The sequence below is a fragment of the Ornithodoros turicata genome, chromosome 1, assembly GCF_037126465.1.
Source record: "Ornithodoros turicata isolate Travis chromosome 1, ASM3712646v1, whole genome shotgun sequence".
Lineage (NCBI taxonomy): Eukaryota > Metazoa > Arthropoda > Arachnida > Ixodida > Argasidae > Ornithodoros > Ornithodoros turicata.
The window spans coordinates 65,888,116-66,032,294 of record NC_088201.1 but is presented as its reverse complement, the minus strand read 5'-3'; the positions used below and the strand labels follow the sequence as shown (position 1 = coordinate 66,032,294).

The 144,179-nt window shown below is 46.1% G+C and overlaps 2 long non-coding RNA genes and 1 other non-coding gene across 5 annotated transcripts; all 3 read right to left on the bottom strand.

Moving 5' to 3' along the window:
• Positions 1–54,455: 54,455 nt before the first annotated feature.
• LOC135399927 (uncharacterized) lies at positions 54,456–134,309 on the bottom strand. Of its 2 annotated transcripts, none has more exons than XR_010424457.1 (4): positions 134,247–134,309; positions 59,735–59,914; positions 59,291–59,677; positions 54,456–54,646 (listed from the first exon to the last, which is right to left on the bottom strand). It is a non-coding gene; the product is annotated as an uncharacterized LOC135399927 (long non-coding RNA). The 2 variants fall into 2 exon arrangements; XR_010424456.1 differs by lacking the exon at positions 134,247–134,309 and adding an exon at positions 65,581–65,805.
• Positions 68,859–69,532, bottom strand: LOC135399920 (uncharacterized). 2 transcript variants are annotated; one of them, XR_010424454.1, is made up of 4 exons: positions 69,453–69,503; positions 69,233–69,370; positions 69,098–69,160; positions 68,859–69,010 (listed from the first exon to the last, which is right to left on the bottom strand). It is a non-coding gene; the product is annotated as an uncharacterized LOC135399920 (long non-coding RNA). The 2 variants fall into 2 exon arrangements; XR_010424453.1 differs by having other exon boundaries at positions 69,233–69,532.
• A 2,821-nt stretch (positions 134,310–137,130) lies between the features above and the next one.
• On the bottom strand, positions 137,131–137,203 carry Trnaa-ugc (transfer RNA alanine (anticodon UGC)). Its single transcript has one exon. It is a non-coding gene; the product is annotated as a tRNA-Ala (tRNA).
• Between the last annotated feature and the right edge of the window lie 6,976 nt (positions 137,204–144,179).

Below are 144,179 nucleotides of genomic sequence, written 5' to 3'. Positions count from 1 at the left end.
ACGCGAGGGGAGTCGATCCCAGTGCCTCACACATAGAAACCGAGCACTGTGCCCACTCCGCTATCCGACCCCCGCCCTCCTGTGGAATCAAAGTGTATGTCATAGCAATGCCTGTCCACTGTTGAGAAAAAAATGTTGGACGCGAGGGGAGTCGATCCCAGTGCCTCACACATAGGAACCGAGCACTGTGCCCACTCCGCTATCCGACCCCCTTTTTTTTTTAACCTTTTTATTTCAGAGGTGACATGCAACAATGATTAAAAGTACATATCTCTTTAAAAGACTGAGCTCCGGCTTGGAGCCAATTGACAACAAAATTCTTCTAACCACCTGGGCACCTGGCCCTTGAACTCAGAATAGCGTTTCATCTCTAACAGTTCTTGCGTTAAGTAAATCATCGGAGCATTGACCGACTCTTCGTTTCTTAAGGCAACCACAACTTTCCACAAACAGAACATTGCTACTACACATAGAACGTCGTATCGTGGGCCTGTTTCTTCCTCTAGTGGCAAATAACGAATGGTGTGCGGATTTAGCTTCAGTCGTTTCCTGATTGCTCTGCCTATATCGTCCCAGAAAAACTGGGCCTCCGTACAGTACATAAACACATGTTCGATGGTCTCAGGTTCTTTGCAATACCTACAGTTGACGGACCATGGGACAAATATGCCTTTTGATTGCAACCATGTTTTTACGGGCAAGGTGTTCGTGTGGACTTTGAAGAAAAACGTTTCAATCCTTGGCTTGATTGCCATCTTCTTTACCCGGCATAAGATGTCAGCTCCTGGACTATTCGCAGCTATTTGTCTGTAGATGGGCTCGGGAAACACACACTCAATCAGATCCGCTCGAAGCTTAGTCTTCTTCACACTGAAAAGGTAGTCTGCCGAAAACCTTGCCAACAAAAAACGTATACTTCCCACAACTTCCTTATAAAACCCATTTAGTGCAAAGACCCGCCTGTTTGTAGCAACAACAATTTCTGGTAGGTACAAGTATCCTATGCTCTGCAACATTGTTCGTATCACTGGGTGTCTGCATTTGCGGTAGAAGAACAGTCTCATAATCACTTGCGTGACAAACAGATGTCGCAGTCCAACTCCTCCTTGAGATACAGCCCTAAACAAATTGTCCCTTCGCATCGCTTCGAAGTTCGACTTCCATATCATTGTTGCAAAGACTCTATGAAATTGCTGGATCTGTTTCCTCGAACACTGTAGCACCTGAAGCCAATACATCAGTTTTGCCACCAAAAACACATTGCATACACTGGTACGCTGAAAAATAGACAGTTCCCTTCCTTTACATATATTCGCATGTGTTCTTACTTTTCTACACAATTCTGTCCATATCCTGTTGGTGTTTCTAGATTCTTGCAGTGGGACCCCCAAATAAACGGTTGGTTTGCATTGCCACTTTATGCCCATAAACTCTTCCGGTGTTGTTCCCCATTGACCGGCCCATATTCCTATCGACTTTTCTTTGTTTAGGGATGCTCCTGATAATTCACAGTATTCTTCAATTTCCTTGACCACGTGTTGAACACTGTTCTTATCTGAAACTACAAACGTCAGGTCATCCGCGTACCCTAGGACTTTCACTTCACAGTTTTCCAAATTAAAGCCTCTGATGTTCGTATTATGTAGAACGTTGCGACATAACGGCTCTATATAAAGGTCAAAGAGTAGGGGTGATAACGGACATCCCTGGCGAACAGATGAACGCAGCTGAATCGCGCGTGTACACATATTATTGATCACCAACTTTGTTGCCACTTCTTTGTAGCACAATCTAACACGATCAATGAAACGTCTCCCAATGTTCATTTGGTGAAGCGTATTAAACAGAAAATCATGTCTGACCCTGTCGAAAGCTTTCATAAGGTCGGCCTGCAACACTGCTGCTTGATCTCCTTCTTGCGTACATATGTCCAACACTGTTCGCATAACATGAATGTTTGCTTGAATATTTCTGCCTTTGATCGCGCACGTCTGGTGGTCCCCAACAAGGTTTGGGATAACCTTCTGCAACCTAGCTGCCAGCACTTTCGCGTAGATTTTATAGTCCGCATTGCACAACGTAATTGGCCTATAATCTGTGACTTGTGGCACCGCTCCTTCTGAAATCTTCTTAGGTATTAGTATAGTATGCGAATGTCTAAACGATCTGGGGAGCACCCCTTCTTCTTCAGCTTCCTTGAAAACTTGCAGAAGTACAGGAGATAAAAAATCGCCGAACATCTGGTAAAATTCACCACCTAGTCCGTCTGGGCCTGGTGTCTTGTTTCTTCCTAGGGACACCACAGCTTCCTTTATTTCTTCCAGATCAAGCGGCCTGTCTAATGTCTGTTGGTCTTCCCCTGTCAGTTGTGGCAGATTACACTTTCTTTTGCTTGCTGCTTTGGGTAGCATTTTATTTTCCTTGCCTATTAAGTCCGCATAATATTCTTCGAAGCATTTATGTATCTCCGATTCCTCATGTAGAACAATTCCATTTTTTTGGATTTCCTGTATTGGCTTTCTTTTCACGTGGTCCAATTCCTGTCGAAAATATGCTTTGTTCGGTACCTCATCCGGCAAATACTGCTGAGATCTAGACCGTATTCGTGCTCCTTCGTACTTTGTATGGTTTACAATTTCCAGTTCATACTTGAAATCTTCCATCTCCTTATAGTACGTGCCGGGATTTTCACACTCCAATTTCATGACGTTGCTTAGCTGCTTCTTTAATTCGTTCTCTCTCCTTTTTTCATGATATGCTAGCACACTGCTTCTTTCTGTCGCAATAAACCGAACACGTTGTTTAAACTGTTCCCAAGATGAAACCCAAGACTCCTTGCTTGATATTAGCTCTGCTATCTCGTCTTTAACTGCGCCAATAAATGGTTGGTCTTCTAACAGCTTGACGTTCAACTTCCACAACGTCCATCCTTGCCGCTTGGATGTTGAATGGTCTTGATTTCCTAGAGTTACCTTTACTAAACAATGATCCGTGAAATATGCCGCGTGCACTTCATACTTCGTCACAGTCTTCGTAGATTTCGCTGTTGTGTACACCCGGTCCAACCTAGCATATGTGCCCTTTTGGAAATGCGTATATCGTTGGGCCTTGCTTCCGCTATCCGACCCCCGCCCTCCTGTGGAATCAAAGTGTATGTCATAGCAATGCCTGTCCACTGTTGAGAAAAAAAATATTGGACGCGAGGGGAGTCGATCCCAGTGCCTCACACATAGAAACCGAGCACTGTGCCCACTCCGCTATCCGACCCCCACCCTCCTGTGGAATCAAAGTGTATGTCATAGCAATGCCTGTCCACTGTTGAAAAAAAAATGTTGGACGCGAGGGGAGTCGATCCTAGTGCCTCACACATAGGAACCGAGCACTGTGCCCACTGCGCTACCGACCCCCGTCCTCCTGTGGAATCAAAGTGTATGTCATAGCAATGCCTGTCCACTGTTGAGAAAAGCTATTCGACGCGAGGAGAGTCGATCCCCGTGCCTCACACATAGAAACCGAGCACTGTGCCCACTCCCCTACCGACCCCCACGCTCCTGTGAAATCAAAGTGTATTTCATAGCAATGCCTGTCCACTGTTGAGAAAAACTATTGGACGCGAGGAGAGTCGATCCCCGTGCCTCACACATAGGAACCGAGCACTGTGCCCACTCCGCTACCGACCCCACCCTCCTGTGGAATCAAAGTGTATTTCATAGCAATGCCTGTCCACTGTTGAGAAAAACTATTGGACGCGAGGAGAGTCGATCCCCGTGCCTCACACATAGGAACCGAGCACTGTGCCCACTCCGCTACCGACCCCCACCCTCTTGTGGAATCAAAGTGTATGTCATAGCAATGCCTGTCCACTGTTGAGAAAAAAATATTGGACGCGAGGGGAGTCGATCCCAGTGCCTCACGCATAGGAACCGAGCACTGTGCCCACTCCGCTACCGACCCTACCCTCCTGTGGAATCAAGGTGTATGTCATAGCAATGCCTGTCCACTGTTGAGAAAAAAATATTGGACGCGAGGGGAGTCGATCCCCGGGCTTCACACATAGGAACCGAGCACTGTATCCACTCCCATAGCGGCCCCCAACCGCCTGTGGAATCAAAGTGTATGTCATAGCAATGCCTGTCCACTGTTGAGAAAAAAATATTGGACGCGAGGGGAGTCGATCCCAGTGCCTCACACATAGGAACCGAGCACTGTGCCCACTCCGCTACCGACCCTTTTTTTTCTTTTTTTTTTATTGCGTTTCTATAAAACCACTATTTCGTACATCCGTTCATCACTAAAATCACCGCCTCGTTCATGCTTGCCCACATTCCGTCCTGTCTGTTCCACTGTCGGCCTTACAGTTTTATTTTGCACCCGAATGTCCTTGGTTCAAGTCGCTTTATCGTAGGGGCTAGCTCAGTCCATTTTTCCTCGTCTCGCAAGTTATTTGTCCCAATTAGGGATATCGTCCACATGAGCGTATGTTTGAGGTATTCCACGGATGACTTCGGGCGAACATCGCATTGAACGCGTGCTGTTCTTGCTTTCCAAAGAGCTTGTAGCCCCGCCATTGCTATCACACTTAGCGTTTCAATGTGGTTGGTGTCTGCAAAGACAAGGAACTTCAGGCTTTGGTACGTAAAAACTTCATTCACACGCAGAGTTGCCCTCAAGTCGCTCCAAAAAAGTATGGCGTTCCTGCATTCATAAATTATGTGGCGAATGGTCTCCTCTTGGCCACATACATCGCATATTGCGTTCTGAGGCACGAAGAAGCCTTTGTCCCTAAGCCACTGGTTTGCTGGGAGCACTTCAATGTGAAACCGGATATAAAAATCCTTGGTTCCGGTGGGAACAGGCAATTTCCGGACCCTCTTTAGCACATCTTGCTGACTGAGCGCTGTATACTGCGTCCTGTAGAGAGGTGGCGGGAAGGAACTGGTAACAGTGTCCCAATAGAGCGTCTTCTTTTTAACCGTTGCAAGGTATTCCCACGAAAATTTCTCCAGGAAGAAGTCTATGCTGTGCTCGATGTCCTTGTAGAACGTCAGACCGCCTGCTACTCCTATAGAAGCTTCGGTGGTTGCAATCCACTTTATCAGGTTCCGCGTGCCCAGCTTTTGTAGCCCAGCTCGCAGCTCCGGTGCGCGCTGATCGCGGAAGTATATAAAGCGCTGAACTTTCAGTTTTATCTCCAAGTTCACCAAATTAAGTCCTCCAGCCTGCAGGGGCAGGAACAGATTCGTCCTACGCATGCGCTCGAAAGTAGATTTCCATAGATATGTGGCGCAGATTCTGTGGTAGCGCTGCACAGTCTTCGTATCGACATGAACAACCTGGGCCGTGTACAGCACAGTAGGATAAAGGACTGTGTTGCATATATGGCTTCGGTGTAGCAGGGATAACTCTCTTCCATTGTAAGACTGCAATTTCCCGTGTAGCGCGTTGAGCTTTACTGGCCATGGTCCAGAATCCTCATTTGTCGTGTCCATGTTCACTCCCAGGTACTTTCCCAGCTCCGGTGAGCACTCGATACCCATGATGTTTGTGGGCTTGCTTTGCCATACTCCCAGCAGGGAGACTTTCGACTTCGCAGTGTTGATTTTAGCTCCTGATGCTTCACAGAAGGATAGCAACGTTTGCAGCGCAGACTTCACATGTTGTTCATCCATGCAGATGATAGCCACGTCGTCTGCGTACGCCAGGATCTTGATCTCCTGTTGGGCTAGATTGAGTCCGCTGATTTCTTTGTTGTTCATAATCAAGCGACAGAGTGGCTCGAGGTAAAGTGAAAACAAGGCCGGTGACATTGGACAACCTTGCCGAACGGAACTCTTGACGGCGAACCTTCGCCCTATGTTCCCGTTTACAATCAGCTGTGCTGAGATCTCTGTGTAGCAGATTCGAATCCACTGCTCCAGGTTTCCTCCTACGCCGATCCACTGTAAGAGGTGGAACAAAAACTCGTGGCACACTCGGTCGAATGCCTGACTTAAGTCTACTTGGAAGGCAGCCAACGGGCAACCCGTCACTCTTGCTATTTCGCATGCCGTTCTCATGATATGGAGGTTGACCGCGATTGTTCGAGCCTTGACTCCGTAGCTCTGATGTCCACCGATGATCTTGTCGAGCAGACTGTCAAGTCGTCGAGCGAGCACCCTAGTCAGGATTTTATAATCTGTGCACAGTAAGCTTATAGGGCGCAGATCTGACGCTGAGAAGGCGCCGTCCGGAGTCGACTTCTTCGGTATTAGCACGGTATGGCTCTTCCGCATGGACGGTGGCATTAACTGCCGGCATTTAATGTCCTCGAAGACTGTTTCGAGGATCGGCGTTAGATCTTCCTGGAAAGCCTTGTAGAACGCTGAGCCTAGGCCGTCAGGACCCGGAGCTTTGTTTCTTGGAAGCTTTTTGATCACACGGCTGATCTCACTTTGCGTTATTCCCCCGTCCACTTTTTCTCTGTCAGCATCGGTGAGCTTTGGCATGTGCTTGAAGAATTCTGCATTCAATCCTGGTGCGTTATCCTGCTTCTCGAGCAGGTCTTTGTAGTGGTTGTACAGTGCTACCTCCACCGCCTCATTGCCCTTCAATAGTCCACCTTCTGTCTTTAAGCTTTTTATCTCATTCTTCATAACTCTTTCCCGTTCACGTGCGTGAAATACTTTACTTGGTGCTTCATCGCGTTGAATGACTTCCACACGGCTTCGTATCTGTGCTCCGACGTAGCGCTCCCGCATCCGCTCCAGTATGCGCTTCTTTATTTCTTTAATATCTGCTGTAAATCTTCCAGGACATGCCTCCTCTTCTTTTAATATCGTCATCAGGCTTCCATATAATGTTTTCATTTCGCTTCTGCTTTCAAAAGCTGTTGCTTCTGAGCGCTCAATGGCCTTCAGCCGCACTTGCTCCTTGAAGATTTCCCAGGAAGCGGCGTTCACTCCATCCCCCTTCATACTGTTAATCAGGTCCCTCATCTCCTTCTTGAACTTTTCATCTTCGAGAATTTTTTCGTTTAGCTTCCAGGGTAAGTTGCGGTGCCGATTGCCCTTGTTGTCCCATTTAAGATCAGCGATTACTAATCCGTGATCTGTGAAAGCCATTGGTACGACTCTGTACATGGTTGTGCGCAGCTTAATTTCACCGGAGAGGTAGATACGGTCCAGCCTGGCATGTGAGCTGCCTTGCCAGTGCGTAAATTTTGCCGCGGCATCTTCATTTCCAATTGCTACATCTTGAAGGGCATGTTCCTGCGGCAACCTTTTCAGCTCTTTCACGCTGTTCTGCTTCTTCAGATTTTTGTAGGTGCAATCTTGAGGTCGGCAGACACAGTTGAAGTCTCCGGCTATTATCAGTTTACTTCTTGTGTCTAGAAAATGAGACACGCTGGTTTCGAAGAAAAGTTTTCGTTCGTTATCTTCATTCGGGGCATAGATGCTTATCACGCGTATGATCTCTTCATTCCAGACGCAGTCCACACACACCACACGCCCGTTCTGCTCTAATTCATAATCGATGACGGTGACACCGCTTCTCTTTTTGATCATGATCCCTGTCCCTGCGCTTCCATTTACAGCCGATGCATGCGACACGATGAATTGCTGTTTAAAATATTCTACGAACTCGACCTCTTGCTCCTTCGACGATATCTTCGTTTCTTGTATGCAAATTATGTCGAGGCTGTTTTCAAAAATTGCAGTCTTCAGCCAGGCTTTCCTTTCTTTCCGTATCAGACTGTTTACGTTCAACGTTGCTATCTTTAACTTGGCTTTCATGGTGTATGGTCTTAAATAAGATGCTTACTTTTGGCCCTTGGGAAGCTGAAGTCGTTGCCTTCGTTCTTCTGGGGTTATTAGCGGGGCAGGTGTGTACCTCGATTTCCTTAAGTTTGAGATGGCGTCCTTCCATTTCAGATCATTTCGGCCACTATCTGCACATCGTCCGCTCTCCTCATTGCAGATCAGCGGTAGTTGATTTGTAGATCCAGCACCATCGTCCCCTTTTCCCTCTCTTTCCGAAGTCTTCCAAGTTGAAGGTTGTGTATTTTCCACAACTTCTTCCACGGGCTCTGCAGGATTTTGTGCCGAGTCAGTTTTGTCCGACGCTGCTTCTGCCGATATGTCAATAGCTGCCTGCTGTTCATTTGGATCATCTGTTGGTTGCTGATCCCCGCTGTCCATTTCCTTTCGGGTTGAAGTTCCCTCCTGAATGGGCTCCGTATCGTTCCCTGCATTATGGACTGTTTCTGGACTGTGCACCTCCTCTGTGCGTCGAATGTTACCATCGATTACACCTTCGCTCTTTCGCTCCTGCGTCTCCGACGGATAATTCTCCTGTTCTTCTCTGCTTCCCACTGCTGCGCTTTCTTCTACGTCCATCATATCCACTGCAGCGCTATCATCGACAGATGCCCTTGTCTTTGACGCGTAAGTGCTCACACAGTCCTCGGCCTCATGGCCAAAGCTTCGGCACACCCTGCAAAATGGCGACTTGCACACTTTCCTGAGGTGTCCAACTTTTTTGCAACGTAGGCACAGGGTTGGTCTTCCGGGAATGTCAATCAAAACTTGCCCTCCAATATTCCTCAAAATATGGGGAATACTTTCGACACTCACACCATCTCGTAGAACAAGAGCAATCCTACGCGTCGTGGTTTCCGCTCCGGCGAACGCTGTTGATCTCCAACGCTCTCTTTCAATCTTGTCAACCTTGCCGTAGGCGCTGAGCGCATTTATAACCGCGTTATCCGAGACGTGCATGGGCAGCCAGTGCACGGAGATGTTCAATTCTTTCTGGTTTGGGTCGATGATAAGGCATTTTCTATTCTTTACGGTGATATGCTTCTTTGCAGCCAGCTTTTCTTTCGGCAATGCGGAATGAAGCGTCAACGCCCAAACGTGGTTGTACAGGTACGCGCCGAATTGGGCCACATCCTCTCTTCTGATCACAGAAAACACGCCCTCTGCGAAGTCGTCTGCACGATAAGGCCTACCTGAAGGGTCAGCATGTAGAAAAATGGTGTTGAGCGAAATATTGCCTGTAGGCAGGGTGGGCAGAAGTAGTCTGTAGTTTTCGGGTGCCGCAGCAGAACCATTCGAAGAATCCCGGCTAGGCCTAGCCGTATTAGTCGCAGCTCCTACGGAGCCCATGTTTCGTACGTCCGTATGCTTTCGCAGCCGGAAGTAGCCACTCCGCTACCGACCCCAACCCTCCTGTGGAATCAAAGTGTATGTCATAGCAATGCCTGTCCACTGTTGAGAAAAAAAGTATTGGACGCGAGGGGAGTCGATCCCTGTGCCTCACACATAGGAACCGAGCACTGTATCCACTCCCATAGCGGCCCCCACCCTCCTGTGGAATCAAAGTGTATGTCATAGCAATGCCTGTCCACTGTTGAGAAAAACTATTGGACGCGAGGGGAGTCGATCCCAGTGCCTCACACATAGGAACCGAGCACTGGGCCCACTCCGCTACCGACCCCCACCCTCCTGTGGAATCAAAGTGTATGTCATAGCAATGCCTGTCCACTGTTGAGAAAAAAATATTGGACGCGAGGAGAGTCGATCCCCGTGCCTCACACATAGGAACCGAGCACTGTGCCCACTCCGCTATACGACCCCCGCCCTCCTGTGGAATCAAAGTGTATGTCATAGCAATGCCTGTCCACTGTTGAGAAAAACTATTGGACGCGAGGAGAGTCGATCCCCGTGCCTCACACATAGGAACCGAGCACTGTGCCCACTCCGCTACCGACCCCCACCCTCCTGTGGAATCAAAGTGTATGTCATAGCAATGCCAGTCCACTGTTGAGAAAAACTATTGGACGCGAGGAGAGTCGATCCCCGTGCCTCACACATAGAAACCGAGCCCTGTGCCCACTCCGCTACCGACCCCCACCCTCCTGTGGAATCAAAGTGTATGTCATAGCAATGCCTGTCCACTGTTGAGAAAAAAAAATGTTGGACGCGAGGGGAGTCGATCCCCGGGCTTCACACATAGGAACCGAGCACTGTATCCACTCCCATAGCGGCCCCCACCCTCCTGTCGAATCAAAGTGTATGTCATAGCAATGCCTGTCCACTGTTGAGAAAAAAACAATGGACGCGAGGGGAGTCGATCCCTGTGCCCACTCCGCTACCGACCCCCACCCTCCTGTGGAATCAAAGTGTATGTCATAGCAATGCCTGTCCACTGTTGAGAAAAACTATTGGACGCGAGGGGAGTCGATCCCAGTGCCTCACACATAGGAAACGAGCACTGTGCCCACTCCGCTGCCGACCCCCACCCTCCTGTGGAATCAAAGTGTATGTCATAGCAATGCCTGTCCACTGTTGAGAAAAAAAAAAACTATTGGACGCGAGGGGAGTCGATCCCAGTGCCTCACACATAGGAACCGAGCACTGTGCCCACTCCGCTACCGACCCCACCCTCCTGTGGAATCAAAGTGTATGTCATAGCAATGCCTGTCCACTGTTGAGAAAAACTATTGGACGCGAGGAGAGTCGATCCCCGTGCCTCACACATAGGAACCGAGCACTGTGTCCACTCCGCTACCGACCCCCAGCCTCCTGTGGAATCAAAGTGTATGTCATAGCACTGCCTGTCCACTGTTGAGAAAAAATATTAGACGCGAGGGGAGTCGATCCAGTGCCCACTCCGCTACCGACCCCCAACCTCCAGTGGAATCAAAGTGTATGTCATAGCAATGCCTGTCCACTGTTGAGAAAAAAAAAATGTTGGACGCGAGGGGAGTCGATCCCCGGGCTTCACACATAGGAACCGAGCACTGTATTCACTCCCATAGCGGCCCCCACCCTCCTGTGGAATCAAAGTGTATGTCATAGCAATGCCTGTCCACTGTTGAGAAAAAAATATTGGACGCGAGGGGAGTCGATCCCTGTGCCTCACACATAGGAACCGAGCGCTGTATCCACTCCCATAGCGGCCCCCACCCTTCTGTGGAATCAAAGTGTATGTCATAGCAATGCCTGTCCACTGTTGAGAAAAACTATTGGACGCGAGGGGAGTCGATCCCCGTGCCTCACACATAGGAACCGAGCACTGTGTCCACTCCGCTACCGACCCCCAGCCTCCTGTGGAATCAAAGTGTATGTCATAGCACTGCCTGTCCACTGTTGAGAAAAAATATTGGACGCGAGGGGAGTCGATCCAGTGCCTCACGCATAGGAACCGAGCACTGTGCCCACTCCGCTACCGACCCCCAACCTCCAGTGGAATCAAAGTGTATGTCATAGCAATGCCTGTCCACTGTTGAGAAAAAAAAATGTTGGACACGAGGGGAGTCGATCCCCGGGCTTCACACATAGGAACCGAGCACTGTATCCACTCCCATAGCGGCCCCCACCCTTCCTGTGGAATCAAAGTGTATGTCATAGCAATGCCTGTCCACTGTTGAGAAAAAATATTGGACGCGAGGGGAGTCGATCCCTGTGCCTCACACATAGGAACCGAGCACTGTATACACTCCCATAGCGGCCCCCACCCTCCTGTGGAATCAAAGTGTATGTCATAGCAATGCCTGTCCACTGTTGAGAAAAACTATTGGACGCGAGGGGAGTCGATCCCAGTTATCCTCCGCTAGAAACACTATGTCATCCGCATAGGCTAGGACTTTAACTTCGACACCATACATTTTGAAACCGTTGATGCTAGTGTTACGTATGACACTTTGACACAGAGGTTCCAGGTAAAGGTCAAATAACAACGGAGATAAGGGACATCCTTGCCTCACCGAAGAACACAATGGTACTGGGTTTGTGAGGTGGTTGTTAACCACGAGCTTCGTTGCTACGCAAGAGTAACACATTCTAATTCGCTCTATGAACACTGGTCCAAAGTTCATTGCTTTCAATACCATGAACAAAAACAAATGACTAACCCTATCAAACGCTTTCTTAAGGTCTACTTGCAGTACAGCAATCTGTTTGTTTTCCATTCTACTAAGTTCAAAAATCGTTCGCAGCACATGAATATTTGTCTGGATAGTTCTCCCCCTGATGGCACAGGATTGGTGGTCTCCGACGAGCTTGTCCACACACTGTTGCAGCCTCGTTGCAAGCACTTTTGCATACACCTTGTAATCTACGTTGCACAAAGTTATCGGCCTATAGTCTGTCACTTTGGGCACAGCATCATCGCGCACTGTTTTCCGTGTCATGACTGTGTGGGTCTTCCTGAAACTCGGCGGAAGCATTCTTTCCGTTTCGGCTTCCCGAATTACTTGCAACAGTATCATAGATATGTAATCAACATATTTAATGTAAAAATCGGGTCCTATCCCATCCGGTCCAGGTGCTCGGTTCTTTTTGAAACCGCTTATTGCTTGCCTGACCTCTTCCAATGTTATCGGTTTTTCCAGATTATATTGATCCGCTTCTGTCAACCGCGCTACCACTTCCGATAGGCGTCCTTCTATCTGATGATCCACTTTGCCTCTGGACCTTCCTATCAAATCAGTGTAATATCTTTCGAAACTCATTCGTATTTCCTCTGAGTTTGCTAGTATCTTTCCATTCTCCTGTATGTCTGTAATCATCTTGTTTTTACTATATTCCTTCTCCTTTCTTATGAACCTTTTGCTGGGCATTTCGTCCGCTACGCAACACTGCATTCTTGCTCTTATCTTCGCTCCCTCATACTTTTGCTCGTCAATTATATTCAGCTCCAACTTTATCCGAGCCATCTCTTCTGTGAACTCTCCCGCCCTTCTTGATTCCATTTCCATTACTTTTCCCAGCGTCTTCTGTAGTTCTTGCTCTCGGTGTTTCTTCTGGAATGTCAAAATGCTGCTTCGTTCTATAGCGAAGGCCCGTAACTTGAGTTTAAACTCCTCCCATGCTCTCGTCCAACTGGTTCTTTCATTCATTATTTCAACTATGCTATCCTTTACGAAGTTCGAGAATTCTTCATCTTCAAGTAGATTTACGTTGAGCTTCCACATTTGCCATCCAGTGTGCTTCCTCCTTTCTCTTTGCACCTGACCTAGCGACGCTATTACCAGACAGTGGTCACTGAAGTAGACGGGGTGTACTTTATACTCAACACAATGCGTAGTTTTCGTTTGCGCCACATAAATTCGGTCTAGTCGAGCATGGGAGTTGTTCTGAAAGTGTGTAAATATTGTTTTCCTGTCCGAGTTTCCATCTGCTGCGTCGCACAATCCATGTTCTTCTAGTATACCTTGCAGTACGTCCGTACTTTTATTTTTATCCTCTTTGCGATTACTTCGGTCCTCTCTCTTCAACGTGCAATTGAAATCACCTAGTAGCACCGTTTTATAACTACTGTTGACGAGTTTACTCACAGTTTCAAAAAAGGCTGCTCTGTCTTGCGGTTCATTCGGTGCGTAGACATTTAGAAAACGCCATATTTCGCCGTCAATGAGTACGTCCATCACTGCTAGTCTGCCCCGATTGTCGACCATGTGAGATATCGGTTCAAAACAATCCAACTTCCTTAGCAGCAACAGACAGCCTCCCGAGTTTCCCATAGCATGGCTTACGACGACGTCGTAGTTCTTGATAAAGCATTCTTCTACTAACCTCTCTGTTTCTTGTTGTGTGCAGATTTTAGATTCTTGTATCGCAAGCATGTCTATTTCTGGGAACTTTTCAAGATAGCGGCTTAGCTGGTACTGCTTCTTCCGAGAGTTAAGACCTCTCACGTTTAAGGTTGCCACTGATATTGTTCTTCCCATTGCTTTTAAACGGTGTTATGGGTGTCTCTCTTTTGCCGCTGTGCGTTTCGAAGCCTATGCTGTCAAAAAATTTGCGTCTTCCAACTGGGACAAGTCAGTTTGCGTTGGAAGAAGTCTCAACCCCAAATTACTGCTCGATTTTAGTCTCTTTGCTTTCGTTGTAGACCATTGTTGATCTTTGTTTTCGCTCAGTTCAGAAAAAACCTCTTTTGTGCTACCTCTGCCTCTTTCATTTCCTCATCAGTGCCACTTTCATCAATCTCTCCTTCCTGCTCCTGTAACTGAGTATTCCTTTCTCGCAAATCTTGGCCTACAACGTCATCTTTGTCGGCCTCTGTTCCGCGCTGTTTATTTTCTTCATTCGGGTCCGCTATGTGAAACTCACTTTCTTGTTCGTTATTCTTTCTTACTCTTGAGGCATACGTCCCAACGCACTCTTCGTCTAAATGGCCATAGCTGCGACACGTTTTACACCAAGGGGTGTGGCACCGTTTTCTGATGTGTCCTATTTGTTTACATCTGAGGCACATGGTCCATGTCTAGTTTAGGTCCGCCACTCGATTTCGACCATGAAATTTACATACCTGAATAAAATTATCCAAGGTGCATCATAATCCATTAAAAGTAAGCGGCGCTCGGTTCCACAAATTATTCCAGAGAGCATTCCCTCACGCAAACTTTCGGCGGCGAAGGCACCTAGCATGTACATGCGCCCATTGTTTACAAATGTGTGCCTTCGCACGTCTCCTGTCTTCTCCCTCGCCTGCTCGCTCTCACTCTCTTCCGGGGAATTCGTTTGGCTACCGGCTAGGGAAGGAACGTGCGATAACAGCTACCACGTTCCTTGATACGCATTTTTCAGGATAGCTGTGAACCGTGCTACTTTTCGGGGCGATTATGGTGGCGCTGCTCGTCACACGTGTGCGACCTTCCGAAGGGCATGGAGTGGTCGCTCCGTACCGAAAGCGCCCCTTTTCGAAGATCTTGTGAGCGCACATTCGAGGAGGAGGAGGGATTGTTCCGAAGACGATATACGGTCGTGATGATAAATTAAGATTACGGTTGCAACGAGTGAAGGTCGACTTTGCGAAACCGTGCTGCTTGCCTTTCAATACAAATATTATATATATATATATATATATATATATAATACATATATTATATAAATATATATTTTTGCTTGCGTGGTTTGAATATGACATTTCACAAGAAGTTTGTCAGTTCATGGACATGTACTGGACAATTCACGTCAGTTTTTAGACGTTTTCCTTTATTATGCAATATCGCACGTCACTCACTGTGGATTTTCTTTACTGTTGTTTCAGAAGACTCGCATTTTTCGTTAACAGGAGTGGCTATACTTGCACGTATTGCTGCATGCGAGGATGCACGGTTATGATATTTTGTGGGCATTCGTTCCGCTGTCTTACATCAGGCTCCTGTTGTTATTTATTAATAAATTTGTCATCTGGTGACTAGGCTGCGTATGACTCTCTCATTAGTGCATCCATCCATTCTGCACGGACCAAACCGAACAGCGCATACACGTGTGCATTGCGGATTTTTTGTTACCGTTCACCCTGTGTGTGTTCCTTGACCCCCTTCATTTTCTATTTTTTCTTTTTTTTTTTTGCGCTTTTCTAGTTTGCAATTATGGTATGGAACTGGCGAACGCTTGGATTTTTTTATGTCTTCAACCACGTTTTACTTTTATACGTATAGTTAGTGAGTTTTAGTATATCGTACGCTGTCACCTATGCGTACGTAAAAGACACAGTGGTGGTTCTGCGCAATGCGCAAATCTCTGTTTATGTATTGCGCCTGCGCAGAGTCACCAACGCTATCCCTTATGTACGCAAAGGCGATAGCGTGCGACATACTATTGCGACTCTCTATTGTGATCTGTGCGGGGGTCGGATTTACGTACTAAGGCTCGGTTCACCAACGCTGATTAACTTAAGCGGAGATAAAGGGTAAAACATCGAGTTAACACTCAATTCTTTTTTACAAACGTTAGTTGATGACGTGTGATGAATGTTTCATTCACAATAACTCCCTTTAATGACGCAGAATGAAGCGTTAAATTCAAGTTCAGGGACCGTTGATCTAGATTCAAATGTTAATCGGTAGTGGGGAAATCGGGCCTAGGTCTTCCAGCAAGGTTGGTTAAAGACACAAAATCACATCTCTAGTGACGCGTCACGCTGCTGGAGGTAGTGTCGCACATTCTGCGATGGCAGTCGCAAGAAAATAGACAAGCTTCGAGTTGTACGATTTAATGAAGAATGAACTGAAAACCATCCATCTTCTACAGTTTTTTGGACTATTAGCAAGTTCGCAAATATGTTCACTATGCAACACTTATATTACAATGAGAGTGGTGACGGCTACACATGGAGATTGCTGGAGAGGTAGAAAGTACTAAATTAAAATAGGAGTATTACAATAAAATAAGATAAAAATATGAGTAAATCATAAGAATTAAAAGTATTAAAAACTGCAAAAAACAGTAAGCTAGGTAAAACAACGAGAAGAATTAAAAACTGCCACAGCAGTACTAGACATCAACAAAAAGGGGTAAAAACCGCGTCTGAGTAAAATACTAAAAACAAGCCCTCTCCAGCGCCCTCGTGGGTCTCGTGACTTTCGTGGCATTCGTGGCTTTTGGCTTCCTGGAAGCGCCTACTCGTCTTCATCGCTGTCGGAGTCTGTTCCTTGTATTGGCGGCTGAGCTGGTCGTTGTGGGTTGTACAGCTCAGCCGCAGCAGCGACGAAGGCGGTGAAGTCGTCCCAGCCAGGGTGCGCTGCGGCCCATCTGGCAAACATGAATTTTGCCAGATATCCCGCGAAATGTTCTCTGTTTCTGCGACCTGTGTGCAAAGTAAACGTTCATTGAAATATACAAAACTTATTAGGTTATAGCCTACCTGCTGGGATATAGCGCTTTGCGTGTGTCCATGTGCCTTCAATGGTATTTGTGCAGGCTCCGGTCTCTGGGTCCTTGAAGTGGATGCGGTGATTGACAGTAAGATGCGTGTAGTCGGACGACCTGCCAAGTTCTCTATAGGCCGCCCAACAATCTGTCATCACCACTGTATCCCTCAGGACCTGCATATATGGGGAAATATAACATTTAGCGAACCGATTACACAAGCGAAAGAACAACGAAGTCTACACAAGCGAATAAATGACCTTACCCATTGCTGGATGATGGGGATGAGCACATCGGAGCCGCGTGAAGGCACAGGCACCAGGAAGCACTTGTTTGAGCCACGCTCAATGCCACCGAAGACCCACTGGCCCTCCACTTCTCTCCCCTTGTTGTATTTCTTGTGGCCGAACTTGCTTTCATCTAGTTCGACCACTTTGCCTTCGCCACCTATGGGCTCGCTGTGGGTTATCATGGCATTGATAACCACTTCGCGGCAGAAGCTAGCCCAATCGGTGACGGTCTGATGTGCTACTCTGAGCTCTCTCTCTATCATATGGCTTGGATGATTGAGAGCCCAGAAGTAGGCGAACAAGGCTATTGTACGGAGGGGGAGGTGCGATCTTTCGAAGAACGACCACTTACGCACAGATGTTTGCCCTTGGCATCGTGATCTTCGGGCCTTTTTTCGTGGTCGTTCCTCTTGGGTGGAGGCCGGGCATCTCCATGTGTAGCCATCAGTACTGTTTGCATCATGGTTCAGGTTCATCGGGGTGTTGCATAGTGGACACATTCGTGAATTTGCTAATAGTCCAAAACTCTGTAGAAGATGGATGGTCTCCAGGTCGTTCTTCATTAAATCGTACAACTCAAAGCTTGTCCATTTTCGGGTGAGATCCATCGTAGACTGAGTGACACTAGTCTCAGTCACATTGCCTTAAATACCATTTTCATGATTTCCATGGCAGGCAGTCATTGGCGGAAACTGCAGGTATACTGATAACTTCTTCCACTTGATATGAGCACATCTCACCCAAGCAGCACAATGTACTGAAAGTCGGGTGCAATAGGGGTGGACGGTATGTGTCTTATCAGTGTTCTTTAGTTTCAGGAGATTGTTCAAGGCCTTCCACCTACCCGTCCACCCCTATTGTACTCTACTTTCAGTACATTTTGCTGCTTGGGAGTGTCATTGATGACGTAGTTTACGCGGAAACTAAATGAAAAATTATGAGGCCGCAATATCTTGCTTCCGATACGATATATTTTATCAGTATTTCGTTCTGCTTGACGCCCACCTGGTACACTAGGGAGTTTTATGAAATCGTAAGCGCCCTCCGCTTCCAACTCCGTATCGGTTTTAGTCAATCAGATATTAGCAACGTGCTTTCAGCCGCTGCAAAATAATCAGGGGATTGGCTTATCATTTTTTCGGAAACGTTATCGTGAAATTTCTGCGTTTTCCTATAGCTCACTTTTAATTCACTGTTGAAACGTCACTTATTACCGATAGCTGATCCACACTCTTAAAAATTAACTCATCGCATGGCACGCTCCCAGCCAACAATAATCCCGGCCGAATGACATCGTTCTCTCCCCTGATTTGTTGAAAACGGGAGGCGTACGCCTTTTTTGTGACACTTATGCAGAAATGTTAATTGTCACAAAAAGGCGTACACCCCACGCTTTACACAAATGAAGAGTGGTGGAGGTATCACTCTGTACAATGATTGGCCTCCAGCGTGCTATATGGTTAAATTCATTTTTTAGAGTGCATATCTTGGCGGCACAAAGTGACGCGCAAAATGATTACACGTAAACAAATTATTTATCTGTTTCAGAGATATGTATATCACTGTCGTGAACGTCGCAATGACGCAGTTTGCATTGCGAGTTGGTCTTTTTTTTTTTTTTTTCTCTCTATAATCAAACTCAAATGCTTGTTGGTCTGGTATAAAATTGTTTATTACACTGCTATACATGCAAGCTGGAGGTCTCGACCGGCCCCGTAGGAGAAGAAACACGAACTGGCAGAGGACGCGTCCTCTGTCCGTCCGTGTTTCTTCGTGTTTGTTACTCAACCAACACGCTCTACGTCTTCTCGCACGTCCCGTACGAACATCGTTTCATCGTGCGTCAACACCAAGACATGTCCTCGCTTCATCTGCAATATGGTAATCCAGAATCCAGCGTGATCGACCTACTCATTACGCAGGATAGGCTGGTCGCAGAGGGCAAAGAAAAACGTTAGCTCGAAATGTGAGCCTCACCCAAGAGAACCAGAGAGAGAGAGAGAGAGTGAATATTTTTATTAACACACGCAACTTTTATACCGTATATGAGAAAATGCAGATAATGCGCTACTTCCAATAAAAGTGCACACACGTAGACAACCGGCTGGTAGCACTGTACAGCGATTTTACCAGCATCCCCAATACCGCCACCCCCCACACCCACCCCTCAAAAAAAAGAAAAGAAAGAAAGCTAAAAGTAACTGATGCGCTCCAGCGGTGTTTAACAGTATCCAAAGCATTCCGAATAGTCCAAAACGTCGATTAGGTTGTACTTTTTTTTCTACGGACAGGGTGAGGAACCTCCACGCCTAGTGGTCCACCGTGGGACCCCACAGTATTGGTGGGGTGAGATGTCATGCTCACAAAAGAAAAAGCTGTGCAAATCCCTTGCACCGTGAAGTAATGCGCGGAAATGTACTTCCAACCACGCACACACGCACGCACATCACAACTATACGTATAAAAGTAAAACGTGGTTGAAGACATAAAAAAATCCAAGCGTTCGCCAGTTCCATACCATAATTGCAAACTAGAAAAGCGCAAAAAAAAAAAAAGAAAAAATAGAAAATGAAGGGGGTCAAGGAACACACACAGGGTGAACGGTAACAAAAAATCCGCAATGCACACGTGTATGCGCTGTTCGGTTTGGTCCGTGCAGAATGGATGGATGCACTAATGAGAGAGTCATACGCAGCCTAGTCACCAGATGACAAATTTATTAATAAATAACAACAGGAGCCTGATGTAAGACAGCGGAACGAATGCCCACAAAATATCATAACCGTGCATCCTCGCATGCAGCAATACGTGCAAGTATAGCCACTCCTGTTAACGAAAAATGCGAGTCTTCTGAAACAACAGTAAAGAAAATCCACAGTGAGTGACGTGCGATATTGCATAATAAAGGAAAACGTCTAAAAACTGACGTGAATTGTCCAGTACATGTCCATGAACTGACAAACTTCTTGTGAAATGTCATATTCAAACCACGCAAGCAAAAATATATATTTATATAATATATGTATTATATATATATATATATATAATATTTGTATTGAAAGGCAAGCAGCACGGTTTCGCAAAGTCGACCTTCACTCGTTGCAACCGTAATCTTAATTTATCATCACGACCGTATATCGTCTTCGGAACAATCCCTCCTCCTCCTCGAATGTGCGCTCACAAGATCTTCGAAAAGGGGCGCTTTCGGTACGGAGCGACCACTCCATGCCCTTCGGAAGGTCGCACACGTGTGACGAGCAGCGCCACCATAATCGCCCCGAAAAGTAGCACGGTTCACAGCTATCTTGAAAAATGCGTATCAAGGAACGTGGTAGCTGTTATCGCACGTTCCTTCCCTAGCCGGTAGCCAAACGAATTCCCCGGAAGAGAGTGAGAGCGAGCAGGCGAGGGAGAAGACAGGAGACGTGCGAAGGCACACATTTGTAAACAATGGGCGCATGTACATGCTAGGTGCCTTCGCCGCCGAAAGTTTGCGTGAGGGAATGCTCTCTGGAATAATTTGTGGAACCGAGCGCCGCTTACTTTTAATGGATTATGATGCACCTTGGATAATTTTATTCAGGTATGTAAATTTCATGGTCGAAATCGAGTGGCGGACCTAAACTAGACATGGACCAAGGCTCCTTCTTCGAAGGGATAGATACCACAGCACGGCAGGTCACGATTCGGCTTCATGACGGAGTCTCAGCGGTCCATTTTTCTCGTCTTATTTCTTTAACATTTCCATACTTTTCTAACGTCTTCTGAAGCGCTTCGTCCGACACATTTCCTGGGATCCAGTGAATCTTAATTTCTATTTCCGTGCGGTTTCGGTCGATAATCATACATCTTTGCCCTTTGACCTCTAACTCCTTCATAGCCAGCAACTTTTCCTTTGCTATTGCACTCCGGAAGCTGATAACCCAAACATGATTGTACTGATAAACCCCGAAGTTTGATACGTCTTCCTTCTTTACTAAGCCTTCCAACGCCTGCCCAAAATGGCCTACGTTATATGGTCTTCCTTCGGGGTTTCCATGCAAAAACAGGGTGTTACGTGTCACAGTACCTGTTGGAATCGTTGGCATAATAATCTTGTAGTTCATTGTATCCTTTGAGCCTGTTCCCTGTCCTTGCACCCGGCTAGGCTTAGCCGTACTAGTCGCTCCAACGGAGCTCGAAGAACCTGCGTCTGCACTCATCGAGTGCCGGAAGCAGAAAAACTGCCCACTCCGCTACCGACCCCCAACCTCCTGTGGAATCAAAGTGTATGTCATAGCAATGCCTGTCCACTGTTGAGAAAAAAAATATTGGACGCGAGGAGAGTCGATCCCCGTGCCTCACACATAGGAACCGAGCACTGTGCCCACTCCGCTACCGACCCCCACCCTCCTGTGGAATCAAAGTGTATGTCATAGCAATGCCTGTCCACTGTTGAGAAAAAAAAAATATTGGACGCGAGGAGAGTCGATCCCCGTGCCTCACACATAGGAACCGAGCACTGTGCCCACTCCGCTACCGACCCCCACCCTCCTGTGGAATCAAAGTGTATGTCATAGCAATGCCTGTCCACTGTTGAGAAAAAAATGTTGGACGCGAGGGGAGTCGATCCTAGTGCCTCACACATAGGAACCGAGCACTGTGCCCACTCCGCTATCCGACCCCCGGCCTCCTGTGGAATCAAAGTGTATGTCATAGCAATGCCTGTCCACTGTTGAGAAAAACTATTGGACGCGAGGAGAGTCGATCCCCGTGCCTAACTGTGCCCACTCCGCTACCGACCCCCACCCTCCTGTGGAATCAAAGTGTATGTCATAGCAATGCCTGTCCACTGTTGAGAAAAAAAATATTGGACGCGAGGAGAGTCGATCCCCGGGCTTCACACATAGGAACCGAGCACTGTATCCACTCCCATAGCGGCCCCCGACAGCCTGCGGAATCAAAGTGTATGTCATAGCAATGCCTGTCCACTGTTGAGAAAAAAAAATATTGGACGCAAGGAGAGTCGATCCCCGGGCTTCACACATAGGAACCGAGCACTGTATCCACTCCCATAGCGGCCCCCAACCGCCTGCGGAATCAAAGTGTATGTCATAGCAATGCCTGTCCACTGTTGAGAAAAACTATTGGACGCGAGGAGAGTCGATCCCCGTGCCTAACTGTGCCCACTCCGCTACCGACCCCCACCCTCCTGTGGAATCAAAGTGTATGTCATAGCAATGCCTGTCCACTGTTGAGAAAAAAATTATTGGACGCAAGGAGAGTCGATCCCCGGGCTTCACACATAGGAACCGAGCACTGTATCCACTCCCATAGCGGCCCCCAACCGCCTGCGGAATCAAAGTGTATGTCATAGCAATGCCTGTCCACTGTTGAGAAAAAAATTATTGGACGCGAGGAGAGTCGATCCCCGTGCATCACACATAGGAACCGAGCACTGTGCCCACTCCGCTACCGACCCCCGCCCTCCTGTGGAATCAAAGTGTATGTCATAGCAATGCCTGTCCACTGTTGAGAAAAAAAAATATTGGACGCGAGGGGAGTCGATCTCAGTGCCACCCACATAGGAACCGAGCACTGTGCCCACTCCGCTACCGACCCCCGACCTCCTGTGGAATCAAAGTGTATGTCATAGCAATGCCTGTCCACTGTTGAGAAAAAAAATATTGGACGCGAGGAGAGTCGATCCCCGTGCCTAACTGTGCCCACTCCGCTACCGACCCCCACCCTCCTGTGGAATCAAAGTGTATGTCATAGCAATGCCTGTCCACTGTTGAGAAAAAAAATATTGGACGCGAGGAGAGTCGATCCCCGGGCTTCACACATAGGAACCGAGCACTGTATCCACTCCCATAGCGGCTTTTTTTCTCTTTTTCCCCGGCATTACACTGTTCTTCATCCAACATCCGAATGTTTTTGGCTGGAGCTGCCTAATTATAGGCTGAAGTTCTTCCCATTTTCGTTCATCACGAAGCCTCTCCTTCCCTATTAGTGAGAGCGTCCAGCAAAGCTTCGCTTTCAGGTAGATAACCGGCGACTGCACCCCTGCATGACACTCTACCCGCGCCGTCCTCGACTTCCATAAAGCATGTAGCCCGGCCATTAGTATAACACATTGCACTTCGACGTGCTCTTTGTTCGAGCAGTTGAGGAACTTCAGCAATTCATATGTAATTTCCTCGTGGACTTGCAGAGACGCTCGCAGATCACTCCAGAAAAGTATCGCGTTTTTGCAATCGTAGAAAATGTGCCTGAGGGTTTCTGCTTGGCCGCACAGATCGCAGTTTGCTTCCCGTGGCATGAAGAAACCCTTTGCTTCCATCCACTGTTTAGTAGGCAGTACCTCTATATGGAACCTGACGAAGAAGTCCTTCGTTGCTGTTGGCACAGGAAGATGCCTGATACGTTTCAGGACATCTTGTTGCATCAAGTGCGTGAAAGGTTGACGGTAGAGCGGCGGTGGAAACACGTTGGACACCGTGTCCCAATACAGCGTCTTCCTGTTCACAGAGGCCAGGTAGTCCCACGAGAACCGCTCCAACAGGAACTTAATGCTCTGCCTTATGCTCTTATAGAATTTTAGCGCGGAAGCTTCTGTTGCATATGCCTGGGTGGTGACCATCCACTGCTGAAGGTATCGCGATCCCAAAGTTTGCATAGCAGCTCGTAGCTCTGGTGTCTTTTGGTCTCTGAAGTAAATGAAAAACTGAACCGTGATTTTTAGTTCCAGGTTGATCAAACCCAAACCACCAGATTGAATGGGCCAGTATGTATTCGTCCGTCGCATTCGCTCAAACTTTGAATTCCACACATAAGTGGCGCAGATTCGGTGGAATCTCTGCGTAGTTGTTGCATCAATGCAGGTTGCTTGAGCCGAATAAAGGATGGCTGGAAGAAGGACAGTATTGCAGATGTAGCTGCGATGCAGGAGTGACAATTCCCTCCCTCTGTACGGCTGCAGTTTTCCCTGCAGCGCGTTCACCTTGTTGTTCCATTTCTCTTCATCAGTCGTGTGCGGGTCCAGTTTAACACCCAGGTATTTGCCGAGTTCCGTTGAACATTCGAAGCCCATAAATCTATCTGGCGCACTCTCCCATTCTCCGACAAAAGCGCATTTCGACTTGGCGATGTTTACCGCAGCTCCGGATGCTTGACAGAAGGCCTCGAAGATAGCGAGCGTTATCTTTATCTCTCCTGAATTTGAGCAGATAACTGCAATATCGTCAGCGAAAGCTAAGAGCTTAATTTCCTGCTGCGCTAGATTCATTCCGGTGATTTCCTTGTTCTGCAGAATGAAACGACAGAGCGGTTCCAGGTAGAGTGAAAAAAGGGCTGGGGATAAAGGGCAGCCTTGACGAACCGATTTAGTGACACTGAACTTTGGTCCCACGTTTCCATTGACGATCAGTTGCGCTGAGATGTCATTGTAACAGACTTCCGTCCAGCGCTCGAGGTCTTCTCCTATGCCAACCCATCGCAGGAGATCGAAAAGGAATTTGTGGCGTACCCGATCGAACGCTTGCTTCAGGTCGACTTGAACAATGGCTAGTGGAGTTCCCGTCCCCCTAGCTGTTTCACATACCGTTCGCATTACATGAAGGTTACTTGATATGGACCTGCCCTTCACGCCGTAGGTTTGGTGCATGCCGATTATCTTACACAGCAAGCCGTCCAGACGTCGCGCTAACACCTTCGTCAATATTTTGTAGTCTGTGCAGAGTAGGCTTATCGGCCGTAGCTCTGACACTGTTGGTGCTTCTTCTTGGATAGATTTCTTAGGAATCAGCACTGTGTAGCTCTTCCTCATGGATGGTGGCATCAAACGTCGATTTTTGATGTCTTCAAAAACAGCTTCTAGTATGGGCGACAGTTCTTCCACGAATGCTTTATAGAAAGCCGAGCCTATTCCGTCGGGTCCGGGCGCCTTGTTCCGTGGCAACTTCCTTATAGCGTACTTAATTTCCTTTTGCGTTATTTTCCCTCGAACTTTCTCTCTATCTTCTTCTGTGGCCTTTGGCATATGTTGAAACAGCTCTACATTGTCCCCGGTAGCAGGGTCGTCCCTCTTGAACTGATTTCGATAATGCTCGTGTAGTGCGGCCTCTATTGTCGGCGCATCTTGAAGCACGATACCTTCAACACGTAGGCTCGAAATGTGATTTCTTGTAATTCGCTCTCGTTCGTGTAAAAGAAAGACCTTGGTTGGAACCTCATCACGCAGAGTTGCCTGAACGCGACTCCTGACCTGAGCTCCTGCGTATCTCTCCCGCATCCGCTTTAACATTTCTTTCTTGATTTCTCGGATGTCCTCACCGAAGCGTCCAGGATGCTCTTCCTCCGCTTTGAGTATCGTCCTGAGGCTGTCCTTCAACGCTTCCATCTCCCTTTTCCTTTCCATCGATAGCTTCTCCGCACGCTCTAAGGCCATCGCGCGTATTTCTTGTTTGAAAGTTTCCCATGCGGGGGCATTCGCTCCTTCTCTGTTCAGATTAGAAATCATTTGCTTTATATCTTGTCTGAACTTCCCGTCTTCCAGGACGCTCTCGTTCATTTTCCAGGGCAGTTTACGTTTCGTGAACTGTCCCTTTTTACCTGCTTCAAACTCTGCTATGACTAACGCGTGGTCTGTAAAAGCCATCGGCACGACCTTGTACTTCGCATCCTGAAGGTGAAATTCTCCGGAGATATATATTCTGTCTAGTCGCGCATGGGATGTACCTTGCCAATGTGTGTATCTTTCTGTAGTCCCCTCTTTTCCGATTGCTACGTCTTGAAGGTCGTGTTCATGTAACAGCCTCTTTAGTTCTTTCACACTGCTATCCGTCTTATCTCTTTTGTATGTGCAGTCCTCCTGCCTACAAACACAGTTGAAATCGCCTGCGATAATAATCTTGCTGTTCGTTCTTGCGAAGTGGTCCATGCTTGTTTCAAAAAACTGTTTTCGCGTGGCGCCTTCGTTCGGGGCATATACGCTTACAATCCTAATCACGTCTTCCTTCCAGATACAGTCCACGCTTGCTACTCGACCGTTTTCTTCGAGATCACTGTCAATCACCGTAATATTTCTGTCCTTCCTTATCATGATTGCAGTCCCAGCACTTCCGTTTATGCCCGATGCATGCCGCACGATGTACCAGCACTTGAAAGCATTCACAAGTTCGATTTCTTGTTCTTTAGACGATATCTTCGTCTCTTGTATGCAAGCAACATCGATTTTTTCTTCTAAGAGAACACTTCTTAACCACGCCTTCCTTTCTTGTCTCACTAAGCTGTTTACATTTAACGTTGCAATTTTCAAGTGTCCATTCATGTTTAAAGATTTCCTATAGGAAGCTTACTTTTGTCTTTCAGGAGCCTCCTTCTTTCTTCCGGTGTGATGAGAGGGGCTGGAGTGTACCGCGATTTCTTGAGGTTGTCCTTCCACTTCAGGTCATTCCTTCCACCGTCAGCTACGTTTCCCTTCCCACATTCTTCACTCAATAAAGAGGTGACCGATTCCGGGATATTTCGGTTATCGTCTTCTTTTCCTTTCACGCTCAGGATACTGCCTTGGTTGACCTCTAATATCTCCTGTCCCTCCATCTCCTTCACCGCCTGTGCATCACACTTCCCTGTTTGACGTTGCTTGTCGTCACTGTTAGATTCGGACACATCATCACTGTGCTCTTCGTCTTTCGCCGGAGTGTTTTCATAGGAAACTAAGGTTTCTTTATCGCCATCTTGAGTAGCTGCTTCTTGTCGATTGCTGTCGTCCCTTTCAATGTGTCCCTGGTGGCTCTGCGCTGAGGTGTCGCTGTCCCCCTCAGGGCGTGGATGAAGCGCTGCTGTGTCTTCAACGTCCATCATGTCCGCCACTGAAGCATCCTCTACCGCCGCCCTGGTCTTCGACGCGTACGTGCTCACGCAGTCATCGGCATCATGACCGAACCTTCGACAAGCCTTGCACCACGATGAGCTGCAGTTTTTCCTGAAGTGGCCAATTTTTTTACACCTGAGGCATAGAGGTGGTCGTCCAGGAATATCCACTAGAACTTGGCCTCCCAGAATCCTCATGATATGTGGTATACTCTCGACGGACACCCCATCACGTAGCACCATAGCGACCCGGCGCGTAGTCGTTTCCGCACCTGCAAACGCAGTTGAACGCCACTTCTCCCTTTCGATTTTTTCAACTTTACCGAAGCCGCTGAGTGCGTTGACTACTGCGATGTCTGGAATATGCATAGGAAGCCAATGCAATGACAAGTGAACGTCTTTTTCATTCGGGTCGATGATTATGCACTTCTTGTTCTTCACAGGTATATGCTTCTTGGCGACTAATCTTTCTTTAGGCAATCTGGAGTGCAGCGTCAAAGCCCACACATGATTGTAAAGGTACGCCCCAAACTGGGCCACATCTTCCTTGTCGATAATTGACAACACGCTTTCCGCGAAGTCATCCGCCCGATATGGTCTCCCAGAAGGATCAGCGTGCAGAAATACCGTGTTGAAAGAGATGTTACCTGTGGGCAGTGTGGGCAGAAGAAGTCTGTAATTGTCCGATGACGAATTTGCCAAAGAGTCTGTTGTAGAATCCCGGCTAGTTCCACTCCCATAGCGGCCCCCGACAGCCTGCGGAATCAAAGTGTATGTCATAGCAATGCCTGTCCACTGTTGAGAAAAAAAAATATTGGACGCAAGGAGAGTCGATCCCCGGGCTTCACACATAGGAACCGAGCACTGTATCCACTCCCATAGCGGCCCCCAACCGCCTGCGGAATCAAAGTGTATGTCATAGCAATGCCTGTCCACTGTTGAGAAAAACTATTGGACGCGAGGAGAGTCGATCCCCGTGCCTAACTGTGCCCACTCCGCTACCGACCCCCACCCTCCTGTGGAATCAAAGTGTATGTCATAGCAATGCCTGTCCACTGTTGAGAAAAAAATTATTGGACGCAAGGAGAGTCGATCCCCGGGCTTCACACATAGGAACCGAGCACTGTATCCACTCCCATAGCGGCCCCCAACCGCCTGCGGAATCAAAGTGTATGTCATAGCAATGCCTGTCCACTGTTGAGAAAAAAATTATTGGACGCGAGGAGAGTCGATCCCCGTGCATCACACATAGGAACCGAGCACTGTGCCCACTCCGCTACCGACCCCCGCCCTCCTGTGGAATCAAAGTGTATGTCATAGCAATGCCTGTCCACTGTTGAGAAAAAAAAATATTGGACGCGAGGGGAGTCGATCTCAGTGCCTCCCACATAGGAACCGAGCACTGTGCCCACTCCGCTACCGACCCCCGACCTCCTGTGGAATCAAAGTGTATGTCATAGCAATGCCTGTCCACTGTTGAGAAAAAAAATATTGGACGCGAGGAGAGTCGATCCCCGGGCTTCACACATAGGAACCGAGCACTGTATCCACTCCCATAGCGGCCCCCGACAGCCTGCGGAATCAAAGTGTATGTCATAGCAATGCCTGTCCACTGTTGAGAAAAAAAAATATTGGACGCAAGGAGAGTCGATCCCCGGGCTTCACACATAGGAACCGAGCACTGTATCCACTCCCATAGCGGCCCCCAACCGCCTGCGGAATCAAAGTGTATGTCATAGCAATGCCTGTCCAGTGTTGAGAAAAAAGTATTGGACGCGAGGTGAGTCGATTCCTGGGCCTCACACATAGGAACCGAGCACTGTGCCCACTCCGCTACCGACCCCCACCCTCCTGTGGAATCAAAGTGTATGTCATAGCAATGCCTGTCCACTGTTGAGAAAAAAATTATTGGACGCGAGGGGAGTCGATCTCAGTGCCTCACACATAGAAACCGAGCACTGTGCCCACTCCGCTACCGACCCCCACCCTCCTGTGGAATCAAAGTGTATGTCATAGCAATGCCTGTCCACTGTTGAGAAAAAAATTATTGGACGCGAGGAGAGTCGATCCCCATGCCTCACACATAGGAATCGAGCACTGTGCCCACTCCGCTACCGACCCCCACCCTCCTGTGGAATCAAAGTGTATGTCATAGCAATGCCTGTCCACTGTTGAGAAAAAAAAATATTGGACGCGAGGGGAGTCGATCCCCGTGCCTCACACATAGAAACCGAGCACTGTGCCCACTCCGCTACCGACCCCCGCCCTCCGGTGGAATGAAAGTGTATGTCATAGCAATGCCTGTCCACTGTTGAGAAAAAAAATATTGGACGCGAGGGGAGTCGATCTTAGTGCCTATCACACATAGAAACCGAGCACTGTGCCCACTCCGCTACCGACCTTTTTCTTTTTTTTTTTTACCATTTTTATTTCGATACATTTTAACTTGACATCACATTAAAAACACTTGCATTTAAAAGAGTGGACTCCGACTTGGAGCAACACAGCCGCAGAATTGTTCAAGCCATTCCGGTACTTCTCCTCTGTATTCAGCATATCGTTTCATTTGTCTTAGTTGTTCTCTTAAATATACCATCGGTGGTCTCATGGGCTCCTCGTTTCTGCCAGCAATGATGACTTTCCATAATGAGTACAATGCGACTACACACAAGACGTCATATCGTGGCCCTTTCTTCTCTGCTAAGGGTAAGTAGCGCATCGTGTGGGGGTTAAGTCGCAAACTTTTCCCAATTAAAATACTTAGGTCTTGCCACAGGAACTGGGCCTCTGTACAATAAAGAAAAATGTGTTCAATAGTTTCAGGTTCTCTGCAGTAACGACAGTTAACTGACCATGGTACGAATATTCCTTTCGCTGCCAGCCACGATTTCACGGGCAACGTGTTTGTATGTATCTTGAAGAAAAATGTTTTTAGCGCTGGCTTAATCGGCATTTTCCTAACACGGCAAAGTACATCAGTACCTGGCCAGTCACTCGGAATTTGTCTGTATATTGGAGTTGGAAAGAGGCATTCAATGAGATCCGCTCTTAGCTTGCTTCTTGACACACTGAACACATAGTCTCTTGTAAACCTAGTCAGTAGGAACCTTATACTTTCCACCACATCATTGTAGAAACCAGACAACACAAACGTACGTTTCACAGTCCCTACCACAATCTGCGGTAGATATACCTGTCCAACACTCTGCAGCATTTCACACAAAACAGGGTGCCTGCATTTGCGAAAGAAAAAGAGCCTCATAAGTAGTTTTTGGACAAACAGATGCTGTAGCCCTACTCCCCCATCACGTATTGCTTTGAACAAGTTGTTCCTTCGCATTGCCTCGAAGTTTGATTTCCATATCAGTGTTGCAAACACACGGTGAAATTGTTGAATTTTGCTCCTCGAACACTGCATCACTTGTAACAGGTAGACAACTTTTGCCACAAGGAACACATTGCAGACACTTGCCCTTTGGAAGATGGACAGCTCTCTCCCTTTGCACATGTTTGCACGAATTTGCACCTTTTTACACAGTTCTGTCCACATCCCATTAGTGTTTCTGGTTTCCTGCAGGGGGACACCTAAGTATACAGTCGGATTACACTGCCACCTTATACCCTCATACATCGCTGGTGTAGAGCCCCATTGTCCAGCCCATATACCAACTGATTTTTCCTTATTAAGCCTGGCACCCGACAACTTACAGAATTCTTCAATTTCCTTCAGCACTCCCGCAACACTCTTTTTGTCCTCAACCACAAACGTCAGGTCATCAGCGTAAGCCAAGACCTTCACTATGCTGTCACCCAGGTGATAGCCTCTTATATCCATGTTGCTTAAAACACTTTGGCACAGTGGTTCTATATACAGGTCGAAGAGTAGTGGGGATAATGGGCACCCCTGTCGTACCGATGATTTCAGTTGGATTGCACGTGTGCACTTATTATTAATTACTAGTTTCGTCGTCACCGCGTTGTAACAGAGACGAAGACGTTCCGTGAACACCTTTCCGACATTCATCTGCTGGAGAGTGGAAAATAAGAAATCATGACTCACACGGTCAAAGGCGTTCGATAAGTCGGCCTCAATGACTGCCGCCTGATCACCTTCTTGCCTGCATACATCAATTACAGTACGGAGCACATGAATGTTCGTTTGGATGCTTCTACCCCTGATGGCACAGGTCTGATGATTTGCGACGAGGGTTCCCATGACTTTCTGCAGCCTAGCTGCGAGGACTTTGGCATACAGTTTATAATCTACATTGCTGAGTGTGATAGGCCTGTAGTCTGCGACACATGGTATTCTTCCTTCTGCCTTTTTCTTCAGTATTAGGACGGTGTGTGATCGTCGAAACGATCCAGGTAGCAATCCTTCTCTTTCGGCTTCCCGATATACTTCTAATAACACCGGTGATAACAAATCGGCAAACTTTTGATAGAACTCGGCCCCTAGTCCGTCAGGTCCCGGTGTCTTGTTCTTTCCCAATGATGTCATTGCCGCTCTTATCTCTTGTAGTTGTAATGGCTGGTCTAACATTTCTTGGTCTTCCATTGTTAGCTGCGTCAGCTTCCATTGGTTTTCACAGTCCGTCAGTTTCGATTTTCTTTCTTTACCTATTAATTCTTCATAATATTCTTCGAAGCATCTGTGTATTTCTGTCTGTTCACTGATTATTTTTCCTTCATGCTGGATTTCTTGTATAACTTTCTTCTTCGCATATTGCATTTCTTGAGTGAAATGCCGTTTACCAGGTAGCTCATCTGGAAGAAATTGCTGTGATCTTGCCCTAATTTTTGCGCCTTCATATTTGGAGTGATTTATCAATTCAAGCTCGTATTTTATATCTTCCATTTCTTTATAGTATCTTCCTGGACTTTCCGATTCCAGTAACGTGACACTGTGCAGTTTTTTCTTTAATTCGTCTTCACGCCATCTTGCTTGGTACGCTATGATGCTGCTTCTCTCGATAGCAAGGAATCGTATTCGCTGCTTGAATTGTTCCCAGAATAAAATCTGGGTTCCACTGCCTGGTATGATCTTTGCGATTTCCTTCTTGACATCATCCACGAATTTCTGGTCTTCCAACAATTTCACATTAAATTTCCAAAGCACCCATCCTTGCTTGTATGATTCTAAAGGCTCGGATTTTCCCAATGTAACTTCCACGAGACTATGATCACTGAAGTACACTGGTTCCACCCGGTATTTGTAGACTTTCTTCGTACTTGATGCCGTAACATACACACGATCTAACCTGGCATGGGCATTCTTTTGGAAATGAGTAAATCTCTGTGTCTTTGGCGCTGCATATTCAAGTGCGTCTATCATGCCTGAGTTTCGTATTATGCTTCGTAAAGCTTCTGTACCTTTATCAGTTGCCCCTTTTACATTACTTCTGTCGTTATCTTTCAAGGTGCAGTTAAAGTCACCCAGGAGCACTGTGTTATCAACTTCTGTTATAATCTTTGTCAGCGATTCGAAGAAAGAGTCTCTTTCTTGAGCTTCATTAGGTGCGTACACAGCAATAAACCGCCACAGGTCGTTATCTATGAGGACATCGAGACGAGCTGCCCTGCCTTGATCATCAGTTGCATATTGCAGCGGTATCATATCTTCTCTTTTTTGTAAACATAATATTGTTCCCGCCGAGTAGCCATCTGCATGGCTGACGACAACATCATAACTCTGTTGAAACACGTTAGTGATTAAATCTTCAGTGGCTTCTTGAGAACTTATTTTTGTCTCCTGTATCGCTATCACATCTAGGCTTGGGAAATTTTCCAGATAACGCTTCAGCTGATATTGCTTTTTCCGTGAATTCAGACCTCTTATGTTTAAAGTAGCCACAGTAATAGTTTTTTCTTTCATGCAATGGTGTGTCTGCAAAAATTGAAGTGGTGCATACTTAACGTGTTTTCAGCTGATATGAGGTTGAAGTGGGAACGCACCGCTGCTATATATTTCCAAAAGGCACGTTATCCAAACACGACGCTCCGATTTCTTGGGGTGTAAGAGATGAAGTTACGTTGAAATCGGTCTGCTTGAGTCGTTTCGCACAGGACGTAGATCCACGTTGTTCATTTTCATTGCCGGCAGAAACACTGCTTGCTTGTAATAGTCCACTAACCCATCTTCTCGTTGGTTGCTGGTCGTCACGCTGCAATTCAGCGCCTTGCTTCTCATTCTCCACTTCCATGTTTGTCGCTATATCTCCGCTTCCATTGGATTCATTTCTTTGTTCATTCTTCTCTTCTTTTTCATCTATCTGGATGTCGCTGTCCGTGTCCTCCACATGCATTTCTCTTGCAGGATCTTCCCTCTGTTTGGTTCGCGATGCATACGTAGACACACATTCTTCATCCTGATGCCCATATTTCCTACATTTTTTACACCATGGTGTATTGCAAGCCTTTCTAATGTGGCCTACCTGCTTGCATCTCAAACATAGCGGGGCACGTCCCTGTATGTCTAATAGCACTTGGCATCCCGCTACGTAGGTTAAGTGGGGCATGTCGTCAACAGAAACATTTTCCTTCAATTCCACGATCACTTCCCGCGTTGTTGATTCCACCCCTTCAAAGAATGAAGTCCTCCACTTTTGTCGGTTCACTTCTTTCACCTTTCCGAAGGCTGATAAGGTTCGAATCACTGCTTCATCCGGAATGTTTCTCGGTATCCAGTGCACTTTAACGGTGGCATCTTTCACATTAGGATCAATTATTTTGCATTTTCTTCCTTTCACTTCTATTTCGCCGATTGCCAATAATTTGTCCTTCGCTACACCATGGTGAAAACATATGGTCCAAACGTGATTGTACTGGTACACTCCGAAGTTCGCCACATCTTCCTTAGTCACTTTTCCTTCAAGGGCTTCACCAAAATGGTGCACATTATAAGGTCTTCCCCTCGGGTCTGCGTGCAAAAAAAGCGTATTCCGAGCAAACTTGCCTGTAGGTAATGGTGGCATGATGAGACGATATCCAGGTTTATCCTTCGTTTCTACCTGTACTGTATTAGCCCGGCTAGGCCTAGCCGTTGAAACCGCTCCTGAGGAGCTCATGATAACCACGACCGTTTGCCTTCGCAGCCGGAAGTAGAATCCTACTCCGCTACCGACCCCCACCCTCCTGTGGAATCAAAGTGTATGTCATAGCAATGCCTGTCCACTGTTGAGAAAAAAATTATTGGACGCGAGGAGAGTCGATCCCCGTGCATCACACATAAAAACCGAGCACTGTGCCCACTCCGCTACCGAACCCCACCCTCCTGTGGAATCAAAGTGTATGTCATAGCAATGCCTGTCCACTGTTGAGAAAAAAATTATTGGACGCGAGGAGAGTCGATCCCCGTGCATCACACATAGGAACCGAGCACTGTGCCCAATCCGCTACCGACCCCCACCCTCCTGTGGAATCAAAGTGTATGTCATAGCAATGCCTGTCCACTGTTGAGAAAAAAAATATTGGACGCGAGGAGAGTCGATCCCCGTGCCTCACACATAGGAACCGAGCACTGTGCCCACTCCGCTACCGACCCCCACCCTCCTGTGGAATCAAAGTGTATGTCATAGCAATGCCTGTCCACTGTTGAGAAAAAAATTATTGGACGCGAGGAGAGTCGACCCCCGTGCATCACACATAGGAACCGAGCACTGTGCCCACTCCGCTACCGACCCCCGCCCTCCTGTGGAATCAAAGTGTATGTCATAGCAATGCCTGTCCACTGTTGAGAAAAAAAAATATTGGACGCGAGGGGAGTCGATCTCAGTGCCTCCCACATAGGAACCGAGCACTGTGCCCACTCCGCTACCGACCCCCGACCTCCTGTGGAATCAAAGTGTATGTCATAGCAATGCCTGTCCACTGTTGAGAAAAAAAAATATTGGACGCGAGGGGAGTCGATCCCCGTGCCTCACACATCCCCGTGCCTCACACATAGAAACCGAGCACTGTGCCCACTCCGCTACCGACCCCCACCCTCCTGTGGAATCAAAGTGTATGTCATAGCAATGCTTGTCCACTGTTGAGAAAAAAAAATATTGGACGCGAGGAGAGTCGATCCCCGGGCTTCACACATAGGAACCGAGCACTGTATCCACTCCCATAGCGGCCCCCAACCGCCTGCGGAATCAAAGTGTATGTCATAGCAATGCCTGTCCAGTGTTGAGAAAAAAGTATTGGACGCGAGGTGAGTCGATTTCTGGGCCTCACACATAGGAACCGAGCACTGTGCCCACTCCGCTACCGACCCCCACCCTCCTGTGGAATCAAAGTGTATGTCATAGCAATGCCTGTCCACTGTTGAGAAAAAAAAATGTTGGACGCGAGGGGAGTCGCTCCCAGTGCCTCACGCATAGGAACCGAGCACTGTGCCCACTCCGCTACCGACCCACACCCTCCTGTGGAATCACAGTGTATGTCATAGCAATGCCTGTCCACTGTTAAGAAAGAAAAGTATTCGACGCGAGGGGAGTTGATCCCCGTGCCTCACACATAGGAACCGAGCACTGTGCCCACTCCGCTACCGACCACCACCCTCCTGTGGAATCAAAGTGTATGTCATAGCAATGCCTGTCCATTGTTAAGAAAGAAAAGTATTGGACGCGAGGGGAGTCGATCCCCGTGCCTCACACATAGGAACCGAGCACTGTGCCCACTCCGCTGCCGACCCCCACCCTCCTGTGGAATCAAAGTGTATGTCATAGCAATGCCTGTCCACTGTTAAGAAAGAAAAGTATTGGACGCGAGTAGATCCCCGTGCCTCACACATAGTAACCGAGCACTGTGCCCACTCCGCTACCGACCCCCACCCTCCGGTGGAATCAAAGTGTATGTCATAGCAATGCCAGTCCACTGTTAAGAAAGAAAAGTATTCGACGCGAGGGGAGTCGATCCAAGTGCCTCACGCATGGGAACCGAGCACTGTGCCCACTCCGCTACCGACCCCCACCCTCCTGTGGAATCAAAGTGTATGTCATAGCAATGCCTGTCCACTGTTAAGAAAGAAAAGTATTGGACGGGAGGGGAGTCGATCCCCGTGCCTCACACATAGGAACCGAGCACTGTGCCCACTGTTAAGAAAGAAAAGTATTGGACGCGAGGGGAGTTGATCCCCGTGCCTCACACACAGGAACCGAGCACTGTGCCCACTCCGCTACCGACCCCCACCCTCCTGTGGAATCAAAGTGTATGTCATAGCAATGCCTGTCCACTGTTGAGAAAAAAAAAGTATTTGACGCGAGTCGATCCCCGTGGCTCTCGCATGGAAACCGAGCACTGTGTCCACTCCGCTACCGACCCCCAGCCTCCTGTGGAATCAAAGTGTATGTCATAGCAATGCCTGTCCACTGTTGAGAAAAAAAAAGTATTTGACGCGAGTCGATCCCCGTGGCTCTCGCATGGAAACCGAGCACTGTGCCCACTCCGCTACCGACCCCCACCCTCCGGTGGAATCAAAGTGTATGTCATAGCAATGCCAGTCCACTGTTAAGAAAGAAAAGTATTCGACGCGAGGGGAGTCGATCCCAGTGCCCACTCCGCTACCGACCCCCACCCTCCTGTGGAATCAAAGTGTATGTCATAGCAATGCCTGTCCACTGTTAAGAAAGAAAAGTATTGGACGGGAGGGGAGTCGATCCCCGTGCCTCACACATAGGAACCGAGCACTGTGCCCACTGTTAAGAAAGAAAAGTATTGGACGCGAGGGGAGTTGATCCCCGTGCCTCACACATAGGAACCGAGCACTGTGCCCACTCCGCTACCGACCCCCACCCTCCTGTGGAATCAAAGTGTATGTCATAGCAATGCCTGTCCACTGTTGAGAAAAAAAAAGTATTTGACGCGAGTCGATCCCCGTGGCTCTCGCATGGAAACCGAGCACTGTGTCCACTCCGCTACCGACCCCCAGCCTCCTGTGGAATCAAAGTGTATGTCATAGCAATGCCTGTCCAGTGTTGAGAAAAAAAATATTGGACGCGAGGGGAGTCGATCTCAGTGCCTCACACATAGAAACCGAGCACTGTGCCCACTCCGCTACCGACCCCCGCCCTCCTGTGGAATCAAAGTGTATGTCATGGCAATGCCTGTCCAGTGTTGAGAAAAAAAATTATTGGACGCGAGGAGAGTCGATCCCCGTGCATCACACATAGGAACCGAGCACTGTGCCCAATCCGCTACCGACCCCCACCTTCCTGTGGAATCAAAGTGTATGTCATAGCAATGCCTGTCCACTGTTGAGAAAAAAAATATTGGACGCGAGGAGAGTCGATCCCCTTGCCTCACACATAGGAACCGAGCACTGTGCCCACTCCGCTACCGACGCCCACCCTCCTGTGGAATCAAAGTGTATGTCATAGCAATGCCTGTCCACTGTTGAGAAAAAAATTATAGGACGCGAGGAGAGTCGATCCCCGTGCATCACACATAGGAACCGAGCACCGTGCCCACTCCGCTACCGACCCCCGCCCTCCTGTGGAATCAAAGTGTATGTCATAGCAATGCCTGTCCACTGTTGAGAAAAAAATATTGGACGCGAGGGGAGTCGATCTCAGTGCCTCCCACATAGGAACCGAGCACTGTGCCCACTCCGCTACCGACCCCCGACCTCCTGTGGAATCAAAGTGTATGTCATAGCAATGCCTGTCCACTGTTGAGAAAAAAATATTGGACGCGAGGGGAGTCGATCCCCGTGCCTCACACATAGAAACCGAGCACTGTGCCCACGCCGCTACCGACCCCCGCCCTCCTGTGGAATCAAAGTGTATGTCATGGCAATGCCTGTCCAGTGTTGAGAAAAAAAATATTGGACGCGAGGGGAGTCGATCCCCGTGCCTCACACATAGAAACCGAGCACTGTGCCCACTCCGCTACCGACCCCCACCCTCCTGTGGAATCAAAGTGTATGTCATAGCAATGCCTGTCCACTGTTGAGAAAAAAATTATTGGACGCGGGGAGAGTCGATCCCCGTGCATCACACATAGGAACCGAGCACTGTGCCCAATCCGCTACCGACCCCCACCCTCCTGTGGAATCAAAGTGTATGTCATAGCAATGCCTGTCCACTGTTGAGAAAAAAATTATTGGACGCGAGGAGAGTCGATCCCCGTGCATCACACATAGGAACCGAGCACTGTGCCCACTCCCATAGCGGCCCCCACCCTCCTGTGGAATCAAAGTGTATGTCATAGCAATGCCTGTCCACTGTTGAGAAAAAAAAATGTTGGACGCGAGGGGAGTCGATCTTTTTTTTTTTGCCATTTTATTGTTTATAAAAACGTCTCATACACAGCTTGTGTATTGGATATTTAAAACCCTACAGTGGCGTTCTGTCGCCCACTTTCTTTCCTACCACTTGCTGTTTCTGCTTATCCCACGGTTTCTACGACACCTAAAGCGTTGTCCAAAGGATTCGGGTTGCAGCGCCATGATCACAGGGGCTAGGTCTTTCCACTTTTCTTCATCCCTAAGCCTTCCGGTGCCTATCAGGGACAGTGTCCACCCGAGCTTGTTCTTCATGTAAACTACTGGCGACTTGGCATTAGCACCACACTCAACTCTTGCCGTACGTGCTCTCCAAAGGGCATGCAGTCCCACTGCGACGATGACGCTCCTCATTTCTTCGTGAACTTGTCCTCTGAAGTCTAACAACTTGAGAGTCTCAAACGAAAAATCGTCAGTTAGTTCCAGCGAGGCTCGAAGGTCACCCCAAAACAGTACAGCGTTTCTGCAATCCCAGAATACATGTCGAAGGGTCTCCGTTTCTCCACAAATATGGCATCTTGGTTCCTGTGGCATAAAGAATCCTTTTCCTTGGAGCCAGACCTTTACAGCGAGTACTTCAATATGGAACCGTACGAAGAAATCCCTTGTTCCCACGGGTACCGGTAGGCTTCTCACGCGCTTAAGCACGTCATTTGCAGCTGAAGCAGCAAAGTCCTGTCTGTACAGCGGTGGAGGGAACAGACTGGTCACTGTGTCTCAGTACAGCGTTTTTTTCTTCACCTTTGCCAGATATTCCCACGAGAACTTCGTAAGGAAAAAGGTTATGCTCTGCTCGATTTCTTTGTAGAAACGTTGCGTTTTTGTCTCCGCTGCTGGTGTCGCAGTGGTCACAATCCACTGTATCAGGTGTTTGGCTCCTAGGCTTTGCATTGCCGCGCGTAACTCAGGCCGTGCCTCATCTCTAAAGAAGATGAAACGATGTACTTTGATCTTTATCTCCAGGTTGACGACGTTCAGTCCTCCTGCCTGCAGAGGCCAGTAGGTGTTCGTCCTTCGCATTCTTTCGAACTTCGACTCCCACACGAAGGTAGCACATGTTCTCTGAAAAAGCTGCGCAACATCAGAGCTCAGTGGTATCACTTGCGCCCAGTAATATAGCGATGGGTATAGTACTGTATTGCATATATAGCTCCTGTTAAGCAGAGAGAGCTGACGTCCTCTATAGGGCTGCAACTTGTCGTGCATAGCATTCAGCTTAGGTTTCCATCTACCAGTGTCCCCTGGCTTCTCATCCATGTTGACGCCGAGATATTTCCCTATTGCTTCCGTACATCCAATGCCGAGAAAGCTGTTGCTCTTCACTTCCCAGTTACCGAGCCAGGTTCCTTTTGACTTGCTGAGGTTGATCTTGGCCCCCGACGCCTCGCAGAAGGTCTTGATTATTCCGAAGGCAGCTTCCACTTGTCCTGCACTTGCGCAAATGAGAGCCACGTCATCCGCAAAAGCCAGTAACTTGACTTCTCGCTGCCCTACATTTAGGCCGCTGACAGATTGGCTCTTCACGACTGCACGGCATAGAGGCTCCAGGTATAGCGAGAAGAGTGTGGGGGACATTGGGCATCCCTGCCGTACAGAGTTAGTGATGGGAAATCTCTCTCCTGTATTTCCATTAACCACAAGCTGTGCCGAGATATCTCGATAGCAGATTTGGATCCATCGGCGGAGGTCTTGTCCTACTTCGACGTAACGTAGTAGATCAAATAAAAAAGCATGAGACACTCGATCGAATGCCTGACTGAGATCTGCCTGAAAAACCGCGATCTTGGAGCTGGTTGCCGCTGCAGTTTCTATTACCACTCGCATCATGTGCAGATTAGTTGCTATAGACCTTTTCCTTATGCCATACGACTGATGCTCCCCTATGATTTTGTCCAGGATACTTTCCAACCGTCGTGACAACACCTTTGCGAGTATTTTATAGTCTGTGCACAACAAGCTTATTGGACGAAAATCGGACACTGTCTGTATTCTCTCCTGCAGGCACTTTCTTTTTGGCACTAAAACCGTAAGGCTCTTCCGCATCGATGGCGTCATTAGACCTCTTATTCTCATGTCCTCGAAGACGGTTTCTAAGATGGGACCTATTTCCACAGCGAACTTCTTATAAAACGCAGAGCCAATACCATCCGGCCCCGGTGCTTTGTTTCTTGGGAGCTTTTTCACTACAGCTTGAATTTCTTTCTCTGTTATCTTCCCTTCTCCTTTTTCTTTTCCCTCTTCTGTCACTTTGGGCACGTGCCTGAAAAGATCCTCTTCCGCTGCATACGCCGCCACCTTCTTACTGAATATGTTCTTGTAGTGCTCCAGAAAAGTAGCTTGCACCATGTCTGCGCCTTCCCGAACTGTGCCGTCCACCATGAGTCTAGTGATTTCATTTCTTTTTACTTTCTCCCTTTCTCGGACAAGAAAGACCTTGCTCGGCGTTTCATCCCTTTCAATGGTTTGCAGCCGACTTCTTATTTGTGCTCCTATGAACCTTTGTTTCATCTCCTCTAGGATTTGCCTCTTTATTTCTTTTACATCTTCCATGAAACTTCCGGGATTCATTTCTTCTTCCTTTAAAGCAGTGCATAAGCTTTCTGTGAGCACACTCATTTTCATCTTCCTTTCTGCCGCTCTCATAACTGTGTATTCGATGGCCTTGACCCGAACCTGTTCCTTGAATCTCTCCCAGGAAGGTGCATCCACTCCCTTTTCCTTTAAGTTGGAGATCATTCTTTGAATTTCCTCTACAAACCTGATGTCTTCAAGAACTTCCTCGTTCATCTTCCATGTTGTGTTCCGCGAATGGTTGGGTCCACTTTTATCGGCTTTCAGTTTAACGCTTACACAGGCATGATCTGTGAAAGCCATTGGTATGACATTGTATTCGCTCAACTGGAAACTGATTTCGCCCGACACATACACTCTGTCTAATCTAGCATGGGAGTCTCCTTGCCAGTGGGTAAATCTTATCTGTCCATTGCCTTTTACGATTCCGCTGTCCTGCAGGTCGTGTTCGTGCAGCAACCTTTTTATCACAGTCACACTGCTATCTCGCTTTTCTGTTTTGTAAGTGCAGTCTTCTTTCCTCAACACACAATTAAAGTCCCCTGCCAGAATCACTTTGCATGCTGTGTCAAAAAAAAATGCCTCACACTGGTTTCAAAGAACAACTTTCGTTCCGCACATTCGTTGGGAGCGTAAACGCTAATAATTCGAATGATTTCACCCCTCCAAAGACAGTCTGCGCAGACAACCCGGCCATTCTGTTCTAGTTCATAGTCGATAACGGCAAATTTTGTTGCACCTTTTGACGAAGATTGCAGTTCCCGAACTCCCTTTCGTTCCCGCGGCATGCAGCACGACGAACCCGCGTTGGAAGGCTTTGACTAACTCGGTTTCTTGTTCTTTTGACGAAATCTTGGTTTCTTGCACGCAGAGAACATCTGTGTTGCTTTTCAGTACGGCGTCCATTAACCAGGCTTTCCTTTCTTTGCTTATCAGACTGTTGGCGTTAATAGTAGCTATTTTCAGACAATCGCTTCTGCTCATATTTGTGGGCTTGTCCGACTTACTTCTTCTGTTCTTTCAGTAGCCGTCGTCTCTCCTCTGGGGTAATAATCGGCGTTGGTGTGTACCTTGTTCGTTTTAGGCCTGTTCCGACTTCTTTCCACTTACGGTCACTTTTCCCTCCTTCTAATATTCCCTCGTTCAGAGCGTTGCCTGACCCCTGCAATGATTCAACCTCATTACAGCTTGCAGCTTCGTCCTTGTTGCGACTTGATTCTAGTTCGTCCTTGTAGCTCCCGCTCTTGGTTGCTGCTCGGTTTCCCTGCATCGCATTGGGGCGTCCCCTGTATTAGACTCGATATATTGTCACGCTCTGTCGAACGGTCAGCCTTGGAAACCGATTCTTCTCCATCGATGGGGATCGCAGTCTGGCTTTGACCGGGGTTATGCGCATTAGTGCTGACTTGGATATCGGTGGGTGGCTGGCTCACACGTTGAGGATCCGTATTTGCCTCTTTTGCGCCAAAAGGGCTTTCTTGCTCCTTGTTTCCTGCTTTTGTTGACTCCTCAACATCCATCAATTCCACTGTCGCACCATCTTCGTCGACTACTGTTGCTTTAGAAGCATAGGTGTCCACGCAGTCCTCCGTCTCATGGCCAAATCTTCGGCATGACTTGCACCACGGCACTTTGCAATGCTTTCTCAAATGGCCCACTCTCTTACATCTGAGACAGAGTGGCGGTCTGCCTGGAATGTCGAGGAGCACTTGTCCCCCCAAGATCTTCATAATATGCGGGATGCTGTCAACTGAGACTCCTTCCCGCAGGACAATCTTGACCTTTCGCGTCGTGGTTTCTACACCCGCAAATGCAGTTGACCGCCATTTTTCACGCTGTATGTCCTCCACCTTACCAAACGCATTAAGGGCACTTATGACTGCACTATCTGGCACGTGCATCGGGAGCCAGTGGATTGACACTTGCGTATCCTTCTGATTTGGATCAATAATTAAGCACTTCTTGCCTTTCGCAGTGATTTCCTTCCTTGCTGCCAGCTTCTCCTTCGGTAGCCCAGAATGCAACGTCAGAGCCCAAACGTGGTTGAACAAGTATGCCCCGAACTGTGCAACATCGTCCCTGTTTATCACCGCAAACACACCATCCGCAAAATCGTCAGCCCTATATGGCCTCGCTGACGGGTCGGCGTGGAGGAAAACCGTATTCCTGGAAATGTTTCCTGTAGGCAGAGTAGGTAGCAGAAGCCGGTAATTATCGGTCGAGGTAGAAGACGATGAAACATTGGTGTTTTCCCGGCTAGGCTTAGCCGTGTTCGCTGCTCCGTCGGAGCTCATTTTCCCCACGTCCTTACGCTTCCGCTGCCGGAAGTGGAATCCGCGAGGGGAGTCGATCCCCGGGCTTCACACATAGGAACCGAGCACTGTATCCACTCCCATAGCGGCCCCCAACCGCCTGCGGAATCAAAGTGTATGTCATAGCAATGCCTGTCCACTGTTGAGAAAAACTATTGGACGCGAGGAGAGTCGATCCCCGTGCCTCACACATAGAAACCGAGCACTGTGCCCACTCCGCTACCGACCCCCACCCTCCTGTGGAATCAAAGTGTATGTCATAGCAATGCTTGTCCACTGTTGAGAAAAAAAATATTGGACGCGAGGAGAGTCGATCCCCTGGCTTCACACATAGGAACCGAGCACTGTATCCACTCCCATAGCGGCTCCCAACCGCCTGCGGAATCAAAGTGTATGTCATAGCAATGCCTGTCCACTGTTGAGAAAAACTATTGGACGCGAGGAGAGTCGATCCCCGTGCCTCACACATAGAAACCGAGCACTGTGCCCACTCCGCTACCGACCCCCACCCTCCTGTGGAATCAAAGTGTATGTCATAGCAATGCTTGTCCACTGTTGAGAAAAAAAGTATTGGACGCGAGGAGAGTCGATCCCCGGGCTTCACACATAGGAACCGAGCACTGTATCCACTCCCATAGCGGCTCCCAACCGCCTGCGGAATCAAAGTGTATGTCATAGCAATGCCTGTCCAGTGTTGAGAAAAAAGTATTGGACGCGAGGTGAGTCGATTTCTGGGCCTCACACATAGGAACCGAGCACTGTGCCCACTCCGCTACCGACCCCCACCCTCCTGTGGAATCAAAGTGTATGTCATAGCAATGCCTGTCCACTGTTGAGAAAAAAAAATGTTGGACGCGAGTGGATCCCCGTGCCTCTCGCATGGAAACCGAGCACTGTATCCACTCCGCTACCGGCCCCCAGCCTCGTATGGAATCAAAGTGGATGTCATAGCAATGCCTGTCCACTGTTAAGAAAGAAAAGTATTGGACGCGAGTAGATCCCCGTGCCTCACACATAGGAACCGAGCACTGTGCCCACTCCGCTACCGACCGCCACCCTCCGGTGGAATCAAAGTGTATGTCATAGCAATGCCAGTCCACTGTTGAGAAAGAAAAGTACTCGACGCGAGGGGAGTCGATCCCAGTGCCTCACGCATAGGAACCGAGCACTGTGCCCACTCCGCTACCGACCCCCACCCTCCTGTGGAATCAAAGTGTATGTCATAGCAATGCCTGTCCACTGTTAAGAAAGAAAAGTATTGGACGGGAGGGGAGTCGATCCCCGTGCCTCACACATAGGAACCGAGCACTGTGCCCACTGTTAAGAAAGAAAAGTATTGGACGCGAGGGGAGTTGATCCCCGTGCCTCACACATAGGACCCGAGCACTGTGCCCACTCCGCTACCGACCACCACCCTCCTGTGGAATCAAAGTGTATGTCATAGCAATGCCTGTCCACTGTTGAGAAAAAAAAAAGTATTTGACGCGAGTCGATCCCCGTGGCTCTCGCATGGAAACCGAGCACTGTGTCCACTCCGCTACCGACCCCCAGCCTCCTGTGGAATCAAAGTGTATGTCATAGCAATGCCTGTCCACTGTTAAGAAAGAGAAGTATTGGACGCGAGGGGAGTTGATCCCCGTGCCTCACACATAGGAACCGAGCACTGTGCCCACTCCGCTACCGACTTTTTTTTTTGTCATTTTGTTTTATTTTCATAAAATTTATAAAACACGACCTGTGTGTATTTCTAGTAAAAAGAACACATTGTGCTGTCGACTGTTGACGGTGGCGGTGGCTCTGCCGACCTGGTGCTTATTTTCTCTTTTTCCCCGACATTACACTGTTCTTCATCCAACATCCGAATGTTTTTGGCTGGAGCTGCCTAATTATAGGCTGAAGTTCTTCCCATTTTCGTTCATCACGAAGCCTCTCCTTCCCTATTAGCGAGAGCGTCCAGCAAAGCTTCCCTTTCAGGTAGATAACCGGCGACTGCACCCCTGCATGACACTCTACCCGCGCCGTCCTCGACTTCCATAAAGCATGTAGTCCGGCCATTAGTATAACACATTGCACTTCGACGTGCTCTTTGTTCGAGCAGTTGAGGAACTTCAGCAATTCATATGTGATTTCCTCGTGGACCTGCAGAGACGCTCGCAGATCACTCCAGAAAAGTATCGCGTTTATGCAATCGTAGAAAATGTGCCGGAGGGTTTCTGCTTGGCCGCACAGATCGCAGTTTGCTTCCCGTAGCATGAAGAAGCCCTTTGCTTTAATCCACTGTTTAGTAGGCAGTACCTCTATATGGAACCTGACGAAGAAGTCCTTCGTTCCTGTTGGCACAGGAAGATGCCTGATACGTTTCAGGACATCTTGTTGCATCAAGTGCGTGAAAGGTTGACGGTAGAGCGGCGGTGGAAACACGTTGGACACCGTGTCCCAATACAGCGTCTTCCTGTTCACAGAGGCCAGGTAGTCCCACGAGAACCGCTCCAACAGGAACTTAATGCTCTGCCTGATGCTCTTATAGAATTTTAGCGCGGACGCTTCTGTTGCATATGCCTGGGTGGTGACCATCCACTGCTGAAGGTATCGCGATCCCAAAGTTTGCATAGCAGCTCGTAGCTCTGGTGTCTTTTGGTCTCTGAAGTAAATGAAAAACTGAACCGTGATTTTTAGTTCCAGGTTGATCAAACCCAAACCACCAGATTGAATGGGCCAGTATGTATTCGTCCGTCGCATTCGCTCAAACTTTGAGTTCCACACATAAGTGGCGCAGATTCGGTGGAATCTCTGCGTAGTTGTTGCATCAATGCAGGTTGCTTGAGCCGAATAAAGGATGGCTGGAAGAAGGACAGTATTGCAGATGTAACTGGCGATGCAGGAGTGACAATTCCCTCCCTCTGTACGGCTGCAGTTTTCTCTGCAGCGCGTTCACCTTGTTGTTCCATTTCTCTTCATCAGTTGTGTGCGGGTCCAGTTTAACACCCAGGTATTTGCCCAGTTCCGTTGAACATTCGAAGCCCATAAATCTATCTGGCGCACTGTCCCATTCTCCGACAAAAGCGCATTTTGACTTGGCGATGTTTACCGCAGCTCCGGATGCTTGACAGAAGGCCTCGAAGATAGCGAGCGTTGTCTTTATCTCTCCTGAATTTGAGCAGATAACTGCAATATCGTCAGCGAAAGCTAAGAGCTTGATTTGCTGCTCTAGATTCATTCCGGTGATTTCCTTGTCCTGCAGGATGAAACGACAGAGCAGTTCCAGGTAGAGTGAAAAAAGGGCAGCCTTGACGAACCGATTTCATGACACTGAACTTTGGTCCCACGTTTCCATTGACAATCAGTTGCGCTGAAATGTCACTGTAACAGACTTCCGTCTAGCGCTCGAGGTCTTCCCCTATGCCAACCCATCGCAGGAGATCGAAAAGAAATTTGTGGCGTACCCGATCGAACGCTTGCTTCTGGTCGACTTGAACAATGGCTAGTGGAGTTCCCGTCCCCCTAGCGGTTTCGCATACCGTTCGCATTACATGAAGGTTACTTGATATGGACCTGCTCTTCACGCCGTAGGTTTGGTGCATGCCGATTATCTTACACAGCAAGCCGTCCAGACGTCGCGCTAACACCTTCGTCAGTATCTTGTAGTCTGTGCAGAGTAGGTTCATGAGCCGTAGCTCTGACACTGTTGGTGCTTCTTCTTGGGTAGATTTCTTAGGAATCAGCACTGTGTAGCTCTTCCTCATGGATGGTGGCATCAAACGTCGATTTTTTATGTCTTCAAAAACAGCTTCTAGTAAGGGAGAGAGTTCTTCCACGAATGCTTTGTAGAAAGCCGAGCCTATTGCTTCGGGTCCGGGCGCCTTGTTGCGTGGCAATTTCCTTATAGCGTACTTAATTTCCTTTAGCGTTATTTTCCCTCGAACTTTCTCTCTATCTTCTTCTGTGGCCTTTGGCATATGTTGAAACAGCTCTACATTGTCCCCGGTAGCAGGGTCGTCCCTCTTGAACTGATTTCAATAATGCTCGTGTAGTGCGGCCTCTATTGTCGGCGCATCTTGGTGCACGATACCTTCAACACGTACGCTCAAAATCTGATTTCTTGTAATTCGCTCTCGTTCGTGTAAAAGGAAGACCTTGGTTGGAACCTCATCACGCCCAGTTGCCTGAACGCGACTCCTGACCTGAGCTCCTGCGAATCTCTTCCGCATCCGCTTTAACATTCCTTTCTTGATTTCTCCGATGTCCTCACCGAAGTGTCGAGGATGCTTTTCTTCCGCTTTGACCACTCCGCTACCGACCCCCATCCTCCTGTTGAATCAAAGTGTATGTCATAACAATGCCTGTCCACTGTTGAGAAAAAAATATTGGACGCGAGGCGAGTCGATCCACGGGCCTCATACATAGGAACCGAGCACTGTACCCACTCTGCTACCGACCCCCTCTGCTACCCACCCCCTCTGCTACCCACTCTGCTACCGCATTCAAAGACACGGCCCACCCGGGGGCCCCTCTCCGGTATATGGGGGACCGGCTCCCATTTGAAGGGAGGCCAGAGCATATCAGTGGATCAAGGGAGATCAGAGCATATTAGAGTATGGAAGTGGGTATTTTCATCAAGCAGGAGAGCCACCTATGGAGGTAGTCCCCCCCCCCTCCTTTAACTTCACGTTACAGTCCTACGAGCTAGATAACAACACTCTCGTGGAGAGTTAGCATTTCGTACTGACCATACCAAGCAAACAATCCAAATACGGGAGGGTCGCTGCGTGGTGCAGTACAGTCCTAGCGAGCTCGTTAGAACATGATTTGCCACTCATCCTGAGCGTGGCGGAAAAGACGAATAGACGTCAGCCAGCGGCGAGAGCACTCCACAAGAGCATATGGTACTTCCTCACGGACAATGTGGCTACGAAGCCCTGCCCTGTCAGCCTGAAATATAGCTGCGTCCCCAAAGTCTGGGCCACCCTAAGCCGGCCGGCAACGACGGATCGAAATTTGAAAGTTTATCTCGGTAATTAATAAAGACAATTGTTTGCGCTGAGCGCGCGCAACAGGCAACGGTTCCAGGAAGTGCGGATGGAAGTGCGTAGGGACGCAGTGTCATATAGGGTATGAACGTTTCGATGAATGTCCTTGTGGGTCAAGACGGTATGTGGCTGCTAAACGTATAGCGTCGATGGTGTCCGTTGTTATACCGCAAATAAATCAACAAACTGCTCTTGATGTTGATGATGATCAACAAAAATAAAGGGCAGGGATTGAATTCATCACACGACCAATTCGGCTACTCCCGTAAAGAACCTGCCTTCCACACCCCCTCCGAGAAAAGGAAAAGAAAAAGCACGAGGCGAAGGAAGCGGCTCACTAAAGCACACACAAAGAAACCAATCAATCCAAACGATGAAATTCTTACATGGTTTTCGGAATTTACAAACTGCTCTGATTTTACGCTGCAAATCTACATCTCCTTATAAGTATCTCGAAAATCAGTTTTAATTTATGCTCCGCTATCGATATCTATATGCGAAAATAACATGTTTTGTCGGCGCTGTTAGGCATCGTGAACACCGCGGTCAACGCTACTCCGCCCATACAACTTTGAATGTAAATTTAATTACGAAATTACATTCTTGTCTGTACTAGTTATGTCGTTAAATTTAAAACGTGTGCCAACATCCGGATCTGTACTAGCAGGTGGTTCTGACGGCAGCGGACAAGTATAACGGCCGGATGGCAGATGGAAATTCCCGACGTGCCTTGGGCAGTCCTTGTGGAGTTCATCAAAGTGGCAGAAAAATATACCAGTTTTGCACATCGCAAGACGCATTCATTTGAATTAATCTAATCCAATCCACTTGCTACCCAAGATTGCACCTGCCATGTAGGATAGGATGACGATTGGTTGATTGCGATTGGTTGATTGGTTGATAGCGATTGATTGATTGATTGATAGTGCTCCATATTTCAAGGCGTCATTTGTCAGACACCTGAAACCTGAAAAGGTTTTATTCACAGTGATTACTTAAGTGTTACACATGAAAATCAATCGCCGACTATATACACGAGGGTGGCATGCCTATGCCTGAAAACGACTTTTCCCCTTGTATTCCGTTCCCTTTCTCGGTGCACGTTTGCAAGCACTGAAGTTATGCCATTCTTGCTAGAAAGTTGTTAACATTTTCACCCGGGAGTTAGCAATCTCGACTATGTTGACACAAGTCCACGCAGACGAAAACGCTATCTCACCCGTCATCAGCAACTGTCTTTCGAGGAACTGTTTCACCTCACTTCCAACACAGTCGACCAACATCATCACGGACCACCACTGCCTGGACTGCATGGTGTCCCTGCATCGGGCCTTCCAAAGAGCTTGTTCTGCAATGGCTGTGAACAGAACCCGAAGCTTTCCTCCTGTTGCACCTTACGATCTTGTCTGGAGCCCAGCAGGGAGCCGCAAGCGATATTCTCGAGATAGTATATTGACCATACTCTGCGGGCCACAGGGCATTCACGGAAAACATGCACTGCGGATTCTTCTTTCCGGCATCGCACGCAGGTTCGAGATACTCCCCAACGGCTGAGCCGATCCCACGTTGGTAGTGCATCCCAGGCAGTGCGCCATCGCAGATCTTGAACATAACTTGGTAGCCATAGCGGCGCGACGGCGCCCCAGCGGTATCCAAGACGGGGTTCGTCTTGAATGCGGGCCATAACAAGCATCTTTGATATTTTTGTTGGAGGCGTTTCTTTGGCACCGACGCCTTCTAGGCTTTGTATTGTGGAGTAGTGACCTAGAATAGCAGCGTAATGAGCTGCCGGAGTTTGCGCTTTAGAAGACATGTTCAAGGAAGACCGAGGTAAGACAGCTCTGCCGAGGGTTCCCATCCAGTATGCCATTAGTCTTCCAGTCGGATGATCAGGTGCATCTGCTATACGCAACACCTGTCGCAGTGCTAGGGTTTTAGCCACTGTATCTATTTCGGGTAAATCCCATCCACCCCGCAAAGTTGGACAATGAAGATACTGGCGTGCGACGTAATGTGTCTTACCACTCCAGAAGAATTTGATGAGGGCTGAATGCAGTGAACGGACAACAGAGCAAGGGGGAACGCTCATGGGGTGAGAGGTGCCACAGTCGCGCCGTGAAGACTCCTCGTATCCTCGTATGTCTTCTCTCTGTAGGAGAGCGCGAACGTGTTCGCCTTGGCTATCTCTTTCTGTATTTCCAGGGTTGCTTGTGTCCAGTTTGACCGTGATAATCCCTTAGCTGTAAAGAGAACGCCTAAGACGAGAAGTGTAGGGCACACGGCAAAATCTAGTTGATTCAGGCTAAAACTACATAACAAGGGGAGCTTGCTCTTGTCTTTGTTCAAGCTTGCACCAGAATACAAAGCGTACTGGTCAAACAAGTCCAAGATGTGCATGAGTGTGTCCGGGTCGTGTAAGAAACATGTGATGTCATCAGCATAAGCTGTCACCTTCCAAGCACCAGAACCAGGGAGGGGCGGGCAACCCATTCACTCTGTTACATGAGATTATACTGCGAAGAAACGGGTCCAAGCTGATAACAAATAGCAGGGGTGAGAGCGTGCGGCCTTGTCTAACACCGCGCTCTATATGAAAGGTTGTATTGCCAACTGTAGGCCACCAATGGCCGAACTTGAATTTTAATGGTAGAAGTACGAACGTTTCGATGAATGTGCGCGCCCTTTTGCGTCAACATGGTCTGTGGCTGCTAAACATACATATTCGATGGTGTCCGTTGTTATGCCGCAAACAAATCAAGAAATTGATGTTCATGATGTTGATGAATGTGGCCACTCCCATAAACAACCTCCCACCCACCCGTAAAAAAAAAAGAAGAAGAAAATAAGCGCAAGGCCAAATAAGCGGTTAAGTGAAGCACACGACAATAAAGTCAATCAATCGAAGCGACGAAAGTATTACTTGATTTGCGGAGCAAACGCCTAGCTACTTACGGGAATTAACCGTTCAGCTGTGTTTGTTTCAACAGGGTGTCCCAGAAAACTGTCATTGAATTATAATAAAAGAACTACGCCACCTAGAATCATGCGGTCAACTGCATTTGCTCTTATTAGCTTTCTGCCAGCTCCTGATGTCAATGTCATGTATTGTAAGTTTAATTATGTAAATATTTGCGAACTGAACTCGGAAATTTGCCTAGCAAAGGTGACTTTTTTACCCCACCGATATGAAGACCGTGCCGAATTCACTCAAATTCACGATAATTGACAATGATATTCGCGAGTTATCTCATCGGAAAAAATAGTCGAACATCATGCTTTTCGGAGCACCGTGCCATAACGCGCGATGACTTTTTGAGCGCAATCGCTGTCAGTCCGACGAAAGGAGGTTCCAAAGTCAGCCCACAGGGCGCGTTTTCTTATTCAACTCTGGCAACTCTGAGTGACTCGAAGTGGGCGTAAAGTAGCCAGGGTTGCGGAAATGAGGTCATAACTCAGCGGCGAAAAATGGTCAGAGTTCACCCTGGTAACAACTCGTCTCGACTCCGCTCCAAAGCAGGGGGCGCGTTTTTTTATTCAACCCGAGTAACTTGCGAGTTTGGTGTGACGTAGCATCACGTGACCATGGAGTAGCCACTTTTCGCCGGGAATTTTCGAACAGTCGGAGTCATTCTGCGCTCAAGATGGCGGACGTTGAAGTTTCGATTTGCGCCAAATTGTAATGTGTATTCAGAAAGAGGAATGGGGACAACAATATGTTTCTGTTTTCTCTGAAATTCGAGATGAATCGGGTGCAATTAGCACATAGGTGGTGTTACTTGCTGCTGCTACTCTTGTTACTTGCTCAGGTGACTGTTACTTGCTGTGCGACAAGCAATCCTCAGTAAAAGTTGCATGCACCTGGTGGTCAACCCTGCTCTCTTCGAGAATTCCTCGAGGGTGTAGTTCGTTAGCGGGACCACTGGGTTTTAGAAATTAGTGAAAGCGTTTGAAAGCTAAATATTGCATATACGAGTAAAAGAGGATCATATACGGAAACTAAAAATATAAAGGTAATAAAATAGTGTGGTCTAGAACCTTTTTTATATGCGTTTGAATAACGCAACCTCAGGCACTTTTAGAGCAGGACAACAGCGGCCTTGCTGGGCCTAACGCATTCGGAAGTTGCCATCCTGTGAAATGTAGGAAGCCTCAAGCTAGGTTAGGTTAACGCACCTCGGTGAGGTTAGCCCAGGTTAGGTCAGGACACGTTTTTTTTTTTTTTGTGTGTTTTTTTTTGCCGATGTGTTTTTGCCTCCTAAACCCACATGGCGGATTGCGTTGAAGAAAGCGGCGATACAAGTTAATTTTTATGTGCTTCACACAACCCTATGACCTTCATTCACTGTTAACAATTCTGCAATAATTATATGAATGTTTCCTGGTCCGCTAGAAGTGGCCGTAGAAGTGGTCAGTGGTCGATATCTCTGTTAAACTGGTGGACGTAAATGTTTTGTGGTCCTCCGATTGAAAATAAGCCGCCGAAAATGCAGTCACGCCAGAGAAATTGCCAACAGCGAACCCTGACTAACCTGGATAAAATATAAAAACACCCAACTTGAACTAATCGGATAATAAACTAACCAAGGGTGCGTTTTTTTATTCTACCCGGGTAACTCGGGGGTAACACTTACTGGGCGAAAAAAAATCGAGGGTGACGGAAGTGACATCATAACCTACCGGCGAAAATTCAACTCTCGTCGCTCGAGGGTTACTCCGTGTACCTACTCTCACTGACCCTGCTCAGCAGGTGGGTAGCAGAGGGTTATGACGTCACACGACGTCAAGTGAGAGTCCCGCATCTTTTAACTTTCGGATTCCGAGCATATTTCGGTGGCTTTAGCACGACTGTTGCTTCGTTGGATGCATGCTTTTTTCTTCCTTCGTCATCATCTTCCCCGACGTCAAATGCGTCAAGCAGCACAAGTGCCGCAACTTCTACAATCATGTCCTCGTCAAAAACGTCGTCTGCCTCTGCCGCCATGTTCGCTGAGACGGGCGTAACTCGTAATGGGCGAAAATTTCTAAACGGGGCTACCTACCCACAGGTCACGTGACATCTCACTCGGGTCACGTGTTGTGTAACCCGGGGATTACCCGGCTAGAGTAAAAAAACGCACCCATAGATAATGCTCGATTGCATGGTAAGATGGCATTCCGTGCTTAAAAAGCGGATATTGTTGATATTGTCTTCGATATCAGTCGAAGTTGTTTTAGAGAATGAAAGCCACATTTTAACAACCTTTATGCTTAGCAGGGTGGACGCGCTGGCACAGCATGTCGGTTAGTTTATTAATAGATTAGTTCATATTGGGTGTTTGCATTTTTTATGCAGGTTGTCCTGCCGTAGAAGTGCTTCAGGTTGTGTTATTCTAAAGCATATAAAAAGGTTCTACACGCACAATTTTATTATTCTTATATTTTTAGTTTCCGTATATGACCCCCTTTCACTTGCATATGTGGTATTTAGCTTTCAAACGCTTTCACTAATTTCTAAAACCCAGTGGTCCCGCTAACGAACTACACCCAGGGTTGACCACCAGGTGCATGCAACTTTCACTGATGATTGCTTGTCGCACAGCAAGTAACAATCACCTAAGCAAGTAACAAGAGTAGCAGCAGCAAGTAACACCACCTATGTGCTAATTGCACCCGATTTCATCTCGAATTTCAGAGAAAACAGAAACATATTGTTCTCCCCATTCCTCTTTCTGAATACACATTACAATTTGGCGCAAATCGAAACTTCAATGTCTGCCATCCTGAGCGCAGAATGACTCCGACCGTTCGAAAATTCCCGGCGAAGGGTGGCTACTCCAAGGTCACGTGATGCTACGTCACACCAAACTCGCAAGTTACTCGGGTTGAATAAAAAGCGCACCCAGAGTGATAGCAGAAAAAGTAACAGTTCCTGAAATTGGTAGAGGGAAAGCGAGAGTACAACGTGATAAGCCATGCCTGTGTTATCGCTTTCTGCGATGCTGGGGTGGGCTGGGTTTCCATCCTCCTTTCGTCGGACTGACATCGCGCGCTATCCTGTGCGACCTCCGTAGAGCACGATGTCCGGCTATTTTTTCCGATAGGATAGCTCCTGAATATCCCTGTTAATTATCATTAATTTCAGTAAACTAGACAGGCTCTTCACATTCGTAGGGTGAAAAAGTGACTGACTTCAATTCGCAAAAATTTACATAATTAAACTTCACACGACGTTCACATCAGGAGGTGGCAAAAACCTAGTAAGAACAAATGCCGTTGACCGCATCACTCCAGTTTTTTTTTAAATTATAATTCAATGACACGTTTTCTGGGACACCCTGTATAGATATCATAATGAATAAGTGAGCCGCAGACGGAAGTTACATGAAAGGAAGTAAAACAGTTAGTAGTTTAATGCATTAGTTAGCTAAAAATACAGATGATCGACGTTTCGGAGGAAGCTCCGTCTTCAGGATAAAGGAAAATGACTTCGTGCTATGGCTTATGTAGGCTTTATGTAGGCTTCTTGAATGACGTCACAGTTGAGTATGAGCTCGCCACCTGGCGATTGTCGTAGAGAGTTATGGAAATATCCGGGAAGGTCACGTGCAGGGTCCTTGTCCTGTGATTGACATAATCTGGGGTATTGTGTAGAGATGGTTCGCCTTCCAAGGTATAATCGAAAGGCTGGCTTTGTTCTAATCTGAAAAAAAAAAAAAAGGAAAGTAACACGAAGTGAACTGTACAGTTGAGGAGAGGGGTAATTGCTTTTTCTATATGGTATTGATGCTACGAACAGTAGAGAGGATGCGTGGATTAATCAGAGATTTAAACTTATAAATCAGAAATGACTCTCGTTTTTCCCTTGATCGGTCGGACTAAAATCCAGACTCAAGAATAAAAACTGATACATCGGCAATTGAGTGTTCAGGTGATTGAAGTGACGCAAAACTGGGAGGTTGGGCTTCTTAGTTACATCCCCGCCCATCTCTTTAATACACGACCATAACACTCGCACCTAGCCCCAGCGCCGCTGATTTAGTTTCGCCAAGCAGCCGCCGCACGTTTGTGGCGCTGAATATGCGGCCTTCGGCAGACGACGCATGCTATGCTGTGGCCGTCGCTGCTGTCATTCGCGTTTTGTTTTGGCTGATTTTCACGCGGTGGGCAGTGTATGTCTCCGGTGCATGGTTTGTCAGGCGTGAGACGTGATGGTGTACTGCACCGTCCCGCTTTGCAAGCCGAAGAAAGCAGTGCCGGACCGAAGTATTTCCTTCCACGAGTTCCGCTAATATGCTACTTTGCCGGAGATGTGGCTCGAAATATATCGCGGGGTCCTGACACAAGTAACTTCATTGCGATACGTGTATTATATACTTACGAATATAAATACGTTTTTCCCACTCTGTATTTATATTTTAAATAGTACTTTAATTACAATGTATTTAAATACTGCCAATCCCTGCCTCCGACAGACTACTCGACAGCGTGTTCTCGGCATTTTAAGGCCGATGACTTTAGCATCGGCGCAAAGCGTGAAGTTCTCAGACGTGGCACCGTGGCTACGGTACCTACGTTTAGTGATCATGAAGTTTACGCGGCGTTGCATCTCCCAGGAGTGCAAAAGGAGCACAAAAAAGGCACCACAAGGTAGCGTCGCAGAAAGGCCAGCATCAAGAAAAGTTCTCAAAGTGGCTTCTATCCGAACAGCATAATAAAGGTTAGCAGAGCATTGTAATGGCAGACTGCAAAAGAAAAAAAAGCAAAGGAAAAGTAGTGTACAAGTAAAATAAAAAGGGACCAATAAGTAGGAAAACAAAACAAGCAACTGCTGATTCAAAACTGAAGTTTTTTTTTTTTGATTGCGTGTTGGCACCGCGAAGCAACTGTGGCTATGAGCGGCGTACAGATGTGGACAGAGAGGACAGCAGGAAGGAGTGGGGGACAGGGGGATTAGTATGTGTCCGGGGTCGACTTCAGGGGGAACTGTGCCGACATTCGTCTGGAAAGTCTTCGGAAAACCCAGGGAAAACCTCAGACAGGCCGGCGGTAGGATTCGAACCCACCACCTCCCAGTCTACAGCACGACCTTGGTTACCATCAACGAGCGGACGCCTTAGCCCACTCGGCCATGCCGCTGGTCAAAACTGAAGTGCTTGCTCATACAACAAATTCTTTTGGACGTCGTAACTGGTGTCAGTCATCCCTTTGCCAGGAACAGTTTCTTCTTGCGGTCGCATTCACCCATTCTCTGTAACTGCCCTGTATGTTAACACGGAACGCCTCTCACGCGAAACGTAAACTCTGAACGCGCTTGCGTCTGACAATCACAAAGGCATGATAACCGACCCAACACACAAGGTGCTCCTGCCAAGTTTGTGCGATGTACGGCACATAGCGCGCGAGTTCCACAGTTTTACATGCCACCTTACACTTCACAGCACAACCCATTTCTGAGTATTTAGCTTCGTAACTCTTAGCTCTACATGCACAGAGAACCTGCGACAATACACAAGAATAATTGAGAAGAAGAATTAACCACAAGGACCACTCATACTGCACACAGCTGAGCTACGACAGGCGCTCTTCTGGGTACCGCAAGTGTCGCCCCTGACGGGCGCTCCGCGCGTAAATCCGGTACTTCTGCTCCTCGAGCCGCGGGCGGAAGTCTCATAGGCGAACGGGCGAGTGTTGTGGTCGTGTATTATCGAGATGGTCGTGGTTACATCAGACCTGTGGTTGTTGAACCGAATTCTGAATGAAGCTTTTGTCTGGCCGATATATTGCGAATTGCAAGTGTTACATTGAAGGAGGTAGATGATATTGAAAGAATTGCAATCCAAGTTGCCAAGTACATTTGTCCTAAAGTGTGAATTGGTACTTTGAACTGTTTGGCATGTTTGCATTAATTTGCAGATCTGACACCTCCTTCCGTTGCAGGGGTGGCATCCTACACCTTCATCTTTTGGCTTGTTGATCTTAGCTCTTACTAGCCTGTCTTGCAAATTACAACCACGGCGGTAGGTGACGCCTGGTGGATCAGGGAATATTGACTGCATGCGTTGGGATTGTGAGAGTATGGAGTGATGGCGTTTTAGAATGGCAATAATGTTGGGAATGTTGTCATAAAACGAGGCAGCGATATTTATTAAATTTTCCGGCCACGGTTTGGTTCCCCTGGTACGAAGGGATTGGCGATTGGTTTGCTTTGCTCGGGAACGCGCGTCTTGTACTAATTTGGGCGAATAATTTCGCCTGGCCAGGGTAATCTCAAGCTGCCTAAGGTGCTCGTCCAACGTACAATCATCTGAACAAATTCTGCGGCGTCGAAGTACTTGACTGTATGGTATCGCAAGCTTCGTATGTCGGGGGTGGCAACTCCGAAATGAAGGGAAATGAAGGGTATTGAAGGGTATTGGGGTTTTGAAGGGTTTGAATGGTATTGAAGGGTCCGTGGGTTTGCGGAATAGGTCGGTTGTAATTTGCCCGTTTTCAATGTTCACCTATACATCTAAAAAGTTGACAGATGTCCTGGAGTAGGTATGAGTGAATTTAATGCTTTGGTGTACAGAGTTGAAGCTATTGATGAACTCCAATAGGTCATCTTCAGAGTGAGGCCAGATCATGAATATGTCGTCTAGAAAACATTTGAAAAGGAGTGCCTGTTGTTCACTCTTAACCAGGAATGTTTTTTCTGGGGATTCCATAAAGATGTTTGCATAGTTTGGGACCATCTTTGTTCCCATTGGAGTGCCATTAATTTGGATGTAACGTTCGAAATTGTTGTTGGTAAGTATTAGTTCTAAAAGCTCCGATAAAACACATACATCATAGTCTCTTTCCGAATAGCGCAAATATGCGTTCTTAGCAGCTTCAGTTCTGTCAGGTTGAGGGATGTTAGTGTACAGAGAAGTAACATCTAAGGTTACAAGGAAACACGAGGAGTATACCAGGAGTATGATATCTTGGATGGCGTCAAGAAAATCGTTAGTATCCCTGATGTATTAGGGCAATTTACGGGGGAGATTTAAGGATTTAAGATTAAGGAGATTGTCAGCAATACAAGACATATTTTTGGTCGCGGTACCATTGCAGGATACAATGGGTCTTCCAGGATTACCTGCTTTGTGAATTTTGGGGAGCATGTAGAACCTACCGGGTTTGGGATCTCTAGGCATAGGGTATCCCAATAGGTTTACATTGGTTTCACACCGGACTTTTAGGCTCTTCAGTGCCTTAAATTAATAGTTATTTTTACAACTGTGTGTGGGGCAGGATCATCCTCCAGTTTTCTGTAAAATTTATCGCAAGTTAATTGGCGATTGCCTTCACTGACATAGTCCACCATGTCCACAACAACTATTGCACCCCCCCTTGCCCGCTCTCTTTATGACCAGGTCGTCACGGTTTGCTAGTTCTGCTAAGCTGTGTAAGCCTTAGTAAGGTTTGATTTTGGTTTTTTGGCTTTCGAATTTTGGTAGGCCTTCTGCACTGCTTTGATATAGACGTCTAGAGCTTTGTCGCGGTTACTATCGGGGGTGAATTCTGATTTTGGGGCGAAAGGGTCGGGTTTTTTTTGTAGGTTCGTCGTGGTAGTATTCTTTAAGACGCATGCGCCTGGCGAAGTGATCGAGATCAACATGGTTGATATTCACTGATTTTATTAGTATCTGGGCAGAATGACAGACCGCGCTCTAAAAGTGACATTTCCGATTCAGTTAATCTAGAAGATGAAGAGTTGACAATGTTACTTTTAATGTTGCGGTCGGTCGCATTCGGGCTGGTTTCTGTGTTCCGCTGTTTCTCAAGGAGATCTTCAGTCGTAGGATGAAGATTAGGTGGCTCAGGCATGTTATGAGGGATACAGGTAGTACAGTTTTGATATGCTCCATTGTGTGGGGGTCTGGACTGGCTGTCATAAGTATGTTCAGAGAGGATCTCCGACTGAATAATAGTATTTTGGATCTGGTCTCTCTACATTTTCTTGAATTTCTGACAATTTTTTTGAAGGCCAACTGATGTTTCTTTGTTTTTATGAACTGCTCTAGTTCCAGCTGGTGTTGACATGATAAGTGAGCTTGGGGCTAATGATTTGAATTTCAGTATCTAACTTGGAAATAGTTTCCTCGCAATGCGCGATTAAAACCTCTACCAGCGAATTAGATGTCTCGTTTAACACGATTTGCCAATGTTCTTCGTGCTACTCGCTTTGAGGAAGCAACGAGCGTATGCTAATTGCGAGGCCTTTTGGAATTTTGTTTTGTTGGCGATAGTAAGTTAAGAGTCTCTTTGTGGGATCTATAACGGATTGATTTGTCCGGCATATTTAGCAATTTATAGAACGTACTAGGGGAAGCGCCATGCAGAGGATTCACCGATACAGATTCACCGGCGGCTAGTCAATCTCGTCGGCCTGCAGGCTGTCGGGGTCGTCGTCTTTGTCCTAGGGCTGCAGCTTCCTGGAAGGTCGGCCAGCATGGGTCCGTTACTACAGGTTCGTTGGCTCGGCGGCGAGGGGCTCGCCCAAGCAGCCGTGGCAGGACGCTTCGGGTGCGGCCGCAGATCTGTCGGACCCCCTCGTAGCTTGGATGTAACCCATCTGCAGCGAGGACACGTGTGGGGGGCTGGCGATGAAAGCCATGATCCAGGTAGTACAGGCGTGCAGAGCGCCGACACAGGTACACCAACCGCTTGTTGAAGGCAAACTCGAGGACTGCATTGATACTCCATTCGTCTGTCAACAAAAAGGCGGCGCCTGTTACAGGATCAGGGATAACAAGACTGTACATACCTCGGGCCCTGAGGTGTTGGATGAGTTTGTCGTACTCCCTGATCGCGATGTCGGGGTCCATGTAGGGCATGTCGTTCGTTCCGCAACGTAGCACAACTACACGAACGCAGCCTCCTCGAAGTCGCTGATCCGCCCCCCACTCCTTCTGAGGAACATTACCGGTAGCTGACGTGAACCGGGCTGAAAATGGCGGTGCAGGTATTTAGTTTGGGAATTACCCAGAACAGCTACAGTAGGTGAATAAGAAGGATACTTCCTCATGCGGGTATCCATCCGCCATGGGCCATCGTAGAAAATAAAATGCAAAGAGAAAGTGTCTGAAAGCCGCGAGTTAATATAAAATAATGACCCGGACGGAAGTTACATGAAAAGAAGTAAAACAGCAGTTTAATACATTAGTTTACAGAAATAATTAGCTCTTAGATTTAAAAAGTTACAAAAATACAGATGATCGACGTTTCGAAGGAGACTCCTCCTTCAGGATAAAGGAAAATTACTTGGTGCTATGGCTTAGGTAGGTTTCTTGAACGACGTCGCAGTTGAGTATGAGCTCGCCACCTGGCGATTGTCGTACAGAGTTATGGAAATTTCCGGGAAGGTCAAGTGCAGGGTCCTTGTCCTGCGGTTGACATAATCTGGGGTATTATGTAGAGATGGTTCGCGTTCCAAGGTACAATGGAAAGGCCGGCTTTGTTGTGAACTGTACAATTGAGGAGAGGGGTCATTGCTTTTTGTATATGGTATTGATGCTACGAACAGTAGACAGGATGCCTGGATCTTCATTTTTCAGAGATTTAAACTTATAAATCAGAAACGACTTGCGTTGTTCCCTTGCTCGGTCGGACTGAAATCCAGACTCAAGAATAAAAATTGATACATCAGCAATTGACCGCTCAGGTTGATTGAAGAGACGCGAAACTGGGAGGTTGGTCTTGAAGAAAGGGGTTCGGGCGACCGCGAAATTAAATAGGTACTAACAAAATATGAGGCAGACAACGAAGATGTAGGAAGTAGAAAAAGGGGGAGTTATTTATTTACTAGTGGAAAGTTAAGGGGGAAGTCAACGTTGCGGCGGAAGCTCCGCCTTCGTCAGGACCAGTCCTGACGAAGGCGGAGCTTCCGCCGCAACGTTGACTTCAGCTTCCGGACTCGGACAAGAATTCCAGGGAACGAAAGTCGAAAATTCTTGTAATTCAGCTTCAAATATCCGGACTACCGTGAGTAAGAGGAGACGCTGACCCCACTTCGTCACCCTTTTCGCTGTGTTGGGGTTGTTCCCGTCACACGTCAGGGACCTACATTCCTCCGTAGGGGAGGCAACCGTGCACGATTACCCCCTTTTCTATTTGTGTGCGTTGGGTCACGTTGACCAGTCGAGTCATTTGGAAATATCTCGAGCAACTGTCCGGTTCTAGAGGGGAAAACTCTAACCCGAGGTCCTGCTGCTTACGGCCCGTTGGCCGACGAAGACATTCCCCTAGCTGAGCTGCGATCCCTGATGCAGAGGCTCACTGCGACTGCCGTAGATGATGCTGCGGTTTCTGACTACGTTGACGTTGATAAGGATGACGACGCGTGTGCAGCTATGACTGATGACGGTGTGATTGCTGCTGTTGCCTCCGATGATGTGCAGCAAGATGGTGCCGATGACGCCGGTGAGAAACAAGGCTCCGACATTCTTTAAGCAGCGCAACAGCGTGGCTCAACTCTATGCAATTAGCAAAAGTTTGCAGGAATCGAGTGCCTACTCTACTATGTAACAGCTGTCATTGACGAGATTTCTGTGTTTTAATTAAACATTGCTCTGTAGGACGCTTCTATTCGATCGTTTCATTTATCCGGATGCCCCGGTATCCGGACGATTTCGGCGGGAACGGCACCGTCCGGATAAACGGGGGTCGACTGTATATATATAATGCAGGAAAAAATGCAGGGAAAAAAGCCATTTTCAACACGTCTAGTGTCATCTACTTGTTTCTTTAATGGCTTTTTTTCCTGCATTATAATCCACTGGCTTGCACTGTGGCATTGAGGAGTGCTCAGTCACCCTCCCAGGTGTAGATCGCTCGCTGAGTGACCCCTGGTTTGCCAATTCTGAACGATGCGCAGCTACCCAGAGCTGACGAGCCGCAGATACGGCGAAACACGCGTCCTCTGGTGCTGTCGCATCGTTCCATGAGTATCTATATATATATATATCTCCCTTGGCTTGCACCGTGCTGTTTGTGCTACAGCCAGGCGGAAAGCGTCGCGTAAATCTAAATCTAAGGTAAATCTAAAAAGGTAGCGAAGGCGGTTAAAGAAATACGTTAAACGCTACGCCATAACGCCACGAATTATATGGAGGTTCATAGATACTTCGCTGGTAGTTTGAGTACAAGAGACTACTGCCTTTTATTTTTTATTATTGCTCCTACAGCCTACTTTGGCTTTGTTACACTACACAGTAAATCATTTTACACCTTTATTTGCTCAAACAAGGTGTATTCTTATAAAAACACCCCTTTCTATTCCACAAAGAGTGCAAAAAGTGCATTACTAAAGGTGTAATATCGACATACACCACGTCTTATCCAATGTGGATCATTAAGAGTGTAAAGTGGGGTGTTGAAACAGTTGTTTTCCGTCGAATGCACCTTTTTTACACCCATTTGAATTGGGAGTATGGTGTTAAAAATGGTGTTTTATTTCGTGAGAGAAAAATTATGCTGGTTTCACAGCTCCGCTCAGCAAGTAATCACATTATAGACAATAACCTGAGTTAAAAACACAGTATTTGACAGGGAGGGATGTTAGAAATTTAGCTTATACCTTTGACTCGTTGCAAGCGTGGGTGTTAATTGCAAAAACATACTCCCGCCACCGTTACAAACGTTTCCCGCCCCACCACATGTAACGAACGTGCCCCAACAAATTTTATTTCAGTATATGATACATCCGACACGCCAATATAGGCTACTGAGGGTGCCCCAGGTCTCTTTATGGCTTGCACTCACTTTGGTCCCACAGTGTTAACAAGCTAACGAGGCGTGCCTGCGACGCATTGCCGCATTGCACTCCGGTTTAGGTTCTACGATGGAACCACGGCTGGAAGTCTACCGCGTTCGCGGTGCTGCTTGCCATAGAAGCAAGAACGTCGAACTCTATGTCTCGGCCAGTGGTGTCGGTATGCTGCCGCGGAAGCTCCTATTACACTATTTGCGAGGGAATATTCGCTAGCAAATAATTCCATCATAAAAGGTGTTCTCAATAGAATACTCCCATTTTAAGGGTGTTTTTGTTTTTAAACACCCATTATAAGAGTGTTCTATTAGGAATACACTTAACTAAAGGGTGCATTAGAAAACACCCATCATTTGAGTGTAGAGGCAAGACCAAAAAGGTGTGCGCCATGGGACAAGCCATTTACACCAAAAAAGTGCAAAAAACTTTACTGTGTATCACCACAGACAAAATGTATCATCATAGGGTATGTTTTACTATATCAAAATTCAACTCCAGGTGATACTCAAAATTTTTTCAAGATATCAGAGTTCTATTCTGAAACCATTTCTCCATGTTGAAGTAGCACGAATGCGCTGACAACATGTGTTTGTAGGGACAGCCATGTTCACAACCAGGAAAATGCTTGATTGCAAGGTAGGTCAGCCTTCGTTTTTCTTGTCTTCCAAGGAAACTGTGAGAGGGAAGGTGTGCTGAGTGAGAAATCAGCAGCCTGAGTTACGGCTTATTTTACAAATTACACCCAGAGCTGTAGTAATAACGGGGGGGGGGGTAGAGCCACTCATGCCTTGCTGGAAGACTGCAATGTCAAGGCTGTTATGCTTGAGAAAAGTGGAAAACAAAATTAGCAGTCTAAATATGCTTAAGGAAGGAAATGCCATTGAGTAACCTTTTAGTAAAGTTTTCTCTTTGCACCTCATCGGCTGCTCTATGCCTTTCTCCAGGCAATGAAACAATGCTCCTTAGTAGCAGTGACACCTGATGAAATCTGGTATTGATAATCATAAGTCTACGAACACATAGTTGCATTGCCAAGAGGAAGCGCAACAAGCTACGTGGTTCAAACGTACCTACCCCAAAATAATTCGGGAGCCGGAAGAAATGTTCCCGGAAGAAATGTCCCCTGGTAAAAATGTCCCCGGAAAAAATGTCCCCTGAGAAACATCCACTTTTGGTACGCGTAGAATTGTTGGAAAATCCCCGGTTGCGATACTGTCGGTCTTGAAGTCCTCGGACTCAAAATAAATACTAAAGTACCTAACCGCTTACTAAGTGTTTTTACTTGGAAAGCTTGGGCCACTTTCACTTACGATTTCGCGTAGACAATACACCGCAATCAATTGTCACGTTAGTTGATACAGCGTGCACACATGGCTGGGATATTCTTATTTTGTTTCTTTCTTCTTATACTAAGAAGCCTATCCTGCGTGACGTCACATTGACCGGTGTGCGATCAGAACGTCGGGATTTTGCGACTGATGACACAGCTATCCTTTCAGATTTGAGGGGTATGTGCATTTTTCTGTACCAGCTCGCGTGGAGTAGCGGTTAGGATGATCGCCTTTCGCGCCGAGACTGGGAGGTGGCGCGGGTTCGAATCCTCGTACCGGCTGACGTTTCCACTGGGTTTTTCCGCAGACCTTCCAGACGAATGTCCGCACACTTCGCCCTGAAGTCGGCCCTGGACGCATCCCCCTCCACCCTCATTCTTGCTGTCCTCTATCCACGCCTGTACACCACGTAAAGCAGCAGCTGCTTCGCGGCGCTAACACGTAAAAACATTTTCTCCGCTAATTAACACAAATGTAAATGTCACAGAAAGGCGTACGCCGCCCAGTTTCAACAAACAAGGAGAGAAGATGTCATTCGGAACGGCTAGGAGCATGTCAAGTTCTTTCTTAAAAGTGCGCGGATCGACGTGCAGGGTGTTGTGTAAAAAGGAAAAAAAATGCGCGGGAGGGGGCGGAATCAATAAAATTGACAGGGAAGATTATATGTCATATGTCTAGCGGTGTCACGCGTTGCGTCTCGGGAGTCCCATGACTGTACAGGCCGCTTTATTGCAATAAACAACGAAGTAAATACACCAAAACTGACACCAACGACCCCATAGGCAAAGAAATGCTATGTGTGAGTAGTCACTTTAAAACGGAATTAAACACAAATAAATTAAGAGACTCGTTGAATAACCATAGCGGATACATATACAGCGTAAGTTGGAATATAAACATGTACGGTATGCATGTGTAAGTATGTAGCTGATGAAGCGCTCACTCTGTTTTATGCAATCCATGTGCTGGTCTTATACGAGTGCAGCTTCGGGACTATTCAAATATATTCGGTTTAGAAGAAACATTCGATTCGGAATTCGAACACTGAATTGCATATTTGATTCGGAAAGAACAGGATATACGATTATTCGCCTCGGTGTTACAGAAATCCAAAAAATCACACCGTACCAGAAGTGAATGTTCCTCAGGGGACATTTTTTCCGGGGACGTTTCTTCCAGGGGACATTTTTTCTGGGGGCAGTTCTTCCTGGACCCCAAATAATTCGGCACAAATTTGGTGCCTATGCCTTGTGGTGGAAGGCTGTAATTCTGGGGCTCTTACGCTCGAGAAAAGTGGAAAACAAAATTAGCAGTTTAAAATTTGCCTGAGGAAGGAAATGCCACTGAGTTACCTTCGAGTAAAGTTTTCTCTTTGCTCCTTATCGGTGGCTGTACTTCTTCTTTGAGTTACTACTAGTCTTTTTCATAAGTTTGTTCTTGAAGAGTGAGTGCGTCAGAACAAGTACAATTTCCTTCTTCACTGAGTATCCAATTACCGAAGCAATCACTCACCTTGCAGGTCTTAACTCAAATTGTGCTGCCGCTTGTGTGATCGTCAAACACTTTCCTTGCTTAAAAGAAACAAATTTGTTGTTCACCTAATTATACGACCTTTTCTCTATTACAGGAGATACCGTCATGTTGCCTACAAACAATGCGCATCGTGGTTTTGGGGGCGCCTCGAAGAGTGAGATAGGCGTGTGCTGCCATTCTGCGTCATATGGGCTATCAGGGACAAGTTTCCATCTACGTTTTATACTGGCTTCAAATCTGCACAATAGCCATAGTAGGATGTATGTACGTAAATATATGCTCTAAACCTCTTCAGTACAATGTTGCTTGTTTTTGTCTCATATATACATAGAATTTCGCAGCACAGGCAACATGCACAAGGCCGTAAGCGGTGTTGCCTGGCGGCCTGGCCTCTATCAGTGCCTGCTTATGCATGGGAGGCTGGCTGCTTGTCAGGCTGGAGAGCTCCTCCGGTGAGTTTGCAGCCCATGCTGTATCAAACGTAGGTCACCTATCGCACAGCTCTACCACTTCCTTGAGAAGCTTGTGCCCATAGTCTGAAAGCAAGCTGTATATATACGTATATATGTTTGTAAGTCAAACGCATAGCTCGGCGTTTCGGGGCCTCGAAACTCACAATCACAATCATCTGATAAGGCGTGAGTTCGTGCCATGCTACGAACACAAGTGAAGGTCGAGATAACGTATCGGTGAGCTCGATCATGCCGCATATTAGTATATGCACCGGATAACATCACACTTGTAAACAGAGCACATGTGATGTTATCTGGTGGGTGTACTAATACGTACTGCGTACGTGTGCATGCCAGTACTGGCACGGCGACGTTTGACTTACAAACATATGCTCTACGTGCAGTCAAAGCTCTGGCTATTTTTTCCCTAGTATATATATATATATATATATATATATATCTTAAATGTAAATAAATTATCCCTTTTTTCTTACTTCCCGTACCTTCGTAGTCTGTGTTTCAATTTTCATTTCAGCTATATATATATATATATATATATATATATATATATCTACAAATAGCCGAAGCTGTGTAGCTGCACGTTGAGCATACGTTTGTAATTTGATCGTGCAGTCCCAGCCGAGGACAGCTGTTTCGCTCTACTTGGAGCGCTACAGCCCGGCGCAGGGAAGTGACATGATCTTGGTTCGGCGCTAACAGTGTGCCTCGGCGAGGCATCAATGTTCCACGGTGACGGCGTCACCTCTGGAGGCCGCAGTGCAAGCCAGCAAGTACATATACAAATGAAAAAATAGCCGAAGCTCGGTAGCAGCACGTTGAGCATATGTTTGTAATTTGATCGTGCACTCCCAGCCGAGAACAGCTGTTTCCTCTCGGCCCCTCCAGGCTCCTCCTTGTTAGCGCCAACCCAAGATCGTGTCACTCCCCTGCGCCGGGCTGAAGAGCTCCAAGTAGAGCGAAACAGCTGTCCTCGTCTGGGAGTGTACGATCAAATTACAAACATTGCACTGCCCATCAAGGAGGAGCCTACCTTCAGTATGTAAACCATACATAAGTCAGACATCACTATTAGTTAAGTCAGTGCCATGATATACAGCTTGATATATATATATATATATATATATATGGGCAGTGCAACGTACTCTCCAGAGTACGCCTTGGACCGTTTTCGAAGGTAGGGTAGTTCCCTGTCCTCCGTGAAAGCATGTGTCCTGGCAGAGTTCTTATTCAAATGCAGCATTGCGAGATATGTCCCACATATTACCAACCAATTACCAACCAATAAGCATTCTCTGATGATGCCTACATACCTGCACTTCATGGTTTTGGGGCCATACCCAACAGACTTTGGAGCAAACCTGGTGAGGAGGCTGTGGGATGCCTCCAAGCTTGAAGTCTGCACATCAGGGGAAAGGCTCGGGATGTCCTTGAGGAGGTACTTTGACAGTGTTATACTAGCTAGCTTTTTCTTCAGCTGTGATCCTTCAAAAGAGCATACACTATTATAGCTATTACAAAGAGGAGTAAATAGTGCCAACGCGCAGTAATTTGATAGCAAAATATTCACCAGGAATGAGCCATGGTCGCTTCGTGCCGTCGAGGAGAAGGTGTAAACAGCGTGTATAAGAACCCTCGTGACCCTCGTGGACATTGCAAACACATTGAGAAACACTTCTTCCACATTGAGAGAGCATGCTCTGTGTCCCCTTCACAGTGAGTGAGACAGAAGTGAAGGTGGTTGACAACAGGCTTTGTTGACAGCTTAAGTGCTTCACACTAGAGCACTGCGCGGATGAGATCTTTGGCATCCGCATCCGTCCCGCATCCGCACACACGTTATCCGCATCCGATCCACATCCGCAGCATACACAACAGTGTACATCCGCATCCGATCCGCTGAGCAAAACGCACCATCCACATCCGATCCGCAAAATCCGCACATTTTGAAAGACGCGTAAAGACCGCCGGAAGCATGTTGGTATAATTTCGGATGCCTCCATGCTGTCAGGGAAAGACTTAGACATGACGGCAAGCAAGGGTAAACCTTTCAACAAACGCGATATGGAGAGACTTCTGGAACGCGTGGAACGCTACCTCGTCGATGCTCGCACGGTTCGAGACGCCAGAATGCCTCCTCTCCCGTCTTGGCGCGGCGCATGGTCAAAGGTGAACCCAAGCATGCGCTCGCTGTCGGCACGCAATACAAATAAATTGCTGGTAGAAAAATGACAGCACGTGGTATATCCGCATCCGATCCGCTATCGATCCGCTGCCTTCGCATCCGATCCGCGCACCGCAGAAAGTGCTAAATTTTCATCCGAATCCGCAAGTATCTTGCGGACATCCGCGGATATCCGCTTCTATCCGCGGATGGTGCAGGGCTCTACTTGAGACCCCTTTGTCTTGCTCGCACTCATGAGCTTCTTGCGGATGCCTATATTTCAAAATTAACAGGAAATAAACTGATCTCTCAGCACCATTTGAGTACACCAGCACCCCGAAGCACTTACCTTTGGAGACATGCCAAATATCGAACTGATACTTCACAGTTGGATATGATGTGCGCATGTATTTTCTCACACTGGCATGCCGGTCTGTTGTTAGGGTGTCTACCGCAACATTGAAGTATTTCAGCTCTTCCAGCCCACGTTTCAATGCTTCCAGCTCCATGTGATAACTTGATGTCACTTCATTTGACTGTTGATTTTTTTGTCATTAGCTACTGGTCACTCCAAATACTCCAGACAGATATTTACAAAGCAGCGAAGCACCTGGACCTGGACAATATGGATGGCTTTGTTCAACTCCCAGTTGTAGAAGTTGTACGAAAGGTATTTTGGATTATGTCCAGGGGAGTCATAACGTCCGTCAGCAGCTAAGTTGATTCTCTTGCCCTGCATCTCAACCAGGAGTGTGGCTCGGTGTTGTATCCATACCTGTAGCAGGTAGGAAGAACATTAGTAATGGGACTACTTTTCATGATATACAACATTCGTGACAGAAAAAATATGAACAGCGCATACCGCTGTTATTGCAGGAAGATGGTAGCCTCGCTGGCAGCCGAAAAATGTGTTGTCACAGATGGCCTAAAGGGTAAAAATAACCGCTGGACTTCGTCTAGATACATCTAGTTCCTAGGGAGCAGAGTATGGACATACCTTGACATTTATCAGTTGAAGCATATGCAGTGTTGCTATTGGGCTGGCTCCACTGAATAGAATGGCGGTGAAAAAAGCACATTCCCAACAGGCTTGTTGGCTATATACGGCTGGCTTTCCCAACAGAAAATGTGGCTGCTGGACAGTAGCATTTCACTCGGAGGAGGGATCCGACACAGTTGAATGATGAAGTGCATGGACTCAAACATGTGGTACATACACGAAAGAGTTCCTTCAGTTTGCTTTCAAACACAATGTATTTTGACTCCTCCTGTGGATCCACAGACCGGTATTGATGGGACTCACTGCAACAAGTTTGCACATAAATATATAAATATACCCAGAGAAAAACCCATGATATTGAAGTACAACTCTAATTACCTGAGAACGCTGTCATTAATCGGTACATAATTAGCGTCTGCTGGGTTTTCGGTATCACCAATACTACTCTCTGTCACGTCCATAACTAGCATGGAACAACGCATTGGTTCCCATTGCACTGCAGTGTCTTGCTGGTTAGCTTGATGGAGCTCCTCACTTGTCCGGTTGCACGATGTTCGGTTTGCATCGACTGCTAAGGAAGTCCACTGTCCCGAAGCTGAGTTTGACCAAGCTCTTCACTTGTCTGGGTACATGATGTCTGCAGCGCCGCAAGATTACGATTTGCTTGTGTGCCTAGAGGTACAAAATCCTATGAGCCACATGTTACACTTAAGTCGTTATGTTGCTCATACCAGTTGTCCTAGACTTCATAAGTACTGTTTGGGTCCATCTTGACTCCTTCGGTGGAGAATACTGCGTGCCCTTCTCTTCGGTTGAACGTGTGCTTTTGAGCTGCTTGCATCCACAGTTCATGCACTCGAGGGTGCTTGGAGGGGTGTTGGAGAAAGAAAATGGCGGAGACCCTGCTAATGTACATTGCTCGCAACTTCCAACCAATCTTCCATTAGCATGACCTCACTCCGATAAGGCCCGACTGGCAGAACATCATAGACTGTACCAGGTCTGAGCCTGTTCTTTCGAGGGCTGGCAGAGTGTTGACATGGTGTTGCTTGTTGTTAAGACATGTGTGGCAGACTCAACAAACAGATTCAGCAAAGGCGTCCTGAAGATTGCCCCGGATTTTATTTTCTTTTGAGATCAATTCCACAATCAGAACAAGAACATCCTGCCACTCCTCCAAAGAACATGGGTCAGACCCGGTACTGAATGCAGTGTTCTCCGCCAGTTGGGTGCTTATTTGAGCTAGGTCATGGTAATAGAATATTTTGAGCACTGCACATTATAATATGACATCTCCAGGATAAACCAGTTTATTCCTTCCCGGATCAGGTTGGCAGTAAATGGGGTTGAACCTGATTTCTCTCTGGAAACCATGTATCGCGTAGAGTCACATGTTATTTGCACTATTTTGTGACAATTTGCATGCATGTCATATGTAAGTAATATTGCAATGTAAGAGTCGACACTCACATTGGGAGACATACAGGGGAAGCACACACTGTTTCAGATGCGTGGCTGCTTTCTTCGTTACCAGGTTGGGAAGCCTATAAACAATATTGTGAGGTAGTGCAGCATCAATAAATGTTACCGTAAAAGGCATGTGTACCTGCATATATACACACTATGCACTCGTATTACATAGATCAGGTACCGTTTTGCAGCATACTGTTCAGTCACTGAACAGTGTACAGCACTGTACAGTGTGCGCACTGCACGGGCCCGGGCTTACCCGAAAGCCCGAGCCCGGACCGGGCCGGGCTTGGCGTTTTTTAGGCGGGCCTGGGCCGGGCTCGGGCTTCAGTCACCGGGCCCGGGCCGGGTACGGGCTTGACAACGCCAGACATGGTCGGGCATGTACGCGAACATATTTCGCTTCACGAGACTGGACAGCTGAATTTTCACGTTACTTTTTTCCCCATTGGGTATGGGATACCAGGTATTCTCATCTGAGAACTATCACTTTTTTACATGTGATCATGCTTATTTCGTGAATGGGTCTGGATTTCAAGCGTGCACTCACACACATTTGGGGACGATTGGTGCGGGGTCCTGCACGAGCGTCAGTTAGGTTAGGTGTTGGGACATATATTTCGTTCGCGTGAGAGTTCAAGAAAGAGGAACTAACACCGGAGCATGTGCAATAGAGCGGCGATGAGTCTCTCTTGAACCGCAATGTACATACGCCCACGCGCCGCTGCGCGCCGCGTTCCCAACCAAGCAACCACCAAGCAAAGAGCGGCTTGTTGGCAGAGAAACACAGCCGCTGCTGCGTTCGAGTGTACCTCCTGACTCTCCACCAAGTAGCTGCGTCCTTTTCCTTGCTGCGTTGTGCTCTTTAGTAAATCGAAATACTCCTCCGAACCTCGAGAACAACTAGAGCAGAGGCGGGATTGCACCGGGCAGAGCATGGAAACAGTCGGGTACGGGCTGGGCCGGGCCGGTGGAGTCGGGCTCGGGCCGGGCTGGAAATATATAGAAGACGTCGGGTCCGGGCCGAGTACGGGCCGTAGTAGCCGGGCCTGGGCCGGGCACGGGCCTGAAAATTAGGCCCGTGCAGTGCTCTAGTGTACAGGTTATAATTGAGGACACTGGAGCACCATAAGCTTGATAACTCGCTTACAATGGGAGACAGAAATGCAGGGGAAGCACCCACTGTTTCAGATGCGTGATTGCTTTCTTCGTTACCAGGTTGGGAACCCTGTAAACAATATTGTGAGGCAGTGCAACATCAATAAATGTTACCGTAAAAGCATGTCTAGTATCAAACCAAATGCCACCATATATTCACAAGAACCACAAAGCCAGTCCATACAGTGTTACTATCACTAGCTTGGCTGTCACATCCTTCTGGGATACACAGGCTGGCCTGAATTTGGCCTGAGTTGCCAGACACACAGAAGGCTCAAACGCGCAAGACAGAAAACATACGTATGTGCATTCTTCAGGAAACAAAAATGCCACCATATGCTTACATGAACCATGGTGCCTATCCATATTGTCAATTTTGCTTGAAGTTTATAAGGCAAGACTATATGTACAGGTATGGGTGACTATTACACGACGCGGCGTAATATGCACCTTCTTTTTCTGTTGCACTGCGTGCTGATCATCCGCCGGCAGGTTCAACGACGGCGTCCCGTCAGGCGTCAGTCTACCTCGGAATCTCTCAACTGCGGACGCGTCCGCGAGTGCCATGTTCAATACGTAATCGTCCGATCGGAACTGCAAATAACAGACGGAGATTTCGGTGTTCGACATCACGTCCTATCAACCTCAGTTTTGTGGTCCGTGCCGGTTCGTTCTTGTAATAGCGAACCCGCTCCCTTTCGTCCACCGGAGCGGGATCCTTTGGTGTTTACATAGCCACGAACGCCGCACACACGCATTACGCACGATTGCAGCGGATTGTGTCAGGCAAACCACCGATTACCATACACAACTTCAGCCGTGTTGCGCTTACTTAAAACTAGCTGAAACGAGAGGACGGGTGACGGTAGTGTTAGGGTTCATATAGTAGTGTACGCGGTGATCCGTCTACTGTAAAATCTCTTTTGAAGGACGTTTCTTTGAGGCGATACAAGCAATAAATTCGCCTTAAAAATATACGGAAACAAAATAAAGGCATCTTTTCCAAATACCTTCGACAATAAAGAAACAGCTGTTCGCTGCGGCCGGTATTACAGCAACTGTTGCACTGTTCCATAGCGTTAATCATGTGTTTCATAGAACATGGCACCGTGAATTTTAGGAAATCATGACCGAGCCAGGAGTAATGCTCTCTCAGAGCTCCGAACAGATGAGTAGCAGACGACAGCTGAGTAGCAGACAGCATTTCTCTGGACCAATCAGCGAGCGCTCCTCTTACAGCGTCAGCGGGAGGTCCCAGGCAGATCACTTGCTGGTACTGCTCTCCACCACCGTTGCGCACGGTCGCTTTTTGCGACGTACTTTAAATTAAATTTCCGACATAATTATGACTATGGTGTGAATTATTTCTCATGCATCTTACCGACCTGCTTAGCAGTTTTATATAAAGAAAACAAGGTGTTAAAAATGACTTCCGTGCAACTTTAAAGGAACTATCAGACCCGGAAAGGTGAGTATGAGACCGACACGGTAATGTTCGGCATGGTTTTACAGTCTACTTGCCCAAGTTTCACTTACGAAAACAGCGTACTACTAGTAGTAGTAGTTTTAAAGATTCAGACTTCGTCTGAGGCCAAGCCTGAATGACGTAAGCCGGACACAGGAATGGGAGCGCAGCGTAGCTGCTCTGAGGTCGCGTTCGCACCGCAACATGCTAAGTGTAAAGACCTAAATACGCCGACTTTCGCGTACCAGCTGACACGACCATGTTCCGTGGAACACAGTGTTACGCTCCTGGCTGTACAAACACGTACGACGATAACCAGAAACAGCATTGGTGGGGTATCCAACATAGTTTGGTGGGGCCAGTGTGGTTTCGTTGGCCGACAAGCTTACACGTCTAAGGAGAAAGTGCGGTAATTGGACAAGTTGAAGACTTCCGCCGGCTTCTTCCAAATTGTCCCGCTCTTCGAATATAGGGTGTTCCTTCGTCGACAAGGGTGACATGTCGTTGCTCGGTGAATGGGCGTCGAATGAGTAACGGTACGAACTGGACATTGTGAGGCTGGAAGTTCGGGACGACACTCCGGACACGACATTCTTCATTAACGGTTAAGGCGCGGGAAAGACGGCTATATTAAGACGTATGTACGCGCGTTGAAGTCAAGGGTGATGGCTTGATGACTGCAGCTAAAGTGTATGTCTACAGTGGATCATTCCTCACAATGTCCAGTTCGTACCGTTAACTCATCCGACGCCCATTCACCGAGCAACGACATGTCGTCCTTGTCGACGAAGGAACACCCTATATTCGAAGAGCGGGACAATATGGAAGAAGTCGGCGGAAGTCTTCAACTTGTCCAATTACCGCACACAGCTAGGACGTCGCCCGCGCAGAATAGAACATGTTCTGTTTTTCGCCGACCGCGCTCGCGCAGTCAGATCAGCGCAGTCGCAGTCGCGCTGCCTACCACTCGTTCGAACGTCGCTAGGCAGTCGGCGACTTTCGTACCATGTCTTTGAGACTCCGTCTAGTTTCCTAAGAGCGAAATATGATGTTTCGTTTTGTGAACTTTCGATCGTGATCGTCATTTTTCTTCTCTAAGCTTCCATGTTCTGGAATATCTAGAACTAACTTGGCGCTTTCGATGGCCAACCCGTGCAATCGCTCCCTCGCGCTTTCACTCCTGTCATCACGTCCAATCTGTGGTGTTTGGAACAGATGCGTAGCCTACTCATCGCTTTGTGCGCCGCCGCTTCGATAGCCGTCTGCAAAGAGAAGAGTCGTCATTAAAGTCGAATGTACAGGTTGTGTGCAGAAAAAGTAGCCCCACGTCACGTTTTCGCACATCGCACGTTCCCTGCATACCCTATGAACTTCCGGCGGCTCACGACGACGCATTTATGCGATGAATCGTGGTAACCAAACTCTGTGCAACAAAATTAGCCACGCTAACTTTCGCTCCATGTATTTCCAATGGGACATTGCAGTGTGGCACAGTTGCGTCGCCCTACCGCTTGGGGTGTCACATAAGCAGAAACGAAACGAAATTGTGCCGTGACCGCCATATTGAGTTCTGCATAGGCAATTCGGGATGCACGGAGTGCAACGTTTGCATGGATAACTTTGGTACGCGGAGTTTGCTTACCACGATTTTTTTTCGTCGCATAAATGCGTCGACGTGCGCCACCGGACGTTCGTACAGTAAGCAGGGAACGTGGTACGTGCGTAAATGTGGGGCTACATTTTCTGCACACACCTGTGCACGCTGACCATTCAGCTGTTCTGGTGTCCTGAGTTGTAGGGGCGTTGCCACTCGTTGTTTCGTGTGCCTGTCCATTGCGCATCGTAGTATCGCGTGCTCACTGATGTGCAGGGCCCGCTTGCACGAAACTTCTGCTAGGATCCTAACCTTGAGGAATGTCCTTTAGCGCAGCCTTGCTAGTGCTTGTGTCGCATGCTACTGACGTACTTTTTATCAGCGAAATGCACTGCCAGAGCTGCGCCAAAGGAAATGCCTCAAGATTAGGATCCTAGCAGAAGTTTCGTGCAAGCGGGCCCTGATTCATCATGTGGCCTCCAGTGACGGATTCGTCTCCGCTGTTGTCTACCAAAGTGTGATCAAAGACCTACAAGACCCTCGTTGCTGCGTCGTCATGGTGTGTACTCCTCATGCGCCGTGGCATGGCTTCTCTCCGGTTGTGCTGGTTGCGAGCAATCCCAGCGCTTCTTTTCTATCTTCTGATTATTTTCTATTGACCATTCCTATGGGTTTTTTTCATTCCCAGCTGTTGTTCTGTATCCACTATTCCTAGCCCTTCTTTCCTATCGATAATCCCATTACTTTTTTTCTACCGACTATTCCAATTCCTTGTTTTATATCGACCTTTACCATTGGTTGTTTTCATTTCCAGTTTTTGATTTCTGTCAACCACTCCTAGCTCTCCTCTTCCATGGACCAGCTCCCGTGGCTCAGTGGTTAGCGTGCTAGCCATGTCACGTCGAGACTGGGAGGTACCCGGGTTCGAGTCCCGGTGCCGGCTGTGCTGTCTGGGGTTTTTCCTGTGTTTTCTTCAGACGCTTTCAGACATATGTCGGCACAGTTCCCCTAGAAGTCGGCCCAGGACGCACATTTCCCCAGGGCGTCAGTCGTGACGTTGCCCACATACGTGAGGCCGACAACGGCAAGCCCTTTCACCACCACCATCCTCTTCCGTGGACTTTTCGCATTGCTTCTTTTCATTCTCAGCACTCATTTTCTAATCCTATTTACCAATTGCTAGTTTTCCATCGACCTTTAGCAGTGGTTCTTTTCTATCGGCCTTCCCTCTTGCTTGTTTTATATAAACCATTCCGAGACTACCTCTTCTATACTATTTTCTCATTGCTTCTTTTCATTCTTATCACTTTTCCTAATACCAACTGCTAGTTTTCTATCGGCCTTCCCTATTGCTTGTTTTCTATGAACCATTCCTAAACCACCTCTTCTGTAGTCTTTTCCCATTGCTTCTTTTCATTCCCAGCACTTTTCTAATCCTATTTACCAACTGCTAGTTTTCTATCGGCCTTCCCTACTGTTGTTTTCTATAAACCATTTCTAGACCTTCTCTTCTGTAGTCTTTTCCCATCGCTTCTTTTCATTCCCAGCACTTATTTTCTAATCCTATTTACCAACTGCTAGTTTTCTATCGACCTTTACCACTGGTTGTTTTCTACCAGCCTTCCCTATTGCTTGATTTCTATGAACCATTCCTAGACCTTCTCTTCTGTAGTCTTTTCCCATTGCTTCTTTTCATTCCCAGCACTTATTTTCTAATCCTATTTACCAACTGCTAGTTTTCTATCGACCTTTACCCCTGGTTGTTTTCTATCAGCCTTCCCTATTGCTTGATTTCTATGAACCATTCATAGACCTTCTCTTCTGTAGTCTTTTCTCATTGCTTCTTTTCATTCCCAGCACTTATTTTCTAATTCTATTTACCAGCTGCTAGTTTATCGACATTTATTACTGTTTTTTTATCGGCTTTACCCAATACTTGTTTGCTATTAACCATTCATAGACCTTTTCCCATTACTTCTTTTCATTCCCAGCACTTATTTTCTAATCCCATTCACCAACTGCTAGTTTTCTATCGACCTTCACCACTGGTTGTTTTCTACCAGCCTTTTTCTATGAACCATTCCTAGACCTTCTCTTCTGTAGTCTTTTCCCATTGCTTCTTTTCATTCCCAGCACTTATTTTCTAATCCTATTTACCAACTGCTAGTTGATTTCTTGATTTTTGTGTGAAGCATTCCTAGACCTTCTCTTCTGTAGTCTTTTCCCATTGCTTCTTGTCATTCCCAGCACTTATTTTCTAATCCTATTTAGCAACTGCTAGTTTTTTATCGACATTTACCACTGGTTTTCTATCGGCCTTCCCCGTTGCTTGTTTGCTATTAACCATTCCTAGACATTCTCTTCTGTAGTATTTTCCCATTGCTTCTTTTCATTCCCAGCACTTATTTTCTAATCCCATTCACGAACTGCTAGTTTTCTATCGACCATTACCACTGGTTCCTTCCTGTCGGGCTTCCTTATTGCTTGTTTTCTATGAACCATTCGTATAGACTTCCACTTCTGTAGTCTTTTTCCCATTCCTTCTCTTCATTCCCAATATATATTTTCCAGTCCTGTTTACCAATCCTAGCGCTTGTTGTTTCATCTACCACTCGATCCTATTTTTTCTATGGACCACTCCAAGCGCTCGTTCTCTATACACCCTTCCTATTGCCTGTTTTCTACTGATCATTTAGATTGCTTGTTTTCGTTGCCGGAGCTTTTCTAGCGACATTCCCAGCCATTCTCTTCTGTCGAATTTTCCAATTGCTACGTTTCGTTCCTACCTTGTCATACCTTATTTTCTCCTATCACCATTCCAAGCGCTTGTTTTCCATCTAGCATTTCTATTGCATGTTTTCTATGGACTACCTCTAGCGCTTGTCTTCTATACATCATTCCTATTGTTTATTTTCTACTGATGACTTCCATTACAGACCAACCCTGGCGCTTATTTTCTATCACCATTCCAAGCGCTTGTCTTCCATCTAGCATTTCTATTGCATGTTTTCTATGGACCACCTCTAGCGCTTGTCTTTCTATACACCCTTCCTATTGCATTGTTTTCTACTGATGACTTCCATTTCAGACCAACCTTAGCGCTTATTTTCTATCACCATTCCAAGCGCTTGTTTTCCATCTAGCATTTCTATTGCATGTTCTCTATGGACCACCTCTAGCGCTTAGCTTCTATACACCATTCCTATTGTTTGTTTTGTACTGATGACTTCCATTCTAGACCAACCTTAGCGCTTAAAATTCTATCACCGTTTCAAGCGCTTGTTTTCCATCTAGCATTTCTATTGCATGTTTTCTATGGACCACCTCTAGCGCTTGTCTTTCTATACACCCTTCCTATTGCGTTGTTTTCTACTGATGACTTCCATTTCAGACCAACCTTAGCGCTTATTTTCTATCACCATTCCAAGCGCTTGTTTTCCATCTAGCATTTCTATTGCAAGTTCTCTATGGACCACCTCTAGCGCTTAGCTTCTATACACCATTCCTATTGTTTGTTTTGTACTGATGACTTCCGTTCTAGACCAACCTTAGCGCTTAAAATTCTATCACCATTTCAAGCGCTTGTTTTCCATCTAGCATTTCTATTGCATGTTTTCTCTGGACCAACCCTAGCGCTTGTTTTTCATCACCATTACAAGCGCGCGTTTTCTCTCACCATTCCTTGCTTTCCTGTCCAGCTCTTGTTTTCTACGAACCAATTCTAACGCTTGTTTTCTATGGACTCTTCCTGGTGCTTTTTTTAATGGACCACCCCTATAGGTGTTGCCTTCATCGACCTTTCCAACTGCTTCTTCTTGTATCATATTTTACCGTACTATATCTTCACCTTCTATCGACCATACCCTCTTGCTTGTCTTCTATCGACCATTCCTATTCCATTCCCTTCTATCGAATTTTTCCATTGCTTCATATCATTCCTACCTTGTCATACCTTGCTTTCTATGAACCAACCCTAGCGCTTATTCTCTATAACCATTCACATTGCATGTTTTCATTCCCAGCTCGCTTTCTACTGACGACTCCTTGTGCTTTCTTCTGTAGACGTTCCCAACTGCTCGTCTTCTATCGACCATTCCTATTGCTTGGTTTGTATCAACCATTCTTAGCCCTTCTCTTCTAGGCCTTTCGCATTGCTTCTTTTCAGTTATAGCAGTTATTTTACAGTCCTGTTTACCAATCCCAGAGCTTGTTTTTTTTTTTTCACTTGGAACCATGTTGCTTTTTTCTATGGACCACTCCAAGCCCTTGTTTCCGAGATACCATTCCCATAACTTGTTTCTTACAGGTCATTTCCATTCCTTGTTTTCATTGCCAGCACTTGTTTTCTAACGACCAACCCTAGCGCTTGTTTCCACCACCATTCCAACGCTTTCCTATCGACAATTCCTGGTGCTTGTTTTCTATGGACCACTCCTAGGGCTTGACTTCCATACACCTATTGCTTGTTTTCTACTGATCATTTCTATTGCTTGTTTTGATTGCGCCACTTGTTTTCTACGAACAATTCTAAGGCTTGTTTTCTACCGACTATATTCCTGGTGCTTCTTTCTATGGACCACTCCTAGGGCTCGACTTCTATCGACTTTTCCAACTGCTGTCTTCTTTCGACCATTCTTTTCTATCGAATTTTCCCATTGTTTCTCATTCGTAGTGCTTGTCCTCTATCCACCATTCCTACTGCTTTTTCCTTGTCTCCCTGTTTTCGTTTCCTGCTCCTTGTTTTCATTCCTAGCTCTTAGTGTCAATCGACCAATCTTAGCACGTGTTTCTATTGACCATTCCTATTGACCATTCTACGGACCACTTCTTGCGCTTGTCTTCAGTAGACTTTTCCTATTGCTCGTCTTCAACCGACCATTTCTCTTGCTAGACGGGTAGGAAATTCGCCGATCCGTTAAGGAAGTACGAAGGGGAGTGTCTTAGGACGAGATCCGCCGATATTTCGAACGGAGTCCGTTCTCCTCGGCACCCACAAAAACAATCTCTGGTCGAAACATCAGCGGCTCTCGTCCTGAGGCACTTCCATTCATATTTCTCGTTATTTTTCTATCGACCATTCCTACCCCTTCTCTTCTACAGACTTGCATTGCGTCTTTTCATTCCCGGCACTTATTTTCCAGTCCTACTTAGCAATCCCAGCGCTTGTTTCACATCTACCACTCCACCCTATTGTTTTTTCTATACACCATACCGCTTTGCTTGTTTTCTACTGATCATTTACATTGCTTGTTTTCATTGACGGAACTTGTTTTCCATCGACCATTCCAAGCGCTTGTTTTCCATCTAGCATTTCTATTGCATGTTTTCTATGGACCACCTCTAGCGCTTGTCTTCTACACACAATTTCTATACACCTTGGCTATTTTTCTATCGACAATCCCTATTACTTGTTTTCTATCAAACATTCCTAGTCCTTGTCTTCTATAGACTTTTCACATTGCTTCTTTTCATTCCCGGCACTTATTGTCCAGTCCTGTTTACCAATCCCAGCGCTTGTTTTTCATCTACCACTCCCTACTGTTTTCTCTATGGACCACTGCTAGCACTCGTCTTCTACACACCATTCCTGTTGCTTGTTTTCATTGCCGGAACTTGCTATCAACCGATACCATACATCATTTTCTGTAGGCCAACCCTAGCGCATGGTTTCCATCACCATTCCAAGCGCTCGTTTCCTCTCGCCATTCCTTGTTTTCCTGCCCAGCTCTTGTCTTCTACACACCTTTTATATCGACTATTCCTGGTGCTTTTTCTATGAGCCACTCCTGGGGCTTTCCCTCTATCGACCTATCGACCTTTCCACTTCTGTTGCTGGTTTTCCATCTACCATTTACTGCTATCGTATTTTCGCATTGCTTCTTGTCATTCCTACCTTGTCATACCTTGTTTTATATCGACCAAACCTAGAGCTTATTTTCTATCACCATTCCAAGCGCTCGTATTCTATCGACCATTCCTGTTCCTTGTTTTCATTCCTGACCAATCCTAGCGCATGTTTTCCATCGACTATTCCTATTGCCTTTTTCTATGGACCACTCCTTGCCCTTGGCTTCTACGCACTATTCCCATTGCTTGTTTTCTATGGCCCACCTCTAGCGCTTGCTTTCTATACACCATTGGCTCATTTGTTTTCATTATTTCATATGTTCTCATTCACCATTCCTAACCCCGCTCTTGAGTTTTCACATTGTTTCTTTTGTTCTCGGCACTTATTTTCTGGTCCTGTTTACCAATCCCAGCGCTTGCTTTTCCATTTACCACTCCTATTGTACTTTTCTATGGGCCACTCCTATAGCACTTGGCTTCTATACGCCATTCCTATTAGTTGTTTTCTACTGAGCATTTCCATTACTGGCTTTCACTGCCAGCGATGGGGTAACTTCACCAATAATCCCGGTGGTTTGAGTTTGATTTGCAGTTTTCTGGCACAAAGATATCTAATCCTGGTGGTTACCGTGGCACGGAGAGCAAACCAATGAAGTACTGAGGGATGCTTGCATGTTTTGTGTGGTGAGTAGTTCTCTTGGATGCCCGAATCCGAGAGCAAGAGGGCTAGCACGCCCCTTCATCTCCTGTACCTCCATCATCTCAATTAACGCCCTCTTTCACCCTCCCCGCTTCTCCTTCCCCTCGGTGTAACGAGCCGCCACTTCAGGGCACGCTGATTGTACCTACAACCACATCACCCTTCCCCTCCTCCTCATTGCCAGCACTTCTACCGACCAATCCTATACCTTGTTTTCTAATGACCAACCCTAGCGCTCGTTCTCCATAACCATTTCAACGCTTCTTTTCTATCGACTATTCCTGGTGCTTTTTTGCCATGGACCACTCCTATCGACCTTTCCAACTGCTTTGCTTGTACCGACCATTCCTAGCCATTCCCTTCTATAGAATTTTCACTCTTTCTTTTCATTCCTACCTTGTCATATGACCGCCAGCAATGGGGTAGAGTATCGCCCGTGGTGGTGAAACTCTCGATTGATCACCATAAGTGATGTTGTTACCTTCTCATACCTTGTTTTCTATATACCAGTCAGTGTTCTACCCGTTACCGAAATATGGTATCGCGATATCGATACCCGTTACTTGAGTAAAAAGTATCGAAATACCGATATCTATACTTCTTTCTTAAAGTAACGAGTACCGCTACCGTTACTAAAAAGTAGCAACGCGATACTTTGCCCGATACTTTTGTTGGAAATACGAAGTTGATGCAACAGACATATCGCATACGTATACACCCCATTTGTATAATAGCAAATTGGGAGAAGACAGTTTCGCAGTAAAAGGAAAGCATATTTATCATGTAGTTCGGGCACTTTGCTTGAGTTTTATCGGTAGCTGGTTCTCAAAGTCGTCTTCTACTATCTTAGCAGGCCGTGGTCTCTCCGGCACCTGACAGAGGCCGATATAACAATTACGTTAGTGTCTGGCCCACACATACCCTGGAGTCCAAATGACCCAGGAAAGCTATCCGAAGTTACAACACCACAGTACATTAGTGAGCGTGACTCAGTGCGACACGGCAGCCTAGCAGTGGAATCCAGAGTGCACTGTCCAGGACTTGACCTCTGTTCGTTGACCTAAACTCTTTTGTTGAGCGCAGCGTGGTTATTTCCTTTGAAGGGTGGTGGTTTCATGCTGATACCACTCGCGTTTCGCCTTCTGTACCTCAAGCGGACAGTGGTATTGCATTGAAACCACATCAGCCGACGGCTCAGGGAGCGCCATCCCGGGGATGCCAGTGCAAACGCGTTCGTTTGGCGCCAAGGCGCGCGCGGGAAAATCAAAGTGAAGAAAAAGAAGCCTGCGTTGGTCAACATCTTTGTTCTTTGTTGATCGGATTTTCTAGACTATCATACGAGGTCTCATACGAGATGTTTTGACGTCAAATGTACAATGTCGGGCTTTGCATGACGCAGGGACGCAACTGTTTCCTAGACCATCATACGAGGTGATGTTTTGACACCAAATGTGCGCAGGTTTCATACGTTTAGTACCACCCTATATCTTGAAAAGTAAACAAAATATTCGTGAAAAAAATGCCTGGCGGATTTCAGGGAGATGTCATGAGGCACAGGACGCAGTATTATGACAAAAAAATGTATTCTAAATGTAGTGCCCTTCAAAAAAAAGTGAACATGTGTTTGGTATAATTCCCATTACGGAACACGTACACTCTTAGAAATGAACTTCACCGCATACCACGCTCCTAGCCAACCATCATCTCGAATGATATCGCTATCTGTCTTGATTTGTTGAAAACGGGAGGCGTACACCTTTTTTGTGACAGTTATGAACAGCATAAGTGTAACAAAAAAGGCGTACGCCTCCCGTTTTCAACAAATCAGGGCAGATAACGATATCATTCGAGATGACGGTTGGCTAGGAGCGTGCTATGTGGTGAAGTTCATTTTTAACAGTGTAGGCGTGTCCACAGGTTTCTTGTCGAGCGCTAGGCGGACCTGTGACAATGAATAAGAGTATGAAATATGGGCGATGAGGAAATGGTGGAGCACTAAAAATGTATCGGTGTCGGTAACGATACGGAGATCGCGTTACCATAAATTTCTAACGAAATGACTGAATAATTTCTAATAACGGAAATAACAGGAGGCGTACGCCTTTTTTGTGGCAATTATGAACGGCATAATTGTCACAAAAAAGGTGTACGCCTCTCATTTTCAACAGATCAGGGCAGAGAACGATATCATTCGAAATGATGGTTGGACAACAGGTGAAGTAACCGCCGTTCCATTAACGGACTTAGGTTTGCCGTTTGACTAGGGTAATATCGTACTGACCAGTTTCGTCGCTTGTTCTGATTGCCAGCGCTTGATTTCTATCTACCAATCCTAGCGCTTGTTTTCCATTGACATTCCCATACATTGTGTTCTTTCGACCAACACTAGCGCTTGTGTTCTGCCACCATTCGTAGCGCTCGTTTTCTATCGATCATTCCCATTGCTTGTTTTCATCACCAGCTCTTGTTTTCTACGAACCAGTTCTAACACTTCTTTTCTATCGACCATTCCTAGTGCTTGATTTCTATCGCTGATCTTACCGCTAGTTTTACATCAATCATTTTCATTTTTTGTGTTCATGTTTTCTTGTTTCTATTCCTTGTTTTCTATTTACCATCCCTATTTCCTGTTTTCTACCATTCCTAGCCCTTCTCATCTATCGACCTCTCCCATTGCTTCTTTTCATTCCCAGCTCTTTTTCTATCGAGCTTTCGTGTAGCGCTTGTTTTCTATCAACCACCAATGCTACGGTTGTTTTCCATCCACCATTCTTTTCGCTTGTTTTCTATCGACCAATACTAGCGATTGTGTTCTAGCGACCATTCCTAGCCCTTCTCTTCTATCGTTGCCTCTTTTCATCCCCAGCTCTCTTTTACTGAGCAACCGTAGTGTTTGCTTCCCATCGGCTACTTCTATTGCTTGTTTTGTATTGATCATTCCCATTGCATAGTAGAGTAGAGTGGCTAACATTCTTATTGCTTGATTTCTATGCGCCTGTTTTCTGTCGACCACTTCCATTTCCTGTTTTCATTGCCCCGGTTGTTTTCCATCGACCATTCATATTGCTTGTTTTATATCGACCATGCCTAGCACTCGTTTTGTAGTGACCATTCCAAGCGCTTGTCTTCTGTCGACCTTTCCCATTGTTTCTTTTCATTCCCAGCTGCTTTGTATTGTACCATTCCCAGCGTTTGTGTTCGACCAGTACTGCTTGCTTGCTTGCTAACGGCAATTCCGAGCACTTAATTTCTAACGACCATTCCTATTCCTTACACGGGTAGACATCCACCGAACTGGTTAGGAAGCATGAAGGGAATCGCCTCAAGACGAGAGCCGCCGATATTTCGAGCACACAAGACCCAGAAGAAGAGCAGTCTCGCGAATATCGGCGGCTTTCGTCCTGAGGCAATCCTATTCCTGTTCCTTGTTTTCTATCGACCATTGTCATTCCTCGTTATCTATAGATCTTTTAGTTTGCTTGTTTTCTATTGACCATCCTTAGCGACTGTTTTCTATCGACCAACCCATTGTTTGTTTTCATTCCCTGCGCCTGTGTTCTATCGAGCACTCCTAGCGCTTGCTTTTACCGATCAGGCTTAAATAACACTCGTGTCGACCATTCCTAGACATTCTCTTTTATCGACCTTTCCGATTGCCTGTTTTTATTCCTAGCGCTTGTTTTCTGTCGGGCAATCCTAGTGCTTGTTTTAATGCAGCAACATTATTGAGTCTCGTCTGCGCGGCAAACTCGTCTCAGACGATACATGACGCCACGAGAATCATGGGCGGAAAAGCGTTTATGGCATAGGCGGTGACTGCGGACTTTTGCCGACCCCCTTTGCGGACCCCCTCTTCCCGAATGGTCAAGTCATTTGACACTCAAGATGATTGTTTCGAAAGATATCGTAAGAATTGCGTGTTTCATGCCTGTTAACATGAAAATGGCGTAATAAATTGCCTCACAACGTCTAACGCGACATCTGGTTTTCTATCGGCCATTTCCATTGCTTGTTTTCGTTCTCTGCGATTGTTTCCGACCATTATTATTGCTTATTTTCTACCGACTATCATTGCTACGAATGCTGCATGATGCAAATACTTGTGATTGAACGCTTGATACTGTTGGGAAGGCTACAGTGCAGTCTACCATGCACCCCTCACATGACGGAACCCTGACTCGCATCCCTCGGTTCCCCCCTCTCGTTTCTCCTCCTCTTCCCCTCTTGGAAACTGCCTCTCGCCTCTCTGGAGGTTCCTTGTACATATGTTAAATCAGTAAACGTTTGTTTGGTCTTTTTTTACGTTTGGAGCTGGACGCCTCTTGCTAAAGCTGACATACACACAGCCCCGATACAGAGACAATACAGATGCCGCCATTCATTATGGATAGATGTTTTCACCTTACTTTGTGGGAAAATCTTCCCTCTCTGGGGTTCCAAGCCACATTGGTGTATTCCTGCTAAGAAGCTCGTTAAGGGATAAGGTGTCGGCAAAAGTCAACCATACCCATTGCTTGTTTTCTATGGCCCACCTCTAGCGCTTGTCTTCTATACACCATTGGCTAGTTTGTTTTCTATTATGGGGACCGGGAAGTATGCGATAGCCTTTACGTTGTCCGCGGGGACGGATGGTGCTGTTCAATATCTCATAGCCAAGGAGGCGAATCGTGGACGATGTCAGCTACAGGCTACATCACCCATAAAAGCCATGGCGAAATCATATTTTGGCGTCCATCAGTACGAATCCGTTAATCTCTGAACGCTGGCTGGAGAATTAGTCATGCAAGAGGGTCCCATTCGTTTAACACTCAACAAACCCTGATGGCACGTGAAAGCCCACTGTATACCTGCAGGAGACCTTTGCTGCAATCGAGCGTGCCCCAGAGGAGTGCAGAATTGGCTCGACAGACGGAAAGAGGTATGGGCCCCTTGTAGTTATAGCAGTTAACCGACGAACGTCGTCGCGCAACCTCGCAGTACCGTCTGGTTTCGGGGTCAGGGCAACAGAGAACGCGAAAGGGTTCGTGAACGTTGTTTTGTTGTCGTCTGTCGCAGTGTAGCCAGAGAATCACCGACATGTCGGCTGCGATAGTAGCATTGAACGCCATGCGTAAACTGGTTTCGCAAACTACCGTACTCACGTGTCAGGACCACTACACCTCGCATACGACGTCTCCCATCAGGGAAAGAGTCAAGGAGAGCTGTGAAGTTTCTAACAAGGATCCGTACTGCCACGGATGTTCCCTGTCAGGAGAAGAGTGCTGGACAGCACAAGAGAATGGAGCCAATATGCTGCCGTCTGTGATGAGTCTGGGTATCCTGGGAACCGTCGTTCGCGTAAGGATGACGACCCCTAGGTGTTCCCCTCTTGGTGTTGAGTCTTCCTTTGACAAGAAACAGGGCTGGAGACGACACCAGTGGGCTGCGTTCCTGGACAAAGAAATAGGCACGACCTGCGCGATTAGATCCGCATCGGGTAATTCCATGCTGACCTGATAATAACCCAAGTCTTCAAAGAAGTCGTGCACCGGTGAATCTCAGAGTCGAAACGTTCAACTGAATGGGATTCTTCAGCTAAACGAACTCAGGTCCAGCTCCGTGCTGCTGCGCCATAATGAGCTGTGGTCGTGAGCAGCTCCAGCGACGTGGAAGCTCCAAGCTGCGGGTCCGGTTCGTTGCTAGAATGAGCAGGCACCGCTTGGGTTGCTTCGCCGTTCCTTCAGTGTCTCTGCCGGGTTCTCAGACACAGCAGGCGCTGCCGTTACACTGCGCGTTGCGTAGCCTGTTGGGGCGCATGTTCCATTCCGGAAAACTCAGCGGTCCGTGGTACTCAGGCATATACTTAAAATAGCAGATTAGTTAGAATGTCACACTTCTCCTAGCATTGGCGAATACCATCGTGTAGTTGACATAACATCAGATTGTAATCGTGCACAATCATCAAGACAACTAACATAACCAAAAATCTTAATATCAGCAGCGTACATTAAAATATTGGGGTGCTTAACTGAACACACACTGTCATTTAAAACAATAACGTTCCTATATTGCTGCACTGAGATACACCATTAAAGGACGTATAACAATCAGATAAGCAGCCACAGACACGAACAGTATTGCGTCGATCAGACAAGTAACTTTCAAATCATTTGCAATATGCAGAAGATAAGCCATGGTCCGATAGCTTATATAACAACAATAGTTGAAGCAATGGGTGACTGCGAAACGTTTTTTTTAACAACAGACGGCGTCCACTTGGCCGCGAGCGGAAACGAAGTCTCACCTGATCTACTTATAAACCCGTGTTGACCGTCACTAATTTTAGTCTTAAAATAAACAAGGACACGATCACGCAGAATCCTTTCGAAAAATCTTGCAGAACGTGTTAAGAGCACTAACTGCTCGTAATTGTTAGTCACACAAGGGGCAGTGTCATATTGGGACAATATTGGGATATTGGAGCAACCACCGAACGCTTCCACTGCTCAGGAAATATTTCGAACGTTGAAGACAGATTAAATATGTAATAAACACATGCTGCACAAGGTCCACCTTCAAGTACAATGTTGGCACAACACTTACGAGCGCAACCGAGGTAATATGAAACGGCGACTGTACTGACAGGCGATTTTAGCAAACCATGTCCCCAACAAGTAGGGATACAGAAAAAATGAAAAAGAACATGATAAAACGGACATTTGACAAGACGCAGAAAAGCAAAACGTAGAAGATACTATAAGATATATACATATAAACGGAATACACAACAGCTGGAGATACAAGGTTGCAATAACTCAGAAAGTGAGGATAACACCACCAAAATACAAAAACCTTAGATACAAGTTAGCGCAAGGAAATACCTATAGTAGGACCAACTATACATATCTGTCTGGGGAGTGCTTAAAATGGATTGGGTCACTCACCGGGGAGGTTATTCCAGAGTCGAGATATACGAAGGATGGAGGACTCGTAATAGTAATTACTGCTGGAGGAATGCACTTCGACTTCGAATTGGTGATCCAGACGTTTAGACACGTAAGATGGAGAGTTTAACATTGGAGAGTGCAAAGATGTGTTATGATATATCTTATGAAAGAGGGAAAGTCCCGGTAGAGAACGATGTAGGCTTAGCGGTGGTTGGGAAAGGGATTGCTTCATTGTAGTGACGCTGGAGTTAGTGCTGTAGTCATGGAGCAAAGAAAAGGAGGCGCCCTAACGGCTCTTCGAGGGAAGACAGAAGCGTGGAGCAAGTGGCGTGAGGATAGGGGATGAGCTGTAGCTTCTTTGGAGCCACGAGAGGATCACGTTACCTGCATAGCCCAATGAGGTCGCTTTGCACACGCCCCTTGGGGGCCATTTCGGCGCGCTACCACCACACCTCTCCAAGTATTCCGAAACTATGCCTTGGGGGCTCCCATAGATATGTATGTAACCGAAACCGGAAAGCGATCGGTGATGTCACTGGAATGGCCCCCCGATTTCGGCTTCACTTCTCGGAGCAGTAGAGTTCCTCCTCTCTTTCCTTCCTCCATGGCTGTAGACGTGAATAAAGCATATGGCGCGATTCTGGACGCTCGTGATGGAATTTAGGAGAATTGCATGGTAAGGATCCCAGATGAAGGCACCATATTCCAGTTTAGGTCTTACCAGGGTACTGATGGTGGTGCTAGCTTTAGACTGCGCTGTAAGAATCCTAATGAGAGATTAGCGTTAGATATGATGTAAGCGATATGGTTAGACCAAGAGAGGTTAGGTGTTAAGATAACACAGAGGTATTTAAATGAGGAGACGCGCGCAAGGCCACAGGAACCAAGGTGCAACCCAGGCGGAAATTTTCTGCAAGTGGAACCACTTGCAAATGGTTTATGAAACCTTTCCCACCTTGGAGAACCACTTTGGAACTATCCACTTGAGGGAAAACCACTTGCAAGTAGTTCCGCTTCTTTAGCCCACTTATAGTCAGCCACAGACGCCTGTTTAAGAGCATAGCACTTTTATTTCTGATTTTTACACTTTCCGCTGGGTTTGAAGCAATGTAAAACAGCACTGAAGTACAAAGACAGAAACAGATACTAAATGAGCTGCAACAATTCATTTCAAGCTGTCACGGAAAAATGTCAAATGCACTTATTTGCACTGATGTCATCCAGTATTCCAAGTTTTACAGCAAAGGGAGTAATAGACACAGAAAAATGTTATCAAGAATATTGAAGCTTGTGGAGTTTTGATATTCACTGCTACTATCTAATTTAAAAGGCGGTAGTTCGCACAAAAGCCAACGGGCAGAGCTACAATGGTACCATGTACCTGACAGATGGTCGCTATTCAGACAGGTCCCAGTTGCAAATGAGTCACGGTAAGCTTTTCTGTCAATGACGAAGCGTAAGAGAAGTCATATGCTTACAGACTACCAATAGCAGCGACCGGAGCTCTGATGTCAGAGCCCGACGGGTACATATATATTCAAGGGCTTAATATCGCCAAGAATGACACGCAGAAAAGTAGAAAAACATTTTTCCCTCAACACTCTACAGTCGTGTTCAACATAAGGAGGAAAAGGAATCTAGTCTGTCAACTACATTACGCTGTTGGAGATAATGAAAAGCAATAGTGTGCCAGGAGAAATATTGCAGCGCCACCATGAGCCATCAGTAGGGGGAGTGCACTTTCTGCCGCCGAGTAGTGCCATGTCACCAGCCTTAATAGCTTGATGGATTACATTATCTGGCACAAGCAGGGAGCGTGACCTCACTGTGTCCAGCCGTTCTATCCGTGGCGTACTCATATTTGGAGAGCTGGCAGACTAGATTTCTTTTACCTTCTTAAGTTGAATATGAGTATAGTGCGCAATACAGTTTGTGCATGAAACCATGAAAAATATCTATCAAAATGCCATAACCCCCTAACATGATATGTCACCACAAATCTTTCAAGCAAAGAGTACATGGTGGCAACCTATAAGAGTATCAATTACTGTGTGTACATGCATATTTGTTGCATAGACATGTATTCTTAAAGTGGGACTCCGCAACAAAATCACCACAAATGTTATGGTATATCCGTAACGTTTGGAATGTCGGGAACGTGTGCACGAAATATCGCGTTCCAGAACTGCGCAGATTGTATTCAAACGAATTTATTACGAAGCGAGTTAAGCCTCTGTTAAGCGAAAGGGCACCGAAAGCAACACATTGCTGACATCATCCGGCAAGGGAGAATGCAGGTTTCGAAGCAGACAACAAAGCTGGGTGACGTCACGGTATCCTCCTCTGGACGAACTGCCGTAGTATGCAGCTCTGTTTTCTGCTCTTCGCATCTCTGTTTCGGTTTGGAATTGTCGTCAATTTACAAATTAATTACTCGCGCAAAATGAATGCGAACCTTGTATTCGGTATCGAGGGGTGGTTGGTGTTCGGTATGATGATCACCTAATTTTTTTCAAATCCTTGCGAAGTCTCCCTTTAAGTCATTTCAATTGTAGTGAAGTTTCAAGTGTAAGTTTAGAGGCAACGAGCCTTGGACAAAATTTTCACCTGTCCTGAGTATTAGGTATTGCATGCCAACACAGGCTACACTTTTATTCATCGCCACCAGAGGAGGAGCTTATGGCTTAGCTTACCCAAGGAAACAAGAACTCCTTGCAACAAAACTTGAAACATTACAAAGTTTAACGAACTTCGTTCACCCAATAATGAAGCTTTCACATCTGGTTAAAAGCTCTTGAGACGTCTGCCTTCCCTCTGGCAATCATTTTCTAGTTCAGGCCAGCCTACGTGTACCTTAGGCTTTCTGTGGAGGTAAAAAGGGCAGCAAGAGAAAATTTATTTCAGATCTGAATGTTCACTAACTAAGCGTTTATGCAAAAGGCCATTCACTCATGAAAAGACACGAACGAGGAATGAAGGACTACTAACAGTCTAATCACTAAAAGTGAATGTAAAAGGTTGCACTCCTATGCAACCATGACTTATCTCTGTTACAAGGAATTCGGGATGAACCGACGCCCATAAAGCCCATGCGCTGGCATCACAAAAATATACGCGATAAAATCCGTTGATAAATCAGCAGGGTCGGGAAGCAATGCAGATGAAAAAAAAAAAAAATGTGCACTACAATAAAACAACAGCTGTGATACCACAGATTCAAAGCATATAACCAAGACTAATACAAAACCCGCAGAGCTAACCTAGGTCCAGCAAAAAACCTGCACTCCTTATCGATGATTGAAAGTGATGGCTCGCATCATTAAACTGTCGATAGTGAAGCGTGCATGTTGTCCCCATTCACCTTTTCACCGGGTTTATATCGCAAGATATTCGTTCCAATATGCGCCTTGTGTTATGTAGTCTTTGAGGTCTAGCGACCTCGTCATTACCACAACACAACATTCTACTCAGTTTCAAGCTCGAATGAAATGCCTTTAGCAGATCTACAAAATGCATGTTCATTGCCACAACAAAAGTAGTCGCCTTACCTTGTAATTACTTCGTATTGCCAACTGTAGGATGGGACAAGCGTAAGCTTGTGTAAGCTTACTTGTGGTTAGATTCTGTAGACCATAAAATTCAATGCAGCGTTCCCATCCGTTCACGCCATAACTGCCACAACGTAACAACAACGGTTGAACGTTGAACCAGCTCTCGCCAAATCCCCATAGAGCCCATAATATAGGTAAATTCACACAACACTGGGCACTGGACCAATGAGAATGCAGTGATTGCCCCCTCAATCCTCCAATCAGAAGTCTTTCGGTCCGGCTCGCAGCCCGACCGGTTCTGGCTGTTGTTGACTTCTGCTTTCCATACTGGCTTGTACCGGCTACCCCTGACTAAGTCTAGTAGCTTTTATGCACGCCGTAAAGTTATTCCGTGATTCCCAAACAACTGTGAAAAGTGTCGTAATGAACAGAAATTTATTTGAGTCATTATACTGACACAAGCGGCAGGTTGACGCATATACATGCACTGAGCGTACAGAGTCCATTGCGTAGCGCTTTCTAGCCGACTGGAACAAAGTTCAAACTTGCAAAACACGCATATTGACACAGCGTATCCCCAGCAACGAACAACTTTCACATACTTGCGCACAATCTCTTTATCATCATGTCCTTGCCTGCTACACGTCAAACATAAAATGCTGCTGCTTCCTGAATCCTATTTTCTCGTCACCGCTATGCAGATCTGACGGCGCTCGAACATGTTCATCGAGCCAGAATTCACGACAACACTTCAGTTTGAAATCCGATTGGCTGTTCGTAGACCGATGCTTGTGTCGAGAAACAGTACATCACGATCGAAAACACCATAATGCACGGATAAGACGGCGAACGCACTTGCCTCCCAACGAAAGACACCGCCGACCCGGCGTCCACCGTTCAAATTTCAAATGAAACCGCCGAGGGAGTACGCAGCACGCAGGCGAGGAAGCGCGAAGTGCCGTTTTCAAATTCCGTCAACCAATCCGGACACGCTTGTGGCGTCCGACCAATAGAGAGAGCGGGGGGGGGGGGGGGGGGGGGGGGCTGGTTGAACGACACGGATTGGATGATCTTTTGATTCTGTCGCTAGCGATGGCGATGCCGCCAGATAGTAATGCTCCCACTTTCTCCAAGATTGTTGTCAAAGTGGTTTCAGTGTTCCTCATGTCAGACTCCCACTAACCCACTTTAATTTTCGCTTTATCACCAAAATGTAACCATATTGGACTAAAGTGGACCTTGTCAAGTCTACTTGCTGGCAAAATGGAACCACTTCATTCCCTGATGGTATCCACTTCTATTCAAGTGGAGCTGGAAGGAAACCAGTTGGGAACCACTAAGCATGCTGGTTCCCTACTGGAACCACTTGCCTCTGAACTAGGACCAGTTCAGTCCACTTCAAACCACTTTGGTAGCCAATTGGGTCCACTTTGGACTCCAGTTCAAATTTCCGCCTGGGAATGGTTGGTATTCCACGTGTTAACGACATAATTTTGCATATGTTACAGTTAACAGGCAAAAGCCAGTTCGAGCACCAGGCGTGTAATTCGTCAAGGTCACTTTGGGTATGGACATGGTCTGTGATTGATGTCATTCTCCGGTAGATAACGCAGTCGTCTGCGAGGAGGCGAGCAGTAGAAGAAAAGCCAATCGGAAGGTCGTTAATACATATTAAGAAAAGTAGGGGGCAGAACCTTGAAAGAATGCCGCATGTAACCTCTGGAATGTTAAATGACGTGTTATTAGCGACAACAAATTGCGATCTATTTGACAGAAAATTGCGTATCCATTTCAGAACTAACAGATCCCGGTTTAGTCTTGCTAGTTTCATTAATATGTGGTCATGGGGAACACGGTCGAAAGGTTTTGCGAAGTCGATGAATGTGGCATCCACCTGGAATCCCATGTCTAAGGTAGAGAGAATGTCGTTAGATAAGCCTGCCAGCTGTGTCTCACATGAATAGTCGCGCCTGAAACCATGTTGATATAAAGAAAGAAAAAATATCTTCAAGGAAAACAGTGACATGGGAGATGATTATGTGTTCCAAAAACTTGCAAGGTAAGCTAGTGAGAGAAATTAATTAGCTCTGCAATTGTGTGGGTCCTCCTTGTTTCCGGATTTAAATACTGGAATGACCTTCCCGATTAACCAGTCAGATGGGATTTCGGCGCACGAAAGGGACTGTGATAAGATTAAAGTTAGAAATTCAGCTGGCGACAGTTTTGAATTGATGGAATCAAAGCCACACACGGACGAAAGCTTGCATTTTTCGATTCCCTTCAAAACGCCGTTGTAATTAATTTGCATGCTAGACATCTGAGGGAGGTTACACGGTGATGTGGGAAGGGTTCATGGCGAGCACGAGAGAGCGAGCGAGCGAGATGCAAAATAGTTGTTAGCGCAATCGTTTGGCGAAGCAACTGATCCTGATGCGTCCCGTAAAGATACGGGGGCTTCGCTGCGAGGAAGGATCGTACTCCAGAACTTTTTTGACTGCGAACTGATCATGTGGGGTAAGGTTATGGAATAAAAGGATTGTTTAGTGTTTTGAAAAGACAGTTTGAATTCCTTTTGGGCGAGATGATAATGCTTCCAAGCTGCTGGAGTGTTACTTGTACGGGCCAACCGAAATAGGCGCTTTTTCCTGGCTCGTAGACGTTTCAGAGTGTTTTTGAACCAAGGTGTAAGGGGAGAAGCCTTGACTAGGAGCGTAGGAACGAAAACATCCCCAAGTTCTTTTAGTTTATCTCTGAAAATACGCCAGTTTTGACTGACTTACTTATATGGACTTATATGGAAAATTAGGAAAAATTTGGAATTTGGACTTATATGGAAAAAAAATTATATGGAAAAATATTAACTGACTTATATGGAAAATTAGCTACAAAATAGCTCAAGAGATATGTTCTGGAATAATGGCAGCGTAATTGCCTCGATTATAATTTTTATAGCCTTAATACGTTTCCCTAGCCGACGAACAGTTGTTTCGACAGAAAAGGAGATGAACTTAAGGTCACTATGGAATAAACTTTCATTTTGTAGGTTTAAGTTCGTCCCTTAATGTGTCCTCATGCTAAACAAAATGCTACCAACAAGTTCATTACACCAGCTCGCTTGTCTCTTGCTCCTTTGGTCAAAATTATAAACCAACGCAAGCCCCGTCCCTAATCTCTTGTCTCCATGTTTTTCGTTCATCCATGAGGCTTCAACGTATGTAGATTGGGTGACTAATTTAGTCAGCATCGACGCCAACATAAGCCTTGCCTTAAGCAAAAAGTTCGTGCGCCCGGAACTTTTTGGCCCTCTTCTCGGCAACTTCCTTCCCTGGTCCAGTAGAAAACACTCCTACATGCCATTCGGAACACCTACAGAAACCAACGGACCTAACTGGCCCTTTAGATCACACAAGGTCACAAACAGTGAGACAACTTTGCCAGTCGAAACTCAAAACTTCACTCTACAGGCTGTGCACATCTCACTTGAATTATCTGAAGCCAACGAGGAGAGAACAAATTACGTCGCCGAGGAAGTCGTCGAAGCTCCTCAACCCGTTCGGTGTCTCCTTCCTACCGAAGTCTCTCAACCTTTTGGAAAATGGTCCGAAATTTGCTGTAAACGCGAGGCCTTCAGGCGTTGACATTGTAACATGTTCCTCAGTTCAGTTTCTTCATGCGTTCCTCCAACAACAAACCTACGGACACACACACATCACAGACAGGTGCATCATCAAAATCCGTGCTCCGCTCGACGTGGCCTCCAGAGTTCCTAAACCTTTTTTGCATGCTTTGGTTAGGAAAGATATCAAGCAACGTTGTTAGAAAGGACAGATCTTCGACGTTCTATGTGATCCCCGCTAACATGTTCCGCGAGAAAGCCACGAATGCCATTGTTATATAATAGACTAACCAATTACGTAAACGTATTTCACATACTATGCAGAACCCAATTTGATTATCGCTACGGATCGTCGACAGAGACAGCTTTATTAACTTTCACTGAACAAATAAAACAATCACTAGATACAGGTGGTATAACTCTTTCCTTATTTGTTGACTTCTCCTAGGTTTTTGACTGCGTAAACCATAGGATCGTGTAAGACAAGTTAGACAGCTATGGAATAACTGATCCTGAACTTAAGACTTATTGAAAGTTGTTTATGTAACTGAATACAACACGTTAAATATCAAGATGTTATTATTTTTTTTTTACCTCCTGTGATTACTAATATCGGGGTTCCCCAGGGCTCAATATTAGGTACAAATTCATTTTTATTGTGTACTGTACCAGTGATCTTCCTAACTCGATTGTGCATTCCGACGTCATTCTTTATGCAGATGACACCGCGTTGCTTTTAACTGGCAAAACTATGAATGGATTGTCACTGAAACTACAGCTCGATATTAACAGATTAATTGACTGTTGCACTAATAACAAACTAAGCATAAATGCAGGTAAAACAGCCTCCATGATATTCCACTGACCCAAACGAGAGGTAGCCCTACCGACAGGCTTATCTGCGGAAGGCACACCCATAATATTTGAGGAAGAATTTAGATTCGTTGAAGTGGTACTTGATGCAGCTCTCATATTAAACATATCAGTAAAAAATGCCATAGAGAATTAGTGCTCTGACAAGCAGTCTGCACTATTTTCCAACACGAGTACAGCTTAACCTGTACCGTGCCTTTGTTCATTCTCATAACACACTGCGCTTCCGTGGGACATTACATATAAATCGCGCTTACGTCCTGTGTTAACCAATCAGAACCGGGCCATAATAATCATTTTCAAATTGCCGTTTGACTTTCATGTTTGACACACTTAGTATTAACAAAATTGTAAAATACAGCGCTCTAAGTATAACTTACCGTATCATTAAGGGCAACCTCAGACTACCTATCCATTGATTTCAGTATCCTTAATTCAAATATGCGTACGACAGCAGGGATGACCGGTATATTGAATACAGCGAAAACTAGAAGTAACTATGGTAAATTTTCATTTGCAACCTGTGGCGCACATGCATGGAAAAAGTTACTTTTAGACAAAGCTCCTTCTCATGAACAACTTTTCTCTATGAAAGATGAGTCACTGAAAAGGTTAGCCAGCTGTAGGACTCAAACCCACATCTTCTGAATTACCGGTCCAGGGCTCTACCGATTGAGCTAAGCTAACACGCCTCCACAGTAACTTTCAAGGGTGCGTCATCTGCGTCATGTGCGTCATGTTCAACTTTTCTCTGTTTAAAAAAATTTCTCCGATTGCTACTTACTGCAGATGTATGTGCTTAGATTTCTACTTAGACATGATTATCATTATCGATACTCGATTATCAAATACATCTCACATAGAACGCAGCCACCTTTATGTCTTCGTTTAATTATGATTGTGTGTAATGCCTATGAACTTTTCTATTATGATTTATTTGTTGTTATTCATATAATTCTGGTGAAATGCATTTCTTATTCCTTGATAACATTCTTGGAAGGGGCCTTTAACTGGGATTTCTTCCCTCTGGCTCCTCCTTATGTACATTATATTAACATTCTAACATTCACAAATGACATTGAAATTGAATTGGGTCACGCACCTGCTCAAGAACAACGGCTACTTCGAACAGCGGGACACAATTGCTACACAACGTCAGATGAGCAACCAGCTCACAATTCCCAGAACGGGAGTCAACATTCCTTTTGCGTTCAAGGAGCGCACGGTTTAAACACATGCCAGTCTGCCATATCCCATGGGCGCCGGCCGGATTTTATCGGGGGAAGGCAGAATGTTTTGGATGGTGGTTTTCACGGTATGGGCTGCATTCAGCTGCATCTGATTCTGTGCGTCAACTTCGCCCGCAACTACATTGTCTTGGCTATGTTTCTGGAAGGAAGGGAGAAAAAGGAATCATGATTAATGATTGTGCTGCAACGGCAGGAGGGGGGGGGGGGCTTGTCCCTCCGTGACAGCGCCCCCGCCCTACCCTGACCCCCTGTGGAACCAGCATGGAAATGCCATCCCAGGCTAGAGCTGGGCTGGCCAAAGCTGTTCCTATGCTGGGTGTAGTGCAGTTTGCATTTCCGTTCTCAAACCATCCTACTTCCATTCGAAGACCAGGATGATACCCTGATGGAGCCCAGCTGCCAATGGTATGGAAATCGGATGTTGCAGCGAGTACGGTGGATTGTGCGAGTTTCCTGGATAGTTTCCTGGATGCGAGTTTCCTTGTGCGAGATAATCTGGGCTTATAAGAGGCAACAAAAAAATGCACAAATGTGCGCAATGAACTTGTGAACATATATAATGATAATATAAATAAATACGTCAGTAACAAAATAAATAAAATAAAAAAAAACAAATGTGTGCAAAGTTATGCACACAAATCCACGTACCTGAGTATAGGTTGCAAAAATTGTGCAGCATGATAGTTGCTGGCTTTACGCTTCTTTGGAACCGAGATTAACTATAATGCTCTGATTGTTATATGCGACGAAGCGCCCTCAGCCCAAGCGCCCAAGCGCACTCAGAATCTCTTTTGAAGTTGCCTGGAATGGGTCAACCGAATCCGCGAATCATGTAATCCTCGAATCTTAGGCAGGGATTCGAGATTCTGGAATCGGAATACAGCTTCACCTGCACCTACCTCCTATACCTTCTCTATACATCTTTTGTTGCTCTTAGAGCAATTTGCATAGACAGTGTTTCCGTTTGCAGCCAGAGTGTCTCACATTCTTACAATAAATCTTCGAATTTGAATTTATTGCTCATTGTCACTTGTTAATTTGCTAGCATATTTCAACTCTCTGTGAATAGTGCATCAATTTATCCTGTACCGCTTCGTTCAACGTGATCTGATGTAGCCTTCTGCATTGGAACGTTGGTTCCAGCAAATGGCAACGGTGGCTCTTGTGGAAGCCACCCCGAAACATCAGAACACGAAATTCCAGCTGCAGCCATCCTTCTTAACGCATGCGTTCATTGTGGAGCTGGTTCCGGATCGCGCGGGCTGGAACCATCGTGTTTCCATCCAAGGCCAAGCCTGTTTTCAGGAAGGATCCACTTAGATTCAAGACTGGATCGATTATGGATTCAGTCTGGAACCAGACCAATAATCCAGCCTGGAAATTCCAGCTGGGTCCAGCCTGTTTTTCTTCTTTTTTTAATACGGCTAGTTGGCCAGCTTCTGACTGAGTTAAGGAGACTACATACAGAGAGAACTGTGTTAACGTTCCTTCTGTTTCCCCATCGCCATCCATCAAAGTGTTGTTGGGAAGTGTTTGCTGTGTTTGGGAACGTGCCGTGTTCTGTCCTTGTACTCTCTTTGGTTTATCTCTTGGGTGGTACTCTATCATTTATCTTCGTTTGCTGCACAGACGTCGACATGACGTTCTCTCATGTCATGTGTAAGGCTCCTGGGAACCCATCTTGCAGGCGCCTTTCAACACTAAAGCTTCTCCCGTATGACGAAATTGACTAACCCCAACACTCACACCGAAGAACTCTGCCAACGCTATGACAGTGGTGCGTCTGTCTGCCTTGAGCAATAAGATTCTCTGCGACACTAACAGCTTCAGCCACTACATCGGTGTGCCCACAGCCAGATCGTGGCAAGTCGAGCACATGTGTCTCGCCCCTACAATATTGTGCCTTATACTTATGCGATGCTGGGATAACTGAGTCTGACCCCTTCGCTCATGAACAACCAATGACCAACAGTTGCTCTTCTCTGGTGCATACCTCAAGCGAGGTATAGCAAGTTTTGATCAGTTTAATACCGATAGCTTCACCATGGTAATTCCTTAGGTTATTGATCAATTCTTTAGGTAACTATGTATTGAGAGGAGCATGTCCTGCCTGAGCATGTATGTAGCCTGAGGTAGCCTACTTTTTAGGATTAGCAGCCTTCTCCACGTTTTCTAGCCCCCTGATAGGCTAGATCTAGACCCACCCCTGGCTGCTTACTGGTGTACCATTCCAAGGTGTTTTCTCATTGGTGCAGTACGGTACCAATAATTGGTTACTCTCCACAATTTCTAGACTTCTATAACAATACAGGATAGTTCCCAATACGTCATAGGTGAGCCTCCCGGGTGCTTGTTGGTCTTTTCCACTCATTGGTCACGTCTTTTTTCATAATTTCGCAATGTACCGATAGGCTACCGCATTGGGGTTCCGGGTTTTTTGGGTTTCATTGGCCTTTTCTACTAATTGGGCCCCCTTCCACAGACCAGGACATAGACATTGACCATCACATTTGAGGCGCACCACTACAAATTAGAGGGTCGTCTTCTGTGGCCATCATCGGTCACCCTTTCCCACAACTACGAGATGTTTTCAAACATTGTCATTCTCAGTCAGTTTCTAGATGTATCCCATTCTTGTAGAGTAAGGTCCAGTAAAGGGTATGCCTGTTTCCTCTCTCCACGAGTTGGTGCGCTTTCATCCTTTCCACTGCGTCCACAATTATGATGCAGTTTTCTACAATACGAGAGACTGATTTGAAAGCACATGTTTGAGGAAACCTATAGCGGTCTGAGAGAGGTTGATTTCTCTGACACTGTGCGGTGAGCTTCATTTCGAGAGCGATATTACTGGGTGCATATGCATGTGCCACTCTCCCATCATCACAATCAGCCACCCCCTGCCATGCATCAAGCGGTTCTTACACACTTTCACGGCAATTCCAATGTCTGGCCAAGGGACCCATAGGTTCGAACTACCTGTGCTAATGTGAGCAGTGCATGGCATATTTCCTGCGCGAACGCCCCCTGTGCTTAAAGGGACAATGAGCAGGTAGCAGGTATACAAGGTGTACTTTTTTCTTAATTCCTTGTGATACGTTGCCGACTGTAAACGTTTTCCAAAGATTGTTGTCGCAAAAAAGTAAATAATGGCTCTAAACCTACCGGATATTCGCCGCATTCTTTCGTGCTCATGCCCCCCTCTGCGATACCCTGGCGACAATAGCCACAAGTTATTTTGACATCTTGTACCATTCAAAATGTGGTAATTTATACATTCATTTTGTTGTAATATTGGGGAGTGAGGTCAAGCCTAAACATCTTTCCACTTGTCAATCACGGGTAGTCAGGTCAAATGGTACCAAAAGCCCGCAATGTTCCATTTCTTGTGCGCACTATGTTTTCAGTGCTGTATTGCTTCGAGAGGTCACCGCTGCACGAGCTGCACCTTGTCTCAGTTGGGCCCGCCATTGACTAGGAGAGCGAAATCTTCCTCACCTCCAGCGCCTGTAACGTCATGTTGCTCTACGTTTGACGTTGTGACCTGACCTCGTTCCAAAGATGAATGAGATTTACGCGGATTATGCTCTTTAAATGGGATTGTTTCGTGGTAAAGACGCTCCCTAGAAGTGAATGAATTACATACAGTCAACTCTCGTTTTATGAACGTTCCATTTGTGAATTTTCTCGCTTTATGAACAGTTTGCTGAAAAACCAATTATCCTTCTAGTCATTTAAACCCGCAATTTATGAATTCCCTCGTTTTCTGAACATTTTGTGGGAAATATTTGCTGTTCACAAATCGAGGTTTGACTGTATTTGGATATAGTGGCCACGTTCTCTTATCGAGCATAATAATTGGAGAATGTTCGTCGAGTTGGTTAGTGCCCCTTTATGTATTGCACACAGTGCGAGATCATTCATGATTTCACAACGTACATCCCACTGCTCTGTGGCACTCTCAGTACACTTCTACCGGCCACATGTTCAGCTACTGTAAACTTATTTTTATTCGCGACGTATCAATTTTCGCGAATTTCGCGACCGCTAAAGAATCGCCAAAAATTGTACTCGCGAACGCAGCTTGACGTTTATCCCGAAATTAAATACGCGCAAAATTAAATACGTTTACAGTATATTTCACCCGCCTCACGACACCTCTATGCATGCATATTCGATGTCTCTCTTCGAGGTGAATGACTATCGTACCTTTCTAATTTTATAATCTTCTGGAAAAGCAAAGCTTGTTTTCCACAAAACACTCTTCCTAAGAAAAGTTGAATTTCCACATGCTACATACAACACCTTCCGTGCACCTTCCGCGACGCACGAGTCCATGCTGTTATGCCCGCAGATTAAAGATGAGGCACCTGAACGCGAATTTCCTGCACTGTTGTGACTTGTGAGCTATACACATGCATATCCTAGCGCTCACACAACATCCGCATCGCATCGTGGTTGACTGCACCGATTAAGTTCATAAATGATTTTATGGTACCCACAGTATCTTCCAGTTTCAGCACATGCTAAAGTCTACAGACGTGCCTGAGGATTACACACCATTTTCAACGAATTTTCTGTGTACACGAAAGCTGTGCTTGCGTATTTCTGGCGCCTACGCTCTCTGCGCACACATATCACACTCCACTGAACCGTGGCACTTCTATCAAGCAACTTTCTGGGGCTAACATGCACAAACGTGCCTACAAAGCAAACACGGCACCCCGAAGTCGAATTTCCGGCGCACAAGCCAGCTGACAAACTCGACTCTAATTTTCCCGCAGTATGCACCTGGCCGATCTTCAGCTGCTTCCCTACACACCTCCGCCACTCAGGTTCACTCAGGCTCACACACCCACATGCATTTCATCTCAGAGAAGACAGGGTTTGGAAACCCTATCATTACTGCAGAACAATGCAAAAACATAGGAATGTGAATACACCTAATTCGATCGAAATCATCACCATGGAGCACATTTCATCCGGAGCAGTGCGCCTTGTAGAGTCATTTCAAATTCTGCATGCCCAAATAAACTGGAGATCACCCACTTTAATGTAAGAGTCGCTTCTTTACTTCATGAACAATTACTTCTTCTACATGGACAAACAAGTTGGAGGTAGCCCATATGTTGAAACGCGTGCTTTCGCTTTTTATAGAGCTTCTGGTTTGCGTCATTTTAATCTCGTTCGATGTTTACATCCCCTGCTCCCCTCAATTATGTAAATCTTATGTAATCTGATAGCATGTATGAGAAAACAAAATGCTCAGAGTTTTCTCGAGGTGAGCTATATCGCAGCATAGGCCCTGCGCTTATTGACTGCTGCTTGGAGATCACGTGTTCAAGTGTGGCTACAAAACCGTACCCGCTCTCCGTGGCTACGATAATGGCATTTAACGCCAAGATTGGGAGGTGACCCAGGTTCGAATCCGGTTGGGTGGTTGGGGTGATCGACCCTCAAACATTAGGTTAACCATTAGTTTTCCTCCCTCTGTCGTATCCAGTCAGTGTTTCTACAAAGAAAATGGCCCCTCCCATAGTGAGGGTCCGGATAAACCTGGTTGTGATGCATCTCCGATCGGAAGAGAGAACAAAAGACAGAAACAGAAATGACAAAAAACCGGGACTTTCTGTATCCTGAGTGTACAAATGGCTCGCGCTACTTCTTTTTCATCATTTTCACACGCGATAGGCCTCCGCGTTCACCACGTGGTGGTCCAAAGTTTGTGCAAAACAGAAGGCACCGGCTGGACAAGATGGCCGACAACGAGGTGAACGCGCACATTGAACAGCGAATTGTCATGAAGTTTCTCGTGAATGAAGGCGTAAAGACATCTGAAATTCACAGAAGACTTCATGCTAAGTATGGCCACGACACACTTAGCCGCAGCAAAGCGTTTCAGTGGTGCAAACGGTTCCGAGACGGCCGTACATCAGTGCAGGACAATCCCGGCCGGCCAGGCTCAGAGCCCAGTGTCAGAGTTCCTAAGAACATCCACGACCGACGGATAACATGTCTCGATATCAATAGGGCATATAGTGCGATCAATAGTGCATATTACTGCCAGGTTCTCGGGGATGTGCATAAGGCGCTGAAGCAAAAGCGCCCGGGCCTCATCACCAAAGGAGTGCTCCTCCTACAGGACAATGCACGCCCGCATACCGCGCATCTCACGACACGCACCTTACAGGAACTTGGCTGGGAGTTGCTGTCACATCCCCCTTACAGTCCAGACCTCGCCCCCAGCGATTTCCATCTGTTCGGGCCACTGAAGGCGTTCTTTGGAGGCCGCCACTGCAGCTGCGACGACGAAGTCAAGAATGCGGTCCGATCATGGGTGCTATACGCGCCGGTAAGGATTTCTACGCTGCTGGCATACAAGCCCTCGTGAAACGCTGGGACAAGGGGATTAGTGCAGCTGGAGATAACGTTGAAAAATAAAACTAATTTCTCGCCTGTAAGTTCATTTTGAGTGCCGCTTTGACTTGAACATCCGTTGTATGTTTGGAGAAGGTGCGGTCAGACTGATCGGGGGTGGAGACTTAGTGCACCCAGGGGAGGGGGAAAAGGCAAGGGTTTTAGAGTGTGGCGAAAAATGGTAGAACAGGACAGGAAGGGGTGTGCAATCCCTCTTGCTCGGGGAATTGGGTAATCGTGGAGAATTACCCACCACACAAAACACACGGGTAACCTTCATTGAGACGCTCTCTTTACCGTAGTAACCACCAGGTTGATTGGCAAAGTTACTCCACCTATGCGTCACTGAAGTCGAGTGCAACGATGCCCACGCCCTCATCGTGCTGGTATACATGACACTGGGATCCTCTAAAGGCACGACCAAGAGGTTCCATCTAGGTAAACTCTTCAATTACTCTGCAAGCACAACCTTCGTAGAAAACTCGAAGGGACACAACATGCCTATGACTGTCATGATGGACTTCACTACGGACATAAACAAGCCCCATAACAACTGGTTCGCGGGCTTCATGAAGGAGGCCTACGAGTGGCATCTATCCAGTGACAATGAAATTCTCACAACACATATGGAAAGCGTTATAGATAATGTCTTTATCAGGGCCGAGCCGGGCTCAGGGCGTGAGCCGAGCTAGTGGTCGTCATGTACGACCGGTACTCCAGTCTCCACAGTACCTACTGTCATTCATTGAAGAATGCCCGCAATGAGCTTATAAATGCTACCGCATTTCAATGACAGTCTGCACAGCGATTTCTGCTATAATTTTTACACAAGAACTGAGTTGTTTCGAAAGGGGAATATGCGATCGGACTAGAGGAATAGTGAGATAGGATGTGCGAGATACCCTAACAATGAGAAGTCGTCAACGTGCCCACCGCCACTTGAGTTAGGGGATGACACATTCGCAACAGCCATCCGTTCGAATGAGGACTACAGTCAACGCAATCATGCCTGCAGTGACTTGTAAATAATCCCATGGATTCTTGCATATGCTGACTCAACATTCAAACTTCTTGTTTTGTAATCACATTGTGCAAAGATTTCCCACGCTACATGCCATACGAACAGTCTGTAGAGAGCAACATTTCAGCGCACACATTTTCCCACCTTCGAGGAAATCGAAAAGCAGGATTACGCAGTGATCCAATCCACCACCACACAATGAATTTACAGCGCGCCCTTGGGAAGGAACTCCATTAAGTACTATAAGTGGTAGCCCCTGGTGTAAACAAGGAAATTACCCAGGCGAATTATACTACTCACAAGAGAAACACATTCCGAGGATTGGTGCTAGTGCAACCCCCTGATAAATCACTAAAATATAGTGGCATCCAAACTAATCAAAACGCATACTTAAACAGCAACATCACTGATATCATTTTCGAAGCAAGCCCAACAAGAGACACGAGAAATCACATCCCCAGCACACAATACTTTTTGACGTGAATACGACTAATCGGCAATATAGGGTGGCATCCTCGAAAGCAGCGACACAAAAACTGTTACTTTCGTCACTCAAACAGTTTATCAAACCAAGGACCGGGTCACCCAACTGGGCCTCGAATCTCGTGGCAATGACAACGACCAGAAAAGCGGTAACCGCATACGACGAATTCTCGACGGAAAACCGGCCACCGTCACCGTTTTTCCGGTGAGCCGACGCGAGCAATGGGAACTTCACCGATTTCTCGACGACAGCGGTGGACAGAAAAATTCGGCGAAGAGCGGAAGCGGCCGCTCGACGGCAGCCAATAGGACCGCTACACGCGCAATCGTTCCACGAGCGGACGTGGCGGGCCAGTGGCGGGCATTTCGGATGCCCGTATGTCTAACCTGGGAACTGGGAAGCATGCTGTCGCCCGCCCGCCCGCTGCTGTCTGAGGGCGCTTTTGTAGCGCTTGCTTCGCGAATATGCTTTGACCGCAAGAACTTCTTCTGTGTACCACTATGACTTGCTTAAGTCAAAATTTAACACGGAGTAACGAAACGCCCGCTAGGGCGCCACCGTCCGCCGCAGTGGAAATCTGTCCATGCGGTTCGTCCCGCCGTTTTTCCGTCGAGAAATCGTCGTATGCGGTTACCGCTAAAGGCCCAAAGCGAACGAAGAGGAAAACGAAGCGGCAAGACCGGTGGGGCAGGAGCTCACAAGAAAAAGAGCCCCTGAGTTCACCTTGACCCCGTAATCTGTGGTATCTAGAAGCTTGAAAGCGGTAACGAAGTGGGCCTCGACGTCGAAGCTGGTGTCAAAGTGTGATTCAATTTGTCGTCGTGCTAAGCGCAGCTGTCTTGTTTGCATTGTCAAAAGTACACAACAATACAGGCTACAATTTGAGGTGATCTGTAGTAAACTGCAGGGCTCATCTGTAGATGTATTCAGTGCATCAGCTCGAAATGCCGAAGTTTGTGGCCAATAAAAGACATCGTGCCTTCAGAGATACAATGGTCCCACCTATGGCAAATGCGGGGCGAACAATATACCCGTAATATGCCGATTACAACCAATAGTCGCTGTATTTTACAGTGAATGTACTTTGTGGTTATATGCTGTACTTTGTGGTTATGTGCTGTACTTTACAGTGATTTTTCTAGACATTTCTTTTTTTCTTTTTCTTTTTTGCTGTCACTGTTGCCAATGTCATTGATGAACATCTTTAGTGGACCCATCACTAGCTTCTGCTAAGGGACCACTCAGTTGTTGTGACCTTTTAACTTGAAGAAATGACCCAATAAAATCAAAATCAAATCAAATCAAAGAAGCCCAGCAAAGAACAAACAGCACTGTTGACTCCGTCCACATCGTAGTCGATGCGTCACAAAGGAATAAATGCACAGTTGTCATACAATTGAAGGCTCTGGAAAGCATCGCTGTACGTACCGCACCTAATGACTGTTGGCAAACTGCTGATATATACTTGGAGAGGACCTAGGACAAGTTCGGGCACGCTTCCAGTACCCACCTAAGCAGGATAAACTGTCACCGTCTGATCCCATTGCGCAACGATTCACACCTCCGGGACTTCCAGTCACGCAAATGTGAAGGCTAAGGCAGTAGGGCAACTATGTGATCGTGGGGCAAGTCATCAATGCGCCCGTCGGTGTGAGCAACGTGGTCATGCAGTTGCCCTGCAGGCTTGAGGACGATTACACCTTCAACGTTATGATCAAGAAGAATCTGATATAGAAGGGTCCACGTATCTGAGTGGCTTCGTGAGGAAGGTCGCTATAAACGAGTGACTCAGATACTTGATGGATCAACCTCTGTATCACCAGTATGGTGCAAATGTGGACTTTATGCAATTGGGCAACAATAGGGAGACAGCTGGTTGGAGTACAGCACAGATGATGACAAGATAGGCAACGGGCACCGCTTGCGTCAGGAATAGACGAACGCGATCATGTCACGCATCCGCTACCAGTGGTGCCAGGAGAACGTACCCAATGTCCCTGCGTCTCGTACACACAAACCACAGCGTAGACAACTACAACTTGCAGGCTATCAGCAAACTGCGGGAAAGTGTGACTGTGGATCTGGTCACCGGCTAAAGGCGCGATGCTCAGTCGGCTACGTGTGGCGTAAACTACACAGGATGAATGTGCTAAAGAGCGGCGTGCTGCCTTAACTTGTGAAGCTAGCCACCGGATTTCCATACATGATCACTGTCAACATAGATGTCGAGCATGGAGTGGTCGATAGAGTTATCGGCACTCTCAAGCACATCAAAACGGCCCCATTAGGCGAAGATACAGACGAAAATAATGGCTTCGTACATGTGTAGCTCGCCTTCGCAGATGCCACTATGTATGCGAACGGCAAAGTGAAGGCTCGGCAGCTCGTGCTCTTCACTGCTGGTGGGTTGGATCCAACTTCGACTCCCATAGTCAGACTAACTTGTCAACACCACTATGCGGTAATGTCAAGTGCAGACAGATGCAGTTTCCCCTGGTACCCACTTGTGCCATGACGATGCCATGAGCTGCAGGGTGGCACTTTCGCCGAGGTCGTGTTTGAATACTACAAGTCTCAGCAGCATCAACTCGTGTACATTGTCCTGAGCGGAGTGACATCCATATCTGCGGGTTGTATGTCACCAACGAGAAGACCAACTTCAAATTCCACCACGGGCTCAGCGGTACGGCTCTCAAAGTGAAAGAGGTCCGCTGAGTACTGCCATTCACTGAATCAAAAGCTTTCCACACTCACCCGCACAGTGGAGCCGTTCTGAGACGTTGCAGTAGTAGATGAAACCATGAGGGCTATCAAAGTCACCAGCATGACTGTGCAGAGTCTAGCAGCACACAGCACACGCCTGCACGGATGGGATACTCCGAAAGTGAGTCTACCTAACTTGCAACGAGACTTGGATGTCCAACGGCTACCCTATTGAGCTTAATAGGCTCGAGTTGCACGTGTCGAGAAACAATACATCCACTAACAGGCCGTCTACCTCCCCCGGACGTGCGCGAAGAGCTGGCGATGTTGCGATCTAGAAGAGCGACAAGAAGGTCACCGAATCCGCTCACACACTCAACTGGATGGAGCTAAGCGACATAGGCGACATAAGCTCAGCTAAGGTTTATGAGAGGTTTCTTATAGCCTCTCTCTACACCCATCCCGGTGTATCCATGGTTATTATCGAAACTTTCTCTTTTAATCATTTTGTAGGTACTGCCAGTCCGTACAGAAGCTGATGCCGAAGGCAACTCCTAACACTACGATGCCCATCATGCTCAGCAGTGACATAAACGTCGATGTATCCTATACAGTACACCGCTGTTGGAGTATATCAACTGGGAGTTCGGTTTGAGATACGTGGAGTCCCCGCCGACTACGCCTGAAAATACTCGACTAGATTTGACATGAGGTCTTTGAATGTAAGTAGCATGCCTTGCGTAAGATACTTCAGTTATCATCGTCCAATCTTAGACAAGCTAGTGTTGAAGAGCGAGGTGAGTCTAGTGACCTCGCTCACAGATGTGATTGTAACTGATCTGTTAACTGTTATGTGTTCCGTTGTCAGTTAGAATGGTTAGGAAGCAAGCGAGCTTGTGATACAGGTCCATATTGAAGAACCCCGACACGAGGGATACGGAAAAAAAGGGGACAGACACACGAAACCCCTTTTTTCCGTGTCCCTCGTCTCGGGGTTCTTCAGTATGGATCTGTATCACAAGCTCGCTTGCTTCCTAACTATTCTATCTTCATTATAGGTTTATGTTTTAAGAGACTATTCATAACGTATCTGTGAAATGAATCCACACTTGCAAACTTATGTCTGTAGTTTCACTGTCGCATGGAGACGCATTCACCAAAACTCCTAGCGATAGTAGCACGACTACTGCGTACCCCGAAGTTCCCTGTAAAATATTTCGCACGCCAGGATGCCAACCGCACCCCAAATAGGGTACTTTTTCCTAAAGGAACATGCGCGAGCATAGTAGTTACAGTTCAGGTCATTCACCCCAACTTCAGAAAGGAGACAAATACATAGCGCCCAACAGCAGCCAGTCGGGAACGTATCCGCATTCTTCACGCTGTACGGGAAATTCCCAGCTCGAGGAACGCGAGCGCGTCGCGGACGTCGCGTCGCGGGCGTCACGGATGCGGTCACGTTGCGAGCATCGCGTCAGGGCGGAGCGCGTCGCGTCCGGAGGGAAGTGGGGAGGGGGAGGGGCAGCGTCGCGGGCAGGGCGCGTCCCGAAGGCTAGGAGTTTACTGTACAGCGTATGGTATGCAGATGAGTTTTCTGGAGAGGCTCGGTTCAGGGCGATATGTGTGTTTGCTTTTAGGTTGGTGGTGAACTACTGTGACTCCTACGCGGGCCCTCGCTAAAAATATTCCTCCAATCCTATCGCAGGTTCCCTTACAAAACTTGCGTATTCCAAAAATTTCTTGCGTATAAACATTCCGGGTATATGGTAGTCGGGCTACCACCGGCCAGGGTATTCTGTGAATACGTCTCGCATGCGACAGTGAAATTACAGGCATCAGATTGCAAGTGTGGATTTATTTGACTGATATGTTATGACGATGTTTTAGAAGCTATTATTGGGATCAAGACAACAGAACAGGTAACGGCTAACAGATCACAATTAGAATCGCATCTATGAACGAAGTGCACTACACTCACTTGACTGTTAAACACTAGCTTGTGCAAGACTGTACGATGGTAACTGAAGTAACTTGCGAAAGGTATGCTACTCACATTCAAAGTACTCACAAAAGTCAAATCTATTCGAATATTTTCAAACTTAGTCGGCGTCTCTACATTTCTCAAACCATTTTCTGTTGATATTACTCCAACAGCGATGTACTCTTAGATACGTCCACGTTGAAGTTACCGCTGAGCATGATGGGCATCGTGGTGTTGGTTCGGTATCAGCTTACATACGGACGGGCAGTGCCTGCTGAATGATGGGAAGAGAAAGGTTTTGATAATAACCATGGACACACCGGGATGGGTGTAGACACAGGCTATGAGAAACTTAAACAGTCTGATGGAAACCTCAGCGAAGCTTATGTAGCTCCATTCGGTTGAGTGTGTGAGCGATGGGCGCCCGTTCGGTGGCCCTCTCGAAACTCTAGTACACTGCAACACCGCAGCTGTCCGCGCACATCCGGAGGAGGTAGACGGCTTCTTAGCGGATGTGTTTCTCTACATCTGGAACTAGATTCCATCAAGCTCAATGGGGGTAGTCGTATGACATTCAAGTCGCGTTGCACGTTAGGCAGACTGACTTTCGCAGTATCACATTCGTGAAGGTGTCTCTGCTGTTTGTTAGTAGACCCTGTACATTCATGCTGGTGATCATGATAGCCATAATGGTTTCATGGACCAGAGAGACGTCACAAAACGACCCGAGTGTACTGATGAGCGTATGCAGCTTGTGATTCAGTAAGCAGCAGGACTTAACGCGGACATCTTTCACGTTGGGAGTCGTACTGCCGAGCCTGTGATGGAATCTGAAGTCGCCCTTCTCGTTCGTGAGATAAAACACGCATATGGATGTCACTCTGCTCAGTAAAATGTTCACGAGTTGATTCTGGTGAGACTTGTGATATTCAAACAAGATCTCAGCGGAAGTGCCACACTGTGGCTTGTGTATCGTCATGGCACAATGGGCACCAGGGAAAACAGTATCCGTCTGCACTTACAACATAGCGGTAGGTTGTCAAGTCCGGCTGGCTATGGGAGCCCAAGCTGGATAAAAAGCAGTGGAGAGCACAAGCACTCGCGCTTTGACGGACAGGGCGAGCCACAAAAGCCGTTATCTTCGTCTGTATCGCCACGGTTTCGATGTGTTTGAATGCGCCAATGGCTCCGTTGACCACTCCATCCTCGACATATGTGTTGAACTTGATCATGCACGAGTAGTACTATTATGTGTCGTATTGTCGGGGATGAGAATGCTAGGCGAGTGTATTGACCCCTGGGCCGACTTCGCGCGGGCCGACCTAATAAGAACAAAACATATGTTCTGAATCTTCATCTACAAAACACCCCTGGGCCGACTTCGCGGGTGGTGGCGCGTGTGCGGAGGGTGTGTGCCAGTGCGCTTACTGGCGGGCGGAGGGCTGCACGTGCGCTTATCGTCGCACAAAGCTCAGCCTGGGCCGACTTCTTTCGTCATTTTTTCTCCTGGGTCGACTTCACTCAAATGTTTTTCCGTTACGAGAGGTGTGCGGTGTGCGGTTTACATGCAAGTATAGACATGCAAAGGGTAGCCATACACAAAAGTACAAGGGAAAATATATTTATTAAAGTCAATAGTGCCGGGAATTATGTTGTGACTCTGTGTGGAGAACAACCCAGCCAACGAACCTGAAGCAGAAGAGACAACACGATACATGTAAGAAAGATTATACTTACTTATTACAGGTATGATGCAACAGCATTGAAGAGGTGTCACACAGAAAGAATCAAACAATAGTTTTCATTAATGGTAATCATACACACAAGTTTTCAATGAATCAGAATTAAAATGGAGTAGCACATTTAATCAAAGATGATATTAATCAATACGACTACAATCAAAATTACAAGTTTTATTATAAAAAGTCTAACATTCCTATACGTGAGCACCATCATTGCAACAATGGAGTTTTAATTTCAATTACAAGCTCTGACAGATTGAAGTAATTTCGAGCACAATAGGGAAGCTAAGTTTATTGTGTCCAACATGACACAAATTTAATTAATCAGTTTCTTATAAAGTGAATAGCACAGACATAAGGAAATAATTCGACTCAACACAACACAATCAATGGCTAGCACTAATAGAGAACCAAACCGACGTACCCTCCAACATGTAGGGAAAATAATAGCGAAACATTGCTCTTTCAAAACGAGAAGCGGACGTGACTTTTAATCAAAAAGACATTCTTAATCAATATGATAACAATCAAAATTTCAACTTTTATTATAAAAGTCTGAGACGTGACCACCGTCATTGCAATAGCGTGATTTTAATTTCAGTTACAAGTGCCGATAGATGTATGTAATTAATTGTGAACAACAGAGACCCTGAAAGACCATGAGACACGAACGACACGACGACAAGAACGACACGAACACAAGAGGAAATAAAATCTATAACAAAGGACACAACATTTAATCAAAGACGACATTCTTAATCAATACGATTACAATAAAAATGTATTTAATAAATATATTTTCAATAAAGTTTTATTATAACAAGTCTGAGTCGCGATCACTATTATTGCAGCACTAATAATTTTCTCATTATCATGTTTCTTATTAAGTGTTTTAAGCAATTTCAAGCACAATAGGGAATCATAAGTTGCATATGTTTTGTTCCAACATGGCACAGCTTTTAATTATTCAATTTCTTGCGAAGTGAATAGCATAGATGTAAGGAAATAATGAGAAACAACAGGATCAACAGCTAGCATTAACAGAAAGCCAAACCTGCGCATCATCAACATGTAAACAACAGATACAGGCAGGAAAATAATAGCGAAACAATCAATCAAAACGAGAAACAATAAAAATTTAATACTGTGACGAGCACAGGCTTAGCGCTAAAGAACAGAGGAACACTAAGCGGCACGCTCTCCAACACGTAGACAACAAAGGAGAATAATCTACCATTTTAACTATCATGAAATCATCCTCGTGACTTAATCTAATCGAACACTATCCAATTTTCATTCTAACAGACACTACAAACATGACTTTGTTTTATGAATCCCACACAGAAAATAGATGTGTTAAAAATGAACTTCACCGCATAGCACGCTCCTAGCCAACAACCATCTCGAATGATATTGTTACCTGCCCTGATTTGTTGAAGACGGGAGGTGTACGCTTGTTTTGTGACAGTTATGAACATTTCGAGCGCAATAGGGAATCTAAGTTTCATATGTTTTGTTCCAACATTACACAACTTTTAATTAATCAATTTCTTATTAAGTGAATAGTATAGACGTAAGGGAATAATCAGAAACAACATTATCAACAGCTAGCATTAATAGAAAGCCAAACCTGCACATCATCCAACATGTAAACAACAGATACTTGCAGGAATATAATAGCGAAACAATCTATCAAAACGAGAAACATTACAAATTTAATACTGTGACTGGCACAGAGTTAACGCTGAACAACAGAGGAACACTCTAAGCGGCACATTCTCCAAAGCTTAAACAAAATAGGAAAATAATCTATCATTGAACCATCATAAAATCATCTTCGTGACTTAATTTAATCGAACACTATACAATTTTCATTCTAACAAACCTTACATTGATGGAGGCATTCAACACACAGTAAAATAAGCATGTACAATGGGAGAGGATCTCGGTTTTCACTCTTTTCCTTAAAGTCGGGACACTTTATCTCTCTATCTATACGACCAAAGCGAACCAACTGCGCATGCTTTATCACTCCAAAGGTTGTGGGGTAAAGCACTATTCCTTCTTTCAGCAAACAGGACGCTCTCAAGGTAAGATAAGATAGTACAAAAGCGATATATTTTATTGTACAATTATCGCCAGTAGATGTTGGCATTATTCGCGGGGATCACTATCTTTTCACATTATTTCATTCGAACGGAAGTCTTTCTTAAAAGTGGATGACAAGTCGGCTAAGTTTGTACAGAGGTGATATTTTTTATTGAACATGTAGAGAAAGTCCAAATTATTCAATGATAGAAACAATGCTCAATCAAAAACGAGAAACAAATTTAACTACATCAGTTTTTTGTAATATCATGCAACATAAAGTTCTATATAGATCAACCACACAGAAACATCACATGTGAAACATAACTCAGAAATATGAAGCATTCCCAACTCAGAGCTTATTTTTGCTAATGTCAATCGATTGAACATTTGAAACAAATACAAGACAATAATTATTTCAGGCAGTAACTTTCTAAGCAAGCGAAAAATATTTAAAAGTTTCCTACAAAGGAAATCAACAGACACAACTAATGTATACATGCATACAGAATTTCCAACTCATAGAATATCAATCGAGTGAATACAAGTCAAAACAATAATTAATTCAGACAAATTATTTGTAAGCAAGCAGCGTGAATACACCACAGAATCTGCACAGAAACTTGATCCTGGAAACTAGTGAATTCAAGCGATAAAGTGAGTGATGAAAGCCGACGACCCCACACCAGCATCAAATTAGGGAAGGGAGGTTTCTAGCGCGGTCTTGTACATAGAATCATTGAGAGCACACGTTTTTTCTTACACATCATATCTTTTTGTAAATCAATTTCCATAATTCTCACGCCAACACGAGCGGGATATTAATAACATTCTAAACCAGATAGCTTAATAATTTTTTTTAAGTGAGCATAGATACGCTTTTAATTAAGTGTCGAGGCACACTTGATAACAGAACAGACAATTGCTCCACATTGAAGAGATGGACATATTTTGTACTCGTTACCATAAGTCATAGAAAGATGCGATAAAAAACTGCTTCGAAGAAGAAGAGCCGCCAAACGATTCCATTATCACTGCCTTTCAATACGTCCTAGACATTGTCGTATTCGGAGATATGATACAAACTATACTATTGAAGGTGCAAGAATTTGTATGCAGAATCTACAAAAACTATAAAAAATATTTGCATGTCAACATCAGAAGGGCTACTGAGTTTTTGAGGTTTGCTAAGGAAGAATTGAAGTACACTAGACCAGATGTAATTGTAATCATTGCAATGGGCATTGCATTCATCAAGAAAGCAGTGAGATCAAATTATCATATACAAGTGGTCTATATCGAACGATTCATTACGGATTTGTTGAAATTACACCTGACTATAAACACCACCACCATAAAAAATCTTATCACATGATATGTTCCATTACCACGGCTACGCAATTATTTTCTTCTACCAGTTCTTGCAACGATGTCGAATGAGCAGAAATTCAATATAGTTGTACAAGGTCTGATGTATCATCACTTATTGAAGCTCAATGACTACAACAACTGCGGTGGACCATTGGACGATTTTCTACTAATACTCTCTTGTACGCCATTCAAGAGATTGCGCAAGTTTGTGGCAACTAAGTCCAAGTTACTGAAGCGATACAAATACGGCGACAACCTATCGATTGCATTAATCAACGCTGGGCTCAAGCGACCCATAATAACTTTATTATATGATGCATTCTCAATTAATCAATCATGACAACAAACGAAAACTTCAGAGTTTGGAATAATGGAATGGAACAATTGCACTTTATCGTAATAAACAAGTGTAATAAACAAACTGAAATATTAAATGTAATTTCTTTGTCATCTCTATAATGAATTCTATGCATCGCAACGAAAATAGATTGATTGCGTTTATCTCATATGCGTTTGTGTGCCGTGCCGGATTACGTGATTAGAAATGTAGACTCCGCCTGCAAGTCACGTTTGTAAAATACTCCACTTGCATCGCGGCATTTGATAATAGACTCCTTTCAACGTATTATGTCAAAAGATGTTATAGACATGCTTTCAATTATAGATTTGTCGTCTGCTCATGAATAAGAGAGCTAGTCCAACTGTTTGAGAAATATACACACGCTGTACAATTTAATTCACGAAATATGATAAGTCTTCGCAAAAGATTAGTGATCCTCTTTTGTAAACAAAGATTGTTGTATCATGCCTCTAAATTTCAATGACCGATTCTTCTCCGCAAGTCTATCCTAAGAATGTACAGATTGTAATTGTACAGATTGTAGTCGGGTAAAACCTATTTGGTGGTCAGCTCTGATTCAGCACATAGTGTGGAATATTCGTTTCCTTAGCAAACATTGTTGTCAATCTGAACATACTAAATACAATCGCAATCAATCTATTTTCGTTGCGATGCATAGAATTCATTATGGAGATGACAAAGAAATTACATTTATTATTTCAGTTATACACTTGTTTATTTCAATAAAGTGCAATTGTTCTATTCCAAACTTGAAGTTTTGGTTTCTTGTCATGATTCATGAATTGAGAATGCATCATATAATAAAGTAATTATGGGTCGCTTAGGTCCAGCGTTGATTAATGCAATCGATACGTTGTCGCCGTATTTGTATCGCTTCAGTAACTTGCACTTAGTTGCCACAAACTTGCGCAATCTCTTATTGATGTTTTCTTTTTTTTTGTATGAAGATTCTTGAATGGCGTACAGGAGAGTATTAGGTGAAAATCGTCCAGTGGTCCACCGCCGTTGTTGTAGTCATTGAGCTCCAATAAGTGATGATACATCAGACCTTGTACAACAATATTGAAGTGCTGCTCATTCGATATCGTTGCAAGAACTGCTAGAAGAAAATAATTGCGTAGCCGTGGTAGTGGAACATATCACGTGATAAGATTTTTTATGTACTTTCCATGTCAATAGTTAGGTGTAATTTCAACAAATCCGTAATGAATCGTTCGATATAGACCGCTTGTATATGATAATTTCATCTCACTGCTTTCTTGATGAATGGAATGCCCATTGCAATGATTACAATTACATCTGGTCTAGTGTACTTCAATTCTTTGTTAGCAAACCTCAAAAACTCCACCATCAATCCCAGTGGCCCTTCCGTGTTGACGTGCAAATCATTTTATAGTTATTGTAGATTCTGCATACAAATTCTTGCAACTTCAATTCTGTAGTTTGTATCATATCTCCGAATACGACCATGTCTAGGACGTATTGAAATGCAGTGATAATAGAATCGTTTCGCGGTTCTTCTTTTTCGAATCAGTTTTTATCACATCTTCCTATGATTTATGGTACCGAGTACAAAATCTGTCCATCGCTTCAATGTAGAGAAATTGTCTGTTCTGTTATCAAGTGTGCCTCTACATTTAAATAAAAGCGTATCTATGCTCATTTTATTGTTTAAAAATTTATTATGCTATCTGGTTTAAATGTTATTAATATCCCGCTCGTGTTGGCGTGATAATTATGGAAATTGATTTACAAAAAGATGTGATGTGTAAGAAAAAACGTATGTACAAGACCGCGCTAAAAACCTCCCTTCCCTAATTTGATGCTAGTGTTGGGGTCGTGGGCTTTCATCACTCACTTTATCGCTTGAATCCACCATGTTGATCCTGTTTATTCATTGTTCATTTTTGTTTCATCATTTTTGTTTCATCACTCACTTTATCGCTTGAATCCACCATGTTGATCCTGTTTATTCATTCATGTTTTGTAGAGCTTCTGTGGTGTATTCACGCTGCTTACTTAGAAATGATTTGTCTGAATTAATTATTGTTTTGGCTTTGCTTCAGGTATTCACTCGATTGACATTCTATGAGTTGGGAATTATGTATGCATGATGTATTAGTTGCGTCTGTTGATTTCCTTTGTAGGAAACTTTTAAATATTTCTCGCTCGCTTAGAAAGTTACTGCCTGAAATAATTATTGTCTTGTATTTGTTTCAAATGTTCACTCGATTGACATTAGAAAAATAATCTGACTTGGGAATGTCTCATAATTGTGTTTCACATATGATGTTCCTGTGTGGTTCCTCTAGAACTTTCAGTTGCAAGTTATTACAAAAAAATTGATGTAATTAAATTTGTTTCTCGTTTTTGATCTATCATTGAATAATTTGAACTTTCTCTACATGTCCAATAAAAATAACGCCTCTGTACAAACTTAGCCGACTTGTCATCCACTTTGAAGAAAGACTTCGCTTTCAATGAAAGAATGTGAAAAGATAGTGATCCCGGCGAATAATACCAACATCTATTTGCGATAATTGTACAATAAAATATATCGCCTTTGTACCTCTTACCTGACCTTGAGAGCCTCCCGTTTGCTGAAAGAAGGAATAGTGATTTACCCCACAGCCTTTGGTGTGATAAAGCATGCGCAGTTGGTTCGCTTTGGTCGTATAGACAGAGAGTTAAAGTCTCCCGGTTGTGAGGAAAAGAGTGAAAACCGAGATCCTCTCTCATTGTACATGCCTATCTTCTGTGTGTTGGATGCCTCCATCAATGTAAGTTTGTAGCGTTTGTTAGAATGAAAATTGTATAGTGTTCGATTAGATTAAGTCACGAAGATGATATTATGATGGTTCAATGATAGATTATTTTCCTCTGTTGTTTACGTGTTGGAGAATGCGCCGCTTAGAGTGTCCCTCTGTTCTTCAGCGTTAAGTTTGTGCTAGTCACAGTATTAAATTTGTAATGTTTCTCGTTTTGATAGATTGTTTCGTCATTATATTCCTGCAGGTATCTGTTGTTTACGTGTTGGATGATGTGCAGGTTTGGATCTCCATTAATGCTACCTGTTGATCGTGTTGTTTCTCCTTATTTCTTTACGTTTATGCTATTCACTTAATAAAAATTGATTAATTAAAAGTTGTGTAATGATGGAACAAAACATAAGAAACTTAGATTCCCTATTGCGCTCGAAATGTTCATAACTGTCACGAAACAGGGGTACGCGTCCCGTCTTAGACAAATCAGGGCAGATAACGATATGATTCGAGATGGTTGTTGGCTAGGAGCGTGCTATGTGGTGATGTTCATTTTTAACATACCTATTTACCGTGTGGGATTTATAAAACAAAGTAAGGTTTGTAGTGTCTGTTGGAATGAAAATTGTATAGTGTTGTTGTTGATTAGATTTAAGTCACGAGGATGATTTTATGATAGTTAAAATGATAGATTATTATCCTCTGTTTACGCGTTGGAGTGTTCCTCTGTTCTTCAGTGCTAAGCCTGTGGTAGTCACAGTATTAAATTTGTAATGTTTCTCGTTTTCATAGATTGTTTCGCTATTATTTTCCTGCCTGTACCTGTTGTTTATGTGTTGGATGATGCGCAGGTTTGGCTCTCTAATAATGCTAGCTGTTGATCATGTTGTTTCTCATTATTTCCTTACGGCTATGCTATTCACTTAATAAGAAATTGAAAAATTGAAAAGCTATACCATGTTGGAACAAAACATATGCAACTTATGATTCCCTATTGTGCTTGAAATTACTTAAAACACTTAAAAAGAAACATGGTAATGAGGAAATTCTTAGTGTTGCAATAATAGTGATTGCGACTCAGACTTTTTATAATAAAAATTGTAAGAATTGTAAAATTGTTATAATTTTTATTGTAATCATATTGATTAAGAATATCTTCTTTGATTAAATGCAGTTTCCTTTGTTATTTGTTTGTTATTTCCTCTTGTGTTCGTGTCGTTGTTGTCGTGTCGTTCGTGTCCAGTGGTCTTCCAGGGTCTCTGATGTTCACAATTAATTACATACATCTATCGGCACTTCTAACTAAAATTAAAATCATGCTATTGCAATGATGGTGGTCACGTCTCAGACTTTTATAATTAAACTTGAAATTTTGATTGTTATCATATTGATTAAGAATGTCTTTTTGATTAAAAGTCACGTCCGTTTCTCGTTTTGATAGAGCAATGTTTCGCTATTATTTTTCATACATGTTGGAGGGTACGTCGGTTTGGTTCTCTCTTAGTGCTAGCTATTGATTGTGTTGTGCTGATGCGAATTATTTCCTTATGTCTGCGCTATTCACTTCATAAGAAACTGAATAAGAATTATATTTGTGTCGTGTTGGAATAAGACATAATAAACTTAGCTTCCCTATTGTGCTTGAAATTACTTATATCTGCCAGAACTTGTAACTGAAATTACAATTAATTGAAATTAAAACTCCATTGTTGCAGTGATGGTGCTCACGTACAGGAATGTTAGACTTTTTATAATAAAACTTGTAATTTTGATTGTAGTCGTATTGATTAAAATATCTTTTTTGGTTAAATGTGCTACTCCATTTTACTTCATTGAAAACTTGTGTGTATGATTACCATTAATAAAAAATATTGTGTTTGATTCTTTCTGTGCTCTTCAATGCTATTGCATCATACAGTAAGTATAATCTTTGTTACGTGTATCGTGTTGTGTTTCTTCTGCTTCAGGTTTTTTGGCTGGGTTTTTCCCCTCCACACAGAGTCACAACATAATTCCCAGCACTACTGACTTTAATAAATATATTTTCCCTTGTACTTTTGTGTATGGCTACCCTTTGCATGTCTATACTTGCATGTAAACAGCCCACCGCACACCTCTTGTAACGGAAAAAAAAATTGCGAGTGAAATCGACCCAGGAGAAAAAAAATCGGAGAAAAAGAAGTCGGCCCAGGCTGAACAATGCGCGACGATAAGCGCACGCGCAGACGTCCGCCCGCCGGTAGGCGCACGGGAAAAAATTCGCGAGTGAAGTCGGCCCAGGAGTCAATAAACGCGCCTAGCATTCTCATCCACGACAATACGACACCTAATAGTACTACTTGTACGCGCGGATATGCGGTGGGTGGCTTCACAAGATAAGGCAACCCGCCCCTCTATAGCGCACTCATCCCGTGCAGTTTACGCCGAGACTTCGCCGACTGAGCATCGTGCCTGTAGCCAGTGACCAGATCCGCGGCCGCACTTTCCAGGTTTGCGCTGATAGCCTGCAAGTTGTAGGCGTCTACGCAGTGGTTTCTCTGAAGGAGACGCACCGGGTTGGGAAGGTTCTCGTCGCACTACTGAGAAGTGCAGAAGCGCAACTCGATCGCATTCGTCTCTTCCTGAGTGAAGCTATCCGTAGCCTACCTTGTTATAGGAAGCGCTGCACTCCAACTAGCCGTCTCATTAACATCGCCCAATGCCGCGAAGTCCACATCTATACCGTACTGGTGATGGAGAGGTGGATTCATGAAGTATCTGCTGCTTGATAACGGCCTTGTTCCTGAAGACACTCAAATACGTGGACCATTGTGTTTAAGAATATTCTTGATATTAACCCTGGAGGCGTAATCGGTTTCAAGTCTGTGGAGAAACTCCATCACTATGTTGTTCACATCGACGGGCACATTGATGACTTGCCCCAAGATCTCATAGTTGCCCTAGTATGTCAGCCTCTGTATTTGCATGAATGGTAGCCGCGGATATGAGTCGTTCAGCGATCTGATCCAACAGCGCAGATGATCCGGCTTAGATGGGTACTTGAACCCATTTGTCACGGACATGGTGAGTATCTTGCCAGCGTCCAGTGGCTTCCTAGAGGTCGCACACACACTGATGCCAGTCACGTCGTCGCCGCTGTCGGGCAACGCCACCCACAATACGTCTCTCTGCCTGCTGCTCACTGTCTTTAAGTCGAATTGGAACCAGATGCGGTCACATGCGCTACAAGCGTGCCCGAACTTGCTTTGTGTGATAGTCCTCTCGAGGTATACTACGTGCACAGCTTGCCAACGGTCGTCAGATGCGGAACGTACAGCAATTGAGCCTCTAGTTGCATGGCAACCACGCGTTCACTCCTTTGTGGACGCGTCGACTACGATGTGGACGGAGTCAGCAGCCCTGTTCATTGCTGGGCGTCCTTCTCCTGGGCTCCTTCGGGTGTCTTCCTCACACAATGCAGCCGGCAGCGTTCCACATCGGTCATACCTGAAACCATTCTCTCAAGGCACGATGCCTTTTATTAGCCCCAAACTTATGCACCACATCCACAAATGAGTCCCGCACTTTACCACAGGTTGCCTCAAATTGTAGCCTGCATAGCTCTGTGCACTTTTGGCAACGCAAACGCGACAGCTGCGCTTAGCAGGGCGACAAAGTTAATCACCCTTTAGATATCAACTTCGAGGTCGAGGATGATTTCGTTACCACTTCCAACCTTCCAGGTACCGCAGGTTACGGGGTCAAGGCGAAGAGGCCCTTTCTCGTGAGCTCCTGCCCACCGGCCTTGCCACTCAGTGTTCCTCTTCGTCCCCTTTGGACCTTTCTCATCGATGTCACTGCCACGATGGGAGGGGGAGGGTTCTGACTCCTTGGTTTGATTGACATTGACGAAGGTGACAGTTTTCGTGTCGTTCGGCCGAAGGACGTATCCGCGTCCAAAAGTCTTGTGTACTGGGAAAATGATTTGTCGTGTCTGTTTCCGGGAAGGTGGAAAACGTGAGCACTGAAAACATGCTCTCTACGGACGGTACGCGTAGCATGTGGCGCGGGAAACCTTCCCACAATGTGGTTATAACGCAACAAGTTTGAGCGTATTGAGTCAGTGTATGCAAGAATCTATGGAGTATTTACAAGTCGCCGCAGACGCGATTGCGCCGACTGTAGCCCTCGTTCCAACGGGTGGCTATTGTGGTGGTGGGGAGGTCGGAGACGTGTGATCGTTGCGGAATCTCACACATAAGACTATGCCTCGAGTCCAATCGCAAACTCCCCCCTTCGCTACAAGTAACATCTTGCGTAAAAATCGGCAGAAATCGCTGTGCAGATGGTCAATGAAATGCTTGTCGCGAGCATTCTCCAGCGTTCGACAGAAGCCTGAAGAAGCCAGAAGACAGAAGCCTGTGGAGATTGAAGCAGCTGATGTACCACTACCACTAGCTCGTCTATGCCACTCATAAAGACACCATCTACTTCCTGTACGGGTTGTGGGGATAATGTCATCACGGGATAGATGCAAATCGTAGACGACCTTCATGATGTCCGCGAACCAGTTGTTCTGGGGCTTGTTTAACTCGGTAGTGAAGTCCCTCATGACAGTTATAGGCATGTTGTGTCCCTTCGAGTTTCCTACGAAGTTCATGATTACAGAGTCATTGAAGAGTTTGGATAGAAGGAACGTCTTGATTGCGCCGTTAGAGGATCCCGGTACCACTTATATCAGCACGATGAGGTCGTGAGCGTCTTTGCAGTCCAATTCTACGACGCATAAGCGAAGAAACTTCGCCAATGAACCTGGCAGTTAGCATGGTATAGAGAGAGTCTCTATGAAGGCAGCTGAGGGATGCTCGTGTGTTTTATGTGGTGGGTAGTTCTCCACGACTACCCAATTCACAGAGCAAGACGGGCTGCACACCCCTAATCCTGTACCACCGTCTTTCACCCTTGCTTCTTTCCCCTCCCGTGCATGCACCGAGCCGTCACCTGCAATCAGTCTGATCGCACCTTCCCCGAATATTTTATCCCCCTCTCTACTACGCATACGTCACCAGACTCTTCTACAGTGGCTAGGGCATGTTCTTGTCTCCTTCGAGAGTGTCTTGCGTGATTGCTCATATATTTTCGTCTCTCCAGTAGATGGCAGCACCAGCATTTCGGCAGTCTTCTCTTTTCGCACGAGATACGCATCACAAACAGGGGCGGATCCAGACCCTCACTTTAAGGGGTGACTTATTTGTCGAAGCGCGTAACTGGGGACGGGAGAGGGAGGAGAACTAATGGTTAACCTAATAAACACGGTGATTGAACTGCTAAGCTAATATTTTGGCGGGGAAGCTCTCAACCGGTCGACCCGGATTTGAACCCGACCACCTCCCAGTCTCAGCGTTTAATACGATCATCGTAGCCACTACACCACGGGAGCAGTTATGTACCCCTACTTCAAAAGGTGATCTCCAAGCAGCAGCCAATGAGTGCAGGGCATACGCTGTGACATACTCCGCCTCAGGAAAACTCTTAGGGTTCGCACATAAATTTATATCATCGATGAAAATGGGGATGCAAACGTGGAACAAGATTTACAACACCCAATACCAGCTGAATTATAAAAAGCGAAAGCACACCATTCACATAATATCGGCTACCACCAACTTATTTCGACACGTGGAAGAAGTAGCTTTCCATGATGTAACAAAGTACTTCACATAAAGTTGGTGACCTCCACCTTGTTTTTACATGTAGGCCTTGATATAAAACTGATGACCTTGGGAAGGCTCGTTGCACCAGATGAGGTGTGTCCCACTTGATTTCGTTGGGACCAGGTAGGAAGTAGCTGATATAACAAAGTACTTCACATAAAGTAGGTGAACCCCACCTTGTTCTTGCATGGAGGTCTTGATATAAAACTGATGACCTTCCAAGGCTCGTTGCTCCAGATGAGGTGTGTTCCACTTGGTTTCGTTGAGACTAGGTGTACTCACATTTTCAATTGCATGTTTGCATTTTCCTGCAGTAATGGTAGTGCTGTACGCGTGACATCTTCCAAACGCGTGTGGTTGTGCTTTCTGAGTTATGAGCTGGTACGCGCACCGGCGAAGGTTCCAAGGTGGCTCATTGATTTTGTGCCCTCCCCTTCCTCCATTCGGCAAGGAGCCAGAGCATCGCTTACGCACTCCGACCTGCCAGCTGGAGCGTAAGAGTTCATCAAAAGATCCGCGCTCCGGAAAAGGAGTGACACCGTGTAGTAAAATGGAGCGCGCTCCCTGCGCTCTGGAGCGGCTACTTAAGGCGGCCCAGGAAATTCGTCTTCAGGTGCATCATTTGTAGTCTTCATGTCAGCTCGCGCCAGTGCGTCACTGAAGGTGCATCACCAAAAGGTTGCTTGTAGATTGTGCGTGTATGTGTCATGTACTTGCATGCAACGTGTGCATAACATGATAGTTTTCTGAGGAACAGTGTTTCGCAGGAAACAAGTTTTCTTCTACCTGATGAATATACACTTGGAAAAGCAATAATGCCATTCACCTCGTACATGATTACCATCCGATAGCCGGTCTCGTTTTTTTCTTTTCTTTTTTTGACACAGTGGTCCCCAATACTGGACAGACGCTCCAGATGCAAACGAATGCTCTTCCTCATTATGGTTGCTTTAATTATAAAAAGCTTTACTAATATTTTGCATGCCCTTTCTCGCTACGGCTTTCGGCTATCTTCCATACTGCCTTATAGGCTTATCAATGGTTTACCCGGATATCCTTCAGGACAACACATTGCCTCATGCATGTTCTCAAACCCCGAAGCGCTGCACGATACTGCTTCCCTAATGCGTCGTAGATGCTCCAAATATCTGAGACGCTAAAGCCAGTTATGCCCGAAGTGGGCACTTCTCGAATAATTCTCGAGGGCATCGGTTTGGTGGGTGGGAAAATCGAGCTTCGCAGATACTATCAGCGGATGCAGCCTCTCTGAGGCACGTTACACAGAGTATTTCACGAAGGCCCCCTTCAGAATAATTTGTACACAGATGGCGCTGTTGAAAAGCCTTCCAGTGAGCATCGCTGAGACATCGGTCAAAAGAACTGAGCAGTGAGCCGCTCATTACCCATGCGCTCGTTAACTATATGAAACTCCTCACTTTCAAATTTTACGTTGTAGTGGACGTAGCGGATCCCACTGGTCTTTTCTTCAATTGCCTTCATTCAATATTTGATATTACTTCGAACGCTTTCGGAACCTCTGTTTTACACATCGTGCCCCCTCAGCGAAAAATATTCCAGAAGAACTTGTGATTTTTTGATGGTTAATAAAATTATTGAGTTAACATATTTCTCGCGGGGAGCAGCGTACTAATGCGCTCATTCGCTTGACTATCGGGCTGTCAATTAGCTTGGTTCACACACGGGGGTGACGGAAGGTAAGGAACAGCGAAAGACACACTTCAGTATTTCATGTCCTCCTCTACACGATTGGTACACAGCGCTCGCAGTGCTGTCGTCGAGTGGGTGAGATACTGTGCCTTTATCGGGATGACAAATGTACCGCGAACGCTGTATACTCGTGGGGTAGGGGAGGATATATAAGGCATACCGAAGCCTCTCTTGTGTCTGCTCTTTATCTTTCACCGCCCCCGTGAGTGCACCAGGCGGATTAGCAGCCGGATAGCTCACAGAAAGAGCGTATTGGTACGCTGCTCCAAGCAACACGGCTGCGGACGAGGATTCTTTCGTAAATATTTTTCATTGAAGGGCTAGATCGGTAAACAAAGAAAATTATATTACAGCCGTCTGTACGAATACTATATTGCCTGTCAACAGGTTGGCCCTTCGACGCGTCAACAGCAGAATTCCTGAGAGAGGGGCGATTAGTATGTCACTTGGAACTTTCACATGAATCACTAGAGTTCCCTAGCATGGCCAACTGTAACTTGGCATAGCACACTGAGCTAGGGAGAGATACAAGGAGAGACGATGAAATTTCAGAACGCTATTTCAAAAGGTTCGCTTACTATAGTAGAATAGACCACCAAAGGCACATGCAATTTGTTGCGCCACATTGGTATTATGAGACAGTCTCTACTTCAAACGGAATTGCTTACTGCAAATTGAATTTGGCATTGATTTCGGATTTGAAGTCTGCAAATGATTACTGGAAAATTGTAATCGTATTACTCGAAAAATTGCTGGATGAAAAATTAATGGATTACTCGTAAAATTACTCAGACAATAACTAGTTAAGACTAACGCAATTACTTGTAACACGTTACGTGCAAGTCTGGTTGAAAGTCAGCGCCTCTTGTTTCTCTTGCTGTCTTCGTCGTGATTGCGCGTTTTTCTCAATCATGAATAACTAGCCCCACAATCCTCGCTTTTCTGTCTATCAAAACCCGTCATCTGGTCTAGAAGCGGCTTGGCAAAACGTGACTCGCGAAGAAATGATCATATAAAAAAAAAAAAGCGTCACCAATCAGTGGGAAAGAATAATCACGCCATAGCCTATATCATTCTGTAGACGCGTAGTGCAGTACCTCGTGTCAGTTCACGAAAATCCCCCGCACTCTTAAAAATGAGCTTCCCCACATAGCACGATCCTAGCCAACCATCATCCCGAATGTCAACGTTCTCGCCCCCGATTTGTTGAAAACAGGGGGCGGAGCCTATTCTGTGCCGGGCATAATGGGCACAAAATAGGCTCCACCTCCTGTTTTCAACAAATGAGGGGCGAGAACGTTGTCATTCGGGATGATGGTTGGCTAGGATCGTGCTATGTGGGGAAGCTCATTTTTAAGAGTGCGGCTGAAAAATTCAGAAACTGCTTACTTTATCGGGAAACTCATGTCGGTTCGCAACATTCTCCTCCTTTTACATAGGATGCCTTCCGAAGCTTTGTTTCACCGATCGGGATCTTCAGCGAAACATATTAAAAAAGAAAATGCATCGACACTTAGTGATATTTTATAGTTATTAGTTGGTTTCTGTTTACATATATCTTGCGCGGAGCAGTTCTCCAATGCGCTGTTTCGCCACCATTATTCGTTCCTCAATTTCGTGTGTATCTGTATTTATCTGCCTGGGTTGGTGGCGGGGGTGCCGCAAGATAAGGAACAGCTGCCGAGCGAGAGTGCGATATTGCATCTCGTTCTCTAGTCGACATGCAATGATGATTGCGATCGGGACAGTGGGTGGGTCAGACAGTGCTCTATTATCGCGATTGGTCTATAAGGGCTTGTCATTTTCTCGATAAAACAGCACCGTCTGGCACACCAAATGTCACCACATCCATCCTGGATGCTAATCAGATAGAGAACAAGAGGCAATATGTGCTCGTTGCTCTTCCTAATCTTGCGGTACCCCCGCCTCCAATCCAGGCGGATGACCACAAAATTGAGCGCTAGAGTGCATTACTGCACTGCTCCGCGCAAGAAATATGTAAACCAAAACCATCACGAAGTGTCGACGGTTTTTCTTTTTTTTTTCCTCCTGGAATATGTTCCGATGAACGCCCCGATCGGTCAAATAAATTTCAGAGGGCGTAAGTAAAATTTAAAAGTTCGGATCTCGATTGATAAGCGTATGCAAATGAACAACTGAGCGGTCAGTTTGTGGCTGGCGCCTCATGGTTGCTACCCGAAAAGAAAATATCCCGACAATGTCAACTGTTTCCGAATTATTCAGTCCAGGAATTTCGTGAAACACCCTCAGGATTACAAGGCAGTTCGATTATATATAACAGCAGCCGTCGTAGTTGGGAAACGCGTCTAGATACTCTTGCATTTTTAAGGCACCTTCAGCTACTCGCTTCGCAGTAAGCATCATCAGCCAAAGTTTAACTTCCAGTAAGGGCCACTAACAAGGAAAGTTGGGATAGGCGGGGAGTTAGCAATCGTTGTGTGTTTTTCTTCCTGCTCCCTGTTTTGTCTTCCTGCTTACCACCATGTCAGTTGGGGCGACTCTTCTGCGTATACCAGTGTTGATCATAGACGCAACCCACTGTTGCTTAAGGCTGTCCCAGTACCGCGGACCAAAGTTCGAGGGAAGAATTCATAGACCACTTACCCGAACTTCTTGTGGAAATCGACGACGTAGACACATGCTGCACAACACAGCACCACACACACACACGACACGAGATGTATTCACATATGCTAGGTGCACTTCCACCGCATACATATTAAAGAGGAGCAAAGATGTCTCCTGGAAGTTGTAGTGCCGAGGCTCCTCTTGCCAGAGCCACAAAGGAAACACATGTTAAACCTCTCCGCAGTTTCTTGGCCATTTCTAGACGTCAAGCCACGCCCTCTACCGCTGATTGTCTGCTTATAACCGGAGCCCTACGCTAATTGGGTAGGTACTGCAACGAAAGCGTATATTTTATGTGTCCCTGTGCGGTATTTGACATCATACAAATAATTTCTGACACGACCTACGCGATTTCCTCGCAAGGTCGCCTGTTAGCAGATACCACAGCACTCGCAACTTCAGTAATATATTTTAGAGACTCCTCTCTCCCCTGTTTTCCATTCTTTTTCTTTCACATCACACCAGCACAGAAAAATGAAGTCAGTAGAGAATCCCCAGTGACCGGGACCTTCCTTTTTGTCTTAGCTGGTTGTCCTCGTTTACCAAGCCGTACAAAGTTAGGCGGGTAGGGGGAAGGGGGATAAAGGCTTTGGGTCGACACACACGAAAGCAGCCAAGGATGATATGGAAAGCTTTCCGAAAATAAGCTACTTCTGTATCCACAGTCTAAAATCAACCCCAGTACACAGGGGAATTGTGCCAAAAAGCGGCATACAAACCGCTTGACAAGGGCATAAAAAGTTATCGCAAAGGCATAAAAGGCATTTAGCACATTAATTCCCAATACCTGTCCTGAGTTCAATGTTATGGAACTACCTTATGTAGCAGTTTGAATACACTTTTCATTTCTTGGTGCCTTTCGGTTGTCCGAGTTTTCGGCCGTGTTGGTTTCTAGCTTACAGAGTGAAGTGTGTAGACTCACACACAAACATGTCGTTAGCGTAATATCTTAGATTAATATCTCATAAATCTGTGCTCGTGGATCACGGCACCGAAAAATTGCCCAAATGTCCGTACGCCGAAATGTCCGTACACCGCAATGTCCAGCACCGCAATGTCCAGCACTGAATTGTCCAGCACTGAAATGTCCGTCGTCAGCTAAAATGTAGCTTTCGTTCCCTAAAATAACTTGGACAGACATCGAAACATGGAGGAAGGAAACACAGGAGCGGCCCCTCCGACAGTCTTCCATCGGAACAAGCGTAGCCGCCTGCGCATTGCATTCTGGGATGCTCCATTCTACCACATGACCGCTCACGTGACACTCCAGACATCACGGCGCCAATAAAGCAGACTGGCTGTAGTTGTGTCACAATTCAGATGGCAGTGTTATGTTGAACGCGTGGTTGCACTTTTATTTCTGTATGTTCGAATGCATAGGCGCGGACTGCGGGAGGAGGGGGGGCTAAGCCCCCCGGAACTTTTCCAGGGGGGGGCCAGGTCCCATCCGGGAAGTCTACCCAGCTGACACTCACGATGAAAGTTTCGAGGGATATCCTAAGAATCGTGTGTTTCATGCGAGTGATCATGCAAAATCCTGTAAAAATTTGCCTCACAACGTCGCAACACGGAATTCCGGACACCCTGCCCGACCTCTGTGCATGAAAGGGGAGGGGACGTTGTGCCCCGGCCCCCTCCGGCAGATTGAAAACTATCCGCCTATGTTCGGATTTTTACTCTTCTATTAGAAGATCAATCACAGTGTGCAGGACGGGGAGGAGTACGCGGGACCGGAAACATCACGTGCGGCAACAGTTACTTCCAACGTATGTACGTTCCCTGATTAAGTGGTAGAGAATGCTGTACCCAGAACACCATTAATCAGATTTGTACAACAACAGAGGATATGAAAAATAATCTGCGGCACACTGCCAGGTCCCAAACGAATGATTCAAAAATGACTCGAACACAGGCGACTAAAACAACTGATCGTGTACTTAAGAATGAAATGTGTTCCCGTGACAGAGCTGTTTTCCGTTCAACGACAGCCGCAGCTTGGACAGGAACACATTACCATACGTCGTTTCTACGATGCTGCTCACATTTTCACCGAAATGTCACAATAAATGAGTTCCGAAAAGCAAAATCACACAGAGAGCAGCGCGAGAAACAGTGCCTTGCAAACCCGAAACTGAGAGGATCACGTGGTGGACAGGGCGTAATGGCGATTTTGAGTCGAGCGACAGCTGGAGGTTGGCTACGCTAGTCTAGAGGGAAGAGCCGCTCCTTGTGTTTCATTCCTTCATGCATCGAAATTTCGTGAATTTGTGTGCTAAATAGTGATGTCGGATTTTTAAGCACAGCACAACTTCTCGCAGATACCTTTGCTCCAGGACAAAGCAACGCTTAAATCTAAAGGAAACAGCATCCCACTCCTGCTGCTGGAACACTCCGCAGATTGTGCCGGCAGGGGGAGTGGGAAGATTCGACAAGGGCTACCCGGCTACCCGACCACCCTGGATGTAAAGCAGGCATGAGAATCGCATATAAAGGCTGGATTAGGGTTAGTTAGTCCTCACTTGGGGGAGACGTCGAGTAAAAAAATATGTCATGCCGATCTCTTTCACGACGTCGGCGACAGCTGCCGAGAAGGATAGCTGGCGACCAATAAGGTGGCACAGAAAGGCCACGTCTGCTTTGGACGACGGAATGCCACTGTGGTGGGAACATGAAAATCGTGCGCTCTGACGGGGCGGCGGAAATGCAGCCCTGCTTCCACTGCCCGTTCACGACGTCGCGTCGGGCGTCGCTAAGCGTGAACTGGCCCTTAGAGTCCAGCGGAGCGGGGCGTAACGACGCGCAGCGCACGGCCGTGCATCGCGAACCACCGTCGGTGAGTTCATATAGTTCGACGACACTTTGTGCGAAGCGCTGCACGGCGGCAACGCGCGTTACGTTAGCAGCCGTTGGGGGAATAGAGCAATGCTCTACATCTGGCGGTGGCCATCTGTGGACTGCGTGGCCTCCGGTGGACTCGAATTTCCAAACATGGCGTCACCCATTGAGCTTCTGATCGAAGCTGCTAAGGAACATCCGTGCCTATATAATACACGACGGGTGGATTATACAGACAAGCAAAAGAAGGAGAACACCTGGGAAGACGTGCGACTTTCTTCAATGTCCATTTTTGGGGATACCAACCTTATTACAGTACACTGTAAACTTTTTCACACCTTTCAAGGTGTGCGCCATGCACATTAAACCTGATTGCCTAACATTGTACCTCCAGGATGATATCTTATAAAATTCAGAACGCATTACTAAGGATCAGGTGTCAGTGCAAATCTTGCTTTCATTATGTCTTGGATATCGTAGATACGTGCTAATGCATATACGCATCGCTACCTATAATCGAGCGCGTGCAAGTGTCTAAAATACTGTTACACAATGTTGAGACTGAAAGACTGAATTTTTGGAGGACAGACAACACGCGAGTAAAGAAAATTAGTGCTAAACCATACTCTATTATGATGTTACCAAAATTATATATACCGAAAAGGGCATGCGTCATGCACATTATTACACATTTGGAGGTGTGAAAACGGTTACAGTGTAGTACAAACATACGATGGGAACACGAATCGTCTTTAGTCGGATTCCAACGCGCGGGTACAGTTGCCAGAAGTAGTCACTACTTTCTCACTACGAAATGCGAAAATCTCCTGAAGTGTTTTCGTTGGGCTGCCCCGAATCGCGTCAGACTATGAACCCGGAAGGATGAGGAAGCGTGGCGTAGCGAACGCGAGCTGTCGGCGCGGAACGCGGGTGGCGATCGGCGAAGACTACGTCGGACTATAAACCAGCATTTAAACAAAACTATACATATAAATAGAAGAGACTATACGGGATATGCATTCTTTCTACAAATAACCCGCAGACAAAAAAGTATCCATACAAATCCGGGGTTTCCTAGTAGCAGCCCCGTCGGCTAATCCAATGCCAAAAGTAAAAGCGTCCTAGGGCAACTCCCCTGTTTTGTTGCAGCTCAAAAGAAAGAAGGTGTATAGCCTTCAGCGGACCAAAACAGTCGTTTTTCTCTATCTGGTTCACGTTCGCATTGTCATGGTTCACACACGAATGGTGAGGCATGGCTACCACAAAATGGTCTTGAGGATTTCAATACTAGAGGCATAGTTGCATAATTCCACCAAAGTATTCGTTTCTAGGTAGAAAACTGTCGGTTCCTTGCGCTGGCGCGTTAACCAAAATTTTTACTTGTCGTGGGCAAGGCCAGCCACTTTCATGCCGCTCGTAAACGCTTCTGGTTATCAAAATGTGTTTTGGGATATAAATACGAAAGGTATAGTTGCATCATTCTACCAAAGTATTTCTACGAGGGGCGTTCAAGTCAAACCGGGACTTTTCATTTTTCGCAAAAGTAAAATGAACTTTGAGGCGAGAAATTAGTTTCAACGTAATCTCCAGCTGCACTAATGCACTTGTCCCAGCGTTTCACGAGGGCTTGGATGCTAGCAGCGTAGAAATCCTTACCGGCGCGTAGCAGTCATGATTGGACCGCATTCTTGACCTCGTCGTCGCAGCTGAAGTGGCGGCCCCCAAGGAACGCCTTCAGTGGACCGAAGAGATGGAAATGTCTGGGGGCGAGGTCTGGACTGTAACGGGGATGTGGCAGCAACTCCCAGCCAAGTTCCTGTAAGGTGCGTGTCGTGAGATGTGCGATATGCGGGCGTGTATTGTCCTGTAGGAGGAGGACTCCTTTGGTGATGAGGCCCGGCTTTCCGAAACTGGAGGTGTTCATGAATAATAGTGTTCAACGTTCCCACAGAAAGGTCCGTCTTTCGAGCCAGTTCGAGACATGTTATCCGTCGGTCCTTGAGGATCAGGCCTCTCCACAAGTTGGATGTTCTCAGGAACTCTGACACTGGGCTCTGAGCCGCCCCGGCCGGGATCGTCCTGCACTGATGTACGGCCGTCTCGGAACCGTTTGCACCACTCAAACGCTTTGCTGCGGCAAAGTGTACCGTTGCCATACTGAGCCTGAAGTCTTCTGTGAATTTCAGATGACTTTACGCCTTCATTCCCGAGAGACTTCATGACAATTCGCTGTTCGATGTGCGTGCTCACCTCGTTGTCGGCCATCTTGTCCAGCACGTGTCTTCTGTTTTGCACAAACTTTGGACCACCACGTGGTGAACGCCGAGGCCTGCCCGTGTGAGAAGTAGCGCGAGCCATTTGTACACTCAGGAGACAGAATGTCCCGGTTTGACTTGAACACCCCTCGTAGGTAGAAAACGTTTCCACCCATTTTCCCATTGAGCCCTTACATTTCACGTGTACGTCCGTGGAACCAAGGAAATTATTTGCAGACTTAAAACAGCATGAATATAGTCGTTTTATAACATAATCGAGACACCCAAAGTGCATTGCAATTTATGCAAGTGCAATTAAGGTATTCAAGAAAAAGCGTTCAAAATACCTGGTGCCTACAGGCCGTGTACGGGTACGTTTCATCCAGCACACGGGTGTACTCTGTGCAGCACGCTTTACGTTTTGTCCTTAATTCTTAGGAATGTTGGACAGAGCAAGAATTTGTAACCACGTACCCGAACTTTCATGCGTAGCTGGATGGCGTAGAGGCGCGCAGCATAACGCGTCACCATGGACACACACCACCAGACTCCTTCCCATGTCTTAAGTACACTTGCATCATATAAAAGCCGTGACGTCTTCTGCGAGTTGTAATGTCGAGGCCCATCTTGCCCCGAGCGCTGAAAAGGACACAAAGCAAACATGTTACATCTTGGTACTCCCGAATAAACGTGAAAATGACGCTAAAATAAAGAAAACCAACATGCGCTATATAGCCCTGAGGTTTGTTGTTAACAACCCCTTTCCGGTTCCTTGGATCTACTTTTTTGTGTGGTATAACACAACGCCACGACAAACCCGAAACATGGACTCCCATGTAAATCATGAGTTAGAGAGGAGGACGAAAAAGCAGCGATCGAAACCGGAACTGAACCGTAACTAAAAAACCGCAAAAAAACGTTATTTTTTTTGTCGAACCGTACCCGAACTGAACCGTAAACATTTTTCTCTCCCCTTGAACGAACCGGAACTGAACCGAAAAAATATGATGCGGTGACCGGCTTGGCTGACGGTAAAAACGCCTATACCTTCCCACTCGACTGCCGCCCACCAGCTCCCTGCATCGCTCGGAATCTTGCCGAATTCATAGACCGGATATCACAAAGTGATAAACCAAGAAGTGGTGAGTCCATGCACGTCCTACTACCTCACCTCCAAAAGGTTCACGACATCTCTGTACATTTTTGTGAATCGAGGTGTAAAAGAAAGAAAGAAAAAGAAAAGAAAGATGTGGCTACACGACGGCTACACTTTGCATTGATGCCTCGACTGCTTCCTTTCATTCAGCGTCGCAGTGTGTAGGCGACGTCAATTTTACCTTACCTACCTCTAACCTACCGTTTAATATCAATCTCTAAATTTTAATAGTTCACAGTGACATCTACAAGCAACGCGGACAACCAGCGACCACGGGAACGCGTCGCTAAGTTGGCGTGTGGTCCAGATCATGGTGCAAAGCGTCGATCTCTGGCACCAGCTAGACGCTGGCAGCCGAACCAAGAGACGCGACCTCTCTTTTTTTCTTTAGAAATTGTCGATAGCTTTTTGCACTGGGGTTCAGTGGTATGCTGTACGCTATTTCCCAGCACTTCTCGGTACAGTAAAGGATGATCTGCTGTGAAATGCATGGTTATTTGTAGCTATGAAGTGTAAGGCGAGGGTGTACAAGGAAGGAAGGAGGAGCAAGCGATCGCCGGAACCTGATGTTACCTCTGACGTGTAGTACACTGATTAGCATAGCACACGTAAACCGGTTCGAACCAATTAATGCCGAACCACCTGATCTGCGGTACCGATGTGATGACCAATTAGAGAGTGCCCTGCTTTGTGGAATGGCTTGACCAATTACTGGAAAAGCCCAATGACCGCCATAAAAGCTGGGGCCCGAATGTGCGGTAGCATATTGGCGCCTTGTAAACAAAAACAAAAAAGAAGAGAAAAGACAAGTCCACTGTCTGAAAAGGACCAGTAAGCACCCATGGGGATGGTCTATGACAAATCATGAAGCATCTTATGAGCTACAAGTCTGGAAATGGTGGAGATTATAATATTTGTCATCGCTCTGGATGAACGAACCTCGCTCTGAAAACACCCTGGAGTGGTGGACCAACAAGCATACAGGACGCACTGTGACAGCGCGGAAGGGGACGAAAGACTCAACAGGACAAGGATAACACACAACTTCTCACAGATAACTTTACAGAAGGACAAAGCAAGGCTTAAATCTACAGGAAACGGCATCCCACACCTTCTGTTGGAACATTCCGCAGATTGTGCCGGCAGGGGGAGTGGGATGTTCAACAAGATTCGACAAGGGCTACCTAACCACCCTGGATGTAAAGCAGGTATCAGGATCGCATATAAAACAAAACTATAAATAAATAGAAGAGACGAAAACGGACATCCTTCTGCTACAAATAACGCACAGACAAAAAAATCCATACAAACACGGGGAAAGCTTCCTGAGGCCGCGGCAGAAGCTTTCATTCTATAGGGCTGTTGCAGTGAAGTTTGCACAGCGCCATTTCAGGCCTAAACGGCCACAGATCCCAACAGTCGGTCGTTTCATTAGCGGGTTTTGCGTGGTGTTTCAAACGGTATGGTACCAATGAAAGCTACAAAACATGTAGAAATACACAAAAAAGCGGTGCTTCTTCAGAAGTCCGAATAACTCGAGACCGTGTATTTGAAAGTGCCGCGTCGTCTGCTAAACTACCTCGTGTTGCATAATTTGGGGCGCTGACGTTGCTGCTCACTCGCGCCACCTGGCCCAGTGTCATCATCGGGTACGTCATCTTATCGGTTCAACACCATTCGACAAGGGCTGCCTAACCATTCCAGATGTAAAGTAGGATGTCAGGATCCCATACGGGAAGCGCAATGCACAGCAATATCGTTCGGCAAAAGCGTTCGTAAGGTAGCGACAGCTCCTCGCAGCACAGAAAGCACAACAAGACCAAGGTTACCACGATAGCCGGCAAGGGCCACTTTTGTGCGTCTACTATAGTGTTAACCGACTCAACCCGCTATTGTATGAGGCTCACCCATTACTGGGGACCAAGTCAGACTTAGAACGAATCTGTAAACCACTTACCCAATTTTTATGCGTAGCTCGATGTCGTAGACGCACGCAGCATAGCGCAGCACCACGGACGCATAACATCAGACTTCTTCCCATGTAAATGCGCTTCCAACATATACGTATTAAAGCTATATAAAAGCATTGACGTCTTCTGCAAGTTGCAGTGTCGAGGCTCATCTTGCTAGAGTTCTGAAAAAGACGCAAAGGAAACATGGTACATCTTAGTAAACGATGAAAGATGAAAGTCACTGAAGGTCAGCCAGCTGTAGGACTCGAACCCACATCTTCTGGATTGCAGGTCCAGGGCTCTACCAATTGAGCTAAGCTAACACGCCTTCTCAGCGACTTCCAGGGTGCGTCCCCCCATCTGAAGGGACAAACTAGCTACTCTCTCTCACTCATCCTCCTTTCGCTCTTACATTTTTGCTCACTCACACACACATTCATACGACGGGATCAACGCAGGCGGCACTGATGAACATGAAAGAACTGATGTTCTGAGGCTGGAACAACATAGAAGGGACAAATACATACAAAGCCTCAATTTGCCTAAGAAATTAACGATGAAAGATGAAAGTCACTGAAAAGGTCAGCCAGCTGTAGGGCTCGAACCCACATCTTCTGGATTGCCCGTCCAGGGCTCTACCAATTGAGTACTTCCGAATGGATGTGAAAACGAGGCTAAAATATAGAAAGCCAACATGCACTATATGCAGCCCAGAGGCTCTTCTGTTAACAATTCAGGTTCGGTTCGTTGGATCTTCCACTTTGGTGTGTACTATGACTCAAGGCCACGAGAAACCCGAAGCATGGACTTCGATGTAAGTGATGAGTTAGACAGAAAGGAGAACAACAAAGTTGCGCATACCGGTTGAAGGAAAAGGGCGCTGACAATGTTAATGAATGAAATTCGTCGCTTATCTGTAGAATTCAGGGACGCTTCACAACGCTATCATCTTGTCTATAAATCCCGCTTTAAATTAACAAAGAAATAGGAACAGCTATAGTCGAAGAAAAATCAAAATGAAAATAGGAATGCTAAATTACAGTAAACCGCTAGCACATTGCAATGAAACAGTAAAAAAAGACCAACGAAATCACAACCACCAAATCCCGAAGCCTCATCTACCGCGCACGAGAAAGCCCGCGAAATACTCGCATCACTGACTGACGCGATGAACACAAGTGGCTTTGAAATAATGTAACGCGAACAACGAAACAAATTCGATATCTGCAATGGAGCTGCAGTTTACAAACAGGCAGGTTTTCTTGAATACGCATGAGTCACGCATTGAATTCTAGAATTTGGGAGGCGCAGACGACAAAGTACAGAGACGAACACACACGGTGACTATACTAAAATTCCCTCCCTGGAGATTCTCGTTTCTGTTCTGCGTTGTCAATGTGTTCCAGTCCCGAAAATTTCAAGCGTCAACAGATATAGTCCCAGCCACAAGCAGTAAAAAGGAACGGGTGTGTTTTCGTTTCAGTATCCATTTGTATTATTGCAATATTTTCGTTTCCGTTACCCGTTTGTAATACCATCTTTCCTCAATTTCGTTTCCAGTAATGGAACGGCTGGTCGAAGCAGTCGTTGCATTACCGGAGCTGACTCCAGAGATTCATCTCAACAAAGCATTCGTAATATAAAACTCAAAAACTCAGTTTAATTCAGTTTCAGAATCTTATCAAACAATAATGCAAGCAACATCAGGCAATTCCAACTAAGGACATGCAACAAAGGCGTTAATAAACTGAAAAACAAAAACCATACAGTTGTTTACCTGCAATATGGCGGGCCTGCAATGATGCACGGACGATGGTCACCCGCACTGCACGTAATCCAACGGCAAAAAAAAAAAAAAGGTCTTCGCGCCAACGTCACGGTCACGGTTACGCGCCCACCTCATCTAGCGGTCAAGTGTTGCAATCGACAACCAAATATTCAAATAAGGAACTGTTGCTAACAACACTTTTGTCGATACCTAGATCATCAATAAGAGTACAAAAAAAATTACCTTTAGCTTGAGAATTATTATCCTATTTTTCAAAGCTCTCCGTACAATGTGAGTCCAGTAAAGCAGAGGAGAAAGGAAAAAGAACTATAAAAAAGATAACTGGTCACAATGTCAATCGATGATGCAAGAAGAGGCTAAATTATGCCCAAGCACTTTTTTGTGGATATCTCAAAACATCGCGATCACCCATGGGTGAACCTAGCAATATCGTTTTTGTCCTCCATTTTTTTGTCGTGTCTGCCCGTCAAAAGTGAGCTGTACGCCATTGTGAACCCCCCGCATATGTTTCATACTACTCATCAAAGTCGAAAGATTCTCAGAACTGCTGTCGAACGGTCCCGTTACGTTACGTTGCCCCATTTCGCATCGCTACGCCTCTGGCAACATTTCGGTTTGATTTTAAGGCTTACAAGGTAACGACACGCATCAAGCTTACGACATAGAAAACAGCTTAAAGGGACGGTCTCGTACTGAGCCAAACTATCTTCACGAGTACCGTACACATACAACCGTCAAAGTTTCATTCGGAATAACCAAGTCGTTTTCGAGGAATTTGTCGAAACGTGCCGTAATAGCAGACGACGAAACCTGCGCTTCTCTCATGCAACGTCACACATGACGTCGGCCTGCGGGTACGTCGTCGTTGTCATGGTAATTGTAACTTGCAGAAGCACCAGGAGCACCTTGGGTTGAGTCATCCCCTTTGTTCTCGAAATGGGGACACTCATGCATATATCTCCGCGAGTGGAGAGTGTAGTCCGTGCATTGACTGTGGGGTCTCCGATAATGTAGCGCATAATCGAATACGTGGAAGCTAAGTCACGTGTTTTCTTTCCGGGAGTATTTAATGCGGTTTTTAAATAAACACGCACTCCTTACCCGTGTACATCGTCAGCGACACTTCATTTCAAAACATGATCAGTGTGCGACGGGGAGCGTAATGGAAGCGCGCGTAATATATTTTTGGTCGGAGCTGTTATGCGACCGCGCGCGCCGATGGCCGGCGAATTCAGATTTGTGATTGTGGGTGAGGTTGTCCTGCGACTTCTACCTTGTCTCTGTTAGCGTAGTTCTAAATCACCATGTGGGCCACTTATTAGAATGTGCGTTTTTCGCCTGAGAACCGAAGGAAAATGTATGAGAGTTGCCGCGGTCCCCAGTAACTTCTGAAAGTCGTCTGCTGACGCCGGTGCACTAGCGCGCGCAAAAGAAGACGATTTCTGCATCCTATCACGGACTTTCCCGCAGGGCGACGTGGCCGTTCTTACTGTTGCCAACACAGATCGCGGCATGCTCTGCAATCTTTATCAATTTAATTCGGTTATTTAATAACCGTGACGTGTTTTGTCGGGTAAATTCGGAGTATTCAATTTTCAACAAAGGGCAATCGAATGGTACACTTTATGAGAGGGGCAGGGGGTACGAGACCGTCCCTTTAACACTTGAACTGCACTAACCACGAGATCTGTCCGGGGAAGAAATATTACTTCATATAATTCTACATCGTACTGTTGGGGACACGGTTGTCTAAAATCTCCAGCCCGTGGCGAAGCGATCCCCTATCGGCGATGTCGCGCACGAAGGAACTATACCAATACCTTCCCCGAGGGCAGGCCGCGCTAGCTGCTCTCCCTAGCAGACGACGCTGAGAATGCAAATGGTACTCTCTCCCGACAGGTGGCGCTGCGCGGCCTTACCTCGGAGACTGTAATGCCACAGTTCCTTCGTGCGCGACGTCACCTATAGGGGACTGTTCGTCCACGCGCTGGAGATTTTTGTCCCCAACAGTACATAGAGAACTTTTTTTCGGATATGTCGGTGTATGACCTAATTAATAATCGACCAGTTCGCTGTCATCTTACCACCTAACACAAAATATGGATTGCACTATTTGCACCTTCATTATAAAAAATATAACTCCTTTTTTTGTGTGTGTAATTCGACGGTACCCTAACTGACTCCCTTTTGGGTGTATATATTGTCACGAAGCGAAATGGGCCGGCGAGTCGTCGAATAAACATCAAACGGTTTATTACACTACTTGGTAGCAAAACACAAGAGTGATAGCTCTCTGAACACAACTGAGTCCAAAGAATGAATGAATGAATGCTCCAGCCTGGAGCGCACAAGCATTTAAGCGTCGCGCCGAAAAGTCTAGAAACAGCACGTGCAGCAGGCGATGTGTCTGGAAGCTTCTTTCTTCTTCTTCAGCATGCACCGGGATGAGATGTACCGTTTCGTGCCTGCCCTGGAAGGTCCTCGAAGATGATTCGTGGCAATATGTATACATCCTCTGGCAAAACTACACCCCTCAGAAAGGGTGTAATCTGAACATCTCTTTAGGTGAAAGATGAAAGTCACTGAAAAGGTTAGCCAGCTGTAGGACTCGCTCGCTATTTGCTCACTCATACACACATTCATACGACAGGGATCGACGCAAGCGGCAAATGCTGAAAATGAGATCCCTGTCGTATGAAATTGTAAATGATCCCTGTCGTATGAACGTGTGTATGAGTGAGCAAAAATGTAAGAGTGAAAGGAGGATGAGTGAGAGAGAGTGACTGCTTTGTCCCTTCAGATGACGCACCCTGAAAGTGGCTGAGAAGGTGTGTTAACTTAGCTCAATTGGTAGAGCCCTGGACCGGTAATCCGGAAGATGTGGGTTCGAGTCCTACAGCTGGCTAACCTTTTCAGTGACTTTTATCTTTCATCGTTAATTTCTTAGGCAATTTGAGGCTTTGTATGTATTTGTTCCTTCTATGTTGTTCCAGCCTCAGAACATCAGTTCTCTCATCTCTTTAGGTGTAATCCAGCGGTACCCTGACTCCCTTTTTGGTGTATGTCTACGCCCCCAGACAAGACAACACCCTTCAATAAGGGTGTTATGCCGAGCTAAACAGCAACACAACAGGCAAAATAACAGGCACATTATTTATTTGGATGACCTATAATAGACTGCATGCACCGCAATAAGAATTGCAGTCACCGCACAATACAAAAGAAGATAAAAGTGTCCGCCAACAGCGCGACGAAGATGAAGGTATTACATTGAGGCCAAGAGAAGTCCCGCCTGCGAATGAAGAAAATGAATCCGAACTCCGAAATGTTTTCATCAAAATAGGCGCGAACCACAAATTACACGATAGTAACGCAGATGGATGAGGCTAGAGAAGAATTAAGACTACACAAACACAGGCCTCGTCAACACATAAGCAGGTCAAGATAGAAAGTAAGGCAATTAGCAAAGAGTCGGCAAAGTGCCGGTAACGGTTCTCAAACCCATACCTCTATACCCATATTTCCGATCAGGTGTACAGCTCGAAGCACAGTTGAACGCGCGTCTGACTTGAACTCCGACTCCGCGCGAACTTGAACGCGCGTCCGACCTGCGGAGCCGGAAGAGAGCCACCCTAGCGTCACTTAGATGAAATGAAGGGAAAGAGTGTTTAGACTGTCCCACTTGTGCTGCGGGGGTGTCCGCCTTGCCATGAGCTGTTGACTTATTAGCATTGCATTATACCATTGTATTCTTGCGATATCGGCCAGCATACGCCTCCACATAATCGCCACCGGCCTCGGTGGCTCAGTCAGTAGCGTGTTCGCCTTCTGATCCCGAGATCGCGGGTTCGAACCCGGCCGAGGACGCCAGCAACTTGGTGGCAGGGTACAAGTTGCTTAGACACGCTGTCTTCCGCGAGGGACGTTAAATACGGGGTGCCGTGTGATGAGCTTTCATCGCACGTTAAAGAACCTCAGGTGGGCAAAAGCAATCCACAGACCGACCGCTGTGGCGTCGCTCATGATCTCAGTTGTCTCGCGACGTAAACACCCAATTATTAAAATTATTATTAAACATAATCGCCGCAATGATAACAGCGGACGGTAACGGTATGCAGAGTCAACAGCTCATGGCAAGGCGGACACCCCCGCAGCATAACTGGTACAGTCGAAACACTGTTTCCCTTTATTTCTCGTAAGCGCCGCTAGGGTGGCTCTCTTCCCGCTCCGCAGGTCGAAGGCGCGTCCAAGTTAACTGTGCTTCGAGCTGTACTACCATTTACACCATTACACCTTCCAGGGCCTTGTTCAGAAGGCACGCACAGACATTCACTAAGCACATCTGACTGAAAATCAGAGGTGTGGGTTGGAGTCCCGCTACCGACACTTCGCTGACTCTTGCCAACTGCTTTACGTTCTACCACAAATTGCACAAACCTCGCCATTACGTACCTCTTGACTTTGCCTAACGGCCACATGTGGCCGGTAGAACGCGACGCGCACTTAAAGTTCAAACATACTCTGAAAACGGCCCCTTCAAAGACACAGGAAATGTCTCTTTGGCCTTGAAAGCATACCTTTATTTTGTAGATGTTTTTATCAAACCCGTCTTGCGGAGCTGGTTATCAGAGGAGAATGCGTGCTGAACTCCGATAATTCCCCTCCCTTTCGAGTTTGATTCCTCCTCCCATTTACACGTGCTCAAACGCAGAGTCGGCTTTCCTACATGCGTTACTTTCATATACGCATTCCAGACTGTTAAACTGCAGTGGAAAATTACTTAAAGCGGATAGCTTTACTGACTGTCCCATGCCCCATGACTACCCCTGACATCTGTCCCATTGAGTGCAACGTGCAAGATTTCAAACGCCGGGGGAACAAAAACCTGTATGGAAACAAAACCTTTACCTGGGGAAACAAAAACCTTTTCACGCATAATTTCCTGTATATAGATCTCACAGGATCCAGTGTGGAACCAGTGAAAAGTGTCGACGATTTCCGCCAAAATTAAATTATGCGTTTCTTGGGCATGTTTTGCAGTTCTGGGAAGTATCTGTAAGTACTGTACTGTATTGTATGTTACTTGTAGCTGTAACTTTCTATGTCACTTTGTTCGTGTAATTTCACACGTATAAGCCGCAGGACCCGTTACTCAGTACTTCCCACACTCTAAGAAAAAAAGGAGTAAAATGGAAAGTAATTGCAGCTTCTAGTCCCCTAGACTGCAATTACTCCCTATTTTGGTCCCCTAACCCCGACATTTACTCCCCAGGACTGCAAATCGTCACTGAACTTCACAAATGGTCTTCCGAATGCAACAGTCTATGTAAATATGTGCTCTTGGTCAATTCGACTCAACCAACTTAGCAATTTTCCACCCCCACAAAGTAAGGAACAGTTAGCGCTTCTTTCTTCGCAAATTGTGCCCTATGTATGTCGCAAGATTTTATATATCACTCGACATATCACTGTTGACGGTTTGATTCAAAGTATTTTCGTGCATGCACACA